The sequence below is a fragment of the Lutra lutra genome, chromosome 9, assembly GCF_902655055.1.
Source record: "Lutra lutra chromosome 9, mLutLut1.2, whole genome shotgun sequence".
Lineage (NCBI taxonomy): Eukaryota > Metazoa > Chordata > Mammalia > Carnivora > Mustelidae > Lutra > Lutra lutra.
In genome coordinates this window covers 7471592-7610001 of record NC_062286.1, presented here as the reverse complement: position 1 = coordinate 7610001, position 138410 = coordinate 7471592, and the positions used below count along the sequence as shown (strand labels likewise).

The 138410-nt window shown below is 46.8% G+C and overlaps 1 protein-coding gene and 1 non-coding gene across 2 annotated transcripts; one reads left to right on the top strand and one right to left on the bottom strand.

Moving 5' to 3' along the window:
- Window positions 1–21283: 21283 nt before the first annotated feature.
- On the top strand, window positions 21284–108588 carry NOL10 (nucleolar protein 10). The gene is made up of 21 exons (XM_047745460.1): window positions 21284–21456; window positions 23575–23620; window positions 25843–25941; window positions 29037–29114; window positions 30255–30292; window positions 31507–31643; window positions 32375–32440; window positions 33501–33561; window positions 37997–38082; window positions 42452–42530; window positions 43937–44086; window positions 47048–47114; window positions 54122–54174; window positions 82450–82576; window positions 84501–84580; window positions 84769–84867; window positions 86635–86724; window positions 94943–95116; window positions 95379–95626; window positions 104476–104578; window positions 107784–108588. Exons 1-21 carry the CDS (start codon window positions 21391–21393, stop codon window positions 107901–107903), a joined length of 2067 nt encoding a protein of 688 aa, XP_047601416.1. The 5' UTR covers window positions 21284–21390; the 3' UTR covers window positions 107904–108588.
- On the bottom strand, window positions 24385–24534 carry LOC125110090 (U12 minor spliceosomal RNA). Its single transcript, XR_007130445.1, has one exon. It is a non-coding gene; the product is annotated as a U12 minor spliceosomal RNA (small nuclear RNA).
- Window positions 108589–138410: the final 29822 nt, after the last annotated feature.

Sequence of the window (138410 nt, the reverse complement as noted above, 5' to 3'; positions counted from 1 at the left end):
ACAGGGAGGTAAAAATGGTAATTCCAGAGAAGGAGTGGCTGTCTTGGACCTTCAAACCAGGGTCTCCAATCTTGTACTTGACCCAATAATGACATTTCTTTCCAGTTAGGCAAAACGGAACTGTAGAGCTGGGCACAAACTCAATTACAAACGAGGGTAGGGATGTCCCCAGAAGTTACACAAATTGCTGGGTGTCATGTCACTGGGGAATGACGTGGGATCCAAGGGTCCTTTGTCCTGCTCTCAGCCAGCCTGCAGGAGAATGGGTGCTTTCCATTTCAGACATTTTTCTTCAATATTCCGAGCCATCGCCCTGGCTTCTCAGACGTTGGGCAACATATTTAGAGGTGTCCCTAACTTTGCTCATGGCACCATTCTTTCCATAAATATGGCTTCCTCTAACAAACTTGTTTCATGAAATTAGAGTTCGACACAAAATAACATCTGGCCATCCAATTAAGAAGTTATTGAGGACCGGGCGCCTGGGTGGCTCCGTTGGTTAAGCGACTGCTTTCAGCTCAGGTCATGATCCTGGAGTCCCGGGATCGAGTCCCGCATCGAGTCCCGCATCGGGCTCCCAGCTCCACGGGGAGTCTGCTTCTCTCTCTGACCTTCTCCTCGCTCATACTCTCTCTCACTGTCTCTCTCTCAAATAAATAAAGTATTTTTTTTAAAAGAAGTTATTGAGGACCTACACCGTTCCTTGTCTTACTTAAAATCTTCCCACTCCAAATCTAAAATCTTTCTGATTATTGTACATCGTGAGCTTCTTGTTACCTGTTGGAATGTGTGATCGTTGGTGGCTACTGCTGTAGAGGTAACTTGGCTATTTCCAACTAACATTTTTCTGCTTATAAATGTAATTCTATGCTGCCTATAGAGAATTTGGAAAACACAGAAAAGTGTAAAGGAGAAAGTCAAAAAATCACCTGTATTTCCACAGTCTGAAAATAACCACAGTTAATAACTCTCTGTTACTTTTTAATGCATATTCATATATACATACACAGACTTAGACTTTGGGGCAGGACTGAGATTAGAAACTATTCATAAGGTTTGGCATCCTTCTGTGGCCTGTTTTTTCAAGATTAATAAATTATCAAGCCTATCTTATCAGTGAAGGATAATCCAAAGTCATCAGCAATTTCCTGCAGCTCAGAACCGGAATCAGATACATTTGATTTCAAAGGCAAATAAAGAGATCTTTTTGGACAACTTACATCTTAAAGAAAAGGGAAAAAAAAAAAAAAAAACACCCAGGGAGACAGAGGGAGATGAAAACAGCACTGTCTTGCCCCAAGGGTCTTTCGACTTGCAGTGTTCAAAGGCAACATCTGTACTCATCAGTTTGGAACAGGCTTGTGTTATTCTTTCAAGTTTCCCTATAATCAATCAGCCTTTAACACAGAGAAATGAGAAATCCACCAAAAGTCATGGAGCCTCGTCCATTGGTAGATCTGGAGAATACAAAACGTCATTCCCACCCTGTAAGGGAAGTGGTTCCTTTTCATATACCAGCCCGAAGCAGCATTTAACAATCCAGGTTCAGTTCCTCCAACTGTCCCCGTCCTGCCAAAGTCTGAAATCTACACCTAAATGACCAAAAGTTTACGTGCCCTGACCACTGCTTTGAAAATACCCGCAGGTTATGGAAAGTGCTTCATAGACACAACCCGGGTTATAAAGAAGACAATCTCTTCCTGGGACTAAAGGTGAGGGAGGAAATGCTATCGGCCTGGAGTCATCTCCAGCTTACTATGAATCTGGCTTTGACTGCAGAGTCCAGAAATGTTTCTGCAGTTGGCACTGGTTATGTATGGAGCCAGCTGGAGTCTGTGCAAGACGGAACAGTCCCGTCAAGTTTGGGAACCAGAAGGACCAGGCTGGCCTACTTGGTCTGCTGTTCTCCAGCCTCTCCCAGATAGTGCCCTTTGAATCTCTTTGTTACTTCGTGGAAAGAACCCTCAGAGGATGCACCTTACAATTAGCACAGACACAGAATTCCACCTGCCAGTGGCTCAAGTGCATTTTTCAAGGCTTTTCCGAGAAGAACCCAGGGAAGTTTCTCTATAAGGACAGCTCTCCGGGGGAGATAAGTGTAAGTGGCATTGTCCGCTGAGTCAGCAGGGTGTTGGAGAAACAGAGTAGGCTTTGGTATCAGGCGATTGGTTGAGCTGCTTCGCCTTGCTGAGCCTCGGGTTTCCGTCTGAAAACGGGGGACAATCAGGCCCATCTTTTAGGCTTGTCCTGCAGGTGAGAAAGAAGAGCGTTGGAGGCATCCAAGACAGTACTTGGAAGCTGCGGCGAGCTCGTCAGTGTTCCCTTCACTTCCTGCTCCGGCTCCTCTCTTGGAGGCTCTGTAGGATTTTATACCCCAACCGTGCGCCATTGTAATAATGCCGCCGTGACGCCAGCATCTTGCTCCATGGGCCTGAAGTCCTTTGATCTACATTTTCCCATTCAGCCAATACCCTTGTGATTTAAGGACAACCATCGCGATGGCTTCCCCTCTGGTTGGACAAACCAAGGCCGTGAAGTCTCATGATTTATTTGGTCAAGTTAAGGAGAATTCTCATTTAGGGAGTGATTGCTGGTTTTTTTTTTTTTTCCAGTATCTGCAAGGCAGCGAGGGAGTGGGGGAGAAGACGCAAAAATAAATCCATTTTCAATCTAGTGATAGAGGAAAGTGAGTGTGGTCAACAGAATTTTAAGGTGTCCTAGCTCACTAAGGTATGAACACAGACCCAGGAGCAGGATGGGAGATGCATAAAATGAGGTGTAAATGATCAAGAATGCCCTGGTCCTTGTTTCACAGATGAAGAAGCAGCCCGAGGAGATTAAGTGATGGAATCGGGAGCACAGTTAATGGTAGACCTGGAACTTGAACTTCATTCTTCTACCTCTGTGTGCATATTGCTCAACCAGATCTAAGCTCCTCTCCACTGCCCTGTCCAAAGAACGAGTTACTAGCCCTCCATCCGTGACTCCCTTCCTGGCTCTTCCACTCATTCACCGAGTAAAACTGAACAAGTGACTTGACTTTTGGGGGGCTCTAAAAGAGGATGGAAAACGTACCTCTCTTCTACGATTTTTCTGGGGATTCCTTGATACGGCACAGTGACCCGCCCCTATTAAGTACCTGGTCCAGGTGTGCTCTGAGAATGAGCTTCCTTGGGTACTCTTTGCTTCTTTTCCTCCCTTTGTCTCTCTGTTCCAGGTGCCTTTTTCCCCTCAGAGGGTTCTTTTGGAAGACACTGATTCAGCCCTGTTGTAAACACGGGGCTCATTTGTCACTCGAGCATTCAGTCACTTCAAACACATCTTTGATGTACTTAGCCCTGGACAAAGGAGAGCACAGCAAGTGCCTTAGGGAGAAGCTGTAGGGAAGAGCCGCACGGGGCTTTGGGTTCTGGCTTTGGAACGAGGAGGATCTGACCTCCCGTCCCGTTTCTGGCGTTTATTAACTTGCCATGTACCCAAACTCCTTGGACTCCACTTTCCTCGCCTAGAAATTGGACTTTGAGGTCTACTTAGAGAGTTACGATAAAAATGGAAAGAGAGGGGCACTTCGGTGGCTTAGTCAGTTGGGCATCTGCCTTCAGCTCAGGTTGTGATCCCCGGGTCCTGGGATCGAGCCTCACATTGGGCTCCCTGCTTAACTGGGAGTCTGCTTTTCCCTCTCCATCTGCATCTCCTCCCAGCTCATGCTCTCTTTCTGTCTCTGTCTCTGTCTCTCTCTCTCTCAAATAAATAAAATCTTTAAAAAAAATGGAAAGAGAGGATGTGTGCAAATATTCCAATGTGCCCACCCCCAGTGTGCTTGTGTTTTTACTCTAGATCAGAGGTTTCTGCCCTACTCACTGCCACGTTCTTGGTGTTGAGTTCCTGCTCAGGGGATGTTTTTGGATCACCTAAAGCAAGGAGCTTAAATGCTGAGACTGCTTGGAGAATCAGGGGAAGCCGAGTGAGAATTTTTTTGTTCTTCTTAAATTGACTCTGTTTTAGAAATTTTACATGGTTTGACAAGGTCACGAAGATAGACCTCTGTGTGTGAATAGCAGCTCGGTATGTTAAACATCAGTGACATCCACAGTCATTTAATTATATTTATGAGACTGAAAATTAGAGACACCATACGTGACCAACAAAGGGGAGTTGGGCAAACTAATAATGGTATAATCATGCTGCCACTGAAAATGTTTTAGAGGAGGGACGCCTGGGTGGCTCAGTTATTTAAGCATCTGCCTTCAGCTCAGGGCATGATCCCAGGGTCCTGGGATCAAGTCCCACGTGGGGGCTCCTTGCTCAGCGGGGAGCCTGCTTTTCCCTCTGCCTGCCACTCCCCCTGCTTGTGCTCTCTCTCTCTCTGACAAATAAATAAAATATTTAAAAAAAAAGAAAGAAAAAGTTTTAGAGGAATATTAAGTGACATCATTAAGCTTCCAACTGTGTAAGAAATAATATGTAAATGTAACAATACAATACATGTGTCTATATCCCTCTTAAAAGGATATAAATCAAGATGTTAGAAGAGGTTATTGCTGGAAAGTGGGATGATAGGTGTGTCTTTTCCTTTGTTTGATCTTTGTATTTTCAACTTTTTAAATAATAAACAAGTCATTTTTTTTACAGATTGTATTTATCCATTTAGAGATAGAGAGACAACACGTGTGCTCATACACGTGTGGGGAGGGGAAGAAGGAATCTCAAGCAGATTCCCTGCTGATCGCAGGGCCCGACGCAGGGCTGGATCTCACGACCCTGAGATCAGGACCTGAGCCAAAATCAAGAATCAGATGCCTAAGTGACTGAGCCTCCCGGGTGCCCCTATAATAATTCATTCTTAAACTCAAGAAAAGTGCTGAGCGATAGTAAAATCCACAGCCATCTAGACCACCAGATGGCAGCCACTAAAATGCGATAATGCCCTACACATTCCATCTCCTGTTCCAAGCTTGAAATCTACCATCTTCCACTCGTCCTGCTCTACCCAACCCTTAACCTCAAAGAGTCTAGGAGAGATGGAGAAATGGGAGAAATAGGTAGTCCCAGAGCTGGAATAGGGGGCGGGTAAAGAGACATAATGTCTTCAAATTACTCTTGAACTGTTCAAAATAATAATAATAACGTGTATATTACATATATAGATATATGTATCTCTCACTTTTTACATATGGTCTCACCATATGTCTAGATCTATGGATATTCCTTGTGCTATTCTCGTTACTTTTCTGTCATTTTGAAATTATATTTAAATAAAAAGAAAATCTCCCTTCACAGGCCTACCGGAAGTGGAAGTGAAGAGAGAGGTCCTGTTCCCCACCTCCGCTCACAGCCTGGCCCCACTCTGGGCCTTGAGCCAATATACCCCTATCCCTGTTCACTCGGTCACCACTGGAAACCATAGCAGTCCTCGGGTCACCGTTCCCATCTCACTCCTTCTTCTGTCCATCTTCCTATCGCTCCTCAAGCCCTCAGCCCCTGTACCTGTGCCCTCTGCAACGCACAACCCTCAGCGGCAAATGCCTGGCGTTCCAACTTCTTACACTCTCCTTCACCTTTTTGTGCTGACCTCAACCTGGCTTTCCCTGAGGCCGCCATTTTCCTCACAGCTCTCTCTCAAGTGGAGGCTGCTTTTCACCCCCACACCTACTCGCACTCAGTCTCCAGTGGGAAATACCCTCCTTGCTCCTTCTTGCCGCTTCCAGGTTCTTCTTCCTCCAACCCCCTAACACCTCTCCCCAGATTTGAATCTTTGCTGTCTCGTCCAGTGGAACTCTGCTGCATCCAGTGGAAAGGAAACATTTTCTAACTGTGCTGCCTTTCCTATGTGGCAGCCACTGGCCTTGTGTCTATTGGGCACTTGTGGCTAGTGACCCTAAGGAGTGGAATTTTACATTTTATTTAGTTTGTATTAATTTAAATTTGACTAGTCACACATGGAGGGTGGCCACCATATTGGACAGCACAGCTTAGACATACCATCTGCTTCCGCTTAGTATAGTGCTCCACAGACCCCCAAAGCTCAAAAGGTTTAGTTCCCCACACATCCTTTCTCTTAACACTTGGTGATGGCACCATATACTGAAATGATTCTGGCCATACCCTGGTCTCTTACTTCTTTGAACCGTTCTCCTTCAGTGATGGTGTCCATCTGCCTTTTACTCCTGCGGTCTTAGCCTTCAATATTACCACTGACTGGGACCCCTCACTGGTCTCAGTACCCTGAGTCTGCTCTCTGACTACTGCCACATCCAAAAATAAAGGGACTGATCTTCCCCTATTGCCCAAAAAGAATGAGATCTTCCCTGCCTTCCTTTCCTTTTAGTAGAGCATTTGCTGGAGAAAAGTATGTTTGTAAACCCTACCTGTATGCTTTTGACATGTCTATAAATCTGTTTTAAAACCACAGAAGCCTCTGGCCGATATTACAACCCAGAGAGGTGTTCCTTAAGGCTCCAGGAGCCACCTCTTTGAAATGTAAACATCAAGGACCAAACCTTCCTGTTACTGCTTGTCATAGAAATATGAAGTTTCCTTTTTTTCTTTGGATAAAGGCAGTTAACCAACACAGATGGCTAGCTCAGTTACATGGGGTGGATTATTCCCCCCCAACAACACCCCCTTATTTGCCTAGTACCCTCCCTGTGCATCCCCCTGGGACCAACATCCATCAGTCTCATTATTGTCCATCACCCTGCCATGCCCTCACTTTCCTCCTTAAACTTTACGATCCATACTGTAGCTACCATTTTGCCTGCCCTTTCAGCTCTCTTGACCCTTATTTGCTTTGCTTTCCTTGATGGCCAGAAAAATCTAGCCCTGAGAAAATCCACCTGTCGGCCTGCACTGGCCTGTGTCACACAGCTGTGTGCAGTCGGAGGAAACACAGGACCACACTGATGGTCTTGAAGGAAACAGAGAATGTGTCGGGCTGAGATGCGCCACTGGTGATTCCTGTCAAGTGAAAGTGTAGGGAGGAAAATTCTCCTCCAGCCTGGTACAATCTCCAGCTGGACCCAAGAATCAGAAGGGCTTAAAACAGATTAATGGGAGAAAAGCACAGAAATTTTATTAAATGTTTACATGGGAGCCTTCACAAGACAACGAAGACCAGAAGACCAGAGCAGAGCAGGAAGCTTTTATTCTCTTAGGCATAGAATAATCAATTTGTGAATTGACCAGACAAAGAGGTTTGGACTAGGTGTAGGAGGTAGAGAAGAAGTAACTAGGAAGATAAAGGCTAATATAAGTAGGCTTGTTTGTACAGATTTCTTGACTCCACACTCCCCTCCAGTTTCCCTTGGCACTCATGACTGGGACCCTACATCGCGCCTTTGATACAGTCCAGTAATGTCCTCTGTTTCCGTGTTCCATTTTATCGCCCACTCTTCCGGACAACTATTCCCAAACTCTCCTCTCCCCTCGTATGTTCAATTTCTCTTCTCCCAGCTCTGTCCTCGGCAGAGAACTTCGGTAATTCTCTGAGAAAAGGAAAACAATCAAAAGAGAACGCCCAACACCATCTACAAAGATTAAGTCATGATGGATCACAGACCTCAGTGAACGAGTGGAAGCTATAAAGTCCTTAGAAGAAAGCAGAGCAGTCGGTCTTTGCGATCTTGGGCTAAGGAAAACTTTCTTAGGTACAACACCAAGATCACAAATAACAAAAGAAAATGAAATTGAATAAATAAAAACAAAAATAAAAAATAAATGACTTTTGGGGCACCTGGGTGGCTCAGTGGGTTAAGCCTCTGCCTTCAGCTCAGGTCATGATCCCAGGGTCCTGGGATCGAGCCCCCGGGCTCTCTGCTCAGCAGGGAGTCTGCTTCCTCCTCTCTTTGCCTGCCTCTCTGCCTACTTGTGATCTCTGTCTGTCAAATAAATAAATGAAGTCTTTAAAAAAAATAAATAACTTCTGTGCTTCAAAAAGACTGCATTAGAAAATGGAAAGACAACCCACAGAAGGGCAGAAAATATTTGCAAATCATATGCCCGATGAGGAACTTGTATCTATAATTTATAAAGAACTCTGATGAACTCAATAATAGAAAGACAACTCAGTTAAAAACGGACAATGGATCTGAATAGACAGTCTCCAAAGATGATATATAGAAGGCCAGTAAGCATATGAAAATGTACTCAATATCATCCGTCTTTAAAGAAACTTAAAAAAACACTATGAGACACCACTTCATACATACTAAAATGGCTATTAATTTAAAAAAAGGAAGGAAGGGGAACGGGACGGAAGGGAAGGGAAGGCAAGGCGAGTGTTGACAAAGACATGGGCATGTTGGAACCCTCATACACGGCTGGCAGGAATATAAAATGGTGCAGCCACTTTGGAAAACTATTCGGCAATTCCTTAAATGTTATCCAGTGACCAGATGGCCCAGCAATTCCACTCCTAGGTACATACCAAAGAAATGAAAACAATGTCCACACGAAAACTTGGACTCATGTGTTAATAATAGTATTATTCACAATAGCCAAAGACTGGAAACCACCCAAATGTTCATCAGCCAGTGAAGAGGTAAAGAACCCGTGATATGTCCCTATGGGGGACTATTACTCGGCAATGACAAGGAATGGGGTGTTGACGCAGGCTTTGCCATGGACGATCCTTGCAAACATGGTGCTAGGTGAAGGGCTAGGTGACGGGCTCGTCACAAAAGACCGTGTATTATAAGATTCCTTTATATAAAATATCTAGAATAGTCCAGTCACGGAGGCAGAAAGTAGATGAGTAGTTGCGTAGAGTTGGGGGAGGGGAGGGGAGGGGAGGGGAGGGGTGGAGAGGGAAGGGTTGGGGAAAAATGGAATGTGACTCTTCATGGATGTAGGGTTTCTTTCCGGGGTCACAAAAAGGTAAACCAGTTGAGGTGATGACAGCACAATCTATGAACATACTGAAAAGCATATGGAATGTGAATTACATTTCAATAAAGCTACTAAAAAAGGAAAGCACCTGCAAATACCATGTACTTAAAATAGGTCGTCTAAAAACAAACAAGTCCACTCAAGCATAACCCGCCTGTGACACCCTTCCAGGTCCTTGTTTGGATTTCTACACCTCCTGATTTCTCCCATCCCTCTGCACGGCTTGCAGTGTGTGAGGCTGTGGTCCTTGGTCTTGGTGACCCAACAAGGTGTCTCCACGACTGGGCTGTGAGCCAGTGGGGGCCACGAATCACACCTCACTCTTCCCTGTGTCGCCAACACCCCGCACAGCGCCTGGAACAAAGCAGGTTGCTGGGAAATGTTGTTTAATAAGTGGATTCTCATAATTATCTTGAAAAATATTACATTTAATAAGGATACCAATCAGATATTTGATTATTCAATAAACATATACTGTTCATTGCTGTGAATAACGTATCCTTGATTCATAAACTGCGGATAAACCTTGCCGAAGCCATGAGCATAAGCCCCATGCTGCTCCCAGTAACTTCAGAGGTCAGGAATGCCAGTCTCTTAACACTTGACCTCTACCTTGACCTCAACCCTGCACGGCCAGCATTTTGGGGGAGCAAGCCACTGTGTAGGTGGCTGGAGTGGCAAGCCTTGCCCGGAACCCTGCTGTGGTCAGCTCTGGGGATGACCCATGTCCTCTTTGTCTGAACCATCTCTGTGCCCCTGGTCCCCTCTCTATGGCAGTCAGCTGAACCTGTGCACTAAGTGAAGTAGTTCACACTGACTTACAAAGCAGGGCTTTCGAGGTGTTAGTAAAACCAGGGGTGAGATCTCTAGGCAGAGTCCTTGCGGTCCAGCTGGGTACGAGCCTGAGCCTTGTGTCCTGTGTCCATGGGTTTGAAGAGGTCCTTGGGGACCCTCAATTTTCTTTGACTAGCCCGTCCTACCCTGCAAACTTCCTGGTCATCCCCACTTTCCCCCACCCTGCTCTCCTCTCTCTGTTCTTTCCAGAGGACTCTGTGTCCTCCCTCTGGTCCTGAAGCCTTGGGGAGCCTGGGAACCATCTTCCAGGGCAAGCCGCCCAGCTGCATGTCACTTCCTCTGCCTCCCACCAGGACCCTCCCGTGAGGACACCTTTGGGGAGACCCGTGCTGCTGCCCCAGATGCCTCCAAGAGGGTGACTGGGGAGAAGCCCCTCCCCCCAAGGCTCCTGACATTCAGCCCCTCCTAGGAATGGAGGAGAGAAAGGAGAGACTTGTGTCCATGATGGTAGGTCCCCAGAGACCACAGGACCCACTAGGGAAAGACCCGTGGCTGGCTGCTTGGCTGCAGGGAAAACTAATCAGCAGTACTTCCTGAATGAATGAATGAATGAATGAATGAAATGTGATGAGTGACACAAATGTCATCATCTGGTCCTTCCTCAGTGAAAATTTCTCTCCAGCCAAAGACAGCATGGCTTGAGTGTCCACATGGACAACATCCAGTGCCTGCCTCTATGGTCCCCAGGTCCTCCACTCCGAGAAGCTTCCCTTCTTGCATTGCGGCTCCGCTCCTGTGGCCACTCCCCGCGCCTTGTCATCACCTGAAACGGCTGCACCTCTGAGAGCTCAGCTGTCCCTAGCCCCCGAGCACAGCCTGCTGTCCTCCCTGCCGCCGCCTAACTCCCACTGCAGGGCACACAGCACATGCACACATGTGCCCACACGCACACACGTGTCCACATACACGAGCTCACACGCACGCAACACACACGCATGTGCATGCACACATGTGCGCACACACGCACACGCGCGCGCGCACACACACACACACACACGCCTGCCACCTCGTGTTCTGTCACCTCCTCCTGGTCTCACCTCTTCCCCACCATGGACCGACTGTCTGTACGTCCGTCTCAGTTGCGCGCTGGTTCTCTGCTGCTCCTGACGCAGACGGGACACCAGTCCTTTGTGGTCTACGTGTAGCGAGCGTCTTCTCCCAGCTTGTGTTTTGCTTATTCATTGTAACCACGTTTCCTGATGGTCAGAAGTTTCTAATTTTGATGACCTCTAACTCGTCAGTTCTACTTACATGACTACAGCTCTTTCTGTGTGTGCGGCCCAAGAAGACCCTACCTATCCCCCAAGTCACAAGATACTCTCCTGGGTTGCCTTTTTAACATCTTAATGGTCTAATGTTGATGTTTAGATCTATGACCTAGTTTGAATTCATATTTTTCTGTAGGGTGTGGAGTAGGACTCAAAGTTTATTTTTCCCCATCTGGAGATCCAGCTGCCCCAACGCCTTTTGTTGAAAAGAATTTCCTCTCCTCACTGGATTGCTTAGGTGCCATTGTTGGAAATCAGATGATTACATAAATTAGGGTTTACTAGTGGGCCTTCTGTTCTCTTCTAAGGTCTGTTTGCTGATTCTTACTCTGGAAGCTGTCTTGATTACCATAGCTTTATGGTATGTCTTGGAATCGGTAGTGCAGGTCCTCTAACTTTTATTTTTTTCCCCAAAAGTGTTTTGAAAAAAACCTTTGTATTTCTACACATTTTTAGCTTGTCAATTTCTACAAAAAAAAAAAAAAAGCCCACTGGGATTTTGATTAGGATTGCCTTGAATCTATAGATTAATGTGATGAGAGCAGACATCTTAACAATAAATCTCATCTTGAATTATTTATCTCTCACACCCCTCCCCAGTCTGCTCTTACGCGATGTGCTATCATGCCTGCCCCTGAAGCTGGGAGGCACCCTGAATTTGGCGCTCTCCCTTAGCCTTAACAACAATCACTGAGGCCTGCTGATTCTTCTCCCTGAACATTTGCTGGATCCATTCTTACCTCTCCCTACTGCTTTGCAGAATGCGGGCTTTCCTCCTCACTCAGAGAATGGCAGTCACTGTTTACTTGACTGCACTCTGCAAAGCTAGCTGACACAGCAGCCTCAGAGAGAATCTTTTGAAGATCTGCCATGGATCTCTGGCTCGAAGCTCATTAGCCCCAGGGTGAAGTCCCAACTGCCTTAGCTTGAAATGCACCATGTTCCTGAACTGTCTCTTTCACAGCTCTTCAGCAGCATTTCCTGATCTCCCCTGTACCTTTCTCTTTCTGAAAGCCTCCTCATCCTTCACCCTCCTTGATCTGCCCATTATGCCCTATGCATAAGAAAGAGTATCCAGGGGTGCCTGGGTGGCTCAGTGGGTCAAGCCTCTGCCTTCGGCTCAGGTCATGGTCTCAGGGTCCTGGGATCGAGCCCCGCATGGGGCTCTCTGCTCAGCGGGTGCCTGCCTCTCCCCTCTTTCTCAGCCTGCCTCTCTGCCTACTTGTGATCTCTCTCTCTCCATCAAATAAATAAATAAAGTCTTTAAAAGAAAAAAGAAAGGGTATCTAATGTGGGGGCCCTTGTTGAAAAATTACTAAGAATTTCATGATGGTGACAGCAGAGTGTTAAGCCAAGTATAAGGCTTTTCTGAGCACAGGGCCCTGTGTGACTGCATGGGTCCTTTGTATATCTCACACATGTAACTGTCTCTGTTTCTATAGAGCCGGAAGCCCTAGAGCTCTGGAAGGCCAAGGCAAGTCATCCTGAAAATGAGTTGCTTTTTCCTAGAATCAATGGCTTTTGTCTTTTGGTATAACCTGATCATTTTCAACACTCTTCAAAGGCAGAACATCATATTGTAGTATTGTAGTCAAGTTATTCGGTCCTCAAGACTAAGTCAACAAATAACTACGCATGAGACCCACTGAGATCAGAACACTGTGAGCTCTGACGGAATGAATTTGCTTGTGACCATAATGCCAGCCAGCAACTCCATCATAAGGAGAGGTTGTGAAAAGCTTTCAGGCACAGAAATCACCTGTTTGTATTCTGTGCAGTGGAATTAGCCTGAGCTCACTCTCAGTAAAGAACTGTTCTTATTCAAAGAAGTCCATGCATTAAACACTCCAACTATCCCCTTCCAAACAGGCTGGAAATACATGCACATTCGTATTTGCTATTCTTTATGCAAACTGTAAGTGATTGAGGAGGAAATATCTACTGAGATAGCTTCTCACTCACTGTCTGGGGCTGGGTGCAGGGTGATGACTGTGGTCTGCTTTGGGGCATAGGTCCTAGTGAAGGTGTCTGCGGTCAAGTGTAAGAAGTCTTCCCAGTCTGTTTTACTGCTCAGCGGCTCTGCTTTGATTTCTCCCTCTCCTGGTTTCCTTAGCAGTGTGAGCTCTCTCCTATGTGGGCTTTTATTCCTAACACGCACAAAGCCTGGCAGCAGGTCCAATAAATATTTGGCTGATGAATGCATGAGAAGGAGGAGGGAGAGAGGGGAAGGAAACAGGGGGAGACTTCAAGCCAGGATCCTATTATCTTGTGGAAATAAGATAACTTCTTCCCCACCTCCATCACCTAAATCCGACAAACAAACAAAACAACCTGACTTAATCTAAAGTCCAGCTTCATTTTGTGCTTAATGTAGGTAATAAATTATTCTGGTCCACTGGAGACCATGAAATGCCCGTATCAATAATGTTAATGAAAACAGTAATAAATTTACATCAATAACGTTATTGATGAAATTATGAAATGTTATTTTATTAATAACATGCATATAATACAGCTTTCATCATTTTTTTAGTTTGGCTATTCATTTATTTATTTATTCAACAGATGTCGAGTGCCTATTATGTGTCATAACTAGGGAATAAATTTCCATGATCAAACATTCTGTAGTTTATTTTACCATTGGACATTTGTGGACTTAAACATAAAAAAAAAAAAAAAAAAACCACCGGGCGCCTGGGTGGCTCCTTTGGTTGAGCCTCTGACTTGTTTCCAGCTCCAATCATGATCTCCTGCACCGTGGGACTGAGCACTGAGTGGGGCTCCACGCTCAGCAAGCAGTCTGCTTGGGATTCTCTTTCTTCTTCTCCTTCTGCCCCTCTCCCTGCTCTCTCTTTCTCTCTCTCAAAATAAATAAATAAATAAGTAAATCTTATTTTTAAGAAGATTTTATTTATTTATTTGACAGAGTATGCAGAGAGGCAGACAGAGAGAGAGGAGGAAGCAGGCTCCCCGCTGAGCAGAGAGCCCCATGCGGGGCTTGATCCCAGGACCCTGAGATCATGACCTGAGCTGAAGGCAGAGGCTTAACCCACTGAGCCACCCAGACACCCTAAATAAGTAAATCTTAAAAAAAAATTTAAAAAGTGAATCTTTCTAATGGTGAAAAATTAACTGTATATTCTTTTTTCTTTCCTGTCCAACCCATATGAAATGGCCAAAAGGCCCAACACAGGGTCATATAAAAATAAAGAAAAAAAGTAAAGAACCACTGTGCATTCTCATTCCAGAAAATGTCACCATTATCCAGTATACACTCTGTAATCTCTATCCCAGTTCTGCTCACAGAGAAAATAATAGTCATGACCAAGTTTTGCATAATAATGTCATCTACAGGGCATTTTCTTATATTTAATTTCACTTGAAACCTGCGTTCTGGAAGCTTACAGCCTAGAGCAGACATATTGACAAATGTCTGAGCTGTGCCTGGTGTGCAGTAACAACTCCATAAATATTTGCTGAATAAATGTAGGAATGAGTACGGTCATGTACATGGGAACAAGGGTAAAGAAGTATGAAGATAACACAAAACTACAAGAAATTTACAGCAAGTCCTCAAGGCACTTCAATTCAGTTCCAACACGGTGTTTACACATCGTAGCAGCTGAACACATGGTGTGCTTAACTGGACGGAGTTTGTCAAATCCTGGCTGCGTGCCAGGACTCAGTTGCATGGAGGGAGGAGTGACTGTCTCCTCCCTCGGCAGAAAAGACAGCTTGTGCTAGGTGGTGGCATTGATGGCAGTGGTGACGACTCTTCAGGTGTGGTCGGCGGTGATCTCAAATGACCCAGTGACTCTCACCTTTCTGTGATTCCTTCCCCTGCGCATTCGATAGGATATTATGGTATGTTACACCACAACAGGGATTTTTGCAGGTGTAATTAAGGTTATTAATCAGTTGATCTTGCGATAGGACCTAACTTACTCACACAAGCCCTTTAGAAGAAGAGTTTTCTCCATTGGACACAGAGGAGGAGATCAGAGAGACCAGCTCTGAGTGGCCTGAAAGAGCACAAGCAACCATGTAGTGAGCTGCCTCCAGGGGCCTCAGAAGAAGGACCTGAGACTGGCCTCTGGGAGCTCTGAATGGCCCCCAGCTGACAGCCAGCCAGGAAAACAAGGGATCTCAGTCCTTCAACTGCAGAAGAATGGATTCTGCTGACAAGAATAAGCTTGGAAGCTGATTTTCCCCCGGAGCTTCCAGCCCAGAACTCAGCCTGGCCACCACCTTTGTTTCTGCCTTATTCTAAGTACAGCCATTCCGTGCCAGACTTCTGACCTACAGAGCTGTTGAGCCAATGCTTATGTGGTTTTAAGCCACTCGGTTTGTGATGGTTTGTTACAGAGCAAGAGAAAACTAATAGCATTTTTAAGATATGGAAATTTGCTCCAACCCTAAGTGATGATGCAGAGAAGCAGGGAGACGGGCAGGGGTGAGACCCCAGGGTCCCGGGTGAGGAGGGCTCTGCTAGGAGGAAGAGGGGGCGGTCCGCAAGTCACTCACGCAAGGTCTGCCTCCTGTCTCTCTTATGCAAGTTAGGGCAAATTTTTTTTTAAACTTTCAAACCTACAGAAAAGTTGAGAAAACAGTATTTTTAACATCTCACATACCCCTTTACATAAGTGGAACAAATATTAACATCTTTTGTAATATTGGAAAATTAATTTTGCCTCCTGCACCGGTCTTGGTGAAGATTAAGAGAGGAGACTTATATAAGGCATTAAATTAGAATGCTTACCTTCCACACAGTGAAGTTGGTGACTTTATTCCTTTTTTTGAAGATTTTATTTATTTATTTTGACAGAGAGAGATCACAAGTAGGCAGAGAGGCAGGCAGAGAGAGAAGTGGAAGCAGGCTCACCGCTGAGCAGAGAGCCCGACTCAAGGCCTGATCCCAGGACCCTGAGAACATGATCCGAGCTGAAGGCAGAGGCTTAACCCACTGAGCCACCCAGGCGCCCCGATTTTATTCTTATTAATTCTTGCAACACACACTTAGCAGCGTCTGCACGGGGCAAGTCACTTTGAATTTAGCAGAGATCTGACAAAATATCTTGTGGTTTAGGAATCTATGGAAATGTGGATAAGTAAATAAAAGTTACAAATTCTTCAACCTTAAGTAATGAGCATTCAGGTAAGGGGATAAGAAATCTCACCCTCAGTATTGGCTTAGCTTATTTTTTCAAAAATATTTTATTTTGAAACAATCTTCGACATGCAGAGAAGTTGTAAATGCACCACAGAGAGTTCCCCATATGCCCTTCATCCAGCTCTCCTGCTCTTGTCGTCTTCCACAGCCACGACATACTTTCCAAAGCTCAGAAATAAACCCTGGAGCAGTACGATTAACTAAACCACAGATTTTATTCAGATTTCCCTAATTCTTCCATTAACGTCCTCTTTCTGTTCCAGGATCCAATACAGGACACTGCATTACATTTGGGACTTAATTTTTTTTAATGTTTGACTTGAAAGTGTAGAATTATACACTCAGCTCTAAGTTTTCTGTGGTTTTAGCTTTTGTGTTCCTATACACCAAAGTAAATCTATACGTTCTTTTCAAGCAAAGCATTACAAGTCCAAACCAATGTAATTCAAATTAATCTGATTAATCTAATATAATACTGTTTTGATGAAAACCATTTGCCACTTTACTACAGGAATATATAGCACCTCATGAATTCTTTTGCAATCCCTGCCCCTCCCTGATCAAGTTGATTTCCTTCTTCCCATTGCTGTTCTCCATTTGAGAAACTGTAAAACCTTCTTTCACACAGTGGGCCATGACATCACTGGACTTTCACTTGGTTCAAACTTGTCCCTATCATGTTACTTCATACCATCCGCCTCTCCTTCTAATCACTGAGCCAAGACAATGAAAGTAGTGACATGTGGCACCAGTGAACTGTAAACGAAATGCAAACGTGGCATTGACACTGACCTTCTTTCAGAGGATGGCCAGCCAGATAATCAGAGATGCTCATATCACATTGATAAAAAGACTATCATTGAAATAAAAAAAGACCCCTAAAGACTCTTTTTGAGAATATAGCTGTAAACCCCAGTTTAAAAAAACACTGTAATAAGATTATATACAATGTTTGATGAGAACTTAGATATTTTAAGACTTCGGGAGATGAAGAAGGATGACTGGGAGTGACCGAGGTTCGCAGACGGAGGCAGTTGAAAAAAGTCGAGAAAGGCCAGCGAGGGAGGCAAAGCGGGCAGATATGTTCTTCCAGGTTTGGGGAAAACTATAGAGTTTTGGGTTAGAGTGTGATGCGATCCAATTTTTCCATTAGAGACGATGTTTGTCTCCTTTGGGAAGCAGAGACCAGGATTACAATGGGTCAGGTGAGAGAGGATGAAGGTTTGAACTCCTGCGGCAGTGGGAACAGAGAAGGATGAATCTGATATCTGAAAAGTAGAATCAGAAGGGTTTAGAGACCAGTTGGCAGTGGAGGGAGAGAATTAAAAGAGGAATCTTGGATAGTTCTTGAAAGTTTCTGAAATGGCATCTCATAGCAGAACATTAAAGTTATTTGGAGCCTACATTTAGCTCTTTTTTTCTTAAGCAGTTTTAAATATTTTGGTTCCTAGGACTAAACAATAGCAACTAACACATAATGCTCACCATGTCAGGCCCTGCTCTGAGTGCTCCATCTCTACTGTATTTTATTGAATCTAAAAGCCCAAGGGGGCATCTTGCTGGCCCAGTTGGAAGAGCACGTGACTCTTGGTCTCAGGGTTGTGAGTTTGAGCCCCGTATTGGGCACAGAACTTATTTAAAAATAAATAAATAAATAAATAAATAAATAAATAAATAAAAGCTCATTAACTATAAGACACACCATTACCTCAAGTACCACTAGAGGAAAAAACTAGAGGCATGACACACAAGACACACCCTCATTTCAGGAATGTTAAAAATAGATGTCCAGGACTGAATGATTTATGGCATATGCTCATTTTATCTTTACAACAGCCTCTGAAGTAGGTACTCATATTATCCTCATTTTTCAAATAAGGAAACAAATTAGATTAACTCACTGTACCTAGGTTCTCTCTGGGTAGCCAGTGGTAGAACCAGGATTGGGCCCCAGGCAATCTAGCTCTAGAGTCTGTTCTCCAAGCAGAGGCATTTAATAAGCACTACACTCAAAGTTCAGTATAACCTCTGGACTGTTTGTGGTACACACGATACTAGAAACACTGGGGAAACTGCACCATGCTTTGTGGTTCTTTTTTTTTTTTTAATTTTTAGAAAAGATCTTTATTTATTTACTTGAAAGAGAGAGAGAGAGAACAAGCAGAAGGAGTGGGAGAGGGAGAGAGAAAACTCCCCACTGAGCAGAGTGCCCAATGTGGGGCTCCATCCTATATGACCTGAGCTGAAAGCAGATGCTTAACGGACTGAGCCACCCAGACTCCCCGCTTTGCAATTCTGTCCTCAATGGAAAGCAACCCTAGAGAGCGGTAGGTCAAACCCTCAGGCCAGTGACTGTGGGGAGGGAGCTGTCTTGGCACTGAGGAACCAAGAACACCTTGTTTTATCCAGCAGAAAACACTGTGTTCCCTTGTGTGTGTTTCCTGACTCAAAGCTCTGACATTTATCATTGCAGACATAAGATGTAGAAATGGACTTGTCTGAAACAATAATCATCTGGCATAGAGACATGCTGTTTTTAATATTACTGAAGGCCAAGATGTATGGACCAAAGAATTAGGACTTTGGGTCAAGATGAGCAGTGATAAATTAATTGATTCATTTTTATTAAGAAATACTTACTGAAAATGTGCTACATACTCAGCACTGTGTCAGCCCAGGGAACCCAGAGATGAATTAAGACCCAGTGCTCAGCCCTCAAAACAAGGGTTTGTTAAAAGAAGAAGAAGAAGAAGAAGAAGAAGAAGAAGAAGAAGAAGAAGAAGAAGAAGAAGAAGAAGAAGAAGAATCAAATAAAAAAAATAAAAGGCCCAGTGTTGCCACAGTGTCTAGATGGAGGGGGTAGTCAGACAAGTACATTACAACCTACAAAGATAACTGTCGCAGATTTACTTCAAAATCTTTCAAAATAACCCAAGGATGAGAGAGTGGTGAGGGTATAACAGAAGCAGGATGGGTCACTTGTGACCTGTGGAAGTTGGGTGATACGTACATGAGTTTAATACCCTACTATACCTTCAAATATATAGTAATAAGAATGAGGGAGAAAGAAGGTAAAAGAGTGAAGGACACGTACACAAGGAGACTGTCCCAAGTTTATGGGCTCTTGAAAAATGACATTTTAGTTAGCCTTGAGAGGTTGTGGTGATTTAAGGAAACCAGAGCACCTGAAGGAGACCTCCAAGCCTAGGCTTTCAGGACAGCATTATATCCAAGTTCATTATTATTATCCTAGTAGGGTGTTTTCAATTACCATATCTGTTGCTAACAAAAATCTACTAAAAAGATATAATTGCTATAAAGGTACTTATACAGTACAGTGAAAGCATAGGAGAATGAACCAGATACTCAAAAGGTAAGTTTTGAAAAGTTGGTAGAATTTGGATAAAAGGAGAAAGGGAGGGCATTCCAGAATCCGGATTAATATGAGCGAAGATTCGAAACCACCATAATGAAACCAACGCTAACAAAAGAGAAGGTAAATTTAGGGGTCGGTGGGAAATAGGATTGAATAAAGTAGAGTGAAATGGCCTCGGGCCCTTAATTATCAAAATTAGTAGGATAAAGCTGCCTGCGTGGCTCAGTCGGCTAAAAGACTGACTTTGGCTCAGTTCCTGATGTCAGGGTCCTGGGATGGAACTCTGCCTCAGGCTCTCTACTCAGCCAGGAATCTGCTTGTCCCTCTGCCACTCCCTTGCTGGTGTTCTTTCTCTCTCAAATAAATACATAAAATCTTTTAAAAAATTAGGTCTATATATCTATCTAATACAGAGCACTTAGTGACAGATACCGTTGCTTTACAGTCAAAGGGCTTTTACGATACATTTGTGGAAATAATAAAAGCAGCATTATTTGTATAATATTATTTAAGGTTTCTTGGAAATCATCCTGCATATTTTGGAAAAAGTTTTCTATTTTTATGACTTGCTTAAAAGGTCTATTTTATTATTGCTAGGAAGCCCATGATCTTTCTACTGCGGCACACTGCCTCCCCAAGGAGGATGACAGTCCTGCATACTTCCTCAAAGAAGGTAGTATCTGGACTGGAACTCTGAGGACGCTTACAACAAAAAGAAAATTGCTAAGCCCAGAAGTCCTCACCCTGCCATAAACTAATATAGCCTGTGCTCAAAATGACCCACCTCAGTTACATGTAAGGGAAGTGGTACTATTTTACAATTTCAAAGGGACCCGTTTGAGTGCTGTTGACCTACACTTTCCGCTTAACTTTTCTTCTAAGCCGAAAATTCTCCAGTCCTCACGTCTGGGTAACAGTAAAGGCTGTTCTCTATGTAACTGGACAATCAGCAGAGTCTGAGGACTTTCTGAAAACGATGTAGTGAGGGGCGGCATCTGCCGTTTCTGTCCCACACCCGTCTCAAAAGATATCAGCTGCAAAAGAACTTCGTCCTTGATTTCCACTCTTTTTACCACTTTCCTTAGTATGCTTTTTCTTTTCTTTCCCTTTTTAGGGGAGGAACGTCAAACAAATCCAGACGAAAGTAACTTTTTTTTTAAGGTTTTATTTGACAGACAGAGATCACAATCAGGCAGAGAGGCAGGCAGAGAGAGGAAGGGAAGCAGGCTCCCCGCTGAGCAGAGAGCCTGATGCGGGGCTTGATCCCAGCACCCTGGGATCCTGACCTGAGCCGAAGGCAGAGGCTTTAACCCACTGAGCCACCCAGGCGCCCCGAAAGTAACATTTTTAATACACTAGTTTTAAAGAGCATTCATCTGTGATGTATTCTTACTGAAACACCGGAGAGAAAATAATACAACTCCACTCTGATTCGTGGCCCCTTCTCCGCCCGCGTTCCCTGGACCCAGCCCCCAAGCTGTCCGTTCGGCCGGCCAGCGCCGCCTGTCCCACTCGGGACCGCGACACCTCGGCCACGACAGCGACCCTCGGGGGTTCCTAATGTTCGGGATGTGGGGGGTCAAGAGAGGGCGGCTCCTGGCCCTTCCTGAGGTGAGCTCTCCTCGCCAGAAGCCCACGCGTTTTCCTCCCAGCCTCTCTACTTCCCTCTTCCGGAAACTGGCGCGGTTCCGGCGCGCGGGGGCGACGTCATCAGCCGGCGCAGGCGCCGCACGCCGCCCAGTCGCGCGGGGGACACGCTGAGTTTCTGATTCTCGCGTGTGGCGCGGGGAGAGGGACCCGGGGAGGAACGCGGGTCGCCGCTGCTCTGCGCCGCCATGCAGGTGTCCAGCCTCAACGAGGTGAAGATTTACAGTCTCAGCTGCGGCAAGTCTCTGCCCGAGGTGAGGCACTTCGGGGTCCCCCTCCTGGCAAGGCAGCAGCCCTCTCCTCGGCCCTGGCTGCTGTGTCAGCCTCGTCCTGGCCGGCCCCTGGCTGGGGGAGGCCCCGGGGGCTAGTGACGGTGCCCAGTGGAAGCTGGTCGGTGGTGGTGGACGAGGACACTGCTGTTCTCGCGCTAGAAGCGAGGCGGAGGGTGACGGGGGTCGATGAGCTTCGCTGGAACTTTTGTCACGTTCCCTAGAACAGAGGGCGCGTCTTTTGGGGTTTCTAGGGATGTTCCCAGCTACTCCACACAGGAGGAAAGCTTGGACAGTTGGGTTACAGACATTTCTCCCCCGTTCATCAGCTGTTTGTTGGATGCCTACTGTATGCCAAGCTCTGGAGATACAGCAATGCGCAAGAAAATGCATCTACAGAGTTTATGGTGTACAGGGCAGAATATTTCTGAACCTTTCTGACCTTACCTTGACTTCATCCAGTCTTCGGACCTCAGAGTTGGAAGGGGCTGGGAAAATAGCGATCCCTTTACAGTCTTCTCATATTTAAAATACGTAACAGTTCCAGTGATGTGAAGGATGGTTTATCCAAGCGCAGCCTTGGTTTGGTTTTTCATTTCTTGTAAGTCTTGGTCAAGACTCTGTCCAAGCTCTTCCAGTAAGAGGAAACTTTCAGCAGGAGCTTATTTCCATTTTTAGATTACTGGCTGGATAGTGGTTTTAAAACTTGTCGTTTTATAGCATGCTGCTGTTGGTTTGACTCTTGCCCTTAGAAATCAGAATAAATGTAGCTCTTCGTTGTCTGCCCCTGAAATATTTGGAGTCAGTGATTAGATTCTTCCTTTTCAGAATTCAGGCTAGAGAATTCCTCATCTACCAGTTATTCTTCACACAGCGTGATCGTTCTCATTTTGTCCAGTCTGCGCATTTGTTGAGAAGTGACTGTATGCCGGCAGCCCTGTTCTGAGATTGGGATGTATGGTGAACACATCAGATCAGGTTCCTTGTTGGGAAAAAGGATGAGTGAACAGACAAGAAGACACTTCAGATAATGATAAGTGCTTTGAGTGATGTGTGACTAGAAGTGAGCATTGGGGCCAAAGTGTTTAGAGAGAGAGTGTTTTGGATAAAGCCTTCAGGGAAGGCCTTTCTGCAAGAGGTGGTAGGAGCAGAAGCTTGGATAATAGAAAGGAGCCCGTCATGTGAAGTTGGGGTAGAGTTTTCATTGCTGAGAGAACAGAAGGTATACGTGTTTCCAGGTAGGTGTGCACTTGGCATGTTGGAGAGACAGAAGAGGCACAGGTGTGACTATATCCTCAGGGGAGAGAGTGGGGGCAGGTAAAGCTGGAGAGAGGGGCCCTGAAGGCTCAGGTAGGAGGTTAGGGTATTATTGTTAGTGCTTCTGGAAGCCATTGTTGGGCTTTAATCTGGGCTGCTGTGTGCAAAGGACTGTAGCTGGGGAGAGGATGAGTGGGCATGAGGTAGCTAGGCCACCTGAGAGACTTGGGTTTTGGAATTACGCTGCCTGCTACGCTGAGCTACATTGATTTCAGAAGAAAATTTGCTGTCAGTGAGTATGACTTAAAAGTGTCATTTCTGCATTATCAAGTATCAGCTATCTGGTTAGTTAATGATCTAGTTTTGTTCTTTCTAAAAAAATAAGTTTACAAAACTTTCTCCTTTTAATGTTTTACTTAGTAATATTTCCCTTGAGTAAAGAAAGTTATTCCATACATTAATTGTAACCCATAACATTTGAGGATTAGTGCCTTCTGGATGAATTCGGTTTCTTTTGTGTAAAACTTAGCAATTCTAAAACTTACTGTCTAATGTATAAATATAACTGGTAGATGAGGAATTCTCTAGCCTGAATTCTGAAAAGGAAGAATCTAATCGCTGACCCCAAATATTTCAGGGGCAGACAATGAAGAGCTACATTTATTCTGATTTCTAAGGGCAAGAGTCAAAAAAAATCCAGAGGATATGTTAACAGGATTGGATTACAAAATATTTTCACTTCCTATGTGAATATGTCCTATAAGGTTTTGATTTTTTAGTGTGAGCGTTTTTGTAAGCAGAGAAAGTAAATATGATTTGAAGTAAAGTCTCTTCATTTTCTTTAAGTGGCTTTCTGACAGGAAGAAGAGAGCACTACAGAAGAAAGATGTTGGTGAGTATTATTTCTTCCCTCTTTGGCTACGTTCATGATCCATATTACAGTGCTTTCACACATTTGTTGTTATATTTAAGTGGAGGTTTACAAAACAGTGCAGTTAATACGCTGGAAAATATACTTTTTGCCCTTTTCCTTCCCAAGAAACCTTCTGTTGTGTTTGATGTGTTCCTGGTGAATGTGGGGTTTAATTCTACATACTTGGAATCCAAAAAGTTAGCCTGTTACTATTTCATGGGTAATAGCGGAAGACATGCTCTCCTGGGTCGGAGGTGAGGCACAGCAGATGGTTATGAGTGTCAGCAGATTACTGTCAGGTCCCCTCGCCCTGAGTCCCCCAGGGGCACTCAGCAGGGCCCCTGGGGCTGCTGGGCACTCGGGGGCTTGCGTTGCTGCTAAGGACCACCACGCTTGGGAAAGTCCACTGCTTTTGTAGCAAGCGGGTAGCAAGCCTGCCCTTTGCCCAGAGGAGACATGTTACCTTAGCCGTCAAGGTTCTCGGCTGCGCAAATAACGTTGGCAAATAGTTCAGGTGAAGGCATGGCCAGGGCGTTGTCGTCTTGCCGTACCTAGCAAGATGTACAGGAATGCAGGAGACTCGAGGAGGACGGTCTCTCCTGGCCGTGCCATAACTGCTTTGTTCTCTTTTGTATCAAAATCTTTTTACTAAAAGATCACTGCAGAAGATACTGATTCTTTTTTCTTCTAATGTCAGCTGGGAAAAAAATGTAAGATCAGTCTTTTTTTTTTTTTAAAGGGGGCAGGCAGATCATGACTCCCAGGTATCCTGCAAAATAGGCCAGTCACCTTAGAGGCAACCTTTACCTACTAAATGATTCATCTTACATTAACAGTGAGGTTTTGGGTGTCACACCAAATTGTTACTTTCCTTTTGCATAAGTTTAAGGCATTGATCAGTTTTTCTTAAACAAATTTTCACTGAATTTTCTCCATCACAGCTTGCCATATGTGAAAGATGATTTATCTTTCCTTATATGTTATTTAAATTCATTCCTAAAAATCAAAGACGAAGATGTTGGAGAGGTTTCTTCTGGGTGTGAGAGAAATAGCCCAAGGCAAGCATCTTGGAAGAAAAGGCTTCGTATAGATAGTACCGAAGTTAGATGAGAGACCTTTGAATCAAGGAAAACCAGAAGTGCTGCCTTAGTAATGTTCGCGGATTCAGATTTCTTCTGAGTCCCCTGTCCACTCCAGCATCCTAGTGTGTAGGAAAACAGATCTGGATCACTTAGAGGAAAAAACTGTTCCTCTGCTCTTTCTCTTGACCTGTCTCAAAATGATCCTGTGTCTTCCATATTGAGTAGGCCATTCCTACTGTGCTTGAATCTTATTTTTGGGTTTAATATAATGAACCAGGCAGTAATGTGCTATAGAGTCATAAATGATCGTTGCAGCAGACCCGTTGTTATGATAGCAACCAGCAGGAATGCACACGTTCTTACAGAAGCGAACCAGGTTTTGTGAGAGTCAGTTTTGATCCAGAGAAATTGCTCTAAATCTTACTCTAGCCTGGGTCCTCTTGGCTCAGAGCTGCGGTGCCAGCAGAGGCAAAAGTCAGCTTGGTACCAGTTTCTTATATAAACTTTAGATTTTAAGCTTTTATTATTTAGGAGGAAAAAAAATGGTAAGATTTTTGTCTTAGCCGTGATTGAGCAATGATAGTGCTGTAACGTTTGTTCTGTCCCTCGTCCAGGTCTTGAAACTTGGTACTTGATACACCATTGCAAACGCTTTTTTTCAAGTAGTGATAGTACTTATACTTTTTTCTTTATAAAAAGTAAAAATGAGGGGCGCCTGGGTGGCTCAGGGGGTTAAGCCTCTGCCTTCGGCTCAGGTCATGATCCCAGGGTCCTGGGATCGAGTCCCGCATCGGGCTCTCTGCTCTGCGGGGAGCCTGCTTCCTCCTCTCTCTCTCTGCCTGCCTCTGTGCCTACTTGTGATCTCTCTGTCAAATAAATAAATAAAATCTTTAAAAAAAAAAAAAGTAAAAATGAAATACTAATGTATAAAAATAATGTATGCGCTAAGAAAACCCCCCTGTGTGATGGGTGGGTCTGTAGGGATGTGCTTTCCCAAGGCTTGGAAGCACAGGGACATTGTTGATGTGTTTGCAGTGACTGCTCTGTGTGCTTTGTCTTTTTAGGAAATAAAATAAGCACTTGGTAGTTAAATCCATTACTTATTTCCTCTCTTTGTAGATGTCCGCAGGAGAATTGAACTTATTCAGGATTTTGAAATGCCTACTGTTTGCACTACTATTAAGGTGTCAAAAGATGGACAGTATATCTTAGCAACTGGTAAGCATCTTTTTGGTTAATGATGTCCATGCGTTTCATAGCAGGAAGTGCTAGGATGGGAAAAGTCGCTTTTTAAAATTACCTTAACATTTTACTATAAAAAAGTTCAAACGTACAGAAATACTGAAGAAATTGTGTAGTGAACATCCCTTTGCCCCCCACCTAGATTCTCAGTAGTCTTTTGCTTGGTCTTATCTGTCCATCTCCGACCAGTCATCAGTCCGTCCTATTTTTTGATACATCTCAGAGCAGGTAGCAGATACCACTGTACTTTTCCCTTAAGTATCTTGGTGTGTATACCATTATCTAGAGTTTACTTTTATTTGTGGTTTTTCTTTTAGGTAAATTTACATATAGTGAAATGCACAGCTCTTTTGAAGGAGTATTGACAGATGCATACACCCGTGTAGGCCAAACCCCAGTCAAGATCCAGAACATTCCTTTCATCCAGAAACGTCTTTCATGTTCCTCACAATCAGTCCTGCTCTCACCCATGCACAGGCAACCATTGCTCAGTGTTTTTTTGTGTGTGTGTGTGTTTTTGTACCAGTGACAAGTTTAGCCTATTTTGGAACTTTATGTAAAGGTAGTCATACACTATGGACTTTTTTTCTGTGAGCCTTCTTTTCTTAGGACTTTAAGATTCATACATGTTGGGGGCGCCTGGGTGGGTCAGCGGGTTAAAGCCTCTGCCTTCGGCTCAGGTCATGATCTCAGGATCTTAGGATTGAGCACCGCATTGGGCTCTCTGCTCAGTGGGGAGCCTGCTTCCCTCTCTCTGCCTGCCTCTCTGCCTACTTACGATCTCTGTCAAATAAATACATAAAATCTTTAAAAAGAAAAAAAAAGATTCATACACGTTGTTAGGTGTGTCAGTAGGTTTTTTTGTTTCGTTTTGTTTTTTATTACCAAGTAGTATTTTCGTGTAAGAATATACTGAAGTTTATTTATCCATTCTTCATATGATAGACACCTGGACTGTTTTCATTTTTTGGCTATTACCGATAAAGCACAACTAACAATCTTACACAGGCTTGTTTTGAGGACATTGCTGGGTCGTAAGGTAGGTGTCTCTTTAGTTTCCTAGGAAGCTGCCAGACATTTTCCAAAGTGGTCAGATCATTTTATATTCCTACCAGCAAGGAATGAGTTCCCGAAAGGGTCACTTTTAACATAATTTTCTGTATAATGGTATAATGGACGAATATTTTTTATGTCACTAAGATTTTATATTAGAAGATTTATCAGTTCCAAAAAGCCATGAAATATAGGGAACTTTTTGAAGAGCATTACCCAGTGTGCGGTTTGGCTGGGATTTTGGTGCATCTATCCCGTGTATTGTCCACATACTTTTTTTTTTTTTTTTCATTTTGCTGGATTAACATTATCCATCTATATCCCTTTTCCAAACACTTTCTTCTTTGACAACTTTATCCATCAACATGCCAGTCTCTTTTGTTTTATGTTAATGGTTGTCCTAGTGCTAACACTATCCACATTTTTTAGCCCACAGTTCATATGTAAGAACTACATATGCTGTATATAGTTTTTTTTTTTCCAAGACTTTATTTATTTGAGAGAGAGAGATAGCTAGAGATAGAGCACAAGCAGGAGAGAGAGGGAGAAGCAGGTTCCCCGCTTGATCCCAGGACCATGACCTGAGCCGATGGCAGAGGCTTTAACCCACTGAGCTACCCAGGCGCCCCTTAATACTATTTTTAAATGAGGTCTCATTACTTTAAAAAAATATAGGCATTGGTTTTAAAAACCAGTCTTTTGGGGCACTGGGGGACTCAGTGGGTTAAGCCCCGGCCTTGGGCTCAGGTCATGATCTCATGGTCCTGGGATCCAGCCCTGCATTGGGTTCTCTGCTCAGGAGGGAGCCTGCTCCCCCCGCCCCCACACCTGCTTCTCTGCCTACTTGTGATCTCTCTCTCTCTCTGTGTCAAATAAATAAATAAAATCTTTAAAAAAAAAAAAAAACCACAACAGTCTTTTTGGGGGCGCCTGGGTGGTTCACTCGTTAACTGTCTGCCTTCAGCTCAGGTCATGATCCCATGGTTCTGGGATTGAATCCTGTAGCGGGCTCCCTCTCAGCGGGGCGTCTGCTTCTCCCTCTCCCTCTGCTTGTGCCCTGTCTCTTTCTCTCTCTCTGTCAGTAAATAAGTAAAATCTTAAAAACAAAAAACAGTCTTTTTCTTTTCTTGATTGCCAACATGATACACTTGTAAAGAATGCAAACATTACAGAAATGCCTAAGATAAAATGTGAAAGGCCCTAAACTTGCCCTTCACAGAGAGAAGCAGTCAGTGTGCTTGTTCTTCCCGTACACAGTGCCTACATGACCGGTGTTTGGTTTGTAAACCTGCGGCCGTAGGCACCGCTCTGCAGCACTCACCCACCTCTCTGTACTCTCTTTTACTTGGTAGTATGTTTTGGGGGCTTTCCCCATCAGTATGGGTCTTCATCCTCTTTATGAGCTACGTGATGGTTTGCCATCATCTTTTTTATCATTTCCGTGTCCGCGGACATCTTACTTGCTTTCAGTTTTGGCCGTTTGTGAACTGCTGCAGTGAACACTCCTTGCGTCTTTGGTACACTTGTGAGTGTCTTTCTCTAGGATAAATTTGTATAAGTCGGAGTACAGATTCAGGCTGTATAAACATCACATATTTTACAGATACTGCCGGACTGTCCTTCAGAGAAGTTGTAACAATTTATACTAATCCAAGTGTGTGAGAGTCCTCCTTTTTATAGCCGCCCCCCCCACATCTACACATCTATGCATCTGTCTTAATCTTTGCCATTCTAATGAACAATAACTGTTTTCATTGTTTTAATCTACTTTGTTAGATTATTTGTGAAGTTTATTCCTTTTTTGTATTTCATTTTCTGTGATTCGCTTGTTTGTATCCTTTGCTGGTTTTCTTCTTGGCCCCCAAGGAGGGCTGCTTTTAAATTCTTCTTCTTTCATGTGGTTATAATGAATCCTCTTTACCTCTGAACAAAAAGTATACTTAATATATCTTCAGGATATTGACAATGAAAAAATGTCCTTTAGGTTTTATATCATATTAATTGTTTTTTTAATATAGGAACATATAAACCTCGGGTTCGATGTTATGACACCTACCAGTTATCCTTGAAATTTGAAAGGTGTTTAGATTCAGAAGGTAAGTAAGAGATGAAATTTGAAATCATGAAAGTAGCTTTAATGTATGGCTACTTTTCTGCTTTTTTAAAATGGGAATGTGTCGTGTATAAATTCTCTTTGCTGTGTAACAAATTACCATGAATGTGGCAGTTCAAAACATGCATTTATTAGCCGACGGCTCTGTAGGTGAAGTTCATCCTGCTGTGTTCTGTGCTCAGGGCCGACCCTCCGGCTTTTATTCCGGGGCTTTGGGTAAGAATCTGCTTCGAAGCCTTCCGGGTGTTGGCAGAATGCAGTTTGTTGTGCTTGTGGGACCAGGGTTCCTGTTTCTTGCCAGCTGTCAGCCTGGGCCACTCAGCTTCTGGAGGCTGCCCGTACTCGTTGTCACCTGGTCTTCGTCTGTGAGCCAGCACCTACTCATTGGGTCCTCCTCCTGGTTTGAATCTCTCATTTGAGAAAACCCTGATTTTAAAGATGTGATTCTAGATCTCCCCTTCCCCATCTGATGTGATAGGGTTACAGGTGCGTCCCGTCAGCATTCATAGGCTCCGCCCACTCTGCGGGGAAGGCCTGCTACCCAGGGAAGGTCAGGGAGATGGAGGTCTTTCTGTCAGATGCCTGGTGTTTGGGGTTGAGAGAAAAGCAGTTAATGGGCTGAATCTTCTTCAGCTGGTTTTACCCTTTCCTTTTTACAAAGAGGTCAAATTCCACATGCTGCTACAACTGTTTTCACTCTTAAGTGTAGCAGAGGTAAGATGAATGAGTCAAAAGCTACTATTGTCTTTTTAAAATAAGTAATTAAAAAAGTTTTGAATTTTCTTTAATGTCTGTTTTATTTTGAGCTTCTCAGAAAAACGGAGAGTTTAGAAGTCATTATGTTTTGTGAGTTTATCTATTTAATTTGCTTCACTTCTGGTTCTGCAGCAAATCTGTTTGATCTGCGTTGAGAAATTAAAAAGCTTTTAATCTTCCATTGGGTGTTTTGTGGCCAATTTAATATGGCAACTTTATTCTTGTCTCACGGAAGGACAAGAAAGGGGGAAAAACCCCGTATTTGTATGTAATTTTTGTGTGGAGCTGAATCTTTGCATCAAGTTTGCATTGTTAGAAGAACATGGGTTAATAATTGTAATTTTTCTTACTATTTCTTGTTTTTCAGTTGTCACCTTTGAAACTCTGTCTGATGATTATTCAAAGGTATGCTTGATAGTGCTGGTTGGTACTGGCCATTCTTAGGAAGTCATGATAAGTATTTTTATGATGTTCCCATTGTTACATTGAAAATGGCTGCATAATAAAACAAAACCCATCATCTTCTATTAATATATTTTTAGTTTGACACACGTATGATACACAGAGTATCTTTTATTTTCTCTTTAATTTTTTAAAATTAAAAAAAAATTTTTTTTTCAGAGTATCCTTTAAAACAATAGTGATAGACTTTGGCCAGTCTAATATCAAAATAAGTTTTCTGTATCCTGTATAAAACCTTATCTATGTTGTCAAGAATTGGTGGCAGCCATCTTTTTTACACCATATTAGATTATAGATTTGTGATTTTTAATTATTTCGTTTAAATTAGTGTTATTTGCCATGTTGCTTTCACATGTGAAAAGTAAAATAGCATTATTGTATGATTAGTTTTCTTAACTCTGCAAATAGTCGTGGAATGGTTATGAAACAGTTTGAAACAGAGCTATCCATATTTTTTCTTTTCTTTTTTTGGTGCCATTAGTCCATCTTTCAACTCATGTCATTTTCAGTAGTTACAAAATTGTTAGTAAATTACTTTATTTTTTAGTGATGTCACCTTGAAGGAAAATTGGATTTTCTGAGCTGACATGGCTTTATATATTGTCTCAGTTCTGGAAACAATGGAATATAGTTTATTCTTTTGCCTATAGTGGTCATTAATCGTGTGTTGGGAGACATGTAATTTTACAAGGTATTTTCTCTAGATATTGATAAGTGTGCTGTTAAATACCATTTGCAGATTTTTAAGCTACTTTTGAAATACTTTAATGTTAAATTGGTACGGGGGGTTATCAAACCTTGAATGGTAATTGTGAGATTATTAAAACATGTTCTTAAGTAAAATAGGAAATTACTTGTGGTTGCTCAGCAGAGCTCCACGTTGTCAAGTGCTGGTGCCAGATGAATGTAGGGCATTTGCTTTAAGTCTCTGTTCGAAGGCAAGAAGGACTCTTTTGGGTTCAGGAAGGCGTTAAGAAAGCAGGTGAGAGGGTTGAGTCTTAGTCAGGATAGAGAGCTGTGTGTGCTTACGTGTGTGTTCACAGAGAGAAAGAGGCCGGGAGAGATCAGCGTGTTCTTGCTCTGTCCGTTCTAGTGGTGATGAAGTAAATGCTTTTCCTAGAAACCTCAGCCAACTCATGTTCTTGTTTCATTTCCAGATTGTTTTCTTGCATAATGATAGATACATCGAGTTTCACTCACAATCAGGTTTTTACTACAAAACCAGAATACCCAAGTTCGGGAGAGATTTCTCCTACCACTACCCTTCCTGTGACTTGTACTTTGTTGGCGCAAGGTATTGGGTCTGATTGTTTGTTTTCTCTTTTCCACCCCCCAGACAGCGTCTGTTGAAAGCGAGGAGAGGGATTAAAAGAGGAATAAGACGTGATCCCTACCTTTCGGTTGCTCGAAGGGTATAATATAGTTCCAGAGTAACTGACTGCTCATTGAGGAATTGCATCCTTGACTTTCATTAGCGTGGGACTCAGAATCTAGCACATCAAGGGTACCTCGTGGGGTCATATTGGGGGTGAAGGTGTTTCCTTAGCCCCATTGCGTGACATTTGAAAACTTTTCATTTTTAAAAGCTACCTTCTATGTGATGATAGAAATAATACATATTGATTTTAGAAACTTGGGAAAATATTAAAAAGTATTAGAAAAAACACCCACTGTCATGCCACCCAGAGGAAATCCTTATGGTATTTTGTTGTATTTCATCCTAGTCTTTTCTTCTGTATACATATAGATCCATTTTGGATCTCGTATTCTCTGTGTTATTTGTAAATAATATTCTGCCTAGTAACTTCATAATATTTCCTTGGTTTAAATCTCTTCTATACATGAACAGACTCATAAGGTGATTATTTTTTAGATTGGGAAAATACATTTTGGTGTTAAGTTTTACAAAGAACAATCACGCCCTGGAAACAAGTGATACACGTATATATTTCTAAAAGTTACACTTAGTTGAAGCGAAGTTCATTGCAGTTTACCAGATTTCTAACTTTATTCATTACTTTGTAGCTCTGAAGTTTATAGACTGAACTTGGAACAAGGCCGGTACTTGAACCCTCTACAGACCGATGCTGCGTGAGTGTTTATTTTGGGAACGCTGCTGTATCTCTCTTGGCCAGGAGATGGAGCCTGACGCTCAGGTTATCAGATGGAGGTTGCATTTAAACTGAGCTTGGGGAAATTTAGTTCAAAAGAGTATCTTTAAGTTTTTTCTTAAAGGTAAAATTCACTGAAAGAACTGGTGATTTTTTTAAAAATTTATTTTTTTAAAATATACTCAGAAATTTTATAACTCACTAGAAAGTTGTTTATTATTTTTTGCCCTGTTCTTTAAATTTTCATTTGGATTAACTTGGAGTATTACTTTTTAAATTTTACTTTTTATGTTTTTGCTGGCGGACATTTAAGGGGTGAAAGCTAAGTTACTTCTCATCTTAAGTGTATAAGGAGCTCGTTGGATTTACCTTATTGCTTTGAACAGGTTTTTAAAGGTTGGAAGAACGTATAGTGATAGAGACCAGATAAACTCTCGGTAATTTTTTCTCACATGTCCTTGAAATGCTCTTATTTTCTTTACAAAGACTAGAGGGGCTTCATGACGTATTGTTGGGGAATAAAGAGTTATCTGCCCTTTTGCTGCATCCGTTCCCGTCTGTATTAGCTCTTATTGTCTCATAAGCTCTAGATGCCATGCTGAACATTCTGTCATTTTTTGTTTCCTCCTCATAACAACTGAAAGAGCTGGAAGTGTCCATTTGACAGGAAGAGCAGGCGAAGCTCGGACGAGTACCCCCAGCTCAAGCTTGTCCGCTCTCAGGACTGGCTTAGTTAGAGCTTGTGTTCTTTCTGCCGTGGGACAAGATTTATGGAGAAAGTAGAAAAAACCTTTATTCTCAAGCTGGTAGGATAGTATTTCAGAAGGAATGCCTTTTCTGTGTCATCCCCTGGCAGGTTGAGTGTCAGTCTGGGGATTCCTTCATTTCTGGAGTTTTTACATGCGGAGGAGTAGGGAAGAACCTGCCTGTCTGCTTTCTCCGTGGGATTGGGTTGACTCTTCATTTCGAAAGTTCACCAAGTATCCCTCCTGCCTAAGGTAGATAATAATACTTTCTCCCTTACTGCCTTACTGTTTCAGGGAGAATAACGTGTGTGACATCAACTCAGTACATGGCTTGTTTGCCACAGGAACGATAGAGGTAAGCAAACATTGCCTTTATTTTTTAACTTACTTATTTTACATTTGAGAATATTGGTAAAGACAGAGTTGCTTGTTCGTAAGAGCAGAGAGCTTAAGAAGCAAAAAGCCACTGGTTTGCTTTTTGTGGGAACGCTGGTAATGCTGCACACGCGGACAGAGCCCTTTTGTTGCTGCAGACTGCCCCGTGGTGCCACTGGCCTGGTACACTTTGACACGGATCATCTTTGACGTTTATCATCAGGACCTACATGAGCGTCGCCGGCCTCCAGGGAGCAGTGGCAGCACGACAGCCAGTCCTGTTCCTAACAGGAGGCCCTATGTCACGCGGTCCCAGCTCTCTGATACTTACCAGCTTTACAACTGAATTACTGTCCCTGAGGCTTGGTTTCCTCATCAGTGACATGGAGGTGATGACAGCCTGCCAGCTTACAGAGGTGCTGGTGAGAGCCACACGGACAAGGGCACAGGGATCATGATTGATGTCCTGTATTGTAGGATTCAAGAAATACAGAACGGTTCCCTTTTAAACTGCAGGACTTTTTTTTTTTTCCCCCCAAAGATTTTATTTATTTATTTGACAGAGAGAGACACAGTGAGAGAGGGAGCATAAGCAGGGAGAGTGGGAGAGGGAGAAGCAGGCTGCCCGCTGAGCAGGGAGCCCGATGCGGGGCTCGATCCCAGAACCCTGGGATCATGGCCTGAGCCAAAGGCAGACGCCTAATGACCAGCCCCCAGGTGCCCCTAAACTGCAGTGCTTTGAATCCCTGTTCTTCATACTTGTCGAGAATTATCCTAGATTTGCGGTTTTTTAATTACAATAAATACTCATAGTAAAAAAAAAAGTTAGAAATGTATTACTGAAAAAGTGTTCTCTTGTGCCTTCCAGTCACCAAATCCTACAGCCAGGAGTTTTAACTCTGTAATTTTTTTTTTTTTGGTATATGCAAATATGCATATGTGTTAGTCATCTCCTTTTTTAAAATGTTAGATGAAAGTAAAATTATACTTCTTCATTTGCTTTTTTTTAACATGATGGTATATAATATGCATCTTTATACATTGCTACTTATAATTACTTATAATGCTAAACTAATTTTTTAAAACTGATGGGTAGGATTCCATTTTGTTAAAGTACTGTAGTTTATTAAACCAATCCCAGAGGAATGAAATTTAGGTCTCTTCTCAAATTATTTTTGTTAAGAGGTTAGGATTTGAAATGAGGCACAAAATTGGTTTAATGAAAATATATAAAGCTGTTGAATGTATTATAATACTGTTGTGCCTAAATTGGTCCAATGAAGCATTTTCTTGGTAAGTTCTTTTCTTGACATTACCAAGGGGAAGTTTTAAAACAGTTTCTTTGGGTGCCTGGGTGGCTCAGATGGTTGGGTGTCTGCCTTTGGCTCAGGTCATGATGTCCAGGTCCTGGGATCAAGCCTCACACCAGGCTCCTGGCTGGCTCAGCGGGGAGTCTGCTTCTCCCTCTCCCTCTCTCCCCCTGCTTGTGTGCTCTCTCTCAAATGAATAGGTAAAATGTTTTTTAAAATTTTTAAAAAGTAGTATAAAACAGTTCCCCTGGAAAAGTAGTTTTGAAGTAGAGTCCTTCTGGAGCAGTGTAAGCCTTACGAGTGCGTGCTCTGTCAGAGCTGTACTGTACCCGGCCGGGCTGCTCTTGCCCAGCTGTTTGAAGACCAGCCCGGAGGGGAGACTAGGCCCTTCTTGCATCAACGCTGGGGTTCCTAAAATTCCTGGATTACTGGGAGCTTGATATTTGATAGATATAGTCAGACCAGACTTTAAAAATTCACTTCTACAATAATTTTCATAATCTGTGTTGGGTTTTGATTTTGTCTGTGACAGTTCTTATAATAGGCTCATTATTACTGTCAAAATCAAACCGTAAGGGCTTACATTTTGTGCTTTTTGAAGTACAAAAGAGTACAGGCTTTAGCAATAGAAATATTCAAATTGCAGTCACAGGAAATCACTGTGGTTATAAAAAAGACTATTTTTATTTACTCTGGAATTTATCTGCATACCTATTTTTTGTTTTTGAAATGTGACTTTTCTTTTTTATGTCCATAAAGTCTGTTAACTCGTTTTGGAAAGACATGAAGACCAGCCCATTTGGAATTACTTGCTCCCGGATTTCTAAGATTTCTTTTATCTTCATGACAGACACATTTGTAATAATACTAAATGATAGATGAGGTTAAGCCTTCTAAGTATATTTGAGGTCTTACTTTTTTTTTTTTTTTTTAAGATTTTATTTATTTATTTGACAGAGAGAGATCACAAGTAGACGGAGAGGAAGGCAGAGAGAGAGAGAGAGAGGGAAGCAGGCTTCTTGCTGAGCAAAGAGCCCGATATGGGACTCGATCCCAGGACCCTGAGATCATGACCTGAGCCGAAGGCAGCGGCTTAACCCACTGAGCCACCCAGGCGCCCCGAGGTCTTACTTTTAAGGTGGTTAATACAGTAAACAATTTTTTAAAAAAATCTTTGTGTATATTTTTTTTATCATAAGTTGAGTGATACAGAAGAGTAAAAGTGAGAAGTATAGTCCCCTCTTGTCCTGTCCTAGTCCTGTTTCTTTACATTTCCTGAATGCTGCTAATAATTTGTTCTGTGTCCCATCGGGGTTTTCTATGTTGGTACAAATTTTTTTTTTTTAAATAGACAGTGGGATCATACTTTTTTTTTTTTTTTTTTTTTTTTTGTACAAACTGCGTTTTACCTAGCAGGTTGTGGGCATATGTCTAGTACGTGTATGTCTAAGTCATTCTTTTTATTTTTTATTTATTTATTTTTTTAAAGATTTTATTTTATTTATTTGACAGAGATCACAAGCAGACAGAGGCAGGCAGAGAGAGAGGAGGAAGCAGGCTCCCTGCTGAGCAGAGAGCCCGATGCAGGGCTCGATCCCAGGACCCTGAGATCATGACCTGAGCCGAAGGCAGCGGCTTAACCCACTGAGCCACCCAGGCGCCCCTTAAGTCATTCTTTTTAATGATTGCAGAGTATTTTTCTTAAATGGGTTATGCCAGTCTCTCCCTTGCTCTTTTACATGGAGTTCTTTTTTTGTTTTTTTTTTCTTTTTTTGCTTTATTTTCTACCAGCTTTTTATTTTTATTAATTTGTTTATTTATTAAGATTTTTATTTATTTGACAGAGAGAGAGAGAGAGCGAGCACAAGCAGGCAGAGAGGCAGGCAGAGGGAGAGGGAGAAGCAGGCTCCCCGCTGAGCAGGGAGCCCGATGTGGGGCTTGATCCTGGGCCCCTGGGATCATGACCCGAGCCGAAGGCAGCTGCTTGACCGACTGAGCCACCCAGGCGCCCATCAGCTTTTTTTTTTTTTTTTTTTTAATTCTGAAAAGTTATAAATTTCACTTTCCGAAAAGTTGAAAACACAGTTCACTCATCATTTATATACATTTTGCACATTTGCTTTCTTTTTCTATAAAAATGTATATGTGTATGTAGAAAATGTTTTTTGCACCATTTGAAAATCAGTTGCAAACATTATGACATTTTAGCCCTCAATACTTCTGTTTTTCTTAAAAACATTTTCTTAAAAACAAGGACTTTCTTGTATAAAATAATACTCTTATCATCCTGAAGAAATTTAACACTGATACAGTAATGTTATATATTAAATAGTTAATGTTGTTATAGTAATATTTAAATATTCTCAGTTCTACCAAAATGTCTTTCTTTTAAAGAAACATTTTTTTTTTTAGATTTATTTATTTATTTGACAGAGAGAAACCCAGCGAGAGAGGGAACACAAGCAGGGGGAGTAGGAGAGGGAGAAGCAGGCTTCCCGCGAAGCAGGGAGCCCTATGCAGGGCTCGACCCCAGGACCCTGGGATCATGACGAGCTGAAGGCAGCCACTTAACGACTGAGCCACTGAGGCGCCCCGCAAATGTCTTTCATAGCTCCTCCCACTCCGCCCCACCATCCAAACCAAAGTCCAATCAAGGATCAGGCATTGCATTTTGGGCTGCTTTTCCTTTAAATTTTTTTTTTTTTTTTTAAAGATTTATTTATTTGTCAGAGAGAGAGAGGGAGAGAGAGCGAGCACAGGCAGACAGAATGGCAGGCAGAGGCAGAGGGAGAAGCAGGCTCCCTGATGAGCAAGGAGCCCGATGTGGGACTCGATCCCAGGACGCTGGGATCATGACCTGAGCCGAAGGCAGCTGCTTAACCAACTGAGCCACCCAGGCGTCCCTGGGCTGCTTTTCCTAACCTGTGGTTTTTTCCTTTTAAAAACAAATTCACCTTATAGTAAAACATTTGACAGAATTAAAAAAGGTATAAGTTAAAAACTTAAATTGTTACCCCCGTGAGATAATCCGTGTTACTAAGGTATTTGTCTGAAAATTTTCTAGCAGCAGCTATTATATAAAATCACCACGTTCTGTTTGTTTAGGGTCGTGTGGAGTGCTGGGACCCACGCACTCGCGGGAGAGTCGGCCTGCTGGACTGTGCATTAAGTAGCGTCACGGCAGATTCAGAGTAAGTGGGAATTAACATGCCCTTTATGTACGCATCTGCTGTGACTGAAACACGTATCAGTAATGGGTTAAAAATCAATTGCTAAAGGATGAAACCCCTCGGACTTGTATCTGAGGTTGTAGTTTTGTGATTTATGTAAAAATCCTTTTTGGGGAAAGGCCACCAAGTGGGAAAGCCAGGCAGAATTCGTCTCTAAGGTGCTCTAAGGTTGCTGTGGAATTTTATTAAAACAGGTACCCTGCAGGAATTTGTAGTTCCAGTTCTGTAGCATCTAGTGCTAGAACCACTCCAGTTAACAAGCAAAGAGATGTACTTTGAATTCTGCGGTGGAGGAAGGCAAGTGCTTCTGTTATCTTCTTGTTCCTGTTCGCCACTTCCTGGATTTAAAACAATCCAAGAATTAATACACTCGGGGGATGAAGACCTCTGCATGCCTGAGTTAGGGAAGAAATATAGACCTCCTGTCCTTCACTCACCAGAGTGGTTACTGTTGGACTGGTTGGTACATAGGTTTTCAGACATTTTTGTGCTCATATTAATACATATGCAGCAGCCTTACATACACTCTCTTGGTCAGACTCTTTTTTTTTTTTTTTTAAGATTTTAGTTACTTTTTTGTCAGAGAGTGTGCGCAGAAGTAGGCAGAGAGGCAGACAGAGGGAGAGGGAGAAGCAGGCTCCCTGCTGAGCGGAACTGGATCCCAGGGTCTTGGGATCATGACCTGCGCCAAAAGCAGCAGCTTAACCGACTGAGCCACCCAGGCATCCCTCTTGGTCTGATTCTTGACAAGGGATTGTTTGCTGTAACCAGTTCAGAAACATCCTTTCCCCGGGCTCTTGATCTGTGTAGTAACATGACTTCACTGGCGTTTGCTCATTTCAGTCGGCCGGACACGTACTTGTAGATGTATCATGTGGGAGCGGGCCGTGTGACAGCTGGACTGCAGAGAAAGTGTGAGCCCTCTAAGTTATTGCTGATTTTTATGTGATTTGCATTTTTTTCTGGGGGAGAAAAGAATTTATGTAGTTCTTTCTTTGGAAAAAATCAGCTTATGTAAAGCATCCTTGACATAGAGAAAAGTTAAGAATCACTGAATTAGAAGGACTTTTTTCCTCATGTATACATTTTTCCCTATATGATAAGTCAAGAGTAAGTTAATTTTTTTCATCCTTTAATTATGATGTTTAACGGGAGTGTAGGGGGTAGGAGATGGGGTAACTGGGGGACGAGCATTAAGGAGGGCACATGATATAATGAGCACTGAGTGTTACATGCAACTGATGAATCACTGACCTCTACCTCTGAAACTAATAATATGTTAATTGAATGTAAGTAAAATTAAATAAAAAAAAAAGGGAGTGTAGGAGATTTTTTTTCTCTATTATTGAGCTTTACTAAAGTGATACCAACGAACTTCATTACTCATCGTATGGAGTATGTGGAAAATTTACTCATTCTACATTCATTTTGTTCTTAGAATTAGACATTTTTATTGTGAAATATAATATACATACAGAAAGTCTCAAAGCACTAATGTGCAGATTACTGAATTATTGTGAAGCTCTATCTTTGTCAATAGAAGAAGCCATTAGAAAATTCTTCTCAACATTTTATTACCTTGGTATGCAGGGAACCAAATCAGAGAAGTCTGCTTGTTTTTAGAAACTAGGAAATCAGTAAGTGGAAGCTATCTTCCCACTCCCTAGGAAGCAGAAAAGTTAATTTTCTCTTACTTGTAAACGTTAACTGGTTTTTGAATTAAAATAGAGAGACTTGGATTCCACTACAATCTGTCCTTAGCAGTTTCTTCTTAGAAAAGTCATTTGAGAAGACAGGCCAGCAGGAGTTCTTTGTATTTTGTCTTATGGTTATTTTTACAGTAAATTTAATGTCTATAATAGATGCAACACTGTAGGAAATTTAAGGAAGGGATGTGAAAAGATAATCTTTACTGTGGTCTTTAGAAATACGGGAGTATTTATTCTGTTTTTTTTTTTTTTTTCTTTACAGTAGAATATTGATTCACAGACACCTAGGCATCCTGCCCTATTTTGTTTGTTTTAAAAAATAATTTCATTTTGTGAAGCTGACTTATACTTAGTATAAAAAGATACTACTAAGCAGTTTCAAAAATACGTGCAAGAAAGTAAAAATGGCCTCAGCACACTCACGGGCTGGTGTAATTCAAGTAACTAGACCACTCTTGGTTTGGGAAGGCTGTTTACAGATTTTCATGTTGTGCATCCACTTGTAGTTAGTTCCATGACTATTTCCTGAGGGGACATATTGAAAACCTAGATTTTGGGGTGAAATCGCTTCTGTACCCACTGCTAAAGTGCTTGGCAGAAAAGGTGACATTGGTGTGAGGGTCTCCTTGCCTTTACAGAGCACATGTTCTCCCGCCCTCTGTTGCCTAAGGTGTCCGTCCTGTTCCGATAATACTGAAAAGTCAGAAATAGCCCAAGCATGTTGATTAAATACAGCTTGGTAAAAATCATAGCTAACAAATAGTGCTTTCTGTTTGCCAGCTGGTGCCCTTAGTTCTTTACCTTTACTGACTTCATGCTCACGGCAGCCTTGGATGCACGCACTCTAACTGTACTTATTTTACAGACGGGGAAGATACCGACCGATGGCATACATAAGCTTTTAAGAATTGTGTTGCGAAAGTACATTTATTACTAGGGGACGATGTTCCAAATACACCATTAAGTGGAAAAGCAAATCACGCGGTTGCCTATAGATCTTTACCACATTTTCCTAAGCAAAGTAGTGAACACACTATCGAGTTGTGGGGAAAAAATCTGAATGTGTACCAAAATGGTACAGCTGGTTTTACTTGCTGTTTCCATTTCGGGTGATTTATTTGCTAATTTTTGTCTGCTTAGCTTCATTATTTTCTGTGCAGGCACTGTAAGCTGTCACCTTTGTTATCTGACAGAGGAGGCGTTCTGGAAGGTGGAGCCAATATAATAAAGAGAAAGAAGCATGTGTGATTATCAGTTGGGGGACAGGCTGTCTTTATTTGTAGACGCTAACAGTTGTCTGCCTGAAAAACTCAGAATCCACTGGAAGATCATAAGAACTAATAAGAGTTCAATAAGTTGGTGATGAAATAAATGGATAAAATCAGTGATTTTGAGGTTTATCAGCAAAACCCATTTAGAAAGATATAATGGAAAACAGTTCTCTCTTATAACAACAAAAACTGAAATCCTGAGGGATAAACTTAGGACCTACCTGAAAAAAATGACAGAGTTTTGTTAAGAATCAAAAAAGTTTGAGTGAGTAAAGAAAACTAACATCCCGCTGCACTGACATATGCTCCCAGAGTTTGTTTTGAAGAGTAAATGACTAAAAGGATGGGCGTGGGAGGCCTCCAGGTTCCAAACTGGGGCATCAGCACGGTTATTATGGCTTGAGGCTTGAGGGGGCCTGAGAACCTTGAGGCTGCTGACAGTTCACGGCCTGGACTGGGGGGCCTGGTCCCGAGGACACGGAGATAGTAGGGACCGTAGTCAGGGCTGCTGTCCTCTTCTGACTCGTCTGGCACCCTTCCCACCGCAGATCATTTCTCGTGGTGCTGATCCTTTTCTCAGTTGCTAAGTGAGAAGCATGTTCCAGATTTGTGTCTGTAACCATTCGTCATACCGTCTCCGTACTTTCTCAGGTTCCAGTCCCCATCTGAGGATTAGTCTTTTTGATTTTAGCTTGACATAGGCAGCTTTAAAAATGGACATGAGTATAACCTGCCTGAATATCAACTTTTTCCTCTTAAGCAAAAGGGGATATTTTTGTAAATGCCTTATCCCAGCTTAATCAAAATGAAAGATTGTGTCATACTGATCCTTTTCAATTGGTTTTATAGTTTTATAAACTTTTTTTTGTAGATCCTTTGAGAGTATTTCTTACAGTTTTAAAGAAGATAATCTACAGATTTTGAAAAGCAGATTACATTTACATGTAAAGCTTACTTTTTATTTTGGTTAAGAAAGTTTGAATACAATTGCCTTTAATTTTTTTTTAAAGATTTTATTTATTAGAGAGAGAGCACACACACACAAACGGGGAGCGGCAGGCAGAGGGAGAAACAGGCTCCCCAATGAGCAGGGACTTTAACCCACTGAGCCACACAGGCACCCCTTAAACCCACTGAGCAGGGAGCCCGATGTAGGGGTCAGTCCCAGGACCCTGGGATCATGCCATGAGCCGAAGGCAGATGCTTAACCAAATCAGCCACCCTACAATAACCTTTTAAACATAAGGCTAGATATATGATTTTCCCTACTACAGTTGAAGATTAATAATGAATTTGTTACTTAGAAGGTTTGGCCGTATGTACATGGGACATGAATATTTTGCCTTTCAGGATAAACAGTTTACCAACAATCTCTGCTTTGAAATTTAATGGTGCCTTGACCATGGCAGTTGGAACATCCACAGGGCAGGTGAGTGTGTTTAAGCTGGGGACGTCACACTTAAGTTAGTATCTCAGAGGCATGTATATATTGTGGGAAATGGCCAGTGAATAGAAAACAAGGCATTATTGTTTTGGCTAGAGTGGAGGGGTACTCCAGAGGCTGTAATCTTTTAGTACCTTGAGAAATTCCAATTCTGGCCTTCTGGGTTGGTCTGAGAGGTTCTTGAGCTGGGGGTGTTACAGCTCAGACATTCTCTTGACTGTGGTTTAGTACAACATTTTCCAGAATGTGTAGAACAGAATTCAGTGGTCAGCTAAGTTTGGAATTCTGCCAGATCTCTTTTTTTTTTTTTTAAGATTTTATTTATTTATTTGACAGAGATCACAAGCAGGCAGAGAGGCAGGCAGAGAGAGGGGGAATCAGGCTCCCTACTAAGCAGAGAGTCCAATGCGGGGCTCGATCCCAGGACCCTGAGATCATGACCCAAGCTGAAGGCAGAGGCTTAACCCACTGAGCCACCCAGGCACCCCTGGAGTTCTCCAGATTTCTACTCTTGCAGGATCACAGTACATTTAAATATATATTGAGGGCTCTGAGAATTCCTCTAGACAAGAAATGTATTTAAAACTATTTCCAAAATTTATTTGTCCTAAGAACCTTTTTTTTTTTTTTTTTTTTTTTTTTTAACTGAGCACCATTGACCACATTCGCTGTAGTAATTTACCTTAGCAACGCTGGTCTGACAAGGATGGATTGAGTAGCTACAGAGGGTGACTTTCATCTTTTCTTTCTTCCCTTCTTTCCTTCAAGGCAGAGTCCCCCCACTTGTAAGCTTGTTCTCCTCTAGAACAGTCTGAGAGCCTGCGTCCGGTGGTTACTGCTTTTGTCGTCATGGTGTGCAGACGCTCTGTCCCCAGGGACCGAGATCTAACTTCTCCAGCCACTTGCCCCTGGTGACAGGGCTCAGGAGAAACCCCCACCCAGTGGTCATAGCCTTGCCGCCACTGTCCACTCAGATCTGCCCGATTATCTTCATTACCTTCTCTGCTTGTTCTGCTGGTCGCTGTGACACTGCCTGGTACTCAGTAGATCCTCAGTATATATGTTTTAGTTCACAAATGACACCAACTCTCACACATTTTTTGTTTTGTTCCTTTTTTAGTATAACTCAGTCGTTCTCAGTCTTAGTGAGCCTAAAAAATTATTCTCCGGTTAAGCTCATAAAACCGTGTACTCAAAGGGTAATTTAAGAGATTCTTCTGGAGTGTTTTGCTGTCAGACTTTAGAATCTCTGTGCCCTGAGTGAGGTGTTCATTATGCTCGTAAAGAGGCAGTAAAACAAATGGTAGCCATTACTCTAAGTTTTCAAAGTTGCTTTTTAAGATAAAATATTTAATTTGCTTAAACAGAAATAATTTGTTTTCTTTCTTTAGGTTTTATTATATGACCTTCGATCGGATAAGCCATTGCTGGTTAAGGATCACCAGTATGGGCTGCCCATTAAGTCAGTTCATTTCCAGGATTCGCTAGATTTGATTTTGTCTGCAGACTCGCGCATCATCAAAATGTGGAATAAGAACTCAGTACGTACTTTCTTGTTGAAATTACCAACTGGTGTGTTTTCCTAATGTTCCTTTTCTTTCTGTTGCCTTTTTTGCATTATGTGGGCTTTTGGGAAAGTGGCTAAGTACCCAGCTGAGAGCTTAGTTGGAAGTCAGTTACTTCGGCAAAGAGAATACTCGTATGTAGGCAAGTAGTCTAGACTGCTTTCTTCCTGTGGAGAAGGTGGCCTGGTTTGCTAGAACTGGCATGCCTTTTTACATGTTCAGGTAGGTAGAGAGTAAATCGTGTTTTAAAAACACTGCTCCATGAGAACCTCCTAGATCCTGAGGCTCTCTCACAGTCTTGGGAAAGTTTTTATGAGCTACTAATTATCTTTCCATGTCAACGTTATTATGTATCTCAATTTCATACCTTTTAAAACCCATCTCAGATAATTGGTTTCTGCGTGTGACACCTTTCAATAATTTCTTAGTGTTTTTTTTTCTTTTTTTAATTAGTTTTTAAGATTTTTATTTATTTGTCAGAGAGAGAGAGTGCGCACAAGCAGAGGGAGCCACAGGTGGAGGGAGAAGCAGGCTCCCTGCCGAGCGAGAAACCCAGTGCGGAACTCGGTGAGCTGAAGGCAGCCGCTTGACCAGCTGAGCCACCCAGGCAGCCCTCTTAGTGTTTTTCTTAAAAAACATTATTTTCTTAAGAATATTTGATGTGGGGGGTGCTTGGGTGGCTCAGTCAGTTAAATGTCCAGCTTGACTTGGGCTCAGATCATGATGTCAGGGTCGTGAGATTGAGCCCTGCGTCAGGCTCCATGTGCATCACGGCATCTGCTTCTCTCTCTCTCCTGCTGCCCCCACCCACTCATGTGCTCTCTCTCTTTCTCTCTCTCAAAAAAAAAAGAATATTAGATGTTCGTCTCAATGCCAAGTGTCATTTAAAAAGTAAAAGTAACAAAAGCCTACATTTCTGGTTTTCATCTACCCTACGTTTTTCATTTTTTTTTTAAATTTTTTTTTTAATTTGACAGAGAGAGAGAGAGAGATCACAAGTAGGCAGAAAGGCAAGCAGAGAGAGAGGAAGGGAAGCAGACTTCCTGCTGAGCAGAGAGCCCGATGCGGGGCTCGATCCCAGGACCCTGAGATCATGACCTGAGCTGAAGGCAGAGGCTTAACCCACTGAACCACCCAGGCGCCCCTCATTTTTTTTTTTTTTTAAAGATTTTTTTTTTTTTTTTAATTTATTTGACAGAGAGAAATCACAAGTAAGCAGAGAGGCAGGCAGAGAGAGAGGAGGAAGCAGGCTCCCCGCTGAGCCGAGAGCCCGACGCGGGGCTCGAACCCAGGACCTGGGATCATGACCTGAGCCGAAGGCAGCGGCTTAACCCACTGAGCCACCCAGGCGCCCCTCATTTTTTGTTTTGAAACTCTAAGGTATTTTGAGAGAGTAAAGATCAGTCTGTCAACAAAATGGGAAAAGATTCAGTATAGCAAGTGCTTTTTTTCTTTTAAAGATTTTTATTTATGTAGAGAGAGAATGCAAGTGGTGTGAGGTCCAGAGGGAGAGCTCCAGCAGAGACTGTGCCGAGCGCAGAGCCCAACGTAGAGCTCCATCTCATGACCCTGAGATCGTGACCTGAGCCGAAACCAAGAGTCATACTCAACTGACTGAGCCAACCAGGCGCCCCAGTATAGTAATTGCTTAGACGAGTTCTTTATATTTAATTATATTTAATTAATTACAAACATCAGTGTCTTAGTTAAAAAGTGTTACTTCCTTTTTTTTTTTTTAGATTTTTTTTTTTTTTTAAATTTTCCCTTTTTTTTTTTTTTAATCATTTTGGAGGTAGAGGGGGTGGAAGGTCCAGCGGCCTCAGCGGTAGTAGCCAGAGGGCAAGTGTCAGTCTTTCTGGGGCTGCATGTGCTCAGGACCGAGGTGCTGCCGCAGCCCCGTCACACTCCAGCTGTGTCCCAGAGTCCCTGGCTGCTTGGACCATAACTTCTGTTTTTAATTTTCTTTTGGTTAACTCGCAAAGTATGGACCTTTTGTTGTTGTGTCTTGAATTAGAAATTTAGCTGCAGCTTTTCACTGAGCGAGCAGGAAGCACCTTCCGTGGGCCTCCTGCCCCACTCCTTCACGACGGGAGCCTCCGACGTGAGTCAATAAATGCAAGAACCGGCAGACATTTTCAACATCGGTTCTGGAGTTACCTTGCTGTAGTTGCTGCGGCGCGTTTCATTTTGGCACTGCTGTTATGACTAAATGCGCCCTCGACCAACACCCAGATTGCTTGGTTTTGCTTGACTAGCTCTCCCTATTTACCTTTCTCATCACCTTTTTCTCCTCCCGTCTTTTTACCTCCTGCCTCTTGTTTCTTTTACTATCTTAATTTTTAAAAATACAGCAGCTTTCTCCCCCTACCTCCACAATGAATATAAAAGTGGGTTAGCCTTTCCTGTGTAACTTACAGGTTACATGTTTATAGGATTTTGTTTTATAAGTTCTTTTCTACCTGCACTCTTACTCGATCCTCCTCAGAGCTGTGGGATGTAGACGTGGCAGATACCATCTTCATCAGACCCTGCTGACCGTGTCCCATCCTTCCGTTTCTTTGAGTACCAAGTTTAACTGGGACGCGTCTTCCAGATTAGGAGAGTTTTGCTAAGTTGATGTACAGCTGTTTCTTAAACCTGACCCTGTGCTACTGTGTGAATATTATCGATGAAACTTTATATATTTCCTTGGATAAGTCACCTTTCTCCCGTAGGCCTCAGGTCCTCCATCTCTGAGATGAAAGCATTTGATAGATTGATAAAATGAATTCTCTACCATTTTTGAAACTTAAATGCTGTGCTTCATCTAGGTGATGTATTTCTTTACTTAGCAATGCGTGGTTATGTCAGATCTCTGGTTTATTGTCTTTATTCAACATTGCTAAAAGTTGTCTTCCTGTAACTGTTTTCATAATTCCTTTTTGCTTATTCTTTTAGGGAAAAATATTTACTTCCTTGGAGCCAGAACATGACATTAATGATGTCTGCCTCTATCCCAACTCAGGTATGCGGTAGGTAGCAGTAGACCATTCAGGGGGATAAATCTGGGCTGTGCTTTATGGGGTTTTAAACTCATTCCATTTCTTCAGACGCATTTTGGCTTGGTCAGGACAATTCTTGGATGTTATATTTACTGGAAGAATCAAGAGCAGGAAGTGGTGTGGATGATTCAGAAAAGGGCCCTCTCGGTGACTCAGTCCTTAGCCAGCCTCGCTATTAGTAGACACCAGCACTACCTAGGTAGGCGGCAGGTGAGATGCTATTTTAGTGTGCTTTTCACTCTTTTATATGATTAGTAATAGTGTGGAAATTGAGGTCAAGGCTTTGGAGAAGGCTGGGGTTGCCTGATAACCCACAAGGCTCATGAAGCCGTGGGTTTTGGTGTCATCTGTGTTGTATGCTATCCAGCTTGCATCATGGATTTCAAGACTTAACGATACCTCCAGGACAGATCTGTGAAGAATTTTGGGGTGCGAAAGTACGGAATAGCCCCCACTCTGAAACAGTGTTAGATTCTGCGGACAGATGTACACAGATAATTTTGGTAGAGGGATACAAGGCAAAGCAGGAAAAATTCTGTCCCGTGCAAATAGCCCTTGGACAGCATGTTAGAGCGAGGGGTCTCAGCCAGTGCCACTGAGGGGACTGCAGGGGAGGTGGTTGTTAGGATGTGTTTGGAGTGATGAGTGAGATCCGGTAGGCGGGCTGTGGCGATGATGTGATCCACGTGAGGGAGCCGCGTAGGAAGGGCAGGAAGGCCGGGGCAGTCTGAACCGTAGGGTACCGTAGGGGGTTGTTTGGCAAAGGGGTGGAGCCTTATGTGCTTGCTCCTGGTGGCTTCCACAGGAATGAAGGTGGCGCAGGTCCGGGAATCACGTGCTGAGTGGTTTGGGCTCAGTCATAGTCAGGACCTGCTTAGACCATGCTTTCAGAGGACGGTTCTGTCCGGCGTGTAAAGGGTTGATTGGTGTTGAACTGAAATAAGTCGGAAGGGATACCCCGGGCTGATAGGGAACAGAAGTGACAAGAGAGAGATTGTTCTCTTGCTTAAACGTTCAAACATCAGGAGGCGATAGGTCAGTGACAGTGTCCGGCCGAGGGTCTCACCCCTGGCGGCTCGTCGGCGTCACCCAAGGAGCCTTTGCACAGATGCCTTGGTCCAGTCCCCGGGGTACCGACGGGAGTGTCTGGGGGAGGGCCCGGAAGTGTGAGTTTGTGACGCGCTCGCCCAGCGCTTGGGAGGCCGTGCCCCGACCCCCCGCCTTGTCCTGGGAGCCAGGCCTGGTGCTGGGGAGGAGCTGCGGCCCCAGCGTTGGCAGCCATGCGAGCCGTGCGAGATCGCCGCGGGGAAGGGTAGGGAGCAGCCCCGAAGTCTGTTTAGAGGCGGGCGAGGAGAAGGAAGAGCCAGCTGAGAGACTTAGCGGGAAGGGACAGAACGCCGGCAAGAGAAGTGACCACGTCTGAAGTGGAGCAGGGTCTCTGGTGCGGGAGGGCGGCCGGGCCTGCTCAGCACGGGTGAGGCCCGCGGAGGCGGGAAGGAAGGAACCAGCTCTGCTCCCTGCTTTCGGGCACGGTGATACCCACGGATCGCTTGTCTTTTCAGAACCCTGGGCCGTTAGTGGCGCGCACGGTTTTCCCTTTGTGCTTGTCTGTCCGCCAGTCTTCCGTCGTAGGAGTGGAGAATGGCTGGGTGACCGGGCCAGAGTTGGTCATCCAGCTGGTGCGTGGCCGGGCCTCGGCTAGAGCCAGCCTGTCCCGGTTCTGGAGCCCTTGCCCCTTCTGGTTCCGCGCTGCTCTCCCGAGAAAGCGGGGAAGCAGCAGTTTTGCCATCAGCTCTGTCTCCGTGATGACCGTAGCGGGGCTGAGGTCGAATTCGGACGGGTTCAGAAATAGACGGCAGATGAGGATGGTGGGGTCCTCGTTGGAGAGTCTCAGACGGTCCGGAATGGGGTCTGAGCTGCACGGGAAGAGTAAAACCAGGTGGGATTAAAAAAAAAAAAAAACAAAAAAAAAACAAAACCAGGTGGGATTGAAGTCAGAACAAGGGTAGCTAGCAGGCTTCGGTGGGTTGAGGGGGAGAGTTTGCAGGGGCGGCTGGTGCCCAGAGCAGGAAGCCACGTGGCCCTTGAGAGCTGGCAGTGCGCCTCCGCTGAGCTGAGAGGTGCTCTGTGTGGCACTCACCAGATTCCAGAGACATTGTGCAGGTGAAAGCTAATGTGAGACAGGGGTGCCTGGGGACTCCGTTGCTGAAGCCTCCACCTCTTGATTTCAGCTCAGGTCATGATCTCAGGGTGGTGAGGTGGGAGCCCCGCACTGGGCTCTGTGCTGGGCGTGGAGCCTGCTTGTGATTTTCTCTCTGCCCCTCCTGCCCCTCCCCCTGCTTGAGTGCATGCCCACGTACACATGTGTGCAGCTCTCTTTCTTAACAACAACAAAAAAAGGTGAAATCTTTAATTTTTTATGTGAAAATATTCTGGACACACTGGGTTAATAAGATATATTAAAATTCATTGTATTCGTTTAAAAAAATTTTTTTTTTACGTGTGTCTACTAGAAAGTGTGAGAGAACCCATGTGTGGCTTGCGTGATATTATTGTCGCACGGTCCTGGCCCAGACTTGGGGTCGTTCCCGGTGCAGGATGCTGCTGCGGTGCGAGGTATTGAAGTCGGCTGTGGGCGTGTGGTGTCCAGCTCTCTCGTGGGAGTAGGGACGCTCCTTTAGGAGTCCACGTACCGCCAGCCCATTTGACTCTAGTTCCCTCGTGTACATCCGGTCCACACTCGCATTCCCTGTTGTCCCCCAGATGCCTTTTGTGTGGAACCAGGCTGTGATCAGGGCTGTGTGTTCCTGCGAGGTGTGGCCGTGTTTGGTTTCTTTCCATTGTAATAGCCGTGTCCCCCTGCTGCCCGTCTTTTTTGTTTTGTTTTGTTTTGTTTTGCCTTCTCTGTGACATTGACTTTTCCAGGATCAGCTCAGTTGGCTCAGAGAATGTCCCTCACCCTGGATTTGTGCGGCTGGTTTTCATAGTGTTGTTTACCGTGTGCCCCCAGCCTGTGTAGTTTTTCTCAAGTAGAGGTTCAGTCTGACTCTGGTGGACTTCCGATTAAATATCCTGGATAAGGGAGATGCTCGCTTCTCCGTGTCCAACCCCCTCCCAAAGCCCTCCAGGGCCGGCGAGGGGCAGTGTGGTCCCTGGGTTAAGGAGACCACCAGGTCTCTTCCTTTGTAAAGCACACTTTTCTGAGAGGTAAAAAGGTATTTTGGACAGAAGAACAAGTTGACTGTCAAATAACTTATGAAAAGTGAATCAAACACAAAAAATAGCCAAATAATTGATTTCCTGAGCTGGCAAGGGCTTTGGATGTGAGCAGGCTTGATCCGCGCCCTTCGCTCCGCCGCGCTCTGTCGTTTCCCTTCAGCCCGCTCTCGCTGCTTTGTGCTTAATCATCACGAGCTTAATCATGTTTTAGAAAAGCTAAAACGTTCTTCTTTCTTTATCTTCTCACTTACTCATTTGGAAGTAATTAAGGCCGCATCACGATTGCAGCATTGTCCTGTTCTTCTCTAACCGGAGGTGGCTCAGAATATTGAGAAATGGCCCCGCCTTCCTGGCTCCTTTCTCCGTCTTGCTGGCGTTGCTCATTCAGCCCGATTCCAGCATCGCCGCGGCGCCAGGCGGCTGCGTGCAGGCTGGCGGCGCCAGGCCGCATGGCACTTTGAGGCCCTGTGACCACACGTCAGCACTGTGACAGCGTGGCGGCTCTGTGGGCGCCGGTGGCTGAGTCTGGCCACAGCCGGGAGTCAGGATCGCTGGGGTCCAGTTGCGGGGATAGAGAAGAGAAGGTGCGCTTTGCGCCCAGAAAGCCTGAACTGAGGCCGAGGGTTCATGTCGGGTAGCCAGTGGGGGTCTCCTGGGCTCTCTTCTGGGCTCCCGGACCCCGCCTGCGCTGGGAGGGGGTGGTGGCCTCCCCTTCTGTGTCGTGCCCGCTCCCAGCATCGACAGGAGTGGGTCGGGACATCTGTACGTACCCTCAGTGCCTCTGGGAAAAGCGCACGCTCTGCGCCTACATCGGGAGTTGAGCACTCGGGGAGAGATGCCCCGGCCTCTCCTCTCAGGCACAGCCTTGCACCTACCGTCTGCCCCGCGCTGTCCCTGCGGGGACCGCCGCCAGCCTCTGGCACGTGAGTGTCTGAAAGACCGAGAGTTTGCCATTCCTTTGTAACTTTCCATCCATGGCAGCCCGATATTTTCCTAAATGTAGTAAGAATGAATGACAAGAAGACAGTGTCACAAGGCTGCACGGGTTTCTAGATTCTTCCCTTCCATTCCTACACTTCCCGCCGGGCCGGGCCCCATTTGCACACTGGCCCTGCAAGCAGACGGAGCAGCACTGGCAGAGAGCACGGTTTCGGATTTTGAACTCCGAGCCCCGGTGGATCCTTCAGCCCTGAGGCACATGCAGGGGAGAATCGCTGTGTGCGCGCTTCCTGGGCGGGGCCCGCTGTGCCGTCCGGTTCTCTGGATCCCTGGATTCTCTGTGGCTCCCAGTGAGGCCGCACAGCGCCGGGTCGCGTTCGCGCGGCACGTGTCAGACTCCAGGCGCTAGTGAGCATCTCCCTCTCTTTCCAAATTGATGCTGTCACTGTTGAAACTATAACCGTCACTACAGAGAAAACTGGGGAGGGAAAGCCATTCAGAATTCCACCATCTCTTCCAAGTACCGCTACTGCTTCCATGAGAGAAATTCTTAGGTTTGTCTCATGTTCATGTGGTTTTAGTCACGGTCCTTACGCTGCGTGTAGCATTGTCTTTTGCTTTCTGGTTGACATGACATTAACATTTTTCCTGTTGCTGTGTGGTGTTTATATTTACACTCGAAATTTTTTTTTTAAATAAAGATTTTATTTATTTATTTGACAGAGATCACAATTAGGCAGAGAGGCAGGGAGAGAGAGAGGGGGAAGCAGACTCCCCGCTGAGCAGAGAGCCCGATGCGGGGCTCGATCTCAGGACCCTGAGACCATGACCCGAGCTGAAGGCAGAGGCTCAACCCTCTGAGCCACCCAGGCGCCTCCAAATTTTTTTTATTATTTGACCATGCAAGAAGTCTTTTCATTTTTTCTTAGTTGTGACTATGGTTGGAGAGTCCTGCATTCCACAGGCTTTGGAGTTGGTAGAGTATCAGCTTCTGTCCTTCCTAGCTGTGTGGCGACCTTGAGCAAGTCCTCTAACTCTCTGAGGCCATGTTGTTATCTGGAAGTAAAGTTCCTGACACAGTGCCTCACACTTTTCTCCTCTCTTGCCTGTGATCGTCTTAATTTCTGCTGAACTAACTTTCCTTTACTGATTTGGGTTTTTTTTTTTTTTCTCCTCAACTTTTTGTTCTTGAGCTTTGTGAGGTTTCCTGTTTGTCTTATTCGTAAGCGGCTTCAGTCCCTTCCCCACTTTAGTCTGGTGGGAGGTCAGCTGTGTCATTGTCCGTATATGGTCAGGTGAGATCCTGTTCCATTGTGAAGAGAACCTGCCGTGTCTAGTCTGGGTTCTTTGGGGGGTAGTTAGATTAGAGCCTTTCCTCTGCTGTGCTGGGTAGGTGTGATTACGTTTCCTTCAGGAATGCTCACTGTTGAATGATCTGTGTTCAGAGTCGAGCCAGTGAAGCCAGGCTTAGGGAATATCTTTGGCAAGAACCTTCCTTTTGGTTGGAATCTGTCTCCTCAGTCCCCAGAACAATCTCTTTGTCGGGTCTAAGGGTATAGGAAAAGGTTTGGCTCTAAAATTCTCTAGGTTGGGACAGGGCACTCGGTCCCTTTGAACTTTTTTATTTTTTCATTTGTAAAATGAGGATGCTGCTCTTTTTTTCTTTTTCTTTTTTTTTTTTTTAAGATTTTATTTATTTATTTGACAGGCAGAGATCACAAGTAGGCAGAGAGGCAGGCAGAGAGAGAGGGAGGGAAGCAGGCTCCCCGCTGAGCAGAGAGCCCGATGCGGGGCTCGATCCCAGGACCCTGAGATCATGACCTGAGCTGAAGGCAGATGCTTTAAGCCACTGAGCCACCCAGGCGCCCCTGTTATTTCCTATTTCAGAGGCTCGTTGAGTGTCCACCAGCCTAATCTATGAAGGCACTTAGCTGAGTTGGAAAGAACTCCCTGGACGGTTGCTGGTCTCAGTTGTTCGGAAAGCAGATCATCCTGGAGCGGGGCCAGGAAGACGGGCGCTGGGTCGGGAGGCTTGTGGGGGACGAGCAGGTAGCAGGTGTGGCAGAGAGTGGAGAACAGAACCGGAGCAGAATCGGGGTCACTGGGCGCTGCTGCTCCTGCGGTTTAGGGGGACGCCTTCACCGGGGGCTGCGAACTTCTCCCACACCTCAGTTCTGCTCTTAAAATGTGGATCTGTTAGTTGAGTCTGTTCAGACTCCCTTGCGAGTGAAATGACTGGGTAGAGTGAGGGCTGTGAGGTGGTGTGTAGGTCTCTTCTGGTGCGGCTACAGCTGTAGCATCCCCCTGAGTCGTTTTGTTTGCAGTTCAGGTGCGGAGCTTGATGCAAACCTCAGGAGCTGCTTCGCTGTGACATTCTGTGGGAGATGCTTTGCCTTGGTTCTTTGATTCCCGATTAACGGAAAGAAGCCTTTTTTCTTAACTTCATTATTATTATTATTGTAAATAGTGCACCTGAACTGCATTTTGTCTGTGTGTGTGTGTGAAGTGTCAAACTCCCCCTTAAAAACGATGGCAGACTTGATGTGGACCTGAGCGCATAGCAGCGGAAAGAGCTTACTTCCTTGGCTAGTATGGCCTGAGAATTTTACATGTGGGGAAGCTGGTCTTCAGGATCCTTAGGTGCCTGTGTAGGAGGATCAGAGACTGAAGCCCATGACCTGATTCCTAGGCACCTGGCCTCCAGGCCCCCCTCTTCTGCCGTGTGCTGGAACATTTCCAAGTGTAAAACAAATGGAAGAGGGCACCTCTTTCTTCCCCATGCGTTTACCTTTCTCATTGTGTCTGTTTTTAGGGATGCTGCTTACTGCCAACGAAACCCCCAAGATGGGCATCTATTACATTCCGGTAAGTAACACGAATAGTAGTTATGGTAAAAATAGGATAAGCAAAGACAGTTTATTTTTAAACTGGTCATATTGGAGGCCTTTGGGTCTGCATGTGGTTGTGCAAATTAAACCCAGTAGACTCACTTGTAGTTTCACTTTGTTTCCTGGAACCAGTAAATAACGCTTCACCATGCTTTTGGGGGAAACCGCTTCCTAGCGCGTGGAGATAGACATTCAGAAGTTGTCTTCGTTCTTCAGATTTACATTCAGTTTTTGTTTCCAAGTATTTTCGAACCGTGAACTTTAAGCTGTTAGTGATCAGGAGGTCTGATTCTAAACCAGCAGCCTGGTACTCTCCAGTCATCTTGTTTTCTTACAAGTAAGTTCCGCCTAAGGAAACTGTCTAGGTGGGCCCGGTCTGTGGCAGCCTGCAGGCCCAAGCCTGGCCTTGTGTTCTGCCTTCAAGAATTCTCTTGCATAGGACAGAGGCTTCCCTATCTTTACCTTTCAGATTACAGGAAGACAGAGACGTGGGGAGGTAGGATCTCCTAAAAAGAAAACCACATAGGACGGGTTGGCACTAGATTACTTTTTGGCTGGCAAACAGCTCCCTTTCTGAGATTTGGGGAGAAGAGGGTAGGGGTGAAGAGTGTTGCAGAGCAGGACTCTGGGGAGGTAAACTCCGTAACTGCTGTCAGCCTCCAGTCAGGAAAGTTCTTTGTATTTACGATGGTCCTTCTAAAATAGCTTCATGGTGTGTTTCCCCAAGAAAGTATTCTGGTGGATGTTGACTTCTGTGGTTTCAGGAAACTCGTAAATTGTTGAAAACACTTTGAGATATTTCTTTTGGTTGTTAGTGAAATGAAGGCCATTCAAGCAGCAGACTTTTATGTTTTTCTAAGTTGTCACTTGTTCCATTTTCCCCGGCCTCTCCAATACTGTTTCTGTATTGTCAGTTTGTCGGTCTTTCCTCGTCCTCGCTGGTTCAGTGAATACATTTCTTGATCACATCAACTGTGGGCCAGGCCCAGAACTGGATGCTGGCCGGGTGATGGAGTGAAGACAGGACGCAATTTGAGTCCAGAGTGAGGAGGGCTTCGTGGGAAGAAGTGGGGGGGGGGTGCTCCGGAGCATTCAGGAGGGGAGATGCACCACCCGGCGTGGGGCTGGGACCTGGGGGGAGGTGCAGAGGGTACTCAGAAACCTGCCGATGGGAATGGACTGTCTAGGAGAGACCAGGAGGATGGTTGTGTATGCCGGATGGAGAGGGTGGGGTGCGGGTGGGAGAGAGATCTGAGAAGTAGAAGGACCGGGGTGCAGACCTCAGGGAGAAAGTAATCCACGTGGCAGAGGCGCAGAGAGAGAGGGATGGGGGTCAAGAGCCAGATGGCAGAGGTCTTGTAAGCCAGGTGGGCATGTCGGTAGGGAGGCCTGGATAGGCTCTAAGTGGGGGAGTGATATGATCAGATTTGCATTTTGGAAGGATTATTTTGGCTGCCACAAGGAGAATCGCTTAGACAGGATCGCATAAGAATATGCCATGGCGGGGCACCTGGGTGGCTCAGTGGGTTAAACCTCTGCCTTCGGCTCAGGTCATGATCTCAGGGTCCTGGGATCGAGCCCCGCATTGGGCTCTCTGCTCAGTGGGGAGCCTGCTTCCCCCTCTCTCTCTGCCTGTCTCTCTGCCTACTTGTGATCTCTCTCTCTCTGTCAAATGAATAAATAAAATCTTAAAAAAAAAAAAAAGAATATGCCATGGCCACGCGCAGGAGAGATGAGGGTGCGTGTGTCTCCGTGCTTTCCCTTTTTAGTGGTTGTGGCCTTTTGAGTTCTGATTTGAGACAAGGTTGCACTGGCAGGCGGTAATTTCAGAGTTTTGTTATCCTTGCATTGCCAAATGGTGTGTCTCACAGGTGTTTACTGATGCAGGCGTGTACAGATCATGAGAAATGCCTTGCCTCGGTCAGCGTGACCTGGTCTTCAAGAGAGATCAATCAGCTCACCTCCTAAATGTTACTTCTCGTCCTGAGAGAGGTTTCTCCTCCTCTTCCTCTTCGGAGTGCTTACTGTGTTTTGGTCCTTAGCGCTTGCCCATAGGGTGTTGATGTCCTGGATTGTGGCAGCTTTCCCAGGTCGGATGTATGGGGCATCAGCCAGTGAAGTGGGTGGAGGTCTGCGGGCGCCCGCATCAGGAGGGCCACATCAGGAGGCCCGCTGAGTGGATAAGGAATCACAGGCCTCAGAGCCCTGAGCCGTTGGCTGGAGGCAGGAGGGGCTGTCCCAAGTGCTTGGGCGCTAAGACCACCTCACCCATCTGTGCTCCGCGGGGGCACGAGTGGGGGCAGGATTGGGAGATAGGCTTGGCTGCGGATGGGATGCGGGGAGTAAGGGAGAAGAGAGACCAGAGACTGCAGCCATGTTTCTGCTCAGGGAGTCGGTGGAAAGGGAGGAAGAGGGAGAGGAATAGTAAAACTTGTTCTCCCTTTGGTATCTTCTTCTCCATTTTTTTTTTTTTTTTTTAAGATTTTATTTATTTGACAGGGAGAGAGAGAGAGAAATCACAAGTAGGCAGAGAGGCAGGCAGAGAGAGAGGGGGAAGCAGGCTCCCCGCCAAGCAGAGAGCCTGATGCGGGGCTCGATCTCAGGACCCTGAGATCATGACCTGAGCCGAAGGCAGAGGCTTAACCCACTGAGCCATCCAGGCGCCCCTCTTCTTCTCCATTTTATAAAAAGATTTTTAAAAGGAACAAACACACAACTTTTTTGATTAGACGAACAACGTATGTATGTTTCTATTTATTCCAATTGTTTTACAAGGTATGAGGAAATAAAAACCATCCGTTCCCTCTTGATAGTATTATAAACACTGTTAATACTGGGATGTAATAGTTTTCAGTTGTGATATTATTGGTATGAAGTTATATTTTATATACACATTTGTATCTGGGTCGTTCAGTTAACTTCAGAAATATTAATTCCAAGGCATTAAAATCACCTAACACATTTTTATTGTCTCTGTTTTTTGCCTTCATTGTAATTGCAGTGTCATTTGTGCACAGTGTGACAATAGTCGTAGGCGTGAGTATGCCGAGCTCTGCTTCCATCCACTGCTCAGTGCTCCCCACCGGCATGCTCATGGTCCCCTTCCCCTCTGTCACCCGTTGCCCTGGTTCTCTGCATGCGTTTTCATTGCCTGGCTTGTGACGTTTGTATCATCTCAGACCTGTAGGAGACCCATTATTCTCTTCTCACTCCGTCTGTCCATCCCTTGGGGTGATTCCAAGTAATAGGAACTTCCATTAACATGTGATAGGGGTCCGTGCTAGCCAGGTGGTGAGAAACTGCTTTCTTGACAAACCTTAGCCTTAGACCTTCTTAGTTTCTCCTTTGTTGCTCGGAGGTAGCCGGGCTGTGCAGGGAGCCCACAGGGGACACTCCCAGGTGGCCGCGTGTGGCGGAGCGGGAGCACAGCATCCGTGCCCGGCTCGACACTGCGCAGGGACTTGTACTCAGCGCTCCTTCCTGACCTTTTTCCCCTGTGCTGCATGAGCTTTTATAGTGCCCTTGCCTTTACCAGGATCCTATTCTTTTGTAAGACTCCTTCAGAGCAAGGAGAGAGCCCAGGGGTCTGAAAGCCTGCCATTTTCCGTGAGATTTTATCAAACTTACCAAGCTGATATTTGGCACAACGATTTGTTTGACGCCTATAAAACCAGGGAAGTGTGTTTTTAATACACGATTCGTGCCAAATTTAGGAGGTTTGTATTGTGATTTGTTCTAACATCTTATAAATCAGGTATGAAAGCTCTTCCCCCCCGCCCCCTGCTTTGGGCCTCTACTAAAAAAGGAAGACCGCTTAATGTTCTTTAGTTTAAGTTTTGTGTCTCTCTCTGATACCGTTTTTTGAACACTTGCAATCTTTAGAGATTAAGTGCAATTCTGACTCTGCGCCCTGCCGCATACGGACCCATAACTGCTCTTCCATGGCCGGTGGGTTTTCTCCAGCCCTTACCCTGTTTTTTGTCAGTACACTCCTTTTTCCCCCTCTCAGAGACCAGGAAGTGCTATTTTGCCTGTTTGTTTGCATTTTAAATTCCACAGTCTAATTCAACTGCAGCTCCTGAGACCAACGCCAGGAATCGTTTTTTAGGTTGGGTTTTCCTCTGTAATGTAACTTAATTTTCGGGTAGTTCTTTATAATTAAACCTTTGGCAACTGTGTGGATTCTAGAGGGAGTCCGAGGGTCCTGTGGCACCCAGCCAGTGCGGTTAATGTTGTTTCTGTTAGGTGACCCTGAGTTCCACGCCCCCAGAGTGTCAGGACCTCCCGAAACCCCTCACAGCCAGGTAGTTGATTGCTTGCACGCTTGATAAGATGTATGGATGTATAACCTTGAGGAAAAATGTAAAAGAAAAATGCATCATTATTTGTTTAGGAAGCTATTTGATTTAGAAGAATAAAAGTCAAAGTTTTATTTTTAGAACAACACGTAGGGGCGCCTGTGACACAGTGGTTAAAGCATCTGACTCTTGATTTTGGCTCAGGTCATGCTCTCTGGGTCGTGAAATCCGAGCCCCACATTGGGCTCCGCACTGGGTGTAGAGACTGCTTGAGGTTCTCTTTCCCCAATTCCTCCTCAGATCCCCTAAAAAAAAAAAAAGCCAAACCCCCAAAAAACAAAAAAATAAAACATGTAAGTTTAACTCACTACAAAGATTATATGCAGTGTCACTGAACCCAATAATCAATATTGGTAGTTAAGTATTTTATTTTAAAACACTTATTTTTAGAAAAAAGATAACTATGTTGTTTTATTGAAATGTTTTTATTATTTGTAAAAAATCAGCCAAGAATTAAATATTTTAACATTCACCATTTAAAGGTTTGTTTTAAATTTGGAAAGTATTTTTGGAGCCAAAGTACCTGAAAATGGGGCGGGATTTCAGATATTATAAGTCCATGATTTCAAATATTACAAATAAAAACAGCAGTCAAATAAAAACATAAAGGATTATATTTAACCTGCACTAGCACTTTTGTTTCTGTTGGGAAATAGCCCTGGGACTCTGCCAGCGTCATGCATAAGTCCCACAAAACTCTGTCTTTGCAAATGGAGTTAACTAGGGTGTTAAGAAGCGTAAACACTTGAGAATACTTGCTTCATTTAATTATAAAACACACACACACACACACACACACACACACACACGCGTATCCTCACAAAGGCATGTAAAGCCAAAGGAAATAAACGTTTTTTAGTTGCGAAATGTAATAAAAGGGCTTAGACTAAAGAATGAGTGTAGAGTCTCTTTGCTTTAGTGAGTTATCACAAATCTGGAAAAAAGGCCTGTGGTAGAGCCAGGGGCTTCTGACACATCACTGGGTTCACGTGCTCCAGGCTTCATAGGGCCTTAGTCACTGGTTTGGGTCAAACGTCTGCACTCTGGTCCTTAGGGAGACACACTGTCAGTAAGTATTGCCTGGGTTTGGGGGGGGTCAGTGCTTTTGAAATCACTCAGTTGTAGCCTTTGGAAGTCACCCTTAGGAAGTGGTGAGAAAACTTTCTAGTCACCGTATGGATGCTTGCGTTTGGATGCACTGGGTCGTTGCTCCAGCAAAGGATTAAATATGGGTACTGGAATTTTCTCCTCAGTGTTTTCTACTTGATAGACTTTAGTGACAAAGCAGAGAAATTTCAATACGAAGGATTTTGCCTGCTCTGTCTGTGGCAGATTGAATTTGTTAGTCTAGTTCTGAACTCAACCGCTCTGTCAGATTAGTATTTCCGGATACGTGGTGGTCATCGCTGTGTAGCCACTCGCAGATATGGCGTCTTCTATTTTTTAAGTCCAGGATTTCAGTTATTCCTGCTCTGAGGTGCTTTGGCGTAATTTTCCAGAAGGCTTACGAACATAGCCATAGAGTGCTTTTTAACAGTAACTCCTTACCTCCACCTCTTAAGAAGTCAGCATATTTTTATCAGCTATCCAAACTGCAAGTAAGTTAGATTACATTAGATTTGACAGTATCTGAAAAGTAAGTGCTTAAAATTCTTAGGTGGGTGACTCCTTTGCTCTTTTGTCTCTTGGCCTTTTTGTCATCTCCTGTGTTATAAAAGTAAGTGGAGGAGACTGACCAGTGCTTCTGTTTGTTCAGCAAGAATATACTGAGCATGTGCTTGGACGCAGGACTGTGTCTGTGAGCACAGCTGTCTTCCCACCTGCCTTTGTGAGTTCACAGTCTAGGGGAGGGTGGTGGTAGACCAGTGTGTGGCTAAGTGCTGTGGAGGGAGGGACAGGGTGCAGTGACAGAGGAATATCATTGGAGGACAGGCCCCAATTACCACTCTCCATTTTATAGAGACATTTTAGGTCTCTTCTCTACATGGATGTTAACTTATCAGTTTTAATCTTGAAGTTCAGGGTTAAGGACTTGGTCTTCTTCCTGTCTTACGATTGCAGCATATACTTGGGGGCAAAATGGTGAATGACGGATTTGTTCCGTAATTTATAATCTCTAGAAACAAAGCAAAGAGCAGAGAGCATTTTAGCCAATGAAAAAAGTGCTGCTCTTCCTGGAGAGTCGTGTGTACGTACAATCAAGTGCCCTTGCTTTCTTAACGTGGTTCTCACATATAGATCACTTAAGTAGCACATGACACAGCCAACCACACCTTTTTGAAACACTGTCTTGGCTTCTAGAACAGCATATGCTCTTGGTTTTCCTCCTGTCGTCTAGTCGGCCCTTCTCAGTCTCCTCTGGTGGCTCCTTCTGTGTGTGGTCCGGGTATTGGGCCTCCCCTCTCTCCTCTTGACTTTCAGGTCCTTGTCGCTTCTGTTTATATGCTTTCCCTCAGGAGCTCGTCTGTCCCTAGGCTTTCTGTGACACCTGAATGCCGATAACTTCCAAATTTCTGTCTCTGGTCTTTCCTTCTCTGAGCTACAGTCATGTATCCACTGATCTGTTTGGGTTCTTCACTGAGAGATCTAATAGTCACGTTGTCTCTGTAAGTCCACTGTAGAATTCTTGATCCCAGCCCCCCATACTTACCCCACACCTGCCATGTGTTCCTGCTTCGCAGGACTTGCCATCCACCCAGTTACCTAGGCCCAGAGCCCAGAAGCCAGCTTCGTTCCCCTCACTCTTCACGTCATGCCTCCTTCTCCCTCTGTCAGCAGGTCACGTTGCCTCCATTTCCAGTTTGGTTCAGACCCTGCAGTGTTCCCGTGCTGCAGCCCTGCCCCTCACCCAGATTGCCAGGACGGCCTCGTCACTGTTCACTCTTCTTTCTCCGTTAGCTCTCTTGCAGCCTGTTCTCCACATCAACCCAGAGTGTTGTAAAATAGAAAAACGAAACAAGATTATATCACTTACTGCTTAAAACCTTTCAGAAGCTTATCACTTTGCTTAGTGTAACTCCTTTCGTAATTTAAAATGCCCTATAAGCTGAAAAAGGCCAAAAATCCAAAGTCTCCATTTGCTCTCACCTGTCGGAGCATAGAGCTCTATGACCCATTAATCTGTCTACAGGTATCACCAGAGCATGAAACCAAATCCCCAGCCATTGCTGCCACTAAGGGGGGGAATAACGTAAATGAACCCAAACCAACGCATGGAATTAGTTGACAGGAAAATTAAAAGCAAAATCAGAAAAACAGTCAGCAGAGTTCGCCACCCGCCACCTCCCCCCCCCCCCCCATTCACCACAGGGAGCCACCAGGAAAGCTGGGCTTGGGCCTGAGGAGCTTGCATGAGGCCCGCTCCTCCAGTGGGGTTTACCTGCCGCTGTCGGGAGTCCGTCGTGCATCTTGGTGAGACCTCCAAAACTGAGATAATTTCAGAAACTGGTTAAATCATGACGCTCACATCGATATCAAGTAAATGTGCTAAAATTATTTACCTTAGATTGAGAGTGGGAGCAGGGGTGGGAGGGGCGCAGAGGGAGAGAATCTCAAGCGGGCTCTGTGTCTGGCGCAGAGCCTGACGTGGGCCTGGATCTCACGACCCTGACATAACCTGAACCGAAATCAGGAGTTGGATGCTTAACCAACTGAGCCACCCAGGCGCCCCGAACATGTTAAGATTTTTATTTAGCCCGTTAATTAAGTGAGGGAACCAGACACAGCTATACCAGATCAAAGGGGAAGTCTAAGAAGGCACACGTTGACATGCAGTAAAGTTAGGTTGAATTGGGCGTGTGCAGATGGGCACAAATCGGCCTTTTCAAAGGTCTGGAGGGTTATTGGTGCAGGACAGAATTCCCATGTGTGTGGGTAGACAGTGTTTTGCTTTGCTACCCGTCGCCGACATTTAGAGCCATAAAATAAATTCCACAGCTCAGAATCCGAATCACACAGGGTGTGCTCTAGATCAGGGGTTTGCAAACTAAACACCACCACCTGTTTTTATAAGTAGTTGTGTTAGAACGTGGCACACCCGCTCACGCCTGCGTTGTCCTTGGCAGCTTGCGACTAAAATGGCAGAGTTGAGCCGTGGGGACCCGATGGCCCCCAGAACCTGGAATGTGTACTGGCCCTTTAAGAAAAAGTTGGCCAACCCCCACCCTGAACCATGCAGAGTTTTCCATGGTTTTCCCTACACTTACTTAGGTACTTGAAAAGTTACACATTTCCTCATCACGGTATAAGTAATACAAAAATAAAACACATAAATATGAAACACGGATTTGGGATCATGTTTGGCTTTCACTGTTAACCTCTAGCACCCGAAGCGAGGCATTCAAGTAATAGGGGTGTGGAAAAATTAGTAAAACAAGTATGTGTGAGAGGGTTGACGGTGATTTGGAGAATCTTAAATAACAACTGTCAGCCTCCATGATGGCTGGTTGACAGTGTTAATTTTTAGCTATTATACCAAGTTAGAATTTTGCATTTGCCTTTTCCTGCTACCACTACTGAATCACAGGAGCGGAGAACGGGTCTCATAAGGTCCAGGGTGTGATTTTTATACGGTAGGATAAGGATCAGTTCCTTCGCCCTGACAGTACATTCTAATCAGCCAGATCAGAACATCTTGGAGTGATGCAATCTCTGTATTTGGGAGGTGCTGACAGATTTATAAGAGTAGTACCTTGTCCAGAAGATTTAATAGCGATGCTGGTAAGAGGATAAACTCTTTCCTAGAAGAATGCAGAAGGAAAATACGGAAGTACAGGCTTTTAGCTTTTGTTGGACCCTTTTTGAAACTTGTGCGAAAGTTGGCTTTTCTTCTGGGTAATGCAGACTTGATCTGTTTTAAAAATTGGGAAATAACGCCTCCATATTTCTCCCTGTGCTGGAAGTGCTGTGTGTGCTCCTGAGATGTGGGCTTGAGTCTAGATTGTGAGTGGTCCAGTGGATCCAGTGCGATCCCAAGCCGGTACTGAGAGGCCTCTTGCATCTGCTCATCTGGTATTTGGAGATTCCCAGGTGGGAGATCTCTCTGGCCAGCTGGTGTGTGGTGAATGGCCCTGAGTATGCTAGTGTCCATGTTCACTCCTAAAAGTGACAAGACACATTTTCAGCTGGAGTGCTCGTTTAGGCAGAGGGCTGTTAGACACGGGGACAAAAGTTATTTTGTTACAAATTCCTGTTGCATAATGCCAGTAGCGGTATATTCTCTTGGTTTGGGGGGGCAGTGCCTGATAAAACTGTACCCCTCGGGAATTTGCTAGCATACAAAGGATATACAAGACAACATGAACTGGTGTGCTGTAGGGGAATGGGGGAACCTTTTGAAGCACACAATGGTAGAGAAGGAAGGGAACTTAAAGGTCAGCTCGTCCAACTCCTTCATTTAGAGCTCAGGAATTAAGTTACTTATTCAAAGTCAGATGAGAAGCTGGTGGGCAGAGCCAGATCTAGAATGCATTTCTTCAGTCCACGTTGCAGAATGGAAACATCTGAGATTTGATCATTAGTCTAACCTGAGTTTGAAAACCAGCTTTTTCACTTACAAATTTTGAGACCTTGAGTGGGCCACTTACCCTGCCTGAGCCTTAGTTTCTTGAACTGTGGGAGAGGAGTGCTGTTGTCAGGCAGTTGTGGGGAACAGATGGATTTATTTGATCATGTATCGTGGTGCCGGGCACGTTAGGGACGGTCAGCCGGTTATGACTCTTACACTTCCTTACAGTAGCAAAATTCAGGGAGGCGGGGGGCAGAGAATATTTGGCATCGCGTGGCCATGGGCCTTTATGTAGCTTTTGGAAGGAATGTGTTTTGAGCAAAACAGATAAACTGAAAAGTTTGTGGTAAAATCATAAGTATGAACTAAGTTAAGAAAATGATTTGGGAAATAGGACTTGGTATTGTTTGGTCTGTAACAGAGCATATAAAATGTAGGTTGAGAAGGAGCAGTCGAATGCCATTCATTTTGTGACTAATTATTGAAACAGAAAGCAGTGATGAAATCTGGTTGCTAAAATAAGAAATCTGATTTTTAAAACTTTTTGGGACGCCGGGGTGGCTCAGTTGGTTGGACGACTGCCTTCGGCTCAGGTCATGATCCTGGAGTTTCGGGATCAAGTCCTGCATCGGGCTCCCAGCTCCAAGGGGAGTCTGCTCCTCCCTCTGATCTTCTCCTTGCTCATGCTCTCTCTCACTGTCTCTCTCTCAAATAAATAAATAAAATCTTTTAAAATAAGTAAATAAAATAAGAAATCTGATTTTTAAAATTTTTAAAAATCTGATTTTAAAATGCATTTAAAAATGCATTTCCCTCCATTATATCCTCAGAGCCTGCTTTTTAGAGAAAATGGCAAATAAAGAGAAGCGGGAGAAAACTCCAGCATCTCTCCACCACCCAAAGACAAACGTATTAATATCCTGCTGTTATTTTTTTCCATTGTTTTAATCTGAAACATTGTTTATGTGGTTTCATACCTTGCTTTTTCCCCAGTTAATTAGTATTTCCCAGGGTCATTATAGACTCTTGGAGATTAGTTAAAAAGTGGGTTTTGTATATGAACAGAAAGGTAATATATAGCTGGGGCACCTGGATGGCTCAGTCGATTGAGGGTCTGGCTGTGGTTTTGGCTCAGCTCTGATCTCAAGGTTGTGGGAACGAATCCCATGTTGGGCTCCGTGTTCAGCGGGGCGTCTGCTTGTCCCTCTTCCTCTGCCTGTGCATGTGCATATGCTCCCCCCCCCAAATAAAAAAATCTTTTAAAAAAGACTAATATATAGCTATTTTTAAAAATGTTTAAATATCAGAAAAAAGATGGAAAAAAACAATCACAGTCTCATTAGAGATATTCTTGCTAATATTTTGTTAAATTTTCTTTGCATTTGGGAATAGCTTAGTGGCCATTGACTAAATTTATGGCACAATCCCATATTAAGTTCACCTAGCTTACATAGATATAAATAGAAGTCCTTCAGGGCACTAGGGGCTAGAGGGATGGAGTGCACGGTGGCTGTTATGTGGTGGCCTTTCCACGTGGTGGGCCCATGTCCTGGACTGAACTGGGTGGGAGAGAGCCTTTCTCAACTAGGAGAATTCGGTCCTAATTCCAAAGTGTCCACTGTACGTGATTGGTTACCTTCTCTCCTCTGCGTGGAGGAAGGTATTAGATACGTGTCATTCTGGGAGAATAGAGATGGTAGTCCATTAGTTTTTGTGTTATGCAGTAGATACGAGGAACACCACTAGAAAAAGGCTGCTTGGATCTGTTGTTTCCTTCCAAAGCTGTTTGCCCTCGTATCTCTCATAGCATCACCACACCGAGTGCGATCCTGACCATTTAAGAGGTGGGTTTTTTTTTTTTTTTTTTTTTTTTTTGATGTGACAAGGCCACTAGATGCAAGTCCCCCAGTGTATCTGCCCTGTTCCAACACCGAGGGAAATGTACTCTTTGACCTCCTGAAGGATATCCCGAAGGGATTTTGGTTAAGCTCCATTTCGTCTTACCTGCTTGATTTTAGAGCCTGATCTCTATGTAAGAGGTTAAATCCATGAAATTGAACTTCAGGAACATGACATGGAATGGATGGGGCAGAAGACAGGAAAAGATTTTAAAAACACAGTTAGCAAGTTCAGAATGGGCAGGAGAGCTGAACCATAGCCTCTGTGAAAAAGAGATCTGGGAGTTCTCTCACTGTAAATCAAGGGCGTGAGTGTCCGGCAGAATGTTGGCGGTGACACCGCCTGTGCATGGGGTAGAGGACAAGGTGGTCCAGTGAAGGGGTGATCGGAATGTGGGAACAGTCACTGAGAAATAATTTATAGGCTGAGGGTCAGAGCAAGCTTAGAAGAGAGTTCAGGAGTTGTGTTGTCATGCACATCTAGAGAAGGCATGTTTTAAGGGTGTAGGGAAAGAGATTATGGAGGAAAGGCACCTGCATGAGGCAGAGGACATGGTGGGGTGTTGGACTGACTACAGGGGACAGTGTCTGGGACTGAGAGTACAGGAGAAGCTGTTGGGATATGGGGGCGATGGGGAGGATGGAACTTTCAGAGCTTCTGCAAGGAATAAAAAGACAAATTTGAAGAAGAAACACAATTCATTGTAAACTGAGTTCAGTTTTCAGACCAAAGATACATCTTTTTCAGATGTCTTGATTTGTAATAGTGCAAGTGGGACATATGCTTAATTTTGTTCTCTAAGAAAAACGTTTTAGAGATAAAGCTAATAAGCCTGTAAGATCTAGAAGGATAAAATATCTTATAAAAGTAAAAGACTTAATTTTATGGAGAAAAAAAATGTGAGGCACTTATAGGTTAGTGGAACAGTTAGATCCAAAGCCTGTGTATTTTCTGATGAACAAAAGCCTGTGTATTTACTGATGAACAAAAGGAAAGGGATGCAGAGCAGATGCCCTTTGTGTGTGTGTTTCCTTTCCAACCGAAGTTCACAGCAAACCTGTTGTAACTGAATTTTATTTCATGCATGAAATTGTTTTGTAATGCGTGGGATGCTGTTTGTAATTTGTCTTACATATTCATCACTGTGAAACGCGAAGTGAAGGCAGAAGTCAGGTAGCTAATAAGCTAATAAAGTGTTCTGTCCCTATACAGACAAGTTGTTTGCGTCTTTACCGAGGGGAGATGTGGGCTTCCTATTTTAATCTAAACACTTTCAGGCAACAACACAGTATGTGAGGCATTTTTCCCGACAGTGGAAATCCTCTCCGTTTCCATTTCTGATGACAACTTATTAGGTCATAAGAACGGCAGACCTACAGAAAGCATTCCCGTGTGACACTCAGGAAGCAACTTTCTGAGCATCCTGTCACATTTTTCAGAAGTTAATTTCCGTTCTGGCTAGATCAGATGCATGTCATTTTTGTGTGGAAATGTTTGGTGCACATGTGACATGTGCTTTATTATGTTAATACGTCAGATGGTGTTTGGTTTTGCTTAAACGGTTCCCTGTCTGTCATGCCCATTTTCTTGAAAATAAATGACAACTTCCTATTCAGGTGCTAGTTACTCTGTTTGAATCAGATAGCGACCAGAAGACTTGTGTCCCAGCTGTCTGGCTCTTAGGTCATCTTGGTGTTTACCGGTTTGATGTCTTTACCATCCTTCTTCTGGACAAGATGGAGTTGGAAGTAAATTGAATTACTCCCGTGTCCGTTGGTGTGGTCATGGAGGTGGTGGTGGTAGGATAGAGCGGCCACAACCAGGGGCTGGTTTTAGCTTCTGAATGTGCCTGACCGCTCAAATCACGTGGCAATTTCTTTGGTTAGTATGCTCATTACCTACTCGTCTGTTCTCCTTACAAACAGAAAGTAGGTTATACACACAGGCAAGAATTTGGAGCTACATTCGTTCAAAAGGCTTGACGTATACAGAAAACAATACAAAAGTTCTGGGACTCACACAGTCTTTGCTTTGACTTGGTGTTCTCAAATCCCAAGAAAGTTTATCTGTCTTCTGATGCCGTGTTCTTGGGGGTGAGCTCCGCAAGGGCAGGACGGTTGTCTGTTTATTTTTTTTATCTTTTAATTTTTTAGATTTTATATATTTGTCAGGGAGAGAGAGCACAAGCAGGGGGAGCAGCAGGCAGAGCAGTTAGACAGGCAGAGGAGAGCAGGCTTCCCCGCTGAGCAGGGAGCCCAATGCAGGACTTGATCCCAGGACCCTGGGATCATGACCTGAGCCGAAGGCAGACACTTAACCGACTGAGCCCCCCAGGCATCCCAGGTTGTGCGTTTCCTTTATGTTGTGGTATGTGCTGGCTCTCAGGCTCTCACAGAACACATGCTGACATGAAGGAGTAGGTAGTACTGATACTTTGTTTTGAAAATTTTATTATGGCAAAATCTCAATTATGCATAAAAGAGGAGAGAACTAGCGTGAACGCCCATCTACTTCTCTCTTTGCTTCCGTATTTTCAGTTGTGGGGGGAAGCGGAGGTAGGATTGGTTTGTGTTTCCAGCACTTTAAATTGCTCCAGAAGGTGGTGGTTAAAAACGGTTACATGGAAATGAATATTTGACCTTCACCGTGGCTGGTATCTTTAGGCTGTGTATCGACCCACTTGAAGAATAGAACATTATTCTCAGTTGGAAACAAATCATGTGTAAACAGTGGTGAGGCTTATTGAAAGAAAGGCTGGAGCCCTGTGTCTGTGTTTCTTGTGTATCTGCACGTGGTTGTATCATTCATTTATAACTGACTTGACTTTTTAGAACAGTGTTAAGTTCACAGCCAAACTGAGTGGAAAGTACAGAGAGTTCCCACACACCCCGTACACACATTCACACACAGTGCGCTCATCTATTGTCAACGTCCTGTACCAGACTGCTGCGTTCGTTACAGTGGATAAGCCCGCCCTGATGCATCATTTTTATCCAAAGTTGTTTGGGTTCGCTCTTGGTGTTTTCCATTCTGTGGGTTTTGACATGTGTCTAGGACGTGTACCCACTGTTACGTATCATACAGAATAGTTTCGCTGCCCAGAAAGTCCTCCTGTATTCCAGGCTGAAACTCCAGAGTTTTAGCTTGTACATACGGCGGAAAGAGCTTGAAGACAGCTTTAACTTTCTGGTACTGAAGTTAGCATCCACCCCTGTTCCACAGCCCTTACCTTTGCGAATGGTACTTCTGTCCTTCGGTTCCCCTGCCTCCCTTAGTCTCTACTCCCAAGGATCCCCAAGCTCTGAGGATGTCCCTACTTCGTATCGCTTATATATGTCTCCTCCTTCACCACCCACTGCCACAGGCTTTGATGGAGCCCTTGTGACTTTTCCCACTTAATCACAAGCTGTCCCAGTCTTTGTTTCAAAGCCACTCCCCCCCCCCCCCCCCGCCTTTTTAAAAGATTTTATTTATTTATTTGCCAGAGAGAGAGATCACAAGTAGGCAGAGAGGCAGGCAGAGAGAGAGAGGGAAGCAGGCTCCCTGCTGAGCAGAGAGCCCGATTAGAGGCCGGATCCCAGGACCCTGAGATCATGACCTGAGCCGAAGGCAGAAGCTTAACCCACTGAGCCACCCAGGTGCCTCAAGCCACTCCCTTTTAAAAGCTGAATAATCTGATACACAAATGACTGATCCCATTCCCTTGAATAAAACCCTTTAAAGGCATTCTGCTGTACTTAAAATCAAAAGCAAAGACTTTAGCTGATCTGAAAGGGTTAGATTTCAGCCCCAGTACCTCCCTGGTTTCTCTGTCTCTTGCCCCTGGGAAACCTAAGCTCTTCTCAATTCTCTGCACTGTACAAAGAGCTCCCTGATTCCATCACCCTTCCTTCTACCTTTACACTGGCTCAATCCTACAAGTCCTTCAGAATTCAGCTCAGACATCAGTAAAGCCTCTGAGCCTCCCACCTATACAAAAGTGACTGCTTTATGTGCTTCTCCAAGATCCTGTATGCACGTCCTGTAGCACCTGTGCTATCTGTTCCTGTACTTAACAGTAAGGTCAGAAGCGACAATGCCCGTGTCTGAAAATGTCTTTGATCCCTCAGGCTTTAAGGCAGGCACATGAAAAATGCCTACTGAGTATTTGTTTAATGACACAGTCCCCCCAAAATATTCAGACTAAAACCCAGCCCACACAGACTGTGTAGTCAAGCCCACAAAGAGTAAACATGGGGTGCCCTTTTACCTCTCCTCACTCCCCCTACCAAACCGCATGGCTTTCCTTTCATTTTGAGTCTAAAGATTTCATTATGTATAGGGTTTTTCTTAAAAAGCTCTCTCCTTTTTGCACATAGCTAGGTTGTATATGAAGTTTTTAGAAATCTGTCCTGACTTCACTAAAAAAAGATTCATGCTGTACACGCGCTGCTTCCCTCCCACCGCAGCCCAGATCTCGAGAGGAAGTTTAACATTGTCGTGTGTATGGGACTCCCATTTATCATCTCAGTGAGAAGTACACGTACTTACACTCCAAAATAAACTTTCTACCTAGGGTGGTAGAAAGTTATGTACATACTTGGTGCTTGGTCACATGTTACTCAATTATGAGTCTGTACTGGGTTCTCTCACTCTCATTTGCTCTGCCGGTATCATGTTCTCCTTCGGCTTTTTTGAGGGCTATATGGGAAATCTCATTTTGCTTGAAGTAGAAATGTCGTCTTCAGGATTTCCTAGTTCCATGTGTGACACTCTGTAGATAAACAGTAACTGGTAAGCAGTGGCAAAATATTTTTTGATCCTCTTGGAATAATAGTGTTGAGGTGTATAACCTTGAGGAAAAGTGCCCATGATTTTAAAACATTTACTCTTCCTTTGTTTCTGCCAAGTTTCCATCCCTGGCTTTTTTTTTTTTTTTTTTTTAAGATTTTATTTATTTGACAGACAGAGATCACAAGCAGGCAGAGAGGAAGGCAGAGAGAGAGGAGGAAGCAGGCTCCCCGCTGAGCAGAGAGCCCGATGCGGGACTCGATCCTAGGACCCTGGGATCATGACCCGAGCTGAAGGCAGAGACTTTAACCCGCTGAGCCACCCAGGCGCCCCCCTGGCTATTTTTAAATATTAACAAGCCGTTAGTTTTTACACAGACTCCAGAATTAAGAATTGGAAAGTGTAAGAATGTGCTAAAAAATTAAAAATAAATTCTTTTGCCTGCAAGGAAGTGGGATGGAACCAGGAAGCTACTGATGTGGTAACCAGGATAACACATGTCAGCCGTCTGTGTGACCCTTGGCAGGACTCAAGTGACAAAACAAGGTCTGGGAGAGTGCTCACGACCAGGTGTGGGACCCAAAAGATAAATACATCCTCATATGGTCAAGTGGGCCTCGTGCCATCAGCACCCTTGGGGCATGTGTGTGCACGTGTGTGTGCAGACGGACCGTCAAGGTTGAGCATTCTTAGCGCGGCGAGGAGGTGGGAAGTGCGGGACATTGACGCTGACACCGGCGTGGCTTTTGCACTCATTGTTGCTGCAGACTCTGGACGTGAGCCCTAGGAAGCCGACCTAGGATTTCAAGCGTAGCGTGGCTGTAAACATAAAATGGTGACATGGGCGCGAGGCCAGGCTGTCCTGGGACAGGTGCAGGGGCGGGGGGTTGGGGGGGGAGGGGAGACGGTGCTAAAGCAAACAGTTGCTCCTGTCTAACTAGCCGTGGACTTGGAAGAAGTCGGGGACCGGGTTAAGGCATTCTTTCTTTTCTCTTGAGAATTTAGGGCATCGTTTATCATTTCATAAGAAGGAGAAAGAAATGTAAAGCTTTTCATTCTACCTTAAATTGGAATCTCTTAGATTAGATATAATGCAGTTTGGGGTTTTTTTGTTTTGTTTTTCTTGAAGATTTTATTTATTTGCCAGAGAGCGAGATCACAAGTAGGCAGAGAGGCAGGCGGAGAGAGGGGGAAGCAGGCTCCCTGCTGAGCAGAGAGCCCGCTGCAGGGCTGGATCCCAGGACCCTGAGATCATGACCCGAGTCGAAGGCAGAGGCTTAACCCACTGAGCCACCCGGGCCCCCCATGTGTCTGGTTTTTAAAAACTCCTCGCTCTGGTGTACCAGAAGCTTTCTTGATATTCTGACATCTCAAATCAATATACAACGTTTTAAAAAGACAAGGAGTGGAATGCTTTTGTACGTTTTTTCATTTGGTAAAATCAGGAGACAGGATAGTCTATCTGTAAGCATGGTCTTTTTGCCAAAGTTTGCCAAAGGGTAATTTCATGATACCAGTTCCTTGTGAAAAGAACTGAAGCGTGTCCCTGTCTTCAGTTTTACTCATCTCTCCGATTTATTTCTGTATGTGTGGTAGGGACGAGGGTGAGGGAGTGTGTTAAGTATTCCTTGCGTCTTCCTGGTCTCTCCTTCTGTTACCCAGTGTACCCTTGTTGGCTCCTGGAATATGGTTCCCAAACCCTTATTGGGCCCTCTTTCCTGGAAATTCATTTTATACCCCAAAGCCAAAAAACAAAGAAGAAGTATAAAAATACATGAAAAAAAATACATGAAAATAAATACTGTAGGCACACGGCATTACAAATATTAAACATACAAAGCCAAATGCTTGATGCAGAAACAGCATTAAGAGTTGTTTGAGGGGGCTCCTGGGTGGCCCAGTCAGTTAAGCATCTGACACTTGATTTGGGCTCAGGTGATCTCACAGTTGTGAGAGCAAGTCCCATGCTGGGCTCCGTGCTCTGGGTGTGGAGCCTGCTTGAGATTCTCTCTCTTTCCCTCTGCCCTTCTCCACCCCCTCCTCTTTCTGTCTCTTAAAAAAAAAATTGTTTTGGCACACATCACCTATGCATTCTTGTTAGAAATGTTTAACTGGATCTAATTCTGAGAAACAGCCTGTAAGATGTCGAGACCTCTGCACATCAGCCAGCCTGAACACGGGAAGAATAAACATCCTGAAAGGCAGGGGAACTCTTCTGGAGTAAAGGGAACTAAAGAGGCATAGTAACTTAATGCAGTGTGTGATCCTTCTTTAGATTTTTTAAAATAACAGCTTTTTCGAGATACAAAGTTAAAACCCTTTTAAAGTATACGATTCAATAGTTTTTAGTGTATTCAGAGTTTTGTGTAGTAAACGCCACTATCTAATTCCACTTTTTATCACACCAAAAGGAAGCCCCATTCCTGTCACTCCCCAGCCTCCCAATTCCCCATCCACAATGGCAGCTGCTAACTGACTTCTGTTTCTCTGGATTTGCCCGTTCTGGAAATTTCACAAAAATGGAGTCGTATAATATGTGGCTTTTTGTGTTTGATTTTTTTACTTAATAATGTTTCAAGGTTCGTCCGTGTTATGTTGTGAATTGGTACTTCATTCTTTTCTGTCGCTGAATGACATTCCCTTGTACGATTGGACCAGATCTTGTTACTTCTTTCCTCAGTGGATGTGCGGTGGAGTCGCTTTCACTTTGGAGATGAATACTGCTGCTAGTGTAAATGATGCTGCTCTAAACCCTATGGACATGTGTTTTCGGTTCTCTGGGGGATGTTCGAATGGGTGTGTACACATATACACACACACACACTTAGGATTAGAATTTCTGGATCATATGACAACTCTGTGCTTAACTCTTTGAAGAAGCGCCAAGCCGGTCTCCACAGCGGCTGCCCCAGTGTACGTTCCCACCAGCAACAGCTGAGGGTTCCAGTTTCTCCACATTCTCGGCAGTACCCGTCGTTTTCCATTTTTCTGAGCATAGCTGTTCAGGTGACTGTGATGTGACACCTTGTCTTGGTTGTGACTAGCATTTCCCAGTGGCTCATGATGTGGAACGTCTTTTCATATACTGGCTGCCCATTTTTACCTCTTTGGGGAGATTCGTCAAATCCTTTGCCAAGTTTTAAATTACGGTACTTACCTTTTGTTGTTGAGTTGTAAGACTTCTTTATAAATTGTCTTTTTTATTGTTTTCCTTTCTGGAATTTAAGCTTTTTAAAGGTGGGCATTCATGTTTGTTTTATTCAGTGCTGTATCCATGGCCGACAGGACCTCTGTGTTGAACAAGCGAGTGGTGGTCTTTGGCCGTCTGTTCCTGCTTAAGAGTGAGGCACTAAGACACCAGCTGGAAGGGCTCAGTGCGTGCCAGTAGTTTCCATGCTGACCGCTCATGGGGGATTCTCCGAGATCAGCATCTGCGTTTCTGGGGATCTCTCATTTCCTGCAGAGAAGACACCCCCTGCCCCTGCTCCTTATGGAAACACTGGGGTTTTAGGCTGGCCGGAGTGGAAGCACAGCAACACATCTGTGGCTTTGGGTGTTTTGGAAGATGAGAAAAGGAGGGGGTTGTGGGGCGTGGGGTCCCACCTCTGGACGTGCAGACTGCCGTTCAGTGAGCTGATTTCAGCCCCACAGTGCAAGTCCCCTGTGACAGGTATCCTCTCTCTTGGCCTGATCACTTTCTCCGGAGAGTTATCCTCTGGTCTCCTCAGGGGTGGTGGGAACTTAGGTGTTCATCGTCTCTGTCACTTCCCCTCCATTCAGGCCTGGTTTCCCAGATGAACGGAGCCCGGAAGTCCTGGGTCTCGGGGGCTCCAGGGAAGAATCCGCTCTCCTTTTTTTTGTCACCTACCTCTGCAGGCCCCTGACGTGCCCCCGTGTTAAATCCCGCAACTGCCGGCCACATTTTCTTCTTTTGTTCTTTTTGTCCTTGAAGGTTAATACCTTTTTATATTGGTGGACTGTGTATTTTGAGTAGGCTTGGGAGGGTGAGGAGATAAAAGCATATAGTTAGTGTGCCGTGATTAACTGAAATCCGTGTGCTTATTACTGTCGGTTTTAATTTTGTGTTTAGATATTTGCTTGCGGTGTCCTGTCTCCCCCAGCCCTGGAGTACAGGCATTCCATCTCACGCTTATCTGTGCTCACAGAGCCTTGTGCAGAAGAGCTGTTGGTTTGATTGGCTCATGGTGAGACAGTGACATGAGCATTTTTTCTGCTTATCATTTCATTTCAGTGTCTAAACTGCTTTTTCAAAAACCAAATCAAAATTGAAATCACGACCGATAATAATGTCTCTCCTTTTTGAAATAAACCTTTTAAAATGTTGAAATTAAATTGCTCCTTTGCTAATCTGATTTTTAGGAATGAGAGAACAAAGCGCTCAGAGTACCTTTAAATGACTCACAATTACTCACGCAAATGCATGTGAACTTGGGTGTGCAATTAGGCAGCTCATCATGTTGCAGATGCAATTACACGCCCAAGTGCATGGCCACTCCCTCGGCTCACCCAGCTGCCTCTCTTGTTTCCGGCCTGTGATCGGTTATTATTAAGCCCCAGCTGTCAGAATTTGAAAGTACATGCTGGTGCTCGTGGTGCCTTTCAACCAATAAGGGAGGAAAAGTTTGAAAGGAAATTCTCCTTTGGGTATATGTATGGAGCAGCTGGTCTTAGTTGGCAGAATCCCATTCGGCCACTAGAGATACAGACTATGTAGTGAGAAAAATTAATAATCATAATAGTGGTCAGTGGTGTTGACAGTATAACATACCTCCATTATCTCTGATCTGCAATTCTGAAATCCAAAAAGCCCTGACATTTTTTTAGTAATTCATTGGTGGGAAAACCTGACTTGACTTGCTTCATTGAGACTCAAACCTGCCATGTAATGATGAAGCTCTTCTCGGTCTTTATCCCAAATCACTGGTGCGAATATGTGTAGGATTTTGCTGTGGAGGTAGTAATATGTTTGAATGTGGACTGCTGACGCAGACCTCCCTGGAGATTTTATATAATATATGGTGTGCATACTGTATTACCTTTGCATTAAAAAATCTGAATTTCAAGTTCTTTCTGGGCCCAGTAGTTTCTGATAAAGAGTTATGGCCCCCTACTAAACATAACAGATTTTTGGTTAGATGTGACTTAAAATTCTTCAGGGGCATGAAACTCCCTCCCTACCTCTTAGGGTCTGGTTTGCTACTGAGATGATCACTTTTGCTGCTCTTGTTGCTGTTTTTATTACTGCTCGAGTTCCAGAAATAGATATTTATACCTACTTTAGAATGTCCGGAAATAGTTCTGCAACAGGACAATAGATAATTTACTTGGTTGCTAGGTAATAAAATTATTATATATTCACAGTGTCCACCATTGCTTGTAAGTGTGGTTCTTATCTCTTCAGTGTTGTCATTATAACGTCAGTGTAAATTGAGTTTCAGGGATTAAAGGAGTATGATAATTCTTCTAACCAAGCATTATCTGTAGAATTAATAATGAGTGGGGACGCCTGGGTGGCTCAGTTGGTTAAGCAGCTGCCTTCGGCTCAGGTCATGATCCCAGCGTCCTGGGATCGAGTCCCACATCGGGCTCCTTGTTCTGTGGGGAGCCTGCTTCTCCCTCTGCCTCTTCCTGCCACTCTGTCTGCCTGTGCTCGCTCGCTCTCTCTCTTTCTGACAAATAAATAAATAAAATCTTAAAAAAAAAGAATTAATAATGAGTAAAATATACATTAATTTTGCTAGCATTAAATTCTAAATATTTAGTATGGCAGTGAAGTTTTACCAAATATAGAATGATAACCTCTCTGAATTTTTCAAGGCCTAATGCAGATGTCTTCTTAAAAGCTGTTTTGGCTGCCCAGCACCATTTTAGAGTCTCTCTGCTATGACACTAATCACATTTATATTGTAGTTCCTTGTTTTCCAAACTTGTTTTACATATGTTTGACATTTGGCACCAGCTTTTGATAAATGCTCCGTTAACTTTTTGAATGTATGAATGAAGCTGAGGAAGTTAGGAATCATCTAGTCCATTCCCAGAAGTATCGTTATATCTGAAGCTCTTTTCCTGTTGGGTTTCATTTTGCTGCTTGTTTTTCTAAAGTGGGACATAATAAGCCTGGAACTCAGTAAATACTTGATGAATGAAAATTGAATTAATCTCTGCCTCCTGACATTTGTTGGAGCTAGTTTTAGTCCCTGAACTTAACGGAATATACTTGAGTCATTTTCACATGCGATGACGCGCTCGCTTAAACTGTGATAGTTCTTTCTCCAGTTATCACTAAAAGATACGCTACTTCACACTACGCTGCAGTGCATTCTGAAAATTTTACAGGTGAATATTTTTAAAAGTCAGAGAACTTGGATACTTTATATACTTCTGTGTGTGCTAATATCAGTTGTTGAAGTTTCCCAGCTTATAAGCCCATTTTTAGTTCAGAGTTATTTACTGTCTTTTGATAGAGTTCTATCAAATGGAGTAATTAAGAATTTTCTTCATTGCTAAAGTTTTTTTAAGTGATTAAAAATTCAAGATAATAATTTCAGGGAAATACAAATCAAAACTAAGATGAGATACTACCTCACACCTGTCAGAATGGCTAAAATTAACAACACAGAGAACAGCAGGTGTTGGCAGGGATGTGAAGGGGAGCCCTCTTACATGTTGGCGGGAATGCAAGTTGGTGCAGCCATCCTGGAGAACAGTATGGAGGTGCCTCAAAAAGTTAAAAATAGAGCTACCCTAGACCCAGCAGTCACACTTACTTACCCATAGGATGCAGAAATGCTGATTTGGAAGGACTCATGCACTCTGATGTTTATAGCAGCATTGTTCACAATAGTCCGTTATGGAAAGAGCTCAAATGTCCATGGCCTGGGGCGTCTGGGTGGCTCAGTGGGTTAAGCCTCTGCCTTCGGCTCGGGTCATGATCTCGGGGTCCCGGGATTAAGCCCCACATGGGGCTCTCTGCTCAGCAGGGAGCCTGCTTCCCTGTCTCTCTTCGCCTGCTGCTCTGCCTGCTTGTGATCTCTCTCCCTCTGTTAAATAATTAAACAAAATCTTAAAAAAAAATGTCCATGGACTGATGAATGGATAAAGAAGGTGTGGTGTACATATGTTTACAATGGAATATTATTACTTAGGCATCAAAAAGAATGGATCTTGTCATTTGGGACAGCATAGATGAGCTAGAGTGTATTATGGGAAGCAAAATGTCAGAAAGACAAATACCATAGGATTTCATATGTGGAATTTAAGAAACAAAACAGGTGAACATGGAGCAGGGGAAAGGGAGAGGCAAACCAAGAAACAGACTCTCAACTATAGAGAACAAAGGATGGTTACAGGCGGGGGAGGTGGACTAGACGGGTGATGGGGGTTAAGGAGTGAGGGCCCTTGTGGTGAGCACAGGGGATGTATGGAAGTGTTGAATTGCTATATTGTGAACATGAAACTAATATTACACTTTATGTTAAGCAACTGGAATTTAAATAAAAACTTGAAATAAAAAAGATAATTTTAAATTTAATTGCTGTTTTATGTAATTGGTTATTTTCTTATACTAATGGTAGGAAGATGATGGAATTATTTGGTTGTGTTCAGTAGCATTATAAGTAATGGAAGAAATGATGAGACTTGTACCAACTTAGTGGTTTGGTTCTTTGTCTCTAATAATAGGAATAATATATCGTTGTTGCTGTTTTATCTGTTAAAAACCATCCCTTTAGTAAATCTGCTGTCTTTATGTCTGCCCCAGCCCAGCTTTGGCTGCAGCACGGTGGTTTCCAGAGTAGAGGGGTGGGACGGCTACTCTCTTCTGTGGACTCCGGAAGAATTTTAATATTCATCCTCTTTTCTCCCCACTCTGTCATTTTTGTCCACTGCCGGCACACAGAGAACTTTGGGTCTTAAAATTAAGGCCGTATAAGTAACATCTTAAAGGCAGTTTATAACTGGAGAGGCAGGTGATCTCAGGCACATGGCATGTATGTTCATGTACTTTAAAATCGGTTCTTCCGCTCAGATGGCTTAGAGCAAGCAGATACTTGGCTGCACTGCAGTGGAGCCCTTCCGCGGGCACCGGGGTAAAGATTCTTTCCCGTTCGGGAGGACACATGCTTCCGTCTAGATTGGGTGCTGTGGTGGTCATTAAAGTTGCTGAGGGGCCCACAGCGTCCCCTCGTAGTTATTGGTTGAATTAGTTTCCAGTTCGCTGCTGTGCTGACCTGTAACTTCAGGAAATTCTTAAAACTTAAAAGTAGAAGTTCAAAAAAAAAAAAAGTAGAAGTTCATTAATAGATAATAGAAGTTTAAAATAGGTAATAGAAGTTTAAAATAGAACAATCTCCACTAATTTTCTGAAACAAAAAAAAACCTTTTAAGGTACATAAAAAAATGCAGCTGAAGGAACAATACTCACTTGTGGCTGAAGTATAGAATATACCAATATAATGACAGTACAGAAAATCTCAAAGCTTTTGATACAATAATAGTATTCCAGTGGTTAGAGAAAAGATGTTTTCTTCAAGTTGTAAAGCCTGAAATTTAGGAAGTAAATTAACATATTTTTAAGGAATAATTCAAGGTTTAACATATTTTATGAGGACAGCAAGGACTTTTTACACATTAATACTGTGGTCATTATTAGAGCTGTGCATGGGGTTATGCCCTCCTTATTGGTTAAACCCACTACTGCTTTTGCCACCTAATGGTAGACCTTTGAGGAAAGCTGGAATGTAGATAAAACCTGCAGTTTAATGCCAGTTAAATCAGTAATTTCCACTTTGTTATGGTTGTTCTGATGTTTTTTTTTTCCCCCTCCTGAAGAGGAACTACGGAAATGTGATTAATAAAATCAACCCACTAGATTTCACTTTGTTTTTGATGGAAATATTTCCTCCTGTAAAATTTAATGGCCGTGAATTTGACTGTAGAGTTTATTTACCATAACCAGACCTGTCCCCTGAGAGGCGGTTTAAAACAATTCCATTAGAATCCAGTTAGCTAATCAAGGTAAATGTTGTGGAACATTCTAAAAAAGGACTTTTGTGAAAATCAGTTCAGATCTGGCCTGGTATTTTGATATTCCTGCTCTTTACTCCCCAAGGAAAGTCAGTAAACATAGTATAATCTTACTGTCTTTGAGGCCAGTGGTTTATCACTGTTTGAAGGTTTTGTTTTGTTTTTTTCAAGATTTTATTTATTTATTTGACAGAGAGACACAGAGAGAGAGGGAACACAAGCAGGGAGGAGCAGGAGAGGGAGAAGCAGGCTTCCCATCGAGCAGGGAGCCCGATGTGGGCCTCGATCCCAGGACCCTGGGATCATGATCTGACTGAAGGCAGCTGCTTAGTGACTGAGCCACCCAGGCGCCCTGCTTGAAGGTTTTTAAAAGTGAAACTTCCGAGGCGCCTGGGTGGCTCAGTGGGTTAAGCCTCTGCCTTCGGCTCAGGTCATGATCCCGGCGTCCTGGAATTGAGCCCCACATCAGGCTCTCTGCTCAGTGGGGAGCCTGCTCCCCGCCCCCCCCGCCTGCCTCTCTGCCTACTTGTGATCTGTGTCAAAGAAATAAATAAAATCTTTAAAAAAAAAAAAAATAAAAGCGAAACTGCCTTATTATGAGGTCTTTTGGTTGCAGTTGACCCCTTGCCTAGGAGGCAAAATGGTCTGACTTTCACCAAAAAGTGTTACATCTAGTAGTTTATGGAGAGGTATTTGAGTGTTTTTATCTGAATAAGAAAAATAAACAATTTAAAGAATACTTTGGCCAAGCAGGACCCCTTAAGTCTTAGTACTGTGCAGCATGGAAAGCCCGAACACAGGCATACAGCCCGTACCCCCACAGGTATTCGGGAAAGGTGTACTGAATGCACATGACCGGCAGGCAGCGTTCCGGGTCCTAGAGACACAGCGTTTAGAACAGCTAGGGTTCCTGCCCTCGCACGAGCACAGCGTCTTGGATACTACATTCCAGAAAGGTGAGCACAGTGTGCTTCCATTCTGTCTAGAAGAGGAGAAGGTTGCTGCCCCAGGTCCTGTACCACAGGGCTTTGCATTTTGCTTTATGACCGATGGGGAGCCGATACATCGTGGTTCCAGGTGCCCGAGCCGGCGCTCAGAAGGGACCCTGTGATTTTCCGCGCCGGCTCAAGGGTTCACTCCATCCCTAAGTCCTTCCATCTGTGCTTTTCGATGTCCCTGCCGTTGGTTCCTGGCCTCGCCTGTCTTCCTCATGGACTCGCTGCAGTCTCCGTTTCTTGTGTGAGCTGTGTGAGTGTGCGCCTGTGCCCCGCTACATTTCCTGTCCCCGTGAGATTTTAAACTCCTTCAGGGAGGTCATGGCCAGTGACTCTGGTTCCGTGCAGTGCTTTAGCTGTAGTAGCATTATTATTAGAACTCGTTGACATCAAGCTGCTTGCCTAAAATGGCTTAAAATCATAGCAGCTTCTTTAAAAAGTACTCTACATTGAATTTTTTTTAATGCGTTGTATTTCTTTAAGGTTAATCTTTCACAGTTAGGGCCAAACCACTTGGTGCATTAAAACCTTTACTTTAAAAAAAAAATTGCATAGGTGATGCACGTGTGAAACTTCTTGCTAGGACTCCTTTTTGCTCATTAGCATGGTTTTGAGACCATGAGAGCCATAGCCTTTGCGGTCCGGGGGACCACCCTTGCTCATCAGGCACAGTAACACTGACATTTACCTGTTTCTGATCGGAGATGGCATCAGGCGCTGTTTTTGTCTCAACACTCTTCCTCCCACCTTCCCTTCCCCAAAAAGTTTAAGCTCGATTTAAAATTTTCCATTATGATTTTTGTTTTTCTCCTGTTTCATTGATTACCATCACAATAGACGGGGAAGTGGTCATGGGACTTTCCATTTTGTCAGAGCCCAGGGTTGTTCCTCGTGAAAGCCTGCGGTTCACTAAGGCCTCCGGCCCCATGGCCTGCCCGCCGGGCCGCACTGCTTCCTTTGGGGTAAGCTTTGACCTCGGTGGATGAGGCATTGTGCTGGGGAGAGATGTGTATCAACGGCAAAAAAGTCAAAAGCAGTCACGGTATTTTATGGAAGTAGTTGGATTACAGAATGAACTACTCCTGTTTCGTTAATTATAAATTCTGCTCAACTTTTATTTCTCACTAACTTGTGGGCCCTGGCGACCTTTTAGGTCAAGTCTGAAGGATTCTTTACAGAACTTAAGTTTGTAATGAATTAAATGAAGTGGACCACACAAGAACAAATATAATTATCAAGTAATTAGTTGAAAACCCCCCAAGAAGAAGGTAACTCTCATTTTAGACTTCTTTTTGTCATAAATGGCAAACTTAAAAAAGTCTTTTATATCAATAGGCTTTTGTAGATTTTAGTAATCTTTTGGATAAAAGAGGTGATAGATTAAATGGATGTTATTTTAAGTATCTGAATTATTTATTTGTATTTTGATAGTGCTAATGTAAGAATATTCCTTACTATCTTTGCATCCCAGAGATTTTTCCTTTACAGGCCTAAATTTTCCCTACTCTATTTTCTTCCACGATGAACTTGTTGATTGTGCATATTGGAGTTATTTTTCAATACTTCTGATAGGAACAAGGATTTTTAAATTACAGTTAAGAAAATCTGGTGTAAAATAATTAACTCTTAGTTACGTGGTGAGAATGTGCATGTGCTGACCTTTCGATCAACACCGATAGGTTTTGGGTCCTGCGCCCAGGTGGTGTTCGTTCCTAGACAACCTGACAGAAGGGCTGGAAGAGAACCCTGAAAGTACGGTTTACGACGACTACAAATTTGTCACCAAGAAAGACCTTGAAAATTTAGGTAAAAAAAAAAATTACAAATTTTTTAAAAAAATTATTCATGGGGTGAGTTTTGAATGTTAGAGGTAGAGTCACATTTATGTGATTTCCCAAATCTTCTCTTTCTACCAAATCAGATATTAAACTTGCTATGTATATTGTCAAGTTTGTAATCTCTGCTTAGAGAAAAGGTCCAGATAAATTCAACCTGCTGAAGCTTTTCTGTGTCTTAAGTGAGGAATAATTTTCTTTAGCATACTAGCTATGTATAGAAAAAAATGTCAAGAAGGCAGTGATTTTCTTTAAGTACTGTTTGCATATAAGGTTTTGCAAATATCTCAGAGACTGCACATAAATGGTTTCCAGCTCCCTTTTAAGTTTGCTGGTAGAAGACCCCGTCTAAACCTCGGGAACCCAACTGAACCCTCAGATGTGTAGAACCTTATAGTTAACTTTAGGGTTTAAGGTCACAGACCAAGAAATGCCTTTTACCAGCCCCCAGCATCGTGGGGATTATCATGTACCAGGTAATACTCTGCCGGTTTACATACGGCTCTTAATCCTCCCCACTGCATGGAGCGGCTATGGTTATGGTGCCATTTTATAGATAAGGAAACTGAGGCACTAGAAGGTGAGACCAGCTAGCCAGAGGCTTCAGTCCTGAACACAAGGGTTGGGGTTTACGCCTAGAGCGCATGCGCTTGGCCTCAGGCACACCGCCCCATGGGAAGTGTGCAGTGTCTCAGGGGACCGGTGCTGCTTCGCAGGCTGGGGAGGGGAGATTTTGCTGATCTAGTTCTGTCATTGGAGAAAGGCTGCACAGGAAATGATGGAGAGTGAGAGTGGGCAAACCCTGATGACCCCTCCTCTGCGAGTAGGCAGCTTAGCTGTCTGTGGGACAGATATGTGTGGCAGAAATTAAATGTTAAAAGAAAATAGAATCATGTCCTAATTAGACTGAGAGGTTCTTAAACTTTATTTCATAGCACAGTTAATCCAGGCAGAATTCATTTTCTACCACTTACCACTGAAACAACTCTTTACATTTGAATGTTTAAAGGGGAAAGACTTGTAGTCAGCCTTTTAAACATGAAGGCAGGATGAGTTACGGTCAAGTGGGATCTTCCTACTGATACACCTTCCTGAAGGTCTCCAGGGTAACTTTACACTGTGCTGTGTCACACTCACCTCCATTCTTAAATCGGAGGGAAAAAGTCATTGCTAGTATGCAAGGTTTTTAAGAATCCTGGGTTTAGTTCATTTGGGGTGCTTGTTTAGTCTCTTTTACTTTTTGGGTGAGGAAGGAGGTTGTAAAGCATGGTATTTCCCAAAACACGTTTTGTGGAATATTACTTGTGCTGGAATGCTGGACAGTACGCACCGTGGCTAACAGCACCGGCAACAGAGGGAGACTGACGGGTGCGCGTCCCACATCTCCTTCATGTCTGCCTGACAGGGCCAGTCCACCAAACCTCATTAAGCCTTGGTTCTCCCATCTATAAAATGAGAATAATAATGGGAAAGAACCTGCCCTTCCTACTTTATTGTGATAGTGTGCTTCGTGTTTGGAAATTATGGGAGATAATGCTCCCCCCCACCATTTCTACTTCGTGGTGTAAAGTTGGCAAGTCACTGTTGATGCCAGGATTATTTTTTAAATTGAACTGGTTCACGGAGTCCAAAAATCTGAGAACCAATAGTATACAGAATCCTTCTTTGCCAGTCTTTCATAGTTCATAAAGACTTTTTCATCATTTTTATGCTTAATATGATATATAAAATAAATAAGGTGATGCTGCTTAAAGTAGATTAAATTTCCTCCGTAGTTTGTGAAGTTTGTATAGTTTTACTCCAAAGTGAAATCTTACCATAGTCCAAGGAAAAAATGGTTTAATTTTAATCAAGATTTCATAAGGACCCGCTCTCTTCTGATTAACTCCCTCCAGGGCTCACGCATCTCATTGGATCACCTTTCCTCCGGGCGTATATGCATGGATTTTTCATGGATATAAGACTCTATCACAAGGTAAATAGGAGAGTATACTTACTTGAAGTGATTAACGAGCCATTTCGTTGCTATTTCCTTGCATTTTGTAGAACATGCTTATGATTTGTAAGTGGTCTGCCTGTTCTTCGGCAAAATAGTCATGATGTTGATAAAGCATGCTATTAAATATGACTTTAATTTTTGAACTTTTTTTCTACTTTGAAAAGGTGAAATTGATGGTAAACCCATTTGCTTATGAAGAATACAGGAAAGATAAGATCCGACAGAAGATAGAAGAAACACGTGCACAGAGAGTCCAATTAAAGGTGGGTATTGTGCTCTCCTCATTGACGAGTTTACCAGAAAAGTACAAGTTCATTTTGCGTATTATTCCAGGGAAACTTGCCATCTGTTTCTTCATTTTCCCATTTTTAGTTTACATCTTTTCGTAATAGTGTTGATCTCTTTTATTGGTCATGAGGGTGGCTACTCTTTACAGTTTGAACACGATGGATTCTGTGGCCGTGATATTGTGGAAGATAACGCCAGAGGGACTGATGTTGTCAGCCCGTCTAAGAAAATGTGATGGAATTTTCAGACAGGTCTCTGTCAGTGTTTGGAGCATTGGGCCTTCGATAACCCGCATTTCTTTCTGGTATTTGGCAGTATCTAAGGCTGTCTGCTTGGGTCACGGTCATCGGACTCTGTCAGGGTCCAGACAGGAATCAGATCACCTGGTTCCAGTACTAGAATTTTTTTTTTTTTAAGATTATTTATTTATTTATTTATTTGACAGAGAGAGAGATCATAAGCAGGCAGAGAGGCAGGCAGAGAGAGAGAGAGGAGGAAGCAGCTCCCTGTGGAGCAGAGAGCCTGATGTGGGGCTCGATCCCAGGACCCTGGGATCATGACCCGAGCCAAAGGCAGAGGCTTTAACCCACTGAGCCACCCAGGCACCCCCCAGTACTAGAATTTAATGTGAACAGTTGTTAGCCAGGTGTTAGAGAACCGAGGCGAAAACCGGAAGGACGGCACTAGGGGAGGCGCGTCTGCAGGAAGCAGATGGCACCTCAGGGCTGGGTGGGGGGGAGGCGGCCGCTCCTGAAACCCGGCCTCTGAGGAGGCTGTGGCCAGTTAGAGCCAGTCCGCCCCTGCGAGTGTCCGAAAACTGCCCACCGGAACCCCATCTGTGGCCGGGGTGAAGAACTGTTGACTTGCGCTGCCGGCCCCAGGACAGGCCACTGGCAGTAAGTAAATCCACATATACATAAGTGCATGTGTACACACACACGCATGAACATGCGTCCGCGCGCACACACACACACACTCAGTACCGGAGACTGTTTCCCTTTTTGCAGGTTGTCTGTAAAGTTTTCTAGGAATGTTGAACGTGTGTGTGTTGGCAAGGGAGAGGCTAGGACGTGCAGTACTTTGGCCCCGTCTCTGCGTTACTTGTCAGAGCTGTAGTTTACAGTGGAACATAAAGCACTGAGTGGAAAAGGACAACAGAGAGTTCACAGCTTTTCTTGAGAGTTGTCATACTCACATTTAGAACTCTGCTGAGAAATGTGCTGTTTCAGGAGCCACGAATAGTGCATTTAGTACTCTCCACGGTGTTTCAGGGGTTCCCTGCACCCCAGCCGGAAGCTGCAGTAGCCGGCCTGCTGCCTCCGGTTCATCGGCGACCGGCCCTGGTCCGCTGCGGCCCACCTCGGCCAAACACGGCTTCTCGCAGCTCACTTCTTGGTGCGCCAGGAAAGAGGCCGCGGGAGGGCAAGTGCTCCCTCCTGATCAGATCACATGTATCCACGTCATTTCCTCCTCTGGGGATAATGACATTTTAAAAATAAGAATTGGAGGGGTGCCTGAGTGGCTCAGTCAGTTAAGCGTCTGACTCTTGATCTCAGCTTGGGTCTTGATCTCGGGGTCATGGGTTCAGGCCCCACATTGGGCCCCACACTGGGCATGGGGCCTACTTAAAAAATAAATAAATAAGAAGTGTCCTATTTGTGAAATTATACTCCTTACAGAACTATTGACTTTTAAAGCTAGAATGTAGGTATTTAATACACCTTTTTTTCCCCTTCTCCTAGAAATTGCCCAAAGTTAACAAAGAACTGGCACTTAAATTAATTGAGGAAGAGGAGGAAAAGCAAAGATCTACCTGGAAAAAGAAAGTTAAGGTAAGATTTTGTAAAGCAGTGAAGACATTGATAAATTGTTTCTGTATTTTCTTAGTGGTTATTTATAATTATCTGTTCTTTCTTCTTGAAGCTTTTTCTCCCCTGCTTATGGGATAGTATATGCTCAATATGGGAAATTTGGAAAATAGAAAAGAACAATAAAGAGTGTCACTTATATAATTCTACCTAGAGAAAGGCCTCATTAATATTTTGGTGAATTTCCTTTCTCTCTTATTTCTCTTAAAATTATAAGCTATAATAGTGAGATAATATTGTATATATAAGATATTTATCCTGGCTGTATAAAATAACAGAAGTGGTTTCCCATTTCATTAAAAGTTCTTCATAAATACTTATGAGACCTGCATATACTCTCTGAAGGATGTATAATTTATTTAATCCTTTTATTGTTAAATATTTAAATTTATTGTTTTTCCTCATTCTGACTAGATCTGTTTGTAATTCCAGAAGTAATTTTTTAGACTTGGTGTTTTCAGGAGCATGCCCGCGTGTGTGTGACTGCACCTTCCTTTACTGATGTGAAAACGGTCGAAGGTCGGTCATGAAATAAGGGAGGGTTAGTGGTTCATGTTGCAGATGCGATCAGGACAGGGGGACAGTTTTCTGATCTTCCCACATATGTGAGGACTTCTCATCATCCGCTTAGACGAGCTGGAAGGCAGGTCACTCAAGCTTGGCTCTTGGCCAGAATGAGTTATAAAGACCCGATCTCGTGGGAGCCCGCTGGCCCGACTCTGCACGAAGGGCCTGACCTTGGAACTTCGGGGCAGCTGTGTTACCCTCGCAGGAGATTTTCATTTGCTTGTTTACTCTTTCTCTGTCCTCCCACTGGTTTCTAACCAGGTAAGCGAATGGGAGATAAGGTGGCTCTTTGTGTGTTTGTTTTTGTTCTACTCGTTTCCCTAACGCCCCCGAGGACTTCAGCCGAAGGAGCTTCTCACTGGCTTCTTGCTCAGTGACCCGGGGCTTTACTGGGGCACAGTTTCTTCTTCTGTCACATACAAAGATAGGACCGGAGAAGGGTGTTCTTGGAGTGCTGTGATTTCTAAGTGGAGTACACACTCACGGCTCATCTTCTGCCTCCTTGCCCTGGCTGCATCTTTCCATCCTGGTCTAGTAGGTTATTTTAATATATTATTTAAATTTTGATTTTTGGAAGCTTCTCTTAAGTAAATCCATAGATGACTTTTTAGTTTCCATTTTCCTTATGGGAATAATATACCAACATTGAAATAATTACTTAGACCTGCTGTATACATTTCTGTCCACGTGCTGTGTCTGTGGACCCTCTTAATTAATTCACATCAGGGCATTAAGTGTGTGCACGCGGATCTCCAAGCGCTTGCAGTAGAAGTGCCTCCTGCGGTGTTGACTCTGTCCTCAGGGTGTTCACCTTGATTTTCTTGTTAGCCCAGCCTGAGGGTGATGAGGGAGGTAACTTTTCACCTTCATAATGCCATTTTACAGGCTAAATGGAAGTGATCTTTGTATTACGTGCCCTAAAGCATCAGGAGGAAGAGTGTGGGCCTGGTGTAGGGTGCAGATGTAGTCCTATCTGTGTTTTATGCTAATGAGTCCATATCAATAAAGATACATATCTTAATATTACAGAGAGCAAAACACTTAAATTAGGGGCACCTGGGTGACTCAGTGGGTTAAAGCCTCTGCCTTCGGCTCAGGTCATGATCTCAGGGTCCTGGGATCGATCCCCGCATCGGGCTCTCTGCTCCGCAAGCAAGGAGCCTGCTTCTCCATCTCTCTCTGCCTACTAATCTCTCTCTATCAAATAAATAAATAAATAAATCTTTAAAAAAAAAACATTTAAATTATAACTTTGATATGCGTGCAGTATGGTGTAGTCAGTTTAGGAGCCTTTTAAAAAGGTCCTGATGATTATGAAGATGTGGGGAAAGTATCCTGTCCTCGCCTTGCAACGCCTCTCTTTTGCAGACTTTCACTGGGGTTAGGCACAGCCAGAGAAGGTTTCTAACACAGATGGTCCTCCATGTGCGCAAGGTGCAGGCTGGTAAAGATGACTGTGTGAGCTGAAAACACACACTTTGTGTGTTTTCACACACAAAGAGGAAACATCATGATTGTGCATTTGAAAATTTTTGTCAGAACGTTGAGAGGGTCACCCTGTCAGGAATCCTCCATGGGGCCACGTCCTGCTTCTTCGGTACCAGGAGGAACAACTTTCAAAATTCTTATCTTCTCTCATCAGAGGGTGTTGTCTCTCTAGCTCCTGGAAGCTGGAAGTCCTATCTTTGTAAAAGCTACGTCCCCTGATAAAATTCTGCTACAAAGTGGTATTTGTAAAATGTGCCCCTGATTTGCTTTTTGGTGGCTTGCTGACCCGGTTCTGGGCCTATCATCAGAGCTTGGTTCCTTTCCAGAAATAGAGTTTTTTAGAAATCTCAGACTGTTATGAGACAAAGTTTATATGATTTGTTGTTTAACGTGGTTACCTAATTAAAATGAAGCCCTTAAAAACTAGGAAAGAGCCCCTCATAGTATCAAGAATGCTTGAAAGAGTTGTTCCGTCTCTCATCAGTTCGTTAGTCTTGCCTTTGAACTCAGTTCTGCAAACTGTCAAGAGCTTTAATAGCTCTGATGACTTCTGATGTGAAAGCCAGTGTGGTTTAGTTCTGCTTTGGCCGCAGCTGGGATTTCTCGGAGGCAGACAGTGAAATCTGTTCCCCAGTACTGCAGCCGCTGATAGCATCACTGGCGCGTGTAGTAAGGGGGGTGCGGTTCAGTACTAATGCTGGACCCATAGTGCGGAAGGACCCACTGGGTCAGGAAGCATTATCTGGACCTTATCCCAGCTTAGCCGTTTATTTGGGGGTATTAATTCTCACTAAGAGTTCATTGACTCTCGCACTGAATCTGCGTTGTGCTCCCTATGTGTGCAGACGTCTCGGAGAGGCACGGCACCCAGGTGATTCGCTGGGTTTGAAAGGGTCTGAGCCATTTTTCTTTCAAGTGTCGTTTCCCGGCGGTTGGCTCTCCTGCCAGTTTTTCACTGTTGCCTTAGAGTCTTGTATGAATGTCCTTCTCTTGGGTGCTGGGGCAGCTCAGTCACGTGTGGTGCTGCACGACATCTCCAGGTCCAGTGCGCTCCTGCCTGGGCCATGCGAGGGACAGGTGTCTTAGCCTGCAGGTTTACTGCATACCATTCAGGGTACATTCTAAAGTAATAATTCATCTCTCTAGGGAAAAGATAGAGCCCTGCATAGACACTGGGTTGGGTCAGATCAGCTTAAACATGCCAAATACTCTTTTTAATGTTTTTTTAGTACCAATTAAAGATTGTTTTTGGCTTTTATTACAGTTTTAAGCACATGGTTTTAAAGACTAAATGTTTCTCCAGGGTTTGTTAGGAACAAACCCGGCTGTCCCTCCATCCTTCTCTCCCCGCCCCCCTGACCTTCTCCCCCGTTTGCACCTGTTCTGAGACAAACACGTCGACCCTTTTAGCAGATTATTTTCGTGTAAAGTTCCAAGTCTCTTAATACTGCCCCAAGTGCTCCTTCTTAGCTTTTAAATGTCAGGCCGGTTATCTTTCATCTTTTGGTGACCTTCCCTCCTGATAGGGTCTGCGGCCGCTTGTTCAGCACTCAGCACTTACCTCGTCCGGGCCGTGCACGCTCTCGTCCCATTGCAGGCAGAGTCAGGTGGCTGTCCGGAATTACGTTACCCGTCCAGCCTCCGTCTTCCGTGATTTAGTGGTTGGCTTTTTGTTTGTTTTCTACACGGTGATCACGGGTTAGCCCTCAGTCCTTTGCTTGTTGTCTGACTCTCATCTCAAGGTGTTTCTATGAATATTGGTTGTTACGTTACTTTTTCTTTTCCTGACGGAGTCTCTTCTGCTGTGTCGGCCTCTCTCCGTTCTGGACTAGCCATCTCCCGAGTGCTGGTTCACGGTCAGCGTCCTGAGGTGCACTCCACCTCCGCCCTGTGTGGGAGGCAGAATCAAAAGGACCTTTAGTTTTCTGAAGGAGTGTATTTCCAACCCAGACAAGCAGGCCGTCAGTATAAGGGTCAAGTGAAGAGATTTTCAAACATGTAGGTTCTCACCAACAACCAGACATTACATTTACGTGCATGTTTTCCTCAGGAAGTTCCTTAAGATTCTCTCCTTCCAAATAAGAGAGTAAGACAAGGAATAGGAGTCCAGAGAAGCCCCCGTGGATGGCTCAGAGCGGGGGTGGGGCTCATCTTCCCTCCATTAATCCCGCGCACAGTGCTGGCTACCACGGGGGCCTGTTCAGTCCAGAAACTTGGGCTCTTCAGTGCTGGGGGATTTTCTTGGGGAAGAAATTTTTTTTAAGTAGTTTAAGTAGATTTTCAAATCTCAGGTCATTTGTTTATATTTAAGAGTGAAGGGCCTAAAAGAGCTTAATGGAAACTCTGAGGTGGGGAGACAGGACTTACCACTCAGTATGTGGTGACCCAGCCAAATTGTTTATTTGGGGACGCTTCAGATTGTAGTATCTTTTTGGCCTTTCTCTTGGCCGGTCAGATTCTCCTGCTTGGAGGGTGATGGCCGGGCTCCCAGCATCCTGAGAACTTTTGTCTTAAGGGCGTGGGGTGTGGGACCGGGGCAGCATTGCAGCCCCTTTGTACCAAATGCTTCCCTTGCCCTCAGGGTGCTGCTACCCCAGCAGGCACCTCTTTCCCTCCAGGGAAGAAACTTCTCCTGGGACAGGAGGGATTAAGGTCTGCCTTTCTTCTTCCCAGAATCACTGCTCCTGTTTCTTTCTTGTCCTTCTTACCCTTAAGTCTTTTTTAAGCTCATTTTCTATTGCTTTACTGGGGTTTTAGCAGAGATCAGAAGGAGATGCCTGTGTTCAGACCATCATCTTTACCCAGAAGTCTGCACCACAGACATCATAGCATTAAATTTCATAGACCGCATTGAAGGACTTGACTTGTTTCAAATGTTAAGGATTCCTCATATGTTACAATGTTGAGACACAGTATTCTATAGGAAGCGTCCTACTCAAATCTACAGATAATACTTCTTTGAAGTAGGGCTGTGGTGGGAACAGTGCTTTGAGATGTTTTTCAAATTTGAATGGCAGGCGGTTAGCCCGTGCGCACGTGTGTTTATAGGGTAGACAGCCGGCCGGACACTTAGAGACTCCCGTAGTGCATCGCGAACTACATCTGAGACCGCTCCTTTAAGTCAGCTGTGAAAACAAACAATTAGACTAGGAAGAATCTCCAAGGGAAGTATTTTTATAGCTAGGTCAGAAGAGTTATTATTTTATAGTTGTTGATCCAAAACATACTCGTCTTTAGGCAGTACGATTTATTTGTTTAAAATTAAGAAAAAAAGGGCATCTGGGTGGCTCAGTGGGTTAAGCCTCTGCCTTTGGCTCAGGTCATGATCTCAGGTCCTGGGATCAAGTCCCACATCGGGCTCTCTGCTCAGCAGGGAGCCTGCTTCTCCCTCTCTCTCTCTGCTGCCTCTCTGCCTACATGTGATCTCTCTCTCTGTCAAATAAATAAATAAAATCTTTTTAAAAAATTAAAATTAAGAAAAAAACTTAAGAATTCCAGCAGCATATTTTTTGTAACATGTTTCTCTATTACTGAATGTGATTACTTAATGAATAAAGTAAGAATTCATGCAGTTTAGCCTCCTTCTCTCGCTAGAGACCTGTGTGTTGCTCCCGGGCATCTACTGGTGTTCATCAGAATCCAGATGACATTCTCCCTAAACATTTAATTAATTTCTTTAGAGCAGTTGTAGGATCACAGCAGAACTTAGGGGAAGTCGTAGATCTCTCCTGTGTGCCCCACTGCGCCCACACATGCACAGCCTGTCCCCCTGACCACATCCCCCACCAGACGGGACATTGGTTAACTTGGTGAATCATCGGCCAAAGTCCATAGTTTACATTAGACTTGATGTATGTTCTCTAGATTTGGACAAATGTGTAATGACATGTATCCACCATTAGAATATCATACAGAGTATTTTCACTGCCCTAAAAATTGTCTGTGCCCTGCCTGTTCATCCTTCCTTCACCCTGGCCCCTGGCAACCACGGGTCTTTGTGCTTTGTTCACAGTGTTACCTTTTCCAGAATGCTATAGCGTTGGGATCATACACACGAAGTCTTTTCATATTGGTTTCCCTCACTTAGTAACATGCAGTTAAGGTTCCTCCATGTCTTTCCATGACTTGTTGGCTCATTTCTTTCTAGCATGGAAATCTCTGGCGTTGTCCGAACGTGCCGCGGTTTCTCCGTGCCCTTGCTGGAGGTCATCTTGGTTTTTTGGAACTTCTTGTCCTTTGCCCCACCCTCTGCCTCTTTTCCTGGCGCTCTTCAGTGCTGGGGCCTAACTCCTGGTAGCACCAGCCCTCCAGTCCCTGAAGCTGGACCTGTGCTTTTCATCCCCCTCCTGCCAGCTCCTGTGTAGCCGTAGCTGTCAGTCCGAACATGGAAGTGTGTCTCGCGGTCACGCTTTCTTCAAACCGTGTTTGTTCCCAGCCTAAGTCAGGCCCTGCCTCTTTTCTCGGTCTTCCTCATGCCTGATTTCTCCCTCGGCGGTCCCTCAGCTCCCGTCTGCCAAGGACTCGCACAGCGGAGTTCTCTCCTCGTCATCCGAGAGCCCTGGAGCACACCTCGAGCTGTCACCTGTCCCCTCCTCATCCTTCTCTTCCCTAGGAGTGCCCCCTCACCTGTAGAATAAAGGGCCCGGTGTTACGATGTTGATTTCCTTTACACTCTGGCCTGATCAAAAAATGCATTTTCAGATTTTGTCATCCTTGTGTCATCAGACTGTTCACCGCTCCTCGATGGGCTGGAAATGCCTTCAGCTTGGTCTGTTGGAACCTAGTCACCTATCCTCCCAGGTGCCACATCCCCCAGTGAGACCTTCTGACGTGTCTCTGGTCGGAGGTACTTTTTACCTCTGCTCTTAGAGCACTTTCAGCTTCGCTCAGCATCCTTCGTCTGGTGCCTTGGAGCCTCCAGGCTTTTGTTTGTTTCTGTTTTTTTTCTTTCTCGTTAGATTCTGAGCTAGCACCTTGGGATCAGGAACTAGATCGTATCTCTGTTTCTCCCTTGAACCTTAATCTGTCTTGGAAATGATATTTAATCAGGGAAGGCTTGTTCAGTGTATCTTTAATATATATTCAGTATGTCATAGAATTTCAGGTTAAGGATTTATCGGATTTGGGGTACATACCTGTAATAAACAGCCCCAGTTCCTTAATGTCTTATGACTCACCAAAGTTTTGTGTAGCTATATTCCAAGTACCACACTCAGAAATCCACTGCTTACAAGCAAGCACGAACAGCTTAGCTTCTCCAGTGCGCGTTCAAGTGGTTTAATTTACAAACCCTATGAAATAGGTTGATTTATCTGATTTCCAAGTCTGCAGCAGATAAGAAACCCTAGGAGAGCCCTGAGTGTAGAAGACTGTCATGTGTCCATGTGAACAGCTAAGCTTATGATGCCGTCTAGAAAACTTTCTGTTCAAGAATGGTACAATTAGAAAGGAACTTAATGTTGGCCCCAACCTATTCAAATGGGTCTCATTATCAGTTTTATTGTGTCAAAAAATTTACACTGTATCCTTTGCGAACAATTAAATGGCCTATGGAAAAAAATTGATGAGGCCTTCCTGTAAGAGATGGAAGTTTCCCTTATGTTTCCAGAGAATTCACTTAAAGTCAGGAAGCTTCCACCAGCAGCTCCCACCATGTTAATTCTTGCCTGATTATTGTTCTGTATTTCCTTTCCCAGTTTTGGAATATGAACTTGGAAAACACTGATATTACACTTGTAATAGCTATGCTTAAAAAGCCATGTTTCAAAAATACATATTTCCTTAAGAAGTGTTTTTTCATGAGAAATGTTAATTGAAGAAAATTCTTTCCAATGTAGTAAGCATAAATTTAAGCCAAAAAGGTTCATTCTTAGCTCATTATGTGTAATGGTCAAGTAATACGTATTGTTTGTGAAATAGATTAATAGAATCTATTTGCAGGTAGGAGACAAAACCCAAGGGTAGTTAGAAAGTTCTGGAAACTAGTTCTAAAGAAGTTTCCTAATAATTTTAATGTTGTGCCTTGTACAGCTTATTAATTTATAATTGACTGAAATGTTTTTAGGCCATCTTTCTGGTCAGATTTTATTCATACTAACTTTAAATTTCTGCATTCTTTTTGTCATAGAGCCTTCCTAATATTCTCACCGATGATCGGTTTAAAGTTATGTTTGAGAACCCTGACTTCCAAGTGGATGAAGAGAGTGAAGAATTTAGGCTTTTGAACCCACTTGTTTCGAAAATAAGTGAAAAACGGAAGAAGAAACTAAGACTCTTAGAGCAACAAGAACTTCGTGAACAAGTAATGTACTCCTTATCATGTTATATCTGCTGCTGTTTCTTTAACACAATGTTTTCTGTGTAAGTCAGAAGAGCCTTCGGGACACTTGGGGTGTAAGTGGTTTGCACTTCAGCTTGGAAATAGATCTTCCTTATTTAAAGGGATCCCCCCACCCCGATGCATGCAGTGTCACGTACCCCACGGATGACGGCGAGTTGGAAGAGAATAACAGGTCGGTGTTCGGTGGGGGTATGGAGCTACTGCTTACTATTTTTATTTTCAGGAAGAGGAGGAAGAACCGGAAGGAAAACCAAGTGATGCAGAGAGTTCTGAGAGTTCAGATGATGAGAAGGACTGGGTCGAAGAGGTCAGGAAGCAGCGCAGGCTGCTCCAGCAGGAGGAGAAGGTGAAGCGGCAGGAGCGGCTCCGGGAGGACCAGCAGACGGTCCTCAAGCCCCAGTTTTATGAGATCAAAGCAGGCGAGGAATTCAGGAGCTTCAAAGATTCTGCCACCAAGCAGAAGCTGCTCAAGTGAGTAACCCTGCTCTCGGGGGCCTTGCCGGGCTGCGGGGGCCTCCCTCTTCCTCGCGACCACGTGGCCCTGAGGAGGACATTTTGGTCTTTGGAGTTAAAGCACCACAAGGCTTGAGGGGAAGTACACTGGTCTCTATGGTGAGGACTGTTAATAACCCTCTGAGCTGGTTTCCATAAAGTCAGGCCCGGGGCCCGGCCCTGGGAGTACTGGCCAGTTACGTAAGAACACGTCTGTGCTGCGCTGGTCACACACGTGTGTCATCCTTGCTTCCTTCTGTCCGCTGCGCCGACCCACAGGTGACCGTTTGATTCTATGCCCTACGATCAGTGCTTCTCCATATAATGGTAATTGGGGGGCAGCAGATTCTTGGCATCTTAGCAGAAAGCTGTTTTTCTTAATTAGAATTTCAGTTACGTTTATCCGTATCTCAGCTTGCCTGATTACTTGGTTACTTGGAAAATCTGCCAGACGTTTTAAGCCTTTTGCGGGAATATTGAGAGATGAGAAAGAGTGGTAGTCTGGACTAGTCCGATACATAGACACAGAAAGTGGGATGGTGGTTCCCCGGGGCTGGGGTGGGGGGTGGGGGAGATGCCACTTAATGACGTACAGAGTTTCAGTTTTGGATGAAGAAGTTCTGGAAACGGATAGTGGTGGTGGTTACACAGCAACGTGAATATATTTCACCTCGGTAAAAAAGTCAACACTAAAAATATTATTTGGACACTTAGAGTTGTAGGCGGCTAAGTAAGGAACAAACTAGGTCCTCAGTGCCAGATCGTGTGCAAGCCGTAGGTAGGTAAGTCTCTGCTCTGAGAATTCCGGGGCTGGGTATTAATGTGACAGGCGGTCCTGGTGGAGAATCTTACAAGAAGAGCCGGAAGGTCTGGGGAGCCCAGGGAGGAGGAAAGGGAGGAGGGGTCTGGCGGGTGGATGAGGTACGGGGTGGGGGGCAGTACCAGTTCTCTACCTCACTTCTCCAGCTCCTGGCTTCCTGTTTGGAAGGTAGGCTTTTCCGGATGCAGGAAGTGGGGAAAGGGTGGAGAGGACATCAGTGGACAGGCTGAATTGTTTCCGGAACGGAGATATGGCTGGTCCTCGTCAGCTCACCAGCTTCTAGCACGTAACTGGGATACCTGATGTTGAGTGAATCCTTCAACTTGGAATCCAGGAACATCTCAAAATTCTGGTTCTAACGAATAAAAAGATCGGCTGGTAAACAAGGAGTCTAGTAATAGGGTCCGTATCTTTGGAAGGTATTTTTACCACTTTTCTTTTAATAGCAACTTCCTGGAGGTCACTTACATAACATACAGGTCAGCTGCTTACAGCGTGCAGTCCGTCGTCTCTGGTGTATTCACAGAGCTGTGCGGCTGTCACCACGACGCATCTCTCCCAAATGAGGCCCCGTGCCCCATAGCGTTCGCCGCCATCTACCCCCAGCCCACCCCATCCCCAGGCAGCCACCAGTCTTTCTGTCTCTGGATTTGCCTGTTCTGCGTTTCCTGTCAGTGGAACCATACACTGTGCACCGCTCGCACTGGCTTCCATCAGGTTCGTGTTCGTCTGCGCTGGAGCATCTGTCGGCCCTCTCTCGTTTCTGTTGCCCAGAGCACTTCTGGTGTGTGGGAGGACCCTGTGTCCTTCATCGTTCGCTGGCGGATGGACCTGTGGGTTGCTCCACGTTTCGGCTGTTGTGAATAATGCTGTTGTGAACGGCTGTTGTGAACGTTTGTGCGTACGATCTTACCAGATCGCTTCATCTCTCCGGGCTGCACACCTAGGAGTGGAGTGGCTGTCGTACGTAGCGTAATGCTTAACCTTTTGAGAAGCTGCCTGCCTGCCTTCCAGAGAGGCTGCTCCATTTCACGTTCTCGCTAGCAGCGCGGGCAAGCTCACTTTTTATGTACCTGTTAGTCTCGAAGGTTCAGCTGGGAGTCCTGCTCAGAGGCAGAGGGAAGACCGGTTGTTTGTAGGTTTCCGATTCTGTGGAGTGAGTTTCTTTGTTAGGTTGTCCACTGGTTCTGTCTTGCTTTATTTACTTGGCCGCTGGCTCCTGACTCAGTACTAGACCCAGGTGGGGACTTGATAAGGTTTTGTGGAGCTGTGACTCTCTTGTGCCTTGGCTGCACGTCAGGCAACTCTGGAAGTTCCCTTTCAAGGCTGGCTGAGAGAGGACCCATTTGCTCCCAGGCCTCCACTGGCCAGGAAAACCTGGGGACAGTTGTCTTCAGGTAAGCACGGTAACGTGATTTGGAGGCGGGAAGGTGCCTCCCATCGTTTTTGTTCTGCCCGTGGGTTGTAGCAGGACATTAATAAGAGAACCAAAAGGATGGAAATTTAGTATTTAGTGGTTAAATAATAGCCAAGTTAATACACCACAGTTCAACATTTTTACTCCGTTAAACCTTTTTTTTTTTTTTGAGAGGAGGAACTGTGTGAGTGATGGTGCTTCGAGCTTAAAAGGAGAGTCCTGCTGCTTAAAGTAATAACCCTTTGGTATGAACAGCCTGCAGTTTGCTGGCCTTTTGGCACAAACTGCTCACTGAGTTCTAGTCTTGACTGGATTATTTTGGCAGACCCTGAACTTGCAGTATCTTTGTGTTATTTAATGAAACATTGAACCATTATCCTTCAGAGAACCAAAGTGATGCCTTTTGCTTATTCTTTGAGTTACCACGAGGCAGTCAATAAAACACAGCATCAAAACGGAGTGTATTAGGTTTTAAAGGTTCACCTGAACTTGCCCAACTTTAAAACGTTTTCTGAAAGGCAACAGTGAATTACGAACCCGAACTCCGTACTTGAGTGAGTCGTCCTCTTTGCCTGGCCTGGTGACACGGCGTCACACCCGCACCTCCGAGTGTCAGCGCGTGTTTGCGTCCCGACGGTACCGGGCTTTGTGAGTGTCTTCAGCCGCCTGGCGGCCTCGCTGGCCGCCCGTTCATCCGTCAGACCGTCGCCGAGTGCCCGCCTGGGGTGAGCGGTGCCATCTGGAGCCGGGGCTGGAAAGGCGAGTGCGGCCCCCAGGACCGCAGCCTCCCCGGCCCCACCGTGGCTCTGGACGGCACAGGGCCACGCGGACAGCGCACGAGAAAGGAAGGGGTTTAAGTTTTGGAGACTGAAGGAAGTTTTTACGAGAGGTCGTACTGACACTGGTCGAAGACAAAGACAAAGGGTTGAACACCCACAGCAGGGTGGGGGAGACGGCGGGCGAACAGGGAGCACTGCTGAAGCCATGGGATGTGGTCGTGGCGCTCCAGGGGCGCGTCAAGTGACCGGGGAGCAGCCCACACACGGCTAAGCCACTGAGATTACCAGCAGCAAATCTGTTTCCAACCCCATCCCCAAATCATGTGAATACCTACATAATAGCAGTCCATGTTTGTTACAGAAAATAAAAATAAAAACTTAGAGGCATAAAAGTCCCTCTTTCCCAGAAACTGGTCATGAAGTATTTCAGTTTGAGAGAGAAACTGCAGGGAAGGGCCCCTGAGCTCAGCTAACAGACTGTTCAGTCAGAAGTAAGTGATAAAAGCCTGAACTGTGGGGCAGGGGGACCTGGCAGCTTAGCGCCAAATTACTCACAAGACTGTCTAAGAATAAGAGAGGAAAATGGGCTTACAGCCCAAGGTTGTTTGGTTACTAACTTAATAGCAAAGGAGAAAGGAATGGTCAGGCAGTGTTGAACTGTCTGGCCGTGTTGCCACCAAGGTCAAGGAGACGGAGTGAAAACCAGGTTTAAGGTTGCAAGCACTGAGCCAGCTATCAGCCCAGGAAGTGTGCGGTGCCGAGTGTCTTGGTGACGTTCAGTAGGGAACCCGAGACCCAGGGGATGGGCCAGAGACCTGGGGGTGAGCAAGCAGTCCCGTGTGCTTGTGGCCCACTCGGAGTGTGCAGAGTGCGGTGAGGGTGAAGAGCGGAGCCCCTGGCGAGCAGCAGGTATTTTCTGAGTCTGTGGTAAAAAGCGCACAGCTGTCCTTAGAACGATACACCTGCACGCGGAGCACAGCTGCTTGTTTTATAGGTGTCGCCGGTGAAATTGACCGCCAAGGGCTAAGGGTTCCAGTTTGGAAGACAAGCAGAGGAGAAGGAGGTAGTAAAGATCACTGAGGAGTTTTCAGAGTTGTAGGCGGAAAGCTGGAAAGAGCCAAGCAGGGAGAAAGCAGGGAGAAAGGGTGTGGCGCAAATGGCAGAGGGAGCCCGGAGGGCCGTGGGACAGAGCAAAGCCATGCTCATCTTGCCGGGACCAGCTTCTTCAGGCATCAGCCCAAATGTTGGAGGGCAACAGACGGATGAATGAATAGAGATGATAAATTGTGAGCGGTTAATGTGGATGATTCTTCCAAGGAGTTTGGCAGGAAAAGGAAGGCATCAAAGCCAACAGGTTGATGGGGAAGGTCTTGTCGGCTTAGGAGAGCTAGAATGTGTCAGTGGGCGGGGAGGGATTACCTGTGGCGAGCAGACAGTGATGCAGGAGACCGAAGTGACAGCTGAATTCAGAAAGCTCTCGGGAGGAGACGGGCCTGGGGTAAGGAGGGGACCTCAGAAAGGACGGGGGTACACCCTCAGCCCGATGGGAGGCCGTCGGGATGGATGGGTAGAAAGTGGGGCTGTTCATGCCGCAGGCCTGTCAGGAGTCTGGGCAATGGGCCTCTCTAGTACCTGGGGCAGCGGCCGGCGGGGGAGGTTCTGGCGGGGACGTGCTGGGGAGCCTGGAGGAGAGGTCTAGAACAACACGGCTTCCTGGAGCCCAGGAGCTGGGGCCGTCTCTCCTCCCCTCCCCACCAGGCGGCCCTTAGGTGGGAGGGCCTTCTTTGAAGCACCTAGCCTGTGGTCCGTCTTGGACATTGAGAGATTTCAGAGCCATTTCCTGCCTTGGAGGAGCTCATCTTCTTCCCCAGGTGACTTTAGTACCCCTTGGGTCGCTGCTTATCGTGCCTGCAAATTTATCCCTTTGTGGACAAGCTGTGGCCCGTTTTACTCTCCAGCTGATTTTTCTCACTGCCGGTGGGTGAGTGCTGAAGGAACATGGTCTTTTTTTTTTTTTAAGATTTTATTTATTTATTTGACAGACAGATCACAAGTAGGCAGAGAGAGAGGGAAGGAAGCAGGCTCCCTGCTGACCAGAGAGGCTGATGCGGGGCTCGATCCCAGGACCCTGAGATCATGACCAGAGCCGAAGGCAGAGGCTTTAACTCACTGAGCCACCCAGGTGCCCCTAAATCTAATTTTGAAAGCAGTTCAATTCCAAAGTTGCACTTAGATAACCAAATCTCTTCTTATTCAAATTGGTACGCACTCAGGTGACCTGTAAGCATCCTTCCACTATAATACGTTAAGAATGTAGAATAGCAGGTGAAAGTCTCCCTTTTACCCCCACACTCCCTCCTGGAGGTCACTGCTGTGTGTGCCTTTCTAGAATTCAGGGGCTCCAGTGGGTGCACGCTCACGCATGCGCAGTGCTGGCGGTCCTCTCCTGGATGTGAATGTCCCTGCTGATCCCGTTGCTAGCGAGTCGCTCTGTCCACGTAGCGATGAGCGTAGAAAAGTTTTCTTTGCAAGTGCGTGTGGGCCTCCCAGTAGCTGCACTGCTGGTTCATAAGGTGGACGGGCCATAACGTGTGTCAGTGTTCCCTCGGTTGGGAGGTTCAGGTTATTTCTAGTTTTCCTCTTCCCCTTTTCCAGTTAGGAATCCGTACACCCGTGCAGGGATTTCTTCAGACTGTACCACCCAGTGCCAGAACTTGCTGGATCACAAGGGGTCACATCGCCCTGGAGAGAGGCTTCGAGCTCTCCGCGCTCTTACCAGCATGCCTGTTCCCCACACTCGCAGCGGCAGGGGTCGGCAGGCATCTCTGTGACTCTGGGCAGAGCTGATCGGTGCCGAATGCAGATAGACTGGTCACGTTCGTCCGCATCTCCCGACACGGGCGCTTCGAGGAACGTGCAGACAGACAGGAGGCATTGAGATGGAGTTTTTGGTGACCTTTCGGTATTTCTGTAGATACCCGTCGAAGGTACTCGGCTCTGAACAGAGTGTTTCACATTTGCTCTTTGCTGTAGGTTCTGCTTGTCCACTGCCTGCCTGTTCCCTTTGGTGTGGACGGTGGAGGAGCGTGTCCTTTCTTTTGAGTTAAGTCCTCTGAATGCTGAATGAACGCACCTGCCTCCACACAGAGTGCTTTTAAAAAACTTGGTTGAGGAACATTATTTCCTGGGGCATAAAATAAATATCTAATTTGATGTTTCCCCTTGTACTTCATGCCCATTTTTTTTAAGATAGCTTTTCTGAGAACTCTGGTTCTCCCCCCCCCCCCCGCCTTAGCCCTGTCCTTTGTCCTGTGCTGGAAAATTCTATCCTTTCAACCTTTGGAAAGTTGACAGAGGTTGGAAGCTCACATCTGTCTTCTTAGCAGTCCCCATAAAATGGTGGGGGGGTTGGTCCTCTTGTGACTGTAACATTTTTTTCTCTAACGTTCTTAACCTTCCTTATCGATGTCACACCGTGTGGATTTCTGCATTTTGTTCTTCTGTTACAGCAGACCGTTTTCAGGTGTCTGTCTGCTGCTTAAATCGGCTCTGGCTGGATTCATTCTCAGGTAGCTGGCTTAGGACCTGCTGGTGAGCAGCCACATACTGTAAACCGACTTTCAAAGGGAGGGAAGTGGAACTCGCTTTAATGTAGAAATCTCCACACTCAGTGCCTGTGTCTGATCTTCTGCCATGGCTCGTTCTAAAACTCTGCTCGTCTTTCCAAGCAGCCCAGACAGAACAAGTTTTTACAAGCGCACATTGAAAGTACATTGAGAGAAAACCAGAATTCATATACCCTATCATGGAGGAAATAAGGTCATTCTTAAAAGGGTAGTAATTGCCCACAATTTACTTGAAAAGTCACTTTCTTCCCAAATTAGTGTTTGCTGTGTGCCACCCTGTCTCAGCGGCTCCATAGCTCTTCGGAAGCCATGAAAGGAAAGAACGAGAAGGGCACGAACAGGCTCAGGAATGCGCTTAGGCGGACATATTTCCCTCCACGCCGGAGCCGCTGACACTTCACGTCTGCGTTCTCGCAAAAAAGCCAAACTAAACCAGAGCTTCGTTTCATTCCGGCTGTCGTGTGGAAGCTTGTCATTCGGAAGGCTTTGTGGACGCGTTTCCTGCACAAAACGGTATAAATCAAGTTCGGTCTGACACACTCCTGGAAACCAGAAATCCTTAAATTGGAATCCTGGTTTTAGACTCGAGTCCTCACATGGCCCGGGGCGAGTCATTTAGCGCCTCGCCTCCCTTCTCGCCATCTATAAAGGATAAATACTTGTGTCTCAGGGATGTTGAAAGGATTAATTAGTTCGTCTGTAAAGCACTTTGAAGATGAAAAGTACTTTAAAAGTGCTTCTTAATAACATTATTGCTTAGAAAAGAGTGCCACTTTCATGCTAACCACTTCACGTCTCAAGTTAGGGAAGGAAGGCGTGTTCGGGACGTTACTGCTCGTCGTAAACCGGAGATAAGTCTCCCCTGGTGCGGACATCAAACATTTCCTGCGGAATTTCAAAGGGGCATCGCTTTATCTTGCGGGCCGTTTAGGAGAAGGCTTCTGCTCAGTAATTAGTTATGAAGACTGTATTTCAGGCAAAAGCAAACCCTTCGCCCGATTCAGCCATTTCTAAATTCAGTCAGGTGTTTTTACAGGGTCACCCGAGGGGCACACTCAGCTCTGGTCGGTACAGGGAGGATCGGAAAGGGAAGCGTTCACCTTTCTTTGGAAGAGGGAACAGCAGACAAGAGAGAACCATATTCTCTTCCTCTGGCTTCCTGGGCCCCCTCCTCCCGTTTCCATCATGGGCACCCATGGGTGTTGCCGCCTTGGCTGGTTCTCCAAGCGTCAGAGCTGCCCTGGGAAGTCACCGTTTTTCCCCTCCAAGCCCAGTTCACAGAAAGGGCCACGTTCTGGTTTTCTGCTAGAACATGAGTACTGCGACATGCAAGGAACGGTCACCTGTTCCAGGTACAAACTGGACATCGTGATCGCAAAGCCGGGTAGGGTGGGGGTTCTGGTGCGGATGGCACCCAGGCCACAGCGGGGCCTAGAGACCCTAGAAAAGTGTGGAAAACGTGATCAAGAAACGCGATGAAATTTCCACTGGGGGAAGAGAAATTCAAGTAAGAAAGTGGAAGGAAAAGGCACCGAGAAAAGTAGCAGTGAAGTGAACAGACCGAATGGAATTTACCCGCGGAGCTTTCGTTTGCTGTCTGTGGTCAGAAGGAGTCATGTCCCGGGGTCCGTACGTGGGTGGTGAGTGTCGCCCAGGGAGCTGAGAGCAGGTGAAGGGCGCCTCCGGACTCGCATGGCGCTTCTCCCTGGCTTCACCTGGAAGATCTGCCCGGGGTCTTCCCTCCGAGAGGTGACTGGGCGGCGGGAGCGTGAAGCGCTCGGCAGCCTGCCTGGCGCGGGGCCTCAGTACAGAACACTCCAGAAATGTCCGTGCCACTGACCGTTCCAGTCCATCACGGGCTTCAGAAATAGCTCTCCTCCCATGACAGCTTCAGAAATGTGATTCAGCAAGATCAGGAGCGGCCCTTGAAAATCTGTTTGGAACCACCATTTGAAATACCAAGCGAGCAGGTGTTTTGGCAGCTGCTGTCTTTACTGTGCAGCTGCTGAGCGCGAGCGAGGATGGTCTGCCCCCCGTTCTTCCCGCCATTGCGGTCCGCGAATGCCATTTTCTGTCTCTCCCATAAGTGTAACAGATTTTCTTCATGTCATTCTAATTAAAACTTGTTTCAAATGCCAAATCAAAACAGTGCTAATTAATGTGTCATTCTCTTAAATCTCCTCCAGTAAAACCCTTGAAGATCGTTTGAAACTCGAAGCAAAAAATGGCACGTTGAGCGTAGCAGACACCACAGTCGGAAGCAAACAGTTGACATTCACGTTAAAGAGGGTAAGTTTTCCGATGTGATTTTGTGAATTCAGGAAAGGAACATAGGCTTCCAGTAGCACCATGCATGTATCTGACCTCCGCATGGCCTTCCTAGGCTCGTCCCCTGTTGAGGTAGCCATGTTCCTGTTCTAGCACTTTTCCTGCAGCCGGAGTCCCTCCGGGACTGGGAGCGAGCCTGCAGCTTGGTGGAGCCTGAGCCCGAGCGGGGCCCCTGCTGTCCTGACGGAGGCGGGCCCTTAGCGACCCAGAGCTGGCCGTGCTGGTGTGGAGCTGGCTGTGGGGTTTCTGGGTCGCTGGGCCACCTCAGTGCAGCCTTGTAAAGTGAAAGCCCTGACTGTCCAGGGCTTAGAATTCGGGGTAAGATGAAAATAAGATGCCTCTAAGATTACTAGTGTTTTGCGAAAAACCAAAAAAGCACTAATAAGTGCTTGGCCCCATGGTGGGGTCCGGCAGAGGCTGTGAAACTGTGTGGGGAACTATAGCAATTTATGTGTGATTTTACCTGTTTGTATCATTAGAGCAACAAAATTGTAACTATCAAATCTCATGTTTAGGAATAATTAGGGATTTGTGTAGTGTCCAGTAAAAATCTCCTTTGATACTAGGTATGTGATTGATTTAGGTGAAATCTCAGGTTTTCCCAGGATTTTTGTGTATACTTTTTTTTTTTTAAGTAAACTCTACTCCCAACGCGGAGTTTGAACTCACGACCCCACCGTCAAGAGTCACATGATCTACCAACTGAGCCGGCCAGGCACCCCTTGTGTATACTTTCTAATGCGTGACTGGATATAAGGGGAAAGTTCGTGCTTTAGTATTATTTACAGTTGGCACATAAATAAACTAGGATTAAGGCCCAAATCCAGTTTTCAGGTTTCCTGTACTGCAGTTTCTCACCAGACCATTGGCCAGGCTGCTTTTAATAAGGCATGACACATGTCCACCTCCCCCCTTCTCTGGGCCAGCCTGCTGGCGACTGTGGGCGAGCAGCTGGGGCAGGATGGGGAAGCAGAAGGAAAGGAAACTTGGGAGATGAGCTACCTGCCCTCTCGGTCATACGGGACTGGGCATGTAGCGCTGATGTCCTCTGGTGCAGCCTGCCAGAGAGAGGCTGGTGGGTGTCCCTTTCCGCATGGGGCTCTGTCTGTGGGACAGTCGCCGCTGCTTCCAGGCTCCTCTGGAGGCTCCTGCCTTTGTGCGGAAGGTCTGGCAGGACTCTGCAGAACTGTTCCCCCAGCAGACCCGCGGGGTGCGAGGGTGCAGAAGAGCGCCTAACGGACGAGCTCCCGCACCTGTTCATCTTTATTCGGCCTGTCGCTTTCCAAAATTATGTGGACAGGGGACACTTTGGGGGATACTTCATAACGTGACGAAACCAAATATTAAGTCACCAGTGCAGGTTGATTCTACAAGGGCCCTGATACCGTAGTTCGGTGAGCCCGTGTGCATGCTCCTCTGGGTTTCTGGGTGTCCCATCAACAAGTGTGTACCCTGGGGTGTGTGCTTCGGGGACTCAGGGCGAGACAGACGGGGCCCTTGCTCTGCAGCTGTGTCTGCTGAAAGAAGGACACACCCGGCTGTGTCCTTACACTGTGGCAGGTGCTCCAGCAGAGGACAAGGCACTGTGAGGGCGTCTGGTGGGGCCGGACCCAGACCGTGGGGCCAGGGAGGGGGAGGTGCTGTGAGGTCGGGTCTCTAAGCTGCGTGAGAGCCTTGAGGGGTCAGACAGGGTGCCAGGCAGCGGGTGGCACTGAGGCAGCCTTGTTTGAGGATCTGAACGAGAGCCCGTGTGTGTCGGACGAGGTCAAAGGGAAGAGGGTCAGACTGAGCGGAGACCACGCGGCTCCAGCCCAGAGGTCCGTGTGAGGCACTTACCGGAAGTCCAAGTGGGACTGTGGGAAGCTGTTGAAAAGTTGTAGTTAGCAGAAGACTGACCCTTTTTACTTCTGAAAACTGACCAACTGTTGCCCGGGGGTGGAGCCAAGCGGTGGCTCTGGGGATATGCCAGGAGGAGCCGACGGGATACAGTTTATTGGGACTCTTGAAGAATAGTAATAATCAGAAAAAGAACTTAAGGAATTTTTCAGAGCCCCAGTCTCACAGATCGCTCTCCTTCCCCACTACTCCCCCACCTCTCAGCATTTTATTTTTATTTATTTATTTATTTATTTTTTTATTTATTTGACAGAGAGATCATAAGCAGGCAGAGAGGCAGGCAGAGAGAGAGGAGGAAGCAGGCTCCCTGCTGAGCAGACAGCCCGATGCGGGGCTTGATCCCAGGACTCTGAGATCATGACCTGAGCCGAAGGCAGCGGCTTAACCCACTGAGCCACCCAGGCGCCCTAGCATTTTATTTTAAAATATGAAATAATGCCCACTGGAGGTGATCGGGAACGTCTCCTTCAAGAGCAAAATACGAAGGAGGATTTTAGGTGCACAGAGTAACACAGGTCAGCGTAAAGCAGCCTAATAAGGGGACTGAAAGGCAATATTTTCCAGGTTTTAGAACTTATAGCCCAACAGTGCTTTCTCGGTTTACCTTTTGTGCAGTTCCAGCGGCTGGGAATATCTTTCTGAGCTTTGCATTCAAAAGTTGGTACCCTCAGAACCGTCAAATGTGCTTTTAAAACCAGGCGGCTCTGACCTCCGTTGTGGGTTCTGCACTGGCTCTCTTCTCTCCGAGAACTGCTGCTGACAGCCATGGGCCTCCTTGGGGTGGATGGAGCCACCTGCTCTGCCGGCACGAGCATCCCCACGGGAGGCATGCCTCGGAGCAGTGAGCCTGCGAACCCGTGTGCCCACTCCAGCCGGGGACCTGCAGGCGACTTGTCTGCTGAGCCCTTGTTCAGGCTTTACGGCAGCAAATCTCGGGCTTTCCAGGGGAGTTGGACTTTTTGAAAACAGCCAAAGATTCTTGAGAATCTGTTCTGGTGATTGATCTGGTGGTGGCTGTAACACGCCTTTGGTAAATGCAACTATCTGTGCGTGTTTGGGGCAACGTAAATAAACCCATGGTCCTGGCTAATGCCCGGCTCGGCCTGGCGGGAGTGGAGTCCGGGGCCAGACTTGGTGCCCTGAGACCCCCGGGCAGCTTTGCTCCCTCCGCCCGGCTGTGTTGGCGGTGTGACGGGGGTATTCTCATGGTTACAGAAGCGGGTGTTGGGGTTTTCTTTCTCTTTCTCTCTCATATAATTTTCTCCCTTAGTCCGAACAGCAGAAGAAGCAGCAGGAGGCTGAGAAGCTGCACCGACAAGAAAGGAGAACCCTCCGCCGCTCAGCCGGTCACCTGAAGTCCAGACACAGACGCGGCCGGCCGTTCCACTGACTCTGGAAACGCTCCACCCTGCTCGCGGCTCGGGAGGGGCGCCCAAACTGACCGTCGTGGCAGCACGCAGAACAGTTCATGTAAACTCTTGGTACGTGGGCACGGTAAAGGTTTGGCACCTGTCCCCATGCCTTCTGCGGCAGACTTGGAGACCGCCCCCTGCCCCGCACTGGGCAGTGCGTCGCCCTGTGACCTAGGGGCACTGTCTGTATGTCGTTGTTCCCCATAAACACTGTCTGTTTTCCCCCCGGTTTTAATCAAGTGAGGCCAGTGGTGGTTTTCCGACATTGTGAAATGTGTACCATGAAATGGGAGGTTATTCTGTGCTAAAAATGCAGATCGGCCTTGTTGTAGGTGCGTTTTCCTTGCGGGGCCTGCTGCCCTTCGGTGTTGACCCCCAGGAACCTGTTCCTGTCTCACCCTAGCTGTCGTGCGGGCCGTGTTTGCATTTCTGTATTGGTAGTTTGTGACTTGTTTATGTTGGGGGGGGGGGGTTGTTTAAAACATCTTTATAAAAAGAATATAATTTAGTAATAACCTAAAAAATGGAAGCTACTGGTCATTCTCTTAACTTTTTACAAGATTAAATACAGATTTTTTTTTTTTTCTGTTTTTTAAAGTGCAATTTAAGATAAACTGGCTGGAGAAAACATTTATAAAAATAAATACCCTCATTTGAATAGCTTCTTTGAGAAAGAGCCATTTTTGAGTTAATTTGAAAATTGAATTCGGTTTCCCTAGTTCTCAGGAATCAATGTGATTTTGGAGGTGTGTTTCTTTATGTACAGCTGGGACCGGGGCTCTTTGGCCTCTAAATGATGGAATCTGGCTGGAAATGCACTCAGCACAAAGGGAGAGATGGTGCGACGGGACCAGGCTGCAGGCTGTGTAAGCAGACTCACCGACAGCCGGGTCGCGGCCCCAGGCTCTGCCAGATCGCTTTCCTCTTTTCCTCCTCCTGTTGCAGTGCTGGTCCTTAGGCCTTCAGGTCTCCCCCACTCTCTTTCCTTGGCGTCCTTCTATCCTGTCCCTGTCGTATCTCTGTTGCTTCTGTACAGACATATGTCCACTTCTGAGAGGTGCAGTCTGTTTCCAGAAAAAAAGATGTGCTTGGCTGTGGGGGGGTGGGTGGTGTGTGTGTGTGTGATATGTGTCTGTGACGTGCGTGTGTCTGGTGTGTGTGTGGGTTATGTGTATGGACAGACACCGTCACCAGAGTCTAGTTACCTGGGCACCCACCCAGCTTGTGGTCTGGGACCAGAAGCTTCACCTGTTGCCACTCTCTGCTCCTTTGGCCTCCCGTCCCCTGCCTCCTCCCAAAGGAAGGGGCCTGGGCTCTTGCTTGTCTGTGTGTTCACGCTGATGGCTTCCTTAGAGGGAAGGATTTCGGAAGTTAAGGGAGGCTGCTGCTGGCCAGAGTGTGTCCCCAGGGCTGGGCGGTTGCACTGCAGACCTGTATCCCGGGGTCAGGGCCTTCCGCATACCTGCCTGGCCTTCCGGGCCGTCTCTCTCCCTTTCCTTCCTTCTCGGTGGGGGAGGTGGGGGAGCCTCCCTGTGGAGTGGGGAGCGAGTAGGCCATGGCGCTGAGTCCCAGGCGCAGTGGCAGGAGCTCGCGGGACGTGATCGTGTGCTCTGTGACGCGGGGCTGTGTGTCCAGTGTGGCCGGGGCAAGGGCCTGGGACGCTGCAGCGGAACCACCCAGCCCAGGGTTGGATCCCGGCCCTGCCGCCCACCAGCTCTGGAATCTTGACTGTTTGACCTCCTGGAGCGTCCGTCCCTCCCATAAAACGAGCCCCAGGCTTCATTGTCACGAGAGTAAAAGGACGTACTCGGTGCAGTGAGCACTGAGCGCGGCGTGGGGCCGGTGAGTGCTCGGTAAAGCTTGTCTTTCACCTGCCGCCCCTCCCGCACCTGAGCACACAGCCCTCCGAACTCCCAGGACTTCTTAATACCGAGGCTTTTCCAGGGCAGGGGTGCCCCTCGGCTTTTGTCCTGGGGCGTTCCTGAAAGGGCGGGTGGAGGACCTGAGCTGCATCTGTGTTGGCCATTCAGGGGGCACAGAAACCGCCCGGCCCCAGGGCTCGCTCACCAGTGCCCTGCGCCAGCCCCGCCTCTCGGGCGCTGACATTCTCCGGGTGCCTGCCGCAATCCTCACCTTCCTCTGCGGGGCACGTCACGTATTCTGGAGCGTGTTTGTTCATAACAGATGACCAGCCCTCGGTTGCGGGTCTCCGCCAGGAACCCACACGCAGACCGCTCATGGCCCGGCCCACGGGTGGGGGCTTGGTTTTCACAAGACTGTCCCGGGGGCTCCAGAATGGTGGCCTCTCCCCTGGTCCTGCTCCGGATCCCCTCATTCTCTAATGTCCCTGGCCTGATGCCTTGATATATTTTTAAACAACTATTTTCAAAAAAGTTGTTTTCCGCAGTCGGGGCAGGGAGTGGGGAAAGTGGCCGGGGCGTGCTGGGGCGCCGTGGGACATCTGGGCTCTGGCTGGTTCTGCCGCTTAACCTGGGCGGTGAGCTACTCTCCCAACTTGGACACCCTTCTGTACGCACGTTATACTCCAATGAAAAACTCCTCTTAGAAAGGAATTGTTTCAGCAAAGTCACCTGTACCCATTATAACAACTTATTCCCATCAACCCCCCGAGATGTATTTGTTCCAGTATTTTTCTGTTCTATAAACAAGCATATACACACGTGTTAGTCATCTAGTGGGGCCATACTGTTTATGCTCTTCCTCGCCTGGAGTTTTTTAACTAATTTTCTCAAGTGTGGACAGAGAGAGATGTCCTTCATTCTTCTATATAAACTTCAGAGTATTTTATCGCGTGGTTCATGCATAAGCCAACTCTTCTCCTGTTGGTGATCATGCTTTAAAAAAGTCACATCTATAGTAAGTATAACCCAACTTACTTTTTTCTTCTTTTTTTTTTTTTAAAAAAAAGATGTATTTATTTATTTTAGCAAGAGTACGCGTGAGTGGGGGGTGGGACAGAGGGAAAGGAAGAGAGAATATACTCAGGCTCCCTACTGAATGCACAGCCCAGCACGGGACCCGATCCCAGGACCCCGAGATCACAACCCGAGCTGAAATCAAGAGTCGGACGTTTGACCGAATGAGCAACCCAGGTGCCCCATAACCCAGCTTATTTTTAAAATGGACATAGTAACTTCATGAAACACCTGAATGTAGCGAAGCAATCGACATGTCATTTCCATTTTTTCTTTTTTTGTATATGGGTTTTGAGAGAATTTCGGTTCTCTGGTTAGGATATAGTTTTAGCTTTATCCACCGTTTGTCAAAAGAGCAGAGGCAAATACCTGGCCACGTAATCAGACTAATCTTAATGACATTCTCTTCAGTACCGTTTATGGAGTGTTATTATGCCTGCAACTCTGATTATTAAGAATTTCCTAGACGCCAGGGTGGCGCAGTTGGTTGAGCGTCTGCCTTCAGCTCAGGTCCTGATCCTGCATCGGGCTCCCTGCTCGGCGGGGAGCCTGCTTCTCCCTCTGCCTGCTGCTCCCCGCTTGTGCTCTCAGACTCTCTCTCTGACAGATCCAGAAATAAAATCGTCATCACTGCCCTGACCTTGGAGCTTCTAGAACACTCTGGGCGTTCTCTTAAGCCAGGGCCTTGCAGATGCATTTCCTCTGCTTGCAGTGCTCTCCGTCAGCCACTGTTGGTACGTCTGTGTCACACTTCAGGGCATAACCACCCTGTGTAAAACAGTCATGGCCCTGCCCGCGACGCTCTCCCCACGCCTTTACTGCAGCGGGTGCCCAATACAGTGAGCTCGTAGAAGACTTCTTTTTATGGAAAATTTCAGACATACACCAGAGTAGAAAAACAGCTTCATGATCTCCCGTGTGCCCATCACCCACCTCAGTAATTAACAACAAGTCTTCTTTCATCGTTATGCTTACCTACTGGCCCCATTACTTTGAAATATTTTGATTCCAGGTATAGTATTTTATCCATACATACTCATAGTGCCTTTTTTGTTTATTTATTGTTTTTGTCCCCCACCCCACACCAGAATGCAAATTCAGTAAGTGTAGGGATTTTTTTGGTCTGTATTGTTCACTGCTGTACACCCAGCCCCATGGCTGGCATGTAGTCGCTGTCTAATAAATTTGTATGAAATGACTAGTTAAATGGAACTTTGGATTCAGTACCAGAGGGGCAATTCTCCCTCAACAAGAGCTGTTTCCAGGCTGGAAGGCCTCCCTGGAGTAGCTCAGGACAGTAGGGAAAAGGGAACCGGAAGGAGGGATGGTCGACAACACTTGGCAGTTGGTGGATGTAAGGGAGCAGAAGATAGGACCTGTGGGATCAAGACCGGGTTTTCTTTAAAACAGGAGAAACCCCAGCATGTCTATGTGTTTCTGGGAATCATCCAGCAAAAGTAAGAAGTGTTGACATCAGAGAGAGAAGACAGTTACTAGAGTGACACCGTAAGTAAGGGCAGTCGGTCTCTATCGCTGTGTAACAAATCACCCCAAACCTTAGTGGCTTGAAAGAACAGAGTTACCCAACCGTATCCGCGGGTCAGGAATTCAGAGCAGGCTGCCTGGGTGGCTGGGATGCAGGGTCTCTCACGAGGGTACAGTCAAGACGTCAGCCAAGGCTGCCTGGGCTGGAGGATGCCCTTCCTCACTCAGATACACGGCTTCAGCTGGAGGGCGCAGTTTGTTGCCACATGGACCTCTCATGGGGCTGCCGGAGCGTCCTTGCGACACAGCAGCCCACTTCCCGCAGAGGTATCCGAGGACTTGAGGGACCAGGATGGAAGCCACCGTGCTTTTATCACCTGTAGCAGAGGTCAGACGTCATCACTTACTCTTTTTCCCATTTATTAGGAGAGAGTCACCAAGTACAGCCCACGCTCCACGGGAGAGGAACTAAACGCCCTCTTCTCAGTGCGAGGGGCATCGGGCACCATTATTTAAATGAAGTGAATACAGTATCCCTGGTGAGAGTTGAATTTCAGATGAACGCGTGACTTACCAGAGTGAGCTCCATATATCACATGGGCCATACATTAAAGAATTATTTGCTATTTATCCCAAATTCACATTTAATGGACAACCTGCATTTGTGTTGGCTAGCTCGGGGGGCCCTAGAGAGGATTTGTAGACGTAGTTTAGAATCAGTGCAGTAGCGGAGGAGGGAGTGGGGTGTAGGACACAGATCGAGGCAGAGACCTTCCATAGACACAGGCGCAGGTGTAGGGAGAGAAGAGGCAGGGTACTCGGGCGTGTTCCGGGAGGTAGGTGATGGGTAGGCAGATAAGGAGCAGGAGGGAGGTGGACATTCCCTTCTAATTGCTTCTGTTTCCTCCTATAATAAGAAGCAAGATTTGAACCAAAGTGAACTACCCCCACCGGCCGCCACTCCCCTTGTTCTGAATGTCTGTGCTGACACACCCAGCTCACTCTTGATTCAGAGCCTTTGTTCTGCCTGAACCTCTTAATCCCCAGCGGACTGTCTGTCCTGATCCTTCTCTCCGTCCTACCTCCCCACCCCACCATCATTTTTGGAGAACACCCGGCTGCTTCCTCCAAGTAATGCAACACAGGACGTCGAGTTGAGAAGTGCGGGCTCTGCTTTTTCTCTTCATGTTCGCAAAACACATGTATATCCAAAGTGTTAAACCGTAACCCATAAAGCACGCTGGGATTCTTCTAGTCTTTCCTGTAGCAGTTCCCACATCCTCCCTCACCTCCACCCATGTGAAAGGCTTACACCCATTCAATTGACTTCACAACCCACTGATGATGGATCCAGCCCCGAGCTGAAAATCCCTGTGGACCCTAACACGTGGGTTGTGTTCTGGCATTCCGGGAGCACAGTGCAGAGCCCACGAGATTTGTTTCCCAGATGTGTACTTGCGTGTAATCGTGATGCATTGTGTCGTGAGACATTTTGCTGGAGCTTCCATGATTTTTTTTTTTTTTTACTAAATGCACAAGATGAATATTTAACTCTTTTTCAAAGCTCTATCATCAGCATCATTTAAATGCAAAACAGATTTTTAAAAAATGTTTATTTGAAATAGAGAGCCTCACACATGGGGGAAGGAAGGGACTAGCGGAGGGAAAGGGAGAGGGAGAGAGACTCTCCAGCAGACTCCTGTGCTGAGCGCAGAGCCAGACATGGGGCTGGATCTCAGGACCCTGACCTCATGACCTGAGCCGAAACCAAAAGTCTGGAGGTTCAACGGTCGGAGCCACCCAGGTGCTCCATAAATGCAAAACAGATTTTATACAAGAAGAGCTCTCGTGGTTTTATAAGAAAATGTGAAAGTGTTTATAGTTCTTAGGCAAATTTTCAATGCTTTAAAGAGTTGGGGATTTTACTTGATTGATTTTGGTTTTGAAATGATTTTCAAACTTCCTTTTACCTGTGTAGGCATGAGACTGAAACAGAATTATGGAGTTGACACTCTCATTGCTTTTGAGGGAATGTAGAGGGCAAGGCTCACAGAACCATTTAACTCTTTGTAAGAGAGACCTATTTCCACGTTACAGATTCAGTAGGAAACTTGCCTCTCTTTGACATTTGAGAATACCAAAAGTAATGTATTTTAGTCCAAGAAAGTCCACAGTAAATGAATATGTTGAGTCTTAGAGTGACTGAAATGTATTCATACTTTGAAAGAGAAAAAATATTAGAAAACAGTGTATATATGTAAATATAAATAACTAGATGCTCGATTATTTTTATCAACATCCCTAAAAAAGTTGGCATAATTTGTTTTCTCCCCCTGGGGAACATACGGGATTGTCTTATATTTGGAATTACCTTCTATTTAGGCACGGCTAATAACTTGATTTAGGATACCGTACCTCTTCTTGAACATGCATGGAAAATTCCAGTCCTAGTAATTTTTATTCTTGAAAGTCAGTTTTTATGTCCATGTGAATTTTCCTAAATTAATTAGTGCCATACAAAGATCTAACAGTTATGTCCAAATGAGCTATTTTGGGAATTAGGGTGTGTCCCCTACTCAGAACAGGTACCTTTCCTCATGCCTGAGCACGTACTGGGTGGAGAAATTTATTGGAAGATACGCTTCTGCCCGGCTCTCCTGATGGGGAGTGGGAACCCCATTGTAAGTTACGCTTCTGCCTGGCTTTCCTGATGGGGAGTGGGAACCCCTGATGGTGGTGGGTGCCTGCAGGGGGAACTTGAAAGTCATAGGGCCACATGCCTTCCTGTTGTGGGGGAGGGGGAGACCACCTGTATTTTTCTAGTAGACTTGGGTTTCTTTCAGACCAGGACAGGATCATGAGTCCAAGAGTCAAGATTCGAAGGAAACTTCACATTTAGCCACAGCACCTGCCTGCTTGGAATTCCACCATCCCACCCGTGAACTCACTGTCCCATCCGTTCCTGCTTACACACCAGCTAATGAGCGGTCTCTCTCCCGTTTCAGATGCTCCAAGTGTGAGTTCGAAACTGGGGAGTTGAAACCTTCCTCCCCACCCACCCCTTCTCGTTCTTCCTCCCACCCCTGCTGGTTCTGCCTCCCACGGTTCTACTCAGCGAGTTGAGGTCTCCCCCCGCCACCCCCCACCCATATCCCAAGGCCTTGTCTGCATCCCTGCACAGTCCCTCCTTCCGGCTAGAACCCACCTTCCAGGCTCTGCTCCATGACCAAGGATCGGAGCTCTCGGGCCAGAAGCTCATCTCCTCGTTTTGCCGGCTCTAAGACCAGACTTCTTGGACTGTGCTTGACTCCTTTGTCACTTTGGACACTGTCAGGCCCTTGGTCTCGCGCTGGCTCCTGTCCTCACTACCCACCCAGGTGCTGACGTGCTCCAGGATTTCTTCTTGGAACCCTTCATTCGCCCTCCTCGATGTCAGCTCCCCTGGATCACTGATCACCTGTCCTGGGTGTCACCTAGCCACCCACCAAACAGCTGCCCCCCCTTGTCTGTGTGGGCCACTGGGACCTCAGGCTCAACGTGCCCAAAACCAGACTCACGGGCACCATGCCCCCCCACCCAAATACATGTTCCTCCTCCTCTTGAGTCACAAATTGAGGTTTGTGTGGCTATTGTCTGACCACTCCCTGCCAGTGACAGGGCGGGAGGCCCTGGTGTGGAACCCGCGTGGTCCGGCCTTGGGGAGACAGGTGGTGCCCGCCGAGCATCCTGAAGGTGAGGCCCACGACTAGGCCTGGGAGGGGGCCTCCTGCCGTGTTAAGGAGGCAGTGTCAGGACCGGCCCGTGAAGATGTGAGATCGGGGAACAGGCTTGAAGGACATCTCGGGGAGGAACATTCCAGGCCGAGATCCCGGAGAATCCCCCAGAGGCCGAATGCCTTGTGAAACAGTTTCTGATTCTGCTGATTTGGAAAATTGCAAATGCCATGGATCTGGGCCCTGCTCTGAGAGCCACTGAGCCACAGCAGAGACCCCCGGGTGGCCATGCAGAGGGGCAGACCCTCATGACTGAGCAGGAGCAGGCTGGTGTCAGCTCAAGCCCCTGGTGTCAGCCACCAAGGCCTGGCTCTACCATATGGCGCCAGGGGAGCCGCACGTCCTGTGCCCCCGCCTTCTGGCAGCCCCGCCTCCCCTTTCCCCTGCTCCCCTCCCTCCTTCAACCCTGCGGCCTCCCCACCAGGGCCTCCTCTGCACATGGAGGGCAGCGGACCACGCTGTGGGAACCCGAGCCTTTCATGAAGAAGGGCTTTCAAACCCAAGAATGGAGTCTGGTGAGTGGAGACAGCAGAAGGAGACCAAGGGAGGCCTGGGTCGGGCCCAGACTCGCTCACGGCACGGCTGCCAGTCCGTGGCCAAGTCACTTAACCCGTCCGTGCCTTGGTGTCTGTGTCTGTAAAATGGGTTTAATAGTATCTGTCCCCTAAAGACTTCAGAGGCTGTTTGTGAAGCTTAATGAGTGAGGTCCATTAAACCCCTCAGAAGAAAGGTGTAACTAAACACAAAGCACTATTGTAATTAGCTCTCAGGCTCTTTAAACCAGGTCGCATCTTGTTTTAAGAGAGTTGCCACGACAACGGGTTTGTTTGAAAAACACATAAAAAAGGTGTGGCCATAAATCTCACAATAATAACTAAATTTACTTTGCTGGTTTCTATCATAATAAAGAACCGTCTAGCTCATGACTGAGAGTCGCACTGGCTGCGGCCATCACTGCGACTAGGGATGCCGGCGTCCTGTCACCACAGCATGGACGGCACCAGCTTCCCTCTGGGGCACACAGCAGCCATTTCATAACTGATTTGGAGTTAATGAGCTTACAGCGCCTGACACTCCGTAGGCTCTGGGTCTGGAATGGGGACATGGTCATGGCACCGGTAATGCAGGTCCTGTTAGCGTTCTCCAGAGAACAAACGCACAGGACAGAAGAGATATGTACAGATTTGCTGTGGGGGCCTGGCTGACATGGTGATGGAGGCTGCCAAGTCCCCAGATCTGCTGTCCACAGGCTGGGGTCCCCGGACAGCCAGCATGGCTCCATCCATGTCCAAAGGCCTGAGAAGTGGAAGAGGCTGTTGCCATCAGGAAGCCAGTGGGCTGGAGACTCGGGAAGACCTGTGTCGTAGCGGTGCTGTCAGGCAGGAGTTCCCTCTTGCTCTGCTTTTCTGTTCTATTCGGGTCTTCGACTGATTGGATGAGGCCCACCTTCATCGGGGAGGTCCATCGGCTTTACTCAGTCGACCAACTGAAATGTGATCTCATCCAGAGACTCTCACAGACACCCCCCGGGATGATGTCTGACCAAACGTCTGGGCATCTGTCCACAGGCCATCAACCAGCGCAGTGGCATTCGCACAGCCTCACTAAGCACCGGGCATGGAATTCAGCACACGGGGAGTTCTGGGTCCAACCTTGTTGGATGGATCAGCGGATCAATGGACACATGGGTGTGGGGAAGCTGCTGGACTCGGCCTCATGCTTCATGGACCCTGTGCTGTAGTTTGGGTGTCCTGGCGAAGGTTTGGGAGCAGATGTTAACAAATTACTCAAGTTTCAGATCAAAAGATGAGGCCAGGAAGATAAGGAAGAAGGCGGAGAGCACAGCTCCTAATTCACCCACAACAGGAGCGTGAGGAGGGCCGGGTTTGAGGCACAGACACCCCAACTCCAAGGATCGGCTCCCTGGCAGCTGGATTCTTCCCTCCTGGGAAAGCAAATCCCGTCCGAGGCCTGAAGGCCTCGCTGGCGCTCCAGCAGTCCACTTCCAGCTGCTGGACCGCCAGGCTCGGAGCTTGGTGTGCGCGCCCACTCAGCCTCCTCCCGCCCGCTCCCGGGAAGGGGGTGCCCGGCATCCCCGACGGGGCTCAGCGCACAGCGGAACGTGAAAGTACAGGTGCGCGATGAGGGCGAAGACTTGACTCCCACACTGGGACTAAACTGACCGGAGGTGGCGCCTGGGTGGCTCAGTGGGTTAAAGCCTCTGCCTTTGGCTCAGGTCATGATCTCAGGGTCCTGGGATCGAGTCCTGCATCGGGCTCTCTGCTCAGCAGGGAGTTTGCTTCCCTCTCTCCCCTCCTGCCTCTCTGCCTACTTGTGATCTCTGTCAAATAAATAGATAAAATCTTTAAAAAGAATAAAAATAAAGAATAAACTGACCGGACACACTAGCTCTTGGGGATGTGCCACAGATGGTCAGTTAGGAATGGCTTCAGGAAAAGCAGGCTTTGAGATGGAGAATAAGGAAGAACGTGCTGGAGACGTAGGAGGAGGGACAGGGCTGCTAAGGCAGGTTAGCTGGAGCTCCAGGCAACCCTGGCTCGTGGCCTCCCAGAGCCAGCACCAACCTGGGAACCTTCCTGTCATAGGGACATGGATCTCAGTGGGGGACAGGGAGACCAGGGGACAGACCTGGCTGAGAGCCACAGACGCCCGCTGGTTTTCCTCGCAGAGATTTCCTGCTGGTGAGAAACCGCTGGGGCAGCAGCAGGAGGCAGAAGACAGGGAGTGAGGAGAGACGGGCCCTCGGGCCAGGGGAGGAGGGCAGCCCCCGGAGGCGAACAGGGAGGGAGGCCTCATCCCTAGGCTGGGCTCTGAGCAGCAGGGCCCAGCTGGCAGGCCGCTGTCCTGAACGGCAGATTGTTCCAGGCCTGTGGGCTTCTCTGCACCTGGGAGGGGCACCCCCTCGGCAGAGGGGGATGGAAGGTGGATCTTTGAAGAATCCTTTAAGAAATGTCTGCTGGGAAGTAATTATTTGCCCTCGGGCTTTGGCCCAGCAAGCGGGGTCCCTGCCTTTCATGTAGTCAAGGGCAGCCCCGCAGGAAGAACACGCAACGTGTTCTCCTTTCTTCCTGGAGAGTCGGAGGCAGGCGCTGTGTGCAATTAGATGAAAAGACTCAGGTTTTGGGGCAGACACTGGCCAGCTCGCCCTCAGCCTGGGGAGTGTCCAGAGGCCGCACCACCCAGGAGCTCCGTCCCTACCTCCCGGCTCTCTGTTCTTCAGTTTTCACTACTACTTTCTAGACCTTAGCTAGTCCATGCCCAAGGCCATCCATCCGCGTTAGCCTTAACCTTCAAATGAACCACTTGAAGGTCCAGCAGACAGGTTCCAGGAGGTCAGCCGTTGTCTGCTGGTTCTCAGCCCATGCAGACGCAGGAGGGGAATGGTGGGGGGTGGGGAGGGTAACACCATGCACCTCTGCCCACTTCTGGTTCCTGGCCAGGACCTGGTGACCAAGGTGACATCCGGCAAGGCCAGGAGGTAGGGACAGAACTCTCCCCGTCCTGGAACTGCGCATGCCCTTTCAAAAAGGCCTGAGTGGTCTGCCCCTTTGTGAATTTTAGCAAACAAGTGAAACAAGTTCCTTCCGGTTGCTGGTAACCATAGCAACGTCCTTCACAGGGACCATTCTCCCTCTCCACTGGGCCTCCCACCGGCAGATGCTCAGGGGCAAGGACCAGATCTGCCCTTTACCATAGCTGTAAACTTGGAAATCTTACTAAAACATCCTGGATTTCTTCATCTGTAAAATGGGCATGATTATTTCTACCTCACAAGGCTGTGGGGGCATTTAATGAGGTAAGGTGTGCAAAGAACCCAGCAGTGCCTAGAAGATGGTAGGTTCCTGGTGGGTGTTCAACATCACCCCCTCTCTGCCAGCATGGACCAGCTTCACAGGGCGCCATTCTGCCCGAGGGACAGTTCCCTGACTACTTGACAAGATGGCGCCCGGGGAGCTCCTGCTCCAAATGAGGTCCCAGGTCCTATGTCGGGGACATGGGCTCCACACTTGGGCCACAGACACTGAAACCATGGAAATAGGGTTCTTGGAGTCCTGGGGTCCCCTCCCCACTGCCTGGCCCTATTTGTGCCACCACCTGTTCATCAACTGAAGCCAAAATCTCCAGTAGATTGTCCCTCCCCCTTCCTGATACAACCTGCCAGGTACATTCCGTCTTTCCATAGTCATCTCTTTGGACCAAGAACACAGGAGACTTCCTTTCTGGCTCAGGCTGCCTGGTGGTCTGCCAACGCCTACCTTCCCTTCGCTCAGGATGTTACCAAGACCCCAGGTGGAAAAATCCCTTCTCATTTCCCAGCCGTTTTCTGGATGGGAGCGAACCCCAACCTTTGAATGAATTTCAAGTGTTTCACTGCCTCCGTCCACCCCAGCCTTTCTCCCTTTGGTTTCAGAATCCCAATCTCCTGGGTTTCAAATAGTTGCCTTTTTTCAAAAGCAGATCTGTCATTTAAGTCACTAACGCAGGGCACCTGGGGGGCTCAGGTCAGGATCCTGGAGTCCCGGGGTTGAGCCCCACACTGGGTGCCCTGCTCAGCGGGGAGTCTGCTTCTCCCTCTGCTCCCTACCTCGTGCTTTCTCTCTCTCTCTTCTCAAATAAAATAAAATCTTCTAAAAAATTAAAAAAAAATCACAACACAATACATGAATCTGTCTTATAACTCAGGAGTTATTATGAAATATTTCCAACATTTCTGGCTTCAGAATCTCTGGTGACAAAATCTCACCGTGGGGGCCTGCACGTTGTGTGGCTGGTGTGTTTCTGGAGGATCGGCGTGTCGCGTGACCCCCAGAAGACGTGCTGGTGCTGGGAGGGGGTCACCGGCATGACATCTAAAGGCGGGAGCCAGGCGGGGTGCCAGGAGTGATGGGGCGGAGGGACAGCAAATGCCTCAGAGGAAGGCCCCAAACTGCCACCTTCAGCTCTGGGGGGGCCTCAGACCCTGCAGCCCCTGACTGTGTTCCCCTCGCTCGCCTGACCGCATCCCCAGCTTCCTCCATTAGGACCTGATCTCTGAAGAGGACTTGGGGCTCCCGAGAGTTACGTCAGTCATCTCTGAAGCTACTCTTCAGTCAGAGTGTTCTTCGGACTCTATGGGGAAGCCTTTCCCTGAGCGCCCCTGTGAGCCCTTTGCCCTCCGGGCAGGGATGGGGGACAGGGGTGGGATTCCTAGGAGACACTAAGACCAGGCGCCTCCCTCCAGCTCAGCCTGGAAAGGCCTGGCAGCGCCGCGCAGTGACAGGGTGGGGTGGGCCTAAACCTCCAGGCACAGGGCCCAGACCCGGGAGGGAGCAGTGGGCTTTGTGTGAGCCCCGGGCGCCCCGAGGGCCTGGGCCTCCGTCCTGGAGCAGAGGCTCCGGGCGGCTACTTGAGCCCAAGGATGACTTGGCCCGTTTAACCTGCCTGCGTCCCCGATCACCTCACTTCCAGGGAAGGGCAGTGAATCCTTCGGTTCTTTTCAGAGGCGGGGCTGGGGGGCCCGAAATGCTGTAGGAGGAAACTGGTGGTTTGCATGTGCGTTGGATGGCATTTATACCAAAAGCTTGGGAGCCCTTGCCTTTTCTGACCCTTGTGTGCGTGAGGACAGGAAGGAGCCGGGAAACCCATGCTCTGGGCGCATGTCGCGCCCTGGTCATCTTAGGTGGGCACCAGCCTCTTGCGTGCGGGGTGGGCGCGGCGGGGAGAGTCTGGGGATGCAAGCCGGCAGGCCTCACCCCACGGCTGGACCTTATTTTACTGTTGCTAATCGGAAGAGAAAGACATGCTGATTATTTCATAAGACTTATTAAACATCACAGAAATGTAACCAGGAAAGCCAAGTCCACCGCCCTCCTAGCCCCTTCCCCAGCCCTGTCCCTCCAGAGACAGTGCTGTCGAATCAGCAGAACCTCACAGAGTTGACTTGGGTTTTGCCAGGGAGAGGGGCAGGTTCAGGGGCTGGCTCCTTCCCTTTGGCCCCGGCCTACCCTAGAGCTCTTGGGGCGGTTGTGGTGGGGGGGGGGCGCGGGCAAAGCGCTGCTCTGGGCACTGTGAGGGTTTCCGGTATAACAAGGTAGGACCACAGTCCACACCAGGTGTTGGGTCCATGGTCAAAGGAGCAAGACTGATACAAAGCGAAGGTCAAGCAAAGCTTTATTTCACGCCAAGCATCGAGAATCAAACTGACCGGCCAGGGCCGTCTCTTGCAAAGGGGCGACCTCTCTCTGCCTCACAGACTAGCTTTTAAGAGCAAAGGCCATGTGGTTGGGCCTGGCCAATGCGATTGTAACACACAGAGAAAGCTGCACAGTCCTGCTAGGTCACACACGGGTGGCCAGTTGAATTACAATTTACCCTAGTGGATATTTGAACCAGCCCATCACCTTGGTCAGAATTGGCACCCAAAAGGCGCCCAAAGGGCGGGGCCCATACTCCTTGGTAGCTAGGGAGACAGTATGCGCCCCCACTGATTGGATACCTCCACCTGGCCTGACCCACCCTTGTATTTGGGCTTTGTTACCTGGGACTGGTTTCCGGGACTTGTTTTTAAATAAGTCCCTTGGGGGGAGGGGAGACAGGGACAGTTTAAGTTTTACTGCATAAACAACCAAATCACTGTTTAACCGGATGGCATCGCTCTGGCTAAATAGGTCCTTACACAGGGAGACCAGAAGACTGAGCAATACTGGTATTCTAGGTGGGATCCTGGGGCCTGAAAAGGACAGCGGGTAAAACCAAGGAAATCCATGCGAAGCATGAACTTGATGCCTTGGTTCAGGAATTGAACGACACGTTCCAAACAGACCCAAGATGGTGCTGACAGCGGACCCTGGTGCTGGGTCGACAGAGGACACCCTGCCCCATAGTCTCTGTTTTTTGTAAATCTGTTTGAAAAAACGAAGTTTACATTTCAAGACTTTAGTCAAAAGTTTAAACAACCCCCCCCCCCACCAAAACGAGACAAGGCAGAGGGAGGCGGAGGCTCTGTCTGAGCAGAGGAAGCCGCAGAGCTCACGCTCCCGGGCCCTGCAGGCACCCCCCCTCCCCGCCCCCCTGCAGCCGGCCTCCCAGCAAATGCAAAGGAGCCGAAGCTGGGATTTTGGGAGAGAGCAGTGAGGGGATCTGTCTGCACCCCTGTTCACATCCCTCCCTGGCGGGGCCCCAGTCAGGCGAGCAGGACCCTTAGCCCCACAAATAGCCCACAAGGAGGGGGACAATTCATGGGTATTCCGAGGGCGGAGTCCGGGCCTCCCGGCTCTGGCTCTAAGCCCCCGCTGCCAGCTTCTGGGAAGGGCTCCTCGGATGCCCACTGAACACGGGAGTCCTCGAATGAGCCATGCGTTGGTTTCCAGATCTTGCTGGAAGGGCTGCATTGAGGCCTAAGGCCAGGGCCGGCGCAGGTAGGAGGCCCTGACTGCCGTTCCCTGTGCGTGGAGGCATGAGGCGTAGGCCCAGATGCTCATAAGCCTCCTTGATCCACTTCCCATGTTACTGTTTTTCAGGGACGGGAGGTCAGATCCAAAAAGTGCTTCTGCGCCCCACAGCTTCCTGCCCCCGGGTGTCCCCACACTGCCTTCCTGTCCAACACCTGAGCAGAGTCGGGAGCCCAGGGAATTGAACGGCCGGCCTGGAGAAGCCGCGTTCCTTCGGGTTCCTTCCCCTGGACGTGTGTTCGTGAAGGTCTCCGCAAGCACAACTGTTTGGAAAAGGCTTGAAATAGGAAACAGAGTCCCAGCTGAATGTCTAGGTTACAGGAGAGTCTAAAAAAAAGAGAGAAGAAAAAATTAAAATCATTTCCTTTGAGGCTGCCAAGCATGGAGGTCCTGTCCGGATCCGCATATCCTGCAGATGAGTCAACTTGAATTTCCCTCCCCGACCTCCAGTCTGGCCCCGTCCGCTCACCCGGGGGGCCCCTGAAGGAGCGGGCGGCCCCGGGTTGGGGGGCCCGGGGCCAGCCTCCTGCTCTGTCCTGACACCGCCCTTCCCCTGCTATTTCCAGGTGCACGGCACAGTGGGACTCGGCATGTTCCTACAGCCGTGCTGCCCTCATCACCCTCTTCATCCCCCCAGACAGAAACCCTGTGCCCATGAAGCACTCGCGCCCCCCTCCCCCATCAGCCCCTGGAAAACTCCATCCTACTCTCCATCCCTCTGACACTGACAGTTCTAGGGGCCTCATAGATGGGGAGTCCTACAGTCTTTGTCCTTTTGTGTCTGGCTTCACTTCACTTACCATAATGTTTTCAAGGTTTACCTGTATGGTGGTAGCATGTACCTAGATTTCATCTCAATGGCTGGATAATACCCCCTTGCCTGCATATACGCATTTTGCTTATCCATCTATCCCTTGACGGGCACTCACGTTGCTTCTGTATTTTGGCTGCTGTGGACAATGCTGCTATGAACACGGGGGACACAGTATCTGTTTGAGTCCCTGCTTTCAGCTCCTTTGAAGTGAATCGAGGGCAGCTCCAGCCCCCGCTGCCCGAGGACAGTCTGTCCCTGTTCTGTCCGGTGTGCTCATGTGTCAGGCTCCCTGCTCAAGGACACCCCCAGCTCCCTCCCTGCAGGCCCAGCTTGATCAGCCCCTTCCTGCACCCCGCACTCCTCCCCACGTGCTCATCAGCGCCCATTGGCTCTGGGGGCAGGGATTTTGTCTTTTACCTTCCTGGTGGATCTCTGGGAGCAGTTTCATCATCCAGGGAAGCAATGAGCACGGATAGTAAATAATAGTTATGAATAAAGGAGAGCAAAACCCACGCCGGTATTATTACACAAGGTGTGATGCATTGGAAGGATGGGGTAGACTTACCCATCTGAGTCACATCCAATTTATTTGTCAGATTCCTCAAATTGTGCAAACGGCCCATTCCTCATCTAATGGGTGTTTGCCACCCACAGCCAGGCTCCAAGGATTCGTGCCTTCCTTGTCACTGCTTGGGTGTGAGCTCTTCTGGGAGTGAACCCCCTAGACTCCACAGGAGCCAGCAAGTGAGAGGTAGTGAGTAGCCTGTCAGAGGGAAGATGCAATCTGTCTGAACAACTCTCCTGCTGTTATCCCTGGTGGACTGTTGGCCACAAGAGAAAAATCTGGATTTTTCCAGAATACCAGTGCTCTCCACTTTCCCTCCAATCATGTCAGTAGAGAAATCTCTGAGCACCAGCGGGCCGTGGCCACACCGGCTGCCTCCCAGCCGGGCACCTGCTGGGTGTGTGTGGAAGCCCCAGGCGGGCCTCCCAGGTGCAGGCTGGGCTTCCTCCGGCGTGTTCCGGCCTCCAGCTTCGCATCAGAGGGGCTGAGGCTCCCAGCCTCTCACCTGAAGGAAGGAGATGTGCACTTCCCCAAGGGGACCCGCACCCGGGCTAGACTTGGGGACTTCTTCAGCACCTGCCCCCCCCAAAAACATCCCTCACCTCACTTACCTGCCTCTGTGTCCCTTCGGTCTCTCTATCCCCTTACCACCCAGTTGGGCAACTTTGTTCTTCCTCTTGCTTTGACAGATGTCCCAGCCATCCCAGGCTCAGAAGGGAAGCTGGCGCCCTGTGCCATGTGGCGGGCCTGTGTGGGGGGCACAGGGGCTGCCACAGAGTTTGGGGGCAGCAAGGGACATGGGAGGACGGAGGCTTAGACGTGGGTCTCCCGCTCCCACACCCCACCTCCTCACCCCCCCACCGCCCCAGCTTGTCCCCGACATGTGCACACCAGAGAGTGCAAACCAGCAAGAATCCCGCCTCTGTTCTTCCCCCCATGCTGACCCCCATCCCAGCCTCAGATGTGGGACAGACACAGGGTTTCTGCCCCGTCTGCACAGAGAGGTCCTTACTGCAACCCCCTAATCCCTCCAGAGGAATTTGCTATTTAAAGGCATCCTATGATCAATCGTTTCATAAAGAAAAGAATCAGCCCACTTTTCTGTTGAGAATATCTGAATTTTCATAGGTGGGGTTTGCTTAAGGTAGGGTTGCCTGTTGAAAGAGAGACAAAGGGAGGGGGGGAAGTACCAGGTTGCTTAGTGAAAACTGAATTTCAGATAAACAACAAATAATGTTTTAGTTTAAGTACGTCCCAACTCCTGCACGGGACCCACTGAAATGCACATGTGGACCTGTAGGTGGCCTTCTGTTATGGGCTGAGTGTATCCCCTAAAATCCACATGTTGGAGTCCTAACCTCCCTATGAGGTTGTGACCTATGAGTGTGACCTTCTTTGGAAATATGGTCATTCAGATGATCAGGTTAAAATGAGGTCATTAAGGTGGGCCCCCATGTCCTCATAAAACTGGGAGATTGGGACGCAGACACATAGCTGGGAGAGTGTGAGTGAAGATGAAGGCAGGCGTCCCCACGATGCTCCTACAAGCCGAGGACCACCGAGGATTGCCAGCAAACCACTAGGAGCAGAAGGAGAGGCTGGACCAGATCCCCCCTCGCAGCCTTGGAAGGCACTAACACCACCAACGCCTTGACCTTGGACTTCCGGCCTCCAGAACTAGACCATAAATGCCTGTCGTTGAAGCCGCCCAGCGTGTGGGGCTGTGTTCCGGCAGCCTTGGAAGCGACACGGCGGCCAGCCCCGGCCGGAGCCCCGTTCTTGCCCGTCTCGCTCTTCCCCGTCAGGCCCGGAGGGCTCGCCGATGACGGGCGCGGGTTCCCGCGGCTCCGTGATCTGTCCCGTGGCGCTCGGGGTAGTGGAAGGAAAGGTCCCGCGTGGCGGAGGGAGGCGGGTCCGAAGAGCGCCAGGCCGGGCGGTGAGCAAGGCCTCGCGCGCCTTCAAAGGGAAGTCGGTGCCCCCGAGCCTCGCTGACCCGCTCCTGGGTGCCGGTGGGGGGAGCCCAGCGGCAGCCGCTGGGGACGGCCGCCGGTCCGTGCTGGAGGAAGGATGCGGGCAGCGCCTCTCTTTCATGGCCTGAAGAATAAAGCGGCCGTGAAATCAGTGATACCACATTATTGCTTCCTGGCCGTGCGGGGTGGGCTTCCTTCCCGTGGCCAGCGGCCCCCGAGCGGCGGCTCCTGCTCTGGAAAAAGGCTGCAGACACGTGTATCCTGGACAGCTGGGGTAGGGAGTATTTCCTCTTCATTGTTTGAAGGAACACTCAGGGGAAAATATGGAAAAAGCCGGAGAGTACACGCAGGTCGCCTGATCCAGGTGGTGTGGCCAGGCCTTGGGGGACGCGGCCCGCCTGCCACAGGCCCCGGGCACGGCCTCCAGCTCCCAAACGCCTGGCGAGTGGCATCCTACCCGCCTGACCCTTCTTGTCCCAGCGGCCTGTAGAGCTGTGGTTCCTCAGAGGACAAGGGCAGTGTCATTTCGGGGGACCTGTGGGCTCCCCACTGCCTATAGTAATGTGGGGGCCTGGGGAACCACTCCAGGGGGCACCCCCCCCACACACTGCCCTCACAAGGGAGCTGCCATGTGGGGCTTTCCCTCAGCTTCCTCTGGGGCTGGGGCTACTGCTGACAGTGGTGCGTTCTCAGCTCTCAGGGCACCTGTCCCGCTTGCCCACAGGGCATACTCCCACACCCTCCGGGTCCAGCACCACCATGCACACATCAGGAGCTACGTCAGAGTCCCCCGTGCCCCCCACACCTCATGGAACCTGCACCCCATCAGGTTGCTGCATTAATTGTTACTGCATGGAAGTTTCCAGAAGGTTTAAGTCCAAGCTAGAGAAGAACCAGGTGCATCAAAGAAATGCAGACTGCCTTAGCAGGCAATGAATGACTGCCCAGCAAGCAGTGGGCTCCAACAGAAGAGGGGCAACCGCACCGTAAGAAGCAGCGTTAGCCATTACTGGGGCCGAAGGTAGGGGAAAAAGTGGTCCTCCATGGCCTTTCAACTGGAGCTTCTAAGAATCTTTATAACTGACCGGAGCACCAAGGCCCTGTAGCCCAGCTTCTCCCTGATGCCACTGCCCTCCAAAATACCACTGTTTCCTTCAGGCTTTGGGATTGTAGAATACGATATCCCCAACACTTCTTTTCCCTTCTTCCAACAGAAGCCCCAAATGTTAGCACAGGACCCCCACGAACAAAGACTACACCTCCCGGCCTCCCTGGAGCTAGGTGTGACCGTGCCAGTAAGTTCTGGACCAGGGGGTATGACAGAAGCGGTAAGTACCATCGCTGAGAGTCAGGTTCCTTAAGGAGGGAGCATCCCTCCTAATCTCCTGCCTCCTCCCCAGGGGCTGGGATTCCAGCACAGTGGCCAGATTTCAGCAGCCATTTTGGACTGTGAGGGCAAAGGTTACACCCGCGGGGTGAGTCTCTGAAAGCCGGGAGGAGCCCAGAGATCCTGGTGATTTTGTGGAGCTCCTGTACGGTCTCACCTTCTGGAACACCGGAGGGTGGTGCTTTGGATCCTTCTGCGCCGGATGGAACGACTAATATATTCAGTTGACAGTGATATCCGCAACTTCCAATTTCCTTGAAGGGAGGGACTGTGTTTCACATTTCTTTGTATTCTTTTCAGCATCTGGCCCATAATGACTGTTTTGATTTGATTTGATCTGATCTTTTAAACGACGGGTTAGCCAGGGAGTCACACAATATACGCAGAACTTCCTGCTCTGTCCGCTGACACTTCCCTCTTGCGTTCTAAAAATTACCTCTTTTAGGTTGTAGACAGGCCCTTTGTAAGGGATGCCAAGCTCACTTCGGACCCAAGTGAGGCTGATGACAGGTCTGGCTGACCTCGCTTCTTAGATCCAGTTCTTTCCAGATGGGAAGTTCCCTCCAGCAGCTGAGAAGGAAGCCTCTGATGGAGCCCATGGGCGAGCCCAAGGCCAGGGGAGGAGAGGCCTCCGGGAAGGAAGGGCTGGGGTCAGGGGACCAGTGCAGGGCAGCCCCTGGCCGTGAGGCAGGCTTTCTGGTGTGTCCTGGGGCCACAAGCACAGGGGACCCCTGGAGCTGGGGCCCCGCAGCAGCCCCGACCGCTTCACTGAGGAGGTGTGCGCTGCTAGGAACGGCAGGACACAGAATGTTGGGTGCCAGGGCCCAGCTCCCCTGGGTGGGCTCTGGATGTGGACAAGCTGTGGCTCTTTTCCTGACAGCAACAGTGTCTTCCCAGCTTGGGGGGGATGGGGCCCCTTTATATCTTCCTTTATACACAATTGCATTGTTTTTCTGTTTTTGAAGCCTATTTGCCTTTGAAGGATTCCTGTCGTTCAAAAGGAAATATTTAAAATCAATTCTTAAAAAAAGAAGCCATTAGCACGGAAAGATAAAAACCCAGGAATGCCTCTCCACAGCCTTCTCTGGGAATGGGACTCGTTTCCAACTGTGGGGTCAGCCCGACTCGGGGTCACGGGTGAGAAAGCTTCGGGAATTCCAGACGCGGCTCTGGGCGGGGGTGGGGGGATAGCAGGTCGTCACAAGGGTCAAGGAGCCTGGGACGAGTTACATGCATGTCTGCCAGTGAAAGGACTCAGGAGAGTATCTCTATTTCCATACTGTTTATTCCTGCAGCCACCGAGTTGGGCTCCCATAAGACAAGGCTAAAACCGCACGGTTTCGGGGCTTGGCTTCATGGGAAGAACCCAGAGTTAGGGTGGGTAAGGGAAGCACGCCCCTGGCTATGGGACAGCATCTGGGTACTCTCTCAGGGTGCACTTTGCACCCCTAGGAACTAGACACTGTGTAAGATGCTACTCGTGGTGTCCAACTGCGGCTCAAACTGACCCTGGTGGCCGCATAGTGTCTGCCCATTTCATAGAGGAAGAAACTGACTCTGACCAAGGTTCCCACAGCCCGTGAGTTGCCCAGTTGGAACTGGTCCCTCTCAGTCTTCCAGGCTGAGCTATGTCTACCCAGACTGGGCGGCCAGGCACAGTCTGTGCCCACTGAATCGATCTGAATGTGCGGGAGATGCTTAGCACAAATTATACTAGGGTTCACACATTTTCGTTTGCTTATCAGGCACCTGCTGTGTGCGTGGCCTCGTGTGGAGGTTGTCAGAGGTATGGGGGCAACATAATGTTGAGTGTTCCTTCAAGTGGCTGAGAAGCAAGGTGCACACAGAGGACAATGCCCAGTGTGCTGGGTTGGGATCAAGAGCCCCGTGGGACACAGAACCCAGCCCCTTCTGGGTTAAAGGTGACATCTGAGAGGGCTTCCCAAACAAAGTCAGGTTTGGGTTGAGCTCCAAGGCATGAGCGGGGCAGGAGTAGGTAAGAATAAAGGAAGAACTTTCCAGAAGGGAGAAATGGCATGTGCAAAGAAAGGATCGGAGACAGGCACGTGTTGGGCATAACGGGGAGACGTTATGTCCAGGTTGGCAGGACAGCAAAGGTCCTGCTGGGGTCTGGAGCGACCTCAACTTGGAAGGCACCCTTGTGACCCATGCCCAGCGAGGATGAACACTGAAGACATTATTTCTTCACTGAGCAGTGAAATAAAGAAATAACAAAAAAACAGATCAATAAATGAATCCAGAGCCTCATCGTTTACTTGGGCTAAATCATGTTTCTCTTTCAAATCTACCAATTACACAAAGATTTTTGTTGGCTGCTAAAATCTGGCTAATAGCTTTCCATCTTCCCTGTTGTCATCTGTGGTTTGTGTAAACTAACTGGAAGGTTTTGGAGCTTTAATAAATGTGTTCGGAGTTCACCAAATCTCTTCATCGCGACGGTTTGCAAGTCGACTGCAGAATTATGTGCTCAGGGTTTTGAAGTGTGCAGATACGGAATCTCTTTGGTTGACGCACTGCCAGTGGTCCCACCACCAAAAAAAAAAAAAAAATCACACGACAGTAGCATTTTCAAATGTATTTTCCAAAATGCTCAATTGTACAAGATAAAGCGATTCTTGGCATTACCAGAATGTCATTTCCGTCAGAAGGGACAGACTTTGCGAAAGTCCCGTGACTCAGAGAAAGGGTCACTAAGTTGGGACACTTGAGTTTCGTTTGTCCTCAGCTCCGTGGACCTTTTCACTGTCCTGTCACAGATCACGTTTGGACCTTTGTGGAACAAAGGATGTTCTTTTCCCTCTGTCATGGCAAAAAGTGGAGAAGATTCTACTATGTTTAAAGGTATTTTTTTCTCTAGTATCAGAAAGATAAGAAACAACACGTGTTAGCAAGGACATGAACAAAAGGGAATCCACATGCATTGTTGGTGCAGCCACTATGGAAAAGAATATGGAAACCCAAAATGATAAAAAAAAAAATTACAATTACCACACAATCTGATAATTCCACCACTGGGTATAGAAAACAAAAACACTATCTTTTTTTTTTTTTTTTAAGATTTTATTTATTTATTTGTCAGAGATAGAGGGAGAGAGAGAGAGCGAGCACAGGCAGGCAGAGTGGCAGGCAGAGGCAGAGGGAGAAGCAGGCTCCCTGCCGAGCAAGGAGCCCAATGTGGGACTTGATCCCAGGACGCTGGGATCATGACCTGAGCTGAAGGCAGCCACTTAACCAACTGAGCCACCCAGGCGTCCCCAAAAACACGGTCTTGAAAAGATATATACACCTCAATTTTTTTCATTATGTTGTACATGTGAAACTAATATAACAGTGTATGTCAACTATACCTCAATTAAAAACATAGTAAATAATTTATTTCATTAAAAAAAAGGTATTTTTTTCCTATGATTTTATTTATCCATTCGACAGAGGGCATGAGAGAGAGACAGAGAGAGAGAGCGCGAGCGCACAAGCAGGGGGGAGGGGCAGAGGGAGAAGCAGACTCCCCGCTAAGCAGGGAGCCAGAGCCCCGCCACAGGACCCTGAGACCATGACCTGAGCCGAAGGCAGACGCTTAACCCACTGAGCCACCCAGGTGCCGCAAGGTTTTGTTTTGATGAAAGGACCCACTGGTATTTGCATGCGGTTGTTTCGCACGGATTACCTCGACTTCCTCAACAATGAAAAGAACGAATTCCCTGCTTCACTATCTTTGTAACTGGATCCGGAATTCTTTCCTTAAAAAAAATTCCAAGTGAACATGCCACTCTGGTAGCCTGCAGAGCTTCTCAATAACACATTGTTTTAAAGAGGTCATTTACAGTTGAGAAAATACCTTCCTTGAGTGGCTCATAGAGGGGAAAAAAAGTAGCTCTTTGTGCATTTCATTTAGTTACAAATAATCTTTTCCAGATACAGTCGCAGGATCTGTAGTTTTATGCAATGGCTCAGCGCACTTGCCCCTGAGTAAGCGGTTTCACGATTGCTCAGGGTCTCCCCGCTGTTCTCCGGCATTTGCAGCAGTGTTTGCGGTGGAGGAAACAACTGGCGTCTGCTGTCATCTGCTAGTCCATTCTTGGACCCACGCAAGCGTTTGCCCGCCGGTGACACCTCTTAGACTTTTTCCATTAAAACTGAACTCAAAAGAAGCTTCTAAACACGTTTCATCAAATGTGCCAGGGTTGGCGCAGAACCGGAGGGGGCAGCGACACCCCGGGGGGTGTCGAGACGCCCCTTGGGCTCCGGGTGCTGGGTTTCCCAACGTGTTGCTGAGTGATGGGGCGTCACCCCGGTCAGGGCCCGAGAGACCCAGAGGCAGGTGTCCGGTCAGCAATCGCAACGGATACCGACCTCCGCTCCCAAGAGCCTCGGTGGGTTTTCAGATTCGAACTGTGTTGTTATTATGGGGTATTCGTCAGCTCCGCGCCCTACTGTGCAGTGTGCGCTGATGTCACTGCGGGCACGAAATGCGCTCTGCTTTTGCACACCCGCGACCAATTCCCCATCTCCTTGACACCTGCCAGTGACCAGCTATGCAATTCCCTGCCGACGCCGTCCACCCAGAGCTCGCGTCCGACACCCCCAAGTTAAAGGCTCAGCCCTGTAAGACCAGCTCCGCTTCCAGCTCGAGCCACAGTGGGGTGTCCGGGGCGCCCACACGTCTGCCCAGCTGCCTCCAAATTCAGGGCTTCCTGCCCTGTGATAACTCACAAGAATGCTCCCAGAGCCCAGGACACTGCCTTCCTGACCGTCACAGTTTATTATCCCAGTGGGCACAAACAGGCAGCACGGGGCCAGGTCTGGAAGGGTCAGAAGCGTGCGAGCCTTGTTCCCCTGGAACTCGGTGCGCCAACCTCCCGGAACGTGAATGCGCTCATCAGATCCCATCATTTCTGGGGTTTTGATGGAGGCTTCATGACTTTGGTACGATTGATTAGATGGTTGGCTGCTGTGGATGGAACTCAATCTCCAGACCCTCCCAACTCTCTGGAGGGACTGAAAGTTCAAACACCCTGATTTCGGTGGGGTCTTTCTGTGGACCAGCACCCACTCTGGAACTTTCTAGCACCCTTTGGGTCATCTCATTAGCATATATACAAAACACTCTGGAGATTCCCGGAGCTTTAAGAGCTCTGTGCCAGGGGCTGGGGACAAATACCATATCCACTGTTATTATTTTCAATTTATTCAAAATAAATTGATTTTTTTTTAATTTTAGGATTTTTTTTTTCCTGAGCTATTATGAAGCCACGTTTCCATTTGAAGACAGTTACTGTAGTTAAAATCAGATGACATATAATCCATAGATCCCTCGTGACTGTTCTGGGGACAAGTGATCTGTAAAGATCACATGATGCTAAAAAGAGACAAAACGTCAGGCAGAATGTGGGCGAGGGCTCCCTGTATTCTGCACGCAGGAGCAACCTTCTGATGGTGTCAGTCTGAGGAACAAATATTTGTAAATCTTACTCTCTTAGAATAACTGAGTCAGCGAGGATTCTTGGGGCTGAGTGATTCATGCACAGATTCATCCCACAAACACGTAGGGGAGCCTCTTGGCTTTCGGATGCTGTGGGGATTTGGAAGATACGGTTGCTTTGAGAAGCACATAGTACAGTCATCGACCCAGAAGGGCAAGCCAACAATCCCACTATCAGGTATCAGAATCACAGGTGATGACAGGTGCCCGGGAGCAAGGCGGGAGTCCCTTGTATCAGCCTTGAGTCATAGGAAAAGGGTCAAAGATAGACTTCCAGAAGGAAAGGATACACGGGCTGAGTTTTTTTTTTTTTTTTTTAAGATTTATTTATTTATTTATTTGACAGACAGAGATCACAAGCAGGCAGAGAGGCAGGCAGAGAGAGAGGAGGAAGCAGGCTCTCCGCCGAGCAGAGAGCCCGATGCGGGGCTCCATCCCAGGACCCTGAGATCATGACCTGAGCCGAAGGCAGCGGCTTAACCCGCTGAGCCACCCAGGCGCCCCAACACGGGCTGAGTTTTGAAGGTCAAAATAGAGATGACTAATGTCAGGAGAATAAGATTCAGGAAAATAGAAGGAGTGGGGTGAGGCCCAGAAAGAAATTTCCTGAGGTCAAGCTGGACAGAGGAGAGGTCAGCGAGAGGCCAGGTTCTAGGTCTTTGTGTGAGGGGCCCCGGAGTTTCGACTCTCCCCCCAGGGTAATGGGAGCCAGTGAGGGCTCAAGGGGAATGTCAGGGAATATGTGAGTTTTAGGAAATCTTCTCTGAGAGCAGATTAGAGGACGATCCAGAGAGAAGGAGACACGAGAAGCAGGCAGCCAGCGAGGGGGCACTGTAACTGTGGGGTTACACACAGGGGAGCTCCCTGGGGCTAGCCAAACTCAAGGTTAAGGGCCATCCTCCACAAGTGAGACCTCACTATGGACATCCACCCCAAGCTCAGGGGTCCCCAGGACCACCTTCATTTCGGAGCTGCTGGCTATGAGTTTGGGGGTCCCCATGGACACTCTCAGGCTTGATAATTCCCTAGAAGGGTACACAGAACCCAGAAAAGTGCTATTCTTGATGGTTACAGCTGTATTATAGCCAAAATTCCAAATTAGAACTGAGCAGAGGAAGAGATACACAGAAGAACTCAGGAATGCAGAGCCCGCACCATCATGAGGGTCATTCTCTTGACATCGAGTATGACAATACTCAAAGGTTATTGTCGTCTAGGGGTGCTCACTCGAGCTCGGCATCCAGCATTTTTATCGGCATTTAATTACGTAGGCACAATTGATTGAACCACTGGCTGTGGGATTGACCTCGACCTCTAGTTCCTCATCCTGCCCCCCAGGTCGGGTCTGGGAGCGTGTGGCTTCAGCCCCAACCCTATAGTCACACAGCTGGTCATTCCGGTTGCGGCCGGCCCCCATCCTGAGTCGTCTGCTCCCATCAAGTATCCGGACTCCCCCATCACCACGAAAAACAAGACACTCTGTCACTCAGAATCCTGAGGGCTAAGAGGCTTGTCCCAGGAAGTGGGACACAACCACTGGTCACAGGACACTGTGGGAACGTGTGGAGTCCAGGACCTGGAGATGGGATATTCCGGAAGGAAGATGTCTAAGCCGTGGGGGTGGGAAGGACAGCTGTGGTCTGGACAGGGGGTGGGGCTTGTGAAGCAGAGTCCGCATCTTTTTTATTCCCTCCCACAGTGTGTGCATTTGGGGTCTTGTATAGGAAACGTTTTCCAGTCTCTGGGTTACACAGATTCTCTATCATAGTTTCTTTCTACAGGCACAGCCCAGAAGTATGGCGCGTTCAGTTCCAGACCATTGCAATACAGCAAATATTGCAATAAAGCATGTCAAATGAAGTATTTGTTCTCCCAGGGCATAGAAAAGTTCTGTTTACACTACACCGCAGTCTCTTAAGTGTGCGATCACACTGTGTCTATAAGTGCCCGTACCTTAATCAAAAAGTACTTTATTGCCAGACTATGCTCGCCGTCATGTGAGCGTTCGGTGAGTCATAATCACTGACCACATAACAGATCACAGGTCACCGTAGCAAATGAAATCATGATGAGAAAGTTTGACATATTTACCAAATATTTCATTAACAAATTATGATGCAAAGACACAAAGTGAGGGGCGCCTGGGTGACTCAGTCGGGTGTCTGCGGCTCAGGTCGTGATCCCAGAGTCCCCAGATCGAGTCCCCCATCGGGCTTCCTGCTCAGTGGGGAGTCTGCTTCTCCCTCTCTTTCTGCCCCTGCCCCTGCTCATGCTTTCTCTCGCTCGCTCGCTCACTTTCTGTCAAATAAATAAATAAACAATCTTTAAAAAACAAAACAAAACAACAACCAATCAAAGACACAAAGCGAGCTCCTGTTGTGGGGAAACTGGCGCCAGGAGACTTGCTCTATGCGGGGTTAACACGAACCTCCAGTGTGTAAGGAGCACGGCGTCTGCGAGGGCACAAGCCGAGGTATGGCTGTGTCGGGTTTGCGATTGAAGTTATTATCCCGTCTGGAGTCCACCATTCAAGATGTGCTACAAGGTAGAGGAGTCCAGCTTAATTTCGCACAAACGAGGACCAGTTTTCTCAACCCCACTTTCCGATGAGCCCCTCTCCCTTGATGCCGGCTAGCAGGTGCCCGAGTACGTATGTTGGTCACTTTACTCGTCTACCCCTGGCCTAGAGCTAGACTGATTTTATTTCTGACTTTCCACTTACAGACTAACAGCCCTGGCTTGGGGAGACTGGGGCCTCCGAGCTGCCTTTGCCCAGGAGGGCCAGGCAAGAGAAAAGGAAAAGCCTCAGAGCCCTGCTCTCCGGGGAACCCCCCCCACCCACCCACTCTGATGTCCCCGAGTCCCCCTCTGTGGACCATAGGCCTGGCGTGACTGAGGGACTTTCGTGCTAAAACAGACCTGGGCAAACCAGCACCGACTCAACCCAGAAATAGAGACAAGGCTTCTGTTCTCAAATACCCTGCCTGAGCTACAATCAGCCTGACCAGTCTCAGAAATAAAGGTTTTCCAGACACGAGATTGAAACTAAAAGCCAGAAGAGTATTAAGTTCCAGGGCAAGGAATTTCCAAACAACCAGGCTCCATTGTTGGTACATCTGCGAAGGCTGAGATAGGGAAGGCCCTGTTCTTTCTGGGTCTGGACTGCCCCTGGAAACAGAGCTAAGCAGACAGCCACAGCTCGGAGCAGCCAGCAAAAGTGGATTTGTTAACAAGGCATGGCCGGGGCAGCACCAGGGAGGCGGGGGACAGCCGGCTCTGCCTTTAGCAGCCAAGGAGAAGGTGGACAGGAGGTGCCTCTCTATCTGAGCCCCAGGGCGCCGCCATGCCAATACGGGATGCTGGCCCAGACAGGTGACAGCACCAGCGCCGCCCAGCCCCGCCCTCACCTGGGGAGGATCCCACGTACGAGATGACACTTGTGAAGACCAAGAGTCAGGTGATCAGGCTTGTTCTGGGTCTGAACGCGGGCAAGGCGCCCATGTATGCCCCTGAGACCTGGATGTCATCACTTGCCCTGGGCGCCCCATGGCGGTCTCTCAATGCACCGCCAGATGCAACTGAGGTCCTTTGACAGAGGCCCCGGGTGCCAGAAACGGCGTTCCAGGTGGCCAGGTGTCTCCAACCCGGAGCACGTCCTCCCGGTGGAAGGGGGAGCAAAGCCCCGTGCAGCCCCACAGCAGCTCTGATGTTCCATCAGCCTCCTCCCCCCAGCAACCAGCCACCTCGGTGGACCCCTTAGGGTCACCCTAGACAAGCCCGAGTCTTCTTTTCTCGGCTGGTCCCCCAGACGTTCGCTCATCCTTTCCTGCTCCGTGACTGTCCCACGCTCTCCGAGGTAGGACACCCAGCCCTGCAGCGGGGTGCAGGCTTCCCGAGGCGCCTAGCCACCCTAGCTGGGCCTGGCTACGGAATTTGTAGAAAACCCCCCTCCTTGTTCTCCTGTGTCGCGCTTCTGCCATGCTTGACAATTCAGACACCAGAGGCAGGGGGTGGGGGGTGGGGGTGGGGGGCTTTCCCTGGATTGGGCGAGTCTTTGACCCCGGCTGGCTGTCCCAGCATTGAGCTTGCTTCCGACGCCATCCACCTGGAGAGAGCGTCGGGGCCCACGGGCTAGTGGCTCTGGCCCCCAAGACTGTGCCCCCACCTTTGGTCACCAGCGGCGAGTCCAGATTGTCACCCACGCTTCTGACCTCCTGGCTGCAAACTGTAGACGCTTACAAGCTCCTCCTTCGATTAATTTGCTAGAGCAGCTCTCAGAACTCACCCAAACAGCTTGTTTACTGTTCACTGTTCCTTCTAAGAATATACAACAAAGGACACAGGTGAACATCCGGCTGGAGGAGATGGGTCGGGTAAGGTGTGTGGGAAGGGGCTTCCCTCTATGCACGGCGCCCTCCCACCCCAGCACGTCCGAGTGCCCCCAGCCGGGAAGCTCTGCGAGCCACTCCGAGGTGGGATTTCATCACACAGACATGATGGATCATTAACTCCATCCCAGCCTCTCTCCCCTCCCTGGAAAACGGAAGGTGAGGCTGGAAATTCCAACCTTGTCATCGAGGCTGGGTCTTCCGGTGACCAGTCCC

Excerpts from the sequence above, each read along its gene's own strand:
- NOL10 (XM_047745460.1), top strand. The coding sequence starts at position 21,391 with ATGCAGGTGTCCAGCCTCAACGAGGTGAAGATTTACAGTCTCAGCTGC. Across the intron at positions 32,441-33,500 it reads CCTCTACAGACCGATGCTGC|GGAGAATAACGTGTGTGACA; the intron begins GTGAGTGTTTAT and ends TTACTGTTTCAG. Across the intron at positions 95,117-95,378 it reads AACAAGAACTTCGTGAACAA|GAAGAGGAGGAAGAACCGGA; the intron begins GTAATGTACTCC and ends TTTTATTTTCAG.